This window comes from Acomys russatus, chromosome 10, assembly GCF_903995435.1.
Source record: "Acomys russatus chromosome 10, mAcoRus1.1, whole genome shotgun sequence".
In the NCBI taxonomy this organism is placed as follows: domain Eukaryota; kingdom Metazoa; phylum Chordata; class Mammalia; order Rodentia; family Muridae; genus Acomys; species Acomys russatus.
In genome coordinates, this window is record NC_067146.1 from 5,800,001 (window position 1) to 5,944,179 (window position 144,179).

At 40.4% G+C, this 144,179-nt stretch overlaps 1 protein-coding gene across 1 annotated transcript; it reads left to right on the forward strand.

Annotated features, from left to right (window-relative positions):
• Positions 1-855: 855 nt before the first annotated feature.
• Positions 856-92,439, forward strand: Ptn (pleiotrophin). The gene is made up of 5 exons (XM_051151730.1): positions 856-1,166; positions 71,961-72,077; positions 73,241-73,414; positions 76,206-76,367; positions 91,931-92,439. The coding sequence occupies exons 2-5, from the start codon at positions 71,963-71,965 to the stop codon at positions 91,984-91,986; spliced, it is 507 nt and encodes a 168-aa protein (XP_051007687.1). The 5' UTR covers positions 856-1,166; positions 71,961-71,962; the 3' UTR covers positions 91,987-92,439.
• The last annotated feature ends 51,740 nt before the right edge of the window (positions 92,440-144,179 follow it).

Consider the following 144,179-nt stretch of genomic DNA (forward strand, 5'->3'; position numbering starts at 1 on the left):
CTAATTCAGTCAAGTTGAAGAGATGCAATTGCAGAATGCTGAGAAATTGGAACCCATTTTATAATTTGAGTATGTTTAGGTAAATTTGAGGTTTACTCCATCGTTTTTCATAAATTTCTATGTGAGAATCAATACTGGTCTGTTACTTTAATCCTCTCCTTGGTTAAAAAAGGGTCAGATCTCAGAAAGCCAGGTAGTCCACCCTGAGTCAGATTTGAAAACCTCAGGATTTGAACCGCATTGATTATCCCCTCATGTTCTTTGCCAAAAGCGTGTCACAAAAATAGGTGACTCTAGAGGCACCAAAGAAGCCAAGAAAGGAAAAATTCCCTAAAGGAAAGTGACATTTAATTGGGAATTTTCGGAGAGCTGTCACTCCCTGTGACAACCCAGAAAAATTGCTCTGCAGGTTTATGACTGCAGGTGGGCTGCGACTAAGCAGCTGAAGTTAGCTTGGGCTCCCTGCAGGGAAAGCTTTTAAGGATAGAGGGTCAGGGGCATCCGCTGCACATAACTGCCCAGAACCCCGAATTTCGTGTTTTAAAAAGCGCCGGACCAAAGCAGTAGTCAAAAATGCCATCAGTGTTCCAAATTAAGATATCCGCCTTGATAAGCCGAGGTTTGGACCCATGGGAGAAAAAAAAAAAAAAAAAAAAAAGACGGTCCTTGGGAGTTTGTAAAAGAAATACGGTCCTGGGTGGATGCCAAGAACATACAGTCTTATATCCCCTGGTCTTTCCATGCAAATCCGTTTGGGGAAAGACTGCCCCCAGAGTAGCCCGCTTTTCATAAGCTTCCCAATCAGATTTCGAGGCGGGGGGAGCTGTCCCCCTCCCTCATACAGCCTGCCCCTTCTCTCGCAGGCTCCTCTCATCCCTCCCATTCTCCATTTCCCTCCTTGGCAGGGTGTAATTGAGTCAAGACAGGATCAGGTTCCCCGCCCTCCCGTCCAAAAATCCCGCCAAGGAAGCCCCAGAGCACAAGAAAATCCAAAGTGGAGAGAGGGGAAGAAAGAAAGCACTGAGTCATCCGTCCAGAAGGGGGGGAAAGCGCAGCCGCCCAGGCTCCAGGAGCAGCAGTCAGTACCTGGAGTCCGCTGCAGAAACCTCGCCCGCACTGTGCAACAAAGGCAGCCTGCTAGTCAGCGAGGACACCTGCCAGCCAAAGTAAGTGCAAGGCACCCTGTGGATTTCTCCAAAGGGTCTCTGGTGGAGTGTGCCTACTCCCAGAGCTACTTTCCCGGCAGCCTGCAGTATATGTGAGTTGGAGCTAGAGAGAAGCTGCCTGGAGTCTGCTAAGAGGACTGCTTTTCAAAACGTACTTGCTCCAGAAGGCAAAGCAGCCGAGGGAAATTTGGGAGGAGGACGGAGTTTGCTTAGTTAGGAGGGTATGCTTGGATGGGAGGGCGGAAAGCCGCTTTTGTGTTATGGAGAGTGCATGGGGATGGCATTCCTGCTACCTGCTGGAGCATGCAAAGCGCGGGAGAGAGGACAAGTTTGTGCTCTTTGTAAAGCCTGGAGCTTGGGTGGGTGTGTCTGGCCCAGTAGAGGAGAGAGAGAAAGAGAGGAGAGAAAGGAAAGAAGAAAGAGAGAGAGAGAGAGAGAGAGAGAGAGAGAGAGAGAGAGAGAGAGAGAGAGAGAGAGAGGTCGCTTCAGAGCTTGCCCACTGCCAACTGCTAACTACCAACTGCTCTAGGTGTGGTAGCTTGCCCCTCCTGTGCCTACCTACTGGAAAGCCTCTCTCCAGGGCAGCCACCCTCCCTATGCCGCCTGCCTGGCCAGGAATGCTTCTAGAAGCATTTCAGTGCAAAGTTTCAAAAGACATGCTTTGAATTCTACCTTTTCTTGGGGGTGCTAATTACACTAACAGATGGGCACACAAGCACTAACATTTTCAGTTTTATCCAAATAAACCAAGGACGTTGTAAAGACTAATTTGGCAGATAACTAGACTTTCCAAGGTGATATTCCAGTTGAAACCATAATACATTTAGAGAGGAATGTATTCACTTTGTGCATAAAACATAACCTTTCTTCTCCCTGTACATATGCATGTACACACACACACACACACACACACTTCTGTGGCATATCATGTGGCATGTAAGTACAAAAGCACACGTGTAGTTTACACACAGAGGGCTAACGAAATCCTGTCTCCTGTTACTGAGGGCTTTGGAGCTGTCTGGGCAGTGGGGTCACAGAAGCACAGTGGGTGCCTCATGAAAAGAGGGAATGCACATTTTGGGGAAGAACAAAGTAAGAAAGTTCTAATCCGTCAGCACCTTTCCTCCTGGAACTACCAGTGTTTTAAGAAAGTGTGTGTGTGTGTGTGTGTGTGTGTGTGTGTGTGTGTGTGTGTGTAAGTAAGAGGGAAGGGCCTGGGAGCACTTCAGGAACTACCAAAGAAAAGCTTTTGAACTAACAACATAATGGAGCAATTTGACGATCCCTGGCAAATGTGGGACTGATGAAACAGCAGAGCCTATTTTAGCTCTTTGATCGTCTGGGAATGAATTGTTTTGTGGGAATATTAAAAGGTAATGAGAATGAAACAAAAGAGAAGTCGGCCAACACAGGACAGAAGGCTGGTGTTTTCCAGATTCATTATGTCCCTTTTAAAGTAAATTATGTGCCTTCAAGGCCAAGTCATTAGAAACACTTACAGTCCAGTTAAATTCACGGGAAGTTAGGGTGAGTGTTATCCTACTCCTCTTTGGGGCCTGAGTCAGTTCAGACAGCCAGTAGTGCTTGTTTCCCATCAAAATTAGAGGATGAGATCTTCAAATCATTTTATTAAAAAAAAAACTCAGTATCATCCCTTTGAACTATAGAGGTTTTTTTTTTAATTTTTAAATTTTCTCATTAGAATGAAAGTCTTTAGAAGAAGGGAATCTTCCTCCTGCTGTTCGTAAACCCAAGTCAAGACATCTCCCTCATGTAGTGAGCTGCCTGTATGTGCAGTGCCTTGCCTAGCGCCCCCCATCTGTAAGCAAGCTGTAGTCCCTCTAGATTCTGGATTCAAGCTGTGGCTCAGACACTGTATACCCTCAGAGGTAGAGCTGTGAGAGAGACAGACCTACTGTTAACATAATATTTTAACCATCTGACTCTAAAGGACGTTCCATAGGGGATGATAGAGCATGTTTGACTGCAGATTGCATTGTGTGTTATATAATATGTAATTGTCTATCTTCCAGGACTCCTTTCTATAACACTGGGAACCAAAACTAAACTCAATTATTTGGTGAAAGTTTTCATGTTTCTTTTTCCTTTCTTCCTTTTCTTTCCTTCCTTCCTTCCTTCCTTCCTTTCTTTCTTTTTTCTTTTGGTTGTTTGAGACAGAGTTTCACTGTGTAGTCCTGGCTGTCCTGGAACTGACAATGTAGACCAGCTTGGTCTTGAACTTACAAAGATCTGCCTGCCTCTGCTTCCTCAGTGCTGGGATTAAAGGTGTGCATCACCACCTCCAGGCAGCTTTCATGTTTCTTATTTGATCTTTACAAATAGCAGTATGTAGCAAGATCTGATTTTTTTTTAATGGGTATTGTTTTCTTGCAATTTAATGACCTAGTTTACATTTTTACAAAACTTAGTCACTGAAAATAACACAAGACCCCTAATAGTTTGTTTCTATCAACAAAGTTAATCTTAGAACTCAAATATTTTAGGTGGTGATTTTTTAATTATTCCTCAGTGTGCTTCTTGGGACACTCTGAATTTTCCTGAGATGTATGAAATGCTGTGATGTTTACAGTAGGTTGAAGTCAGAATTAAGGTTATAAATGCCAGTTCCCTAAACACTCGTGTTCTCACTATAGCAGCATGGCGAAAAGGAACTTGTCCTTGACTCTTGTACTGATGATAAAGCTCAATTGAACTGCCCAGGACAGGGACAGCCAGTGTGCTCTACACCCGAGTTCCCCTGACTTAGTGTGGAGTCGGCTTTACACTGCATCATCCAACAAGACAGAGCCCTAGACTGCTTCTGACCCAATGCTCTGTGCGTAAAGCTGAGCTGGCTGAGGGATGCGTTCTCCTCTGCACAATGATCTAGTGAACAAGTGGAAGTGCTTTTGGGTCCCCTTGTACAGGTCATGCTTTCTCCCTGGGAGTCGGGGCGAAGGGACATGTAGATATAGGCCTCTTCTTTGGGATCTGGGCTTGCTTTTCCCATCCTGGGTCAGTAGGCTTGAGAAGAATTTGGGCATTGATTTTTCTTTAGGAAGTCTTTTCATTCTTGCTGTTTTTGGCCTGTCCAAGATACCATTGCTTGTGCCATTTTTCTAGGCACTACAAGCCAGACTTGTAGATAGCAGTCTGTGCGCTGCTGTTACAGTCTTTCTAGATCAATAACTACAACACGCCTTTTATGATGTGCAATGGAGGGCGCTTACATTTGAAAGGATAATTGTGACCACACTATCTGAGGAAGCGCAGCTATAAGGAAGTAAGCACCCTTGTGGATTTGATCATGCAGCAGCTCACACTAACCAAGTTTAAGGCTAGGCAGAGACAACACAGGCAATAGTTCATGCCTGAGACATCCTGAGCAATAAAATTTAATTTTTCCTAATGCTCTTTGTGGTTTTAGTCATTTTGCTGTAGTGGGTTTAGATAAAATTCTATCTCAAATAGAAAAAGAAAGCATAGGTTTCATAAGAGTAGAATTCTTAGACACTTAAACTCCACAAAAATTGACTACGTTGCATTAATCTTGACCAACGGGAAACCCTGTAACTGGCAACTTTGAGAAGTCCTCTTATTAATTATTGAATCATGAATATGCAAGTCTCTAGCTTTTTGTTCATACACTTGTCTGGTAAGCTGTGCTAACTTGTGAGATTCCTCATTAAAAATCCATCTAAAGCAAATCCCAAGCCGCCAGAGTCCAGTATACCTGTCTCTGAGGAGGTGACTGCATCTGGTGGCACTTTGCCTTTCTTGCTTCGCTTACCACACCACAACATTGCCTGCTAACCCCTCTTCCCTTGTGATCCCTGTGACATGTCGGTCGCCAGGATGTGAGTCTTCTCCTCAACCTCGTTGGACACTCATCTTCTCTCCTTCACTTTCATTTCACCCCTCAGCTTCCAAGTATGGACATTTACTTAAAAAATGTTACTCTCTCTTTCTCCATTCCTCTCCCCCACATCTTCATTCCTGCTTCTTAGGGCCTCGGTGCTTCCACAGCCCTTTGTGACTCCATGGGAAAAACAGACAAGTCTCTTTTTTCTCTAACCTGAGCCCTAGACTGCCATTTTTGTGGTTGTGGTGGTGGTAGTTACCTGTGTAGCTCAAGCTGACCTGATGGTCACACAGTCTTCCTGCTTCAGTGTACTTGTACCTCAGCCTCCTGCATCCTGGGATTAGAGGTGTACACAACCCTAGGTTCCCACTTAAACTCTTTCTTCTTTCCTTCCATCTTTCATTTCTTCCTTCCTTCCTTCCCTTTCTCTTTCCTCCTTCCCTCACTCCTCTTCCTCCCTCTTCTGCCTCCCTCTCGTGCTTCTTTCATTCCTTTCTTCCCTCTATTCCTGAATAAGACCTGATGGGAATCATTGTGGCCCAATGCTATTTTAAAGAAGAACTTGATATAGACTTGATGTAGCTGTATTTCTAATGGACTTTTACAGTTCCTAAGTACCTCCCTATCAGCATATGGTATGTTGTGGTTATAAAGCTAACAAGGATGCACCCTCATGAAGTTTAGGATCTACTTGATGTGCACATAAGGCAGTTAACCACAGCAGGAGATGTGGCACTTGTGGCCTATATCCCAAGTGGTTCCAGTGAGAAAAAGTAGCCCATGGTAGGCTTTATCACAGTAAGTACATATTTCAACTGCATCTGTGATTTAGTACGGAGGACAAAATAAACTCGTTTCTTCATGTTTTCATTTCACATTTGCTTCATAATGGGGCAGGAATGAAAATGGACCTGATAGATTAAGAATTCAGCCTGGGTTTATTTATAATAAATATAATTGTAAAGTATGATGCCTCACCTTGGGTGTCCTTCTCAGGAAGACTTATCGAGATAGGAGATGATTGTACTCTAGTGAAATAAATACGTGGAGGAAAAGAAAGCAACCCCACTCTAGCTGTCACAAATTAAAGCCACAAAAACTAGCCCAAGCCAACGTTCTTAACAAAGTTCTCTTCTGTTCTTCGTCCTTTTCTTTCTGTCTCCATCACCCTTGTCAGAGAATAGCTTCTTTCCCATCAGAGTATTTAGCTAATGGTTCCCAATCATTATTAGCTCCACTCAGCCACATCTGATCCCTTAAAGAAAAGGCCCATCTTCCTCGACTTCAGAACCCTACAAAACCCATCAGAGATGCTTGACAGAAGCCTGACAAGTGAATAAAAGACACTCAAACCTGATTACTAGCCACTTTCTTTGCTAATCATGATCCAGTTCCACAATGTTCTTTACCTATGCCCCTTGCCTCACAACAAACATCATGTCTTATTATTGACATCCTTAGGCTTCCAGAGGAAACGTCTCCAAGTCTCACGTTACTGCTTTCATTATAGACCTGCAGGGTCTAGTCCTCACAACACCCCTCCCACCTTTACCGTACATTGTCATGTTTTATGACAGTTGATTACTTCGATAATGGAGGGAGAGTGGGATGCAGGCTATCAGGATGAGACCTGATAGGCTGTGTCTGGTTCTATGGTGGGATAAAAGTCCTCTTCTGTCAGAGGTCTAGGGGAGGGGAATAGGGCAGAAGGAGGAGGGAGGGTGGGGGTGGGAAGATACAAGTGAGGGGGTAACAATTGAAATGCAATCTGAATAAATTGCAATAAATTAAAATAAAAAGAGAATCCCTGATCTTCTATCCATAACAAACTCAACATATTGTTTTCACCACAATTATAGTCTAGCTATGAAGACTTTGCTTCTCAGAATTTCAAGAAATTTGTTTTCCCTTTATATATCTGTAAAAATTTATTCCTGTAGGCTGAAGAGGGAATGCTTAGAGAAAGAAATGTGGCTCCTTTCAAGAACGTATCTGCAAGAGAACAAATGTCTTCAGCTCCCGAGTTTGAATGTTTTCTTTTCCTGTAGCAAATATAACCATCTCTCATTGTGTTTAATTAATTGAATTTTTCTCCCATTAGCCTGTCAAATCAAACCTAAAATCCAATATATGCATAATAAGAGGTCAAGTAACCCAGAACAGTCTTGGACTTCAATGTTCATAGGACGAAATCAATGTGTAAGCATCCAGATGCCTGGGGCACGTCTTCAGAGTTTCTGTCTTAATAGGAGGACTCATAAAACCAGGGTATATGATGGGAGGTCTAGAAATGGGCAGCATCATATTCAGGTGCCCCTTCTACCAACTCCTTGCAACTTCTTATCTTCCATGCTCTGTTCTTTAACACTCCCTACATGACACTTCCTGCATCTTTGAAAAAAATTCCTCTTTTTATTTTCCTACATCATTCTGTCTTTTCTCACTAATTGAAGTTCAAAAACTGAGTATACTTAAGGCCTGGGATATTTGGCTTTTCCTCTCAAGTTTCTTTTAAACATTTATTTATTCATGTATTTTATGTATATGAGTGCTCTGCCTTCATAAGTACCAGAAGAAGAAATCGGATCCCCATTATAGATGGTTGTGAGCCACCATGTGGTTCCTGGGAATTGAACTCAGGACCTCTGGAAGAGCAGCCAGTGCTCTTAACCTCTGAGCCATCTCTCCAGACTTCCTTCAAGCTTTGGAGCTAACTTTTCATGTAGAGGACTCTCAATTGAAAGTAGAGCTTCCAATGGCTGACATTAGCCATATGCATAACCTAACCCAAGTCCTATCAGAGCCCTGCTGATAGAGGTTCCAGTAAAGATAAGGAAATAAAGGGTGCATTCAGTGACCCCAGCAGGTCACTACTGTCATGTATATTGCCCAGTATGTGATGGTGCAGCCAGGTGTTTTGAAATTTGGGGATTTTTTTTTAAAGCTCATGGATGGGAATGCTAATGGCCTAGTCGGATTCCTCAGTGGGTACAACACTCACAAATTATAAACCACCTTGCTAAACATAAGCTCATATTATTAAAACTCATGTAGGCAAATGCGGTCTTTTCTCATTTCTCACTTTTGCTACTGTCATTGTCATTTTCGCAGAATGCTTAGAGATTGCTAAAGATGCCGGAAGGTAAGTTTGACCCAGTGAAGTGAGGAGGAGGAGGAGGAAAGAGGTGGCGGAAAATAAGACAAGGAAATCTGAATCATAGTTAAAAAAAAAAAAGTGAGAAGACAATCCTAAAAAAAAAGCTAAACCGAAACAGGCGTGGCTATTTTTTTATTAAATACCAGTGCTCTAGTTTCTTCTTAAGAGTCTTGAAGGAGGGGGCTGGAGAGATGGCTCATCAGTTAAGAGCACTGACTGCTTTTCCAGAGGTTCTGAGTTCAATTCCCAGCAACCACATGGTGGTTCATAATCATCTATAATGTGATCTAATGTGCATTCTATACATAATAAATAATTAAATCTTAAAAATCAAACAAACAAACAAACCAAACAAGCAAAGCCAGGCCTGGAGGCACGTCTGTCTTTAATCCCAGCACTTGGTAGGCAGAGGCAGGCAGATCGCTGTGAGTTTGAGGCCAGCCAGGTCTACAAAACGAGTCCAGGACTGCCAAGGCTACACAGAGAGACTTTGTCTCAGGGGAAAAAAAAAGAGTCTTGAAGGATATGCTTTAGGTTGTTTAATTCATTATTATCACCACACTTATGGGTCTTTAGAGTTTTTGTCATAGTATGTGTGCCATTCTGACTTTCAGGTTCAGGCCAGTTGCCCAAGGATTTCCCCAAAATGAGTGTTCTGGTACCCTAGGTCTCCCTATGGATGATACATCATGTCTTAGGACTCCTGGGTGATGGCAATACTTATGGCTGGGAAACTTGCTTTGAGTAGCAGCAAGACACCTAGGTTTGTGTAGCAAACAGTTCTTTTGTTATAATTCTGTATACAAGGTGTCAGTAGCTTATTGAAAATCATGAGGGTCCTTGGTGGAAACCTTCTTGCTACAAACCATATGTGCTCACACTGATCTTTTCATCTCCAAACAGTGGCAATGTTTGATTGCTTCTCAGTTACTGTTGCATGGTCTGCTATTGACTTGGCTGAAGCTCCGGGATAGGCCAAGTAGCCTGGTGCCATGCACAGGGGCTCACCTGAGCACGTCTTCTGTTGGAATTGCCATGTGTAGGAAAATAAAATGATCCAGGTGTTGTCTCCTAAATTTTCCTTTAAAAAATTGCTAAACATATTGTGGATTTTTGCCCTTAGTATTAACAGTATATATAATAGCATATTTTCTTAGTGTTAGTCTTATCTGGAATTTGACACCTACTCTACCATTCTTTTGTTCTCTTCTGGGTCATCATAGAAAGGAGAAATCATCTTTTTCTGTGACATCCTAAGAGACTTTGGGATGCCCAGAGAAAAGGCAGTACAGATTCATATCTACAGTGAATATAATTGGTAATACTTTCAGGAAACAGAAAAAACTTTTATGATAAAACAAGCGAATATTATGCAAGATTTTGGACAATGTTTTCATAATAGTCTGCTTCATATGTTGAGAATTTGGACTTTTCTGTGTCCTAGTCACAAGGGTTGGGTTGATTGCAAAAACATTCTTTGTGTTTAATACATACTGTGTGTGTGTGAGCATAGTGGACAGTTGACCAAGTATACCCTATAAGCCATGATAAGAGTCTTTGGCTTAAAAATAAAAATACCCTAAAACTCTGGGGAATCTGATTTAAACATTCATGTTCTTAAAAAAAAGAAGAAGAGGAAAAGTAAAGAAAAAGAAAAGAAACCTACCATAAAACAAAGAACCCACACTGTTTTCTCTGGGCATGGGAGCTTTAGAAATACTTCAAATGAGGAAGCTTAATGGTTCTGTAGGAAAGAGGGTAAGCAATTTAGTAATTTAAAACCAAAATGCATGTTTAAATCTTAGAAGGATACCACAAAGTCTTTCTTCTCATGCTCTTTTTTCCCAATTTACTCTAGGTATTTAATTATTGAACAGTGTCTGAGAATATGTAAAATATCAATGTAGGTCAAACTTTTAAGTTGATTAACTTAAAATCATATAAAATCATTTTCCTCTATGTTTCTTATTAGGAAAACAAATATACCTGGGAAAATACGTTTTTCCTGTTCTAGAAAAACATGTTCATGGTACAGCTTAATCAATTTTTATGAGAAAAGCCTATATTCTTTTAATATACACTGTGTATCATCACTCTGATAAACTTTTTCAGTTTTTCTGGTATAACCTAAAAAGAGTTATGTGCATAATTGTGTGCCCTTCATTTCTATCAACACTGTAATTGATTCATGCAATATTTTAATAGGTATATACACATTAACATGTACATTTATTTTCACCAAATGAGCTAATTAGAATGGAAATTCAATTTATTTAGCTTGATATGGGTAATTTGGACTCCCGAAAATGCTCAGTAAGTTACAGATTCTTATTAAAATGATGCAAATAGAAAAATGCAAGCCAGCATCCCACGTAGTGAACAAGAAGAGTCTCTGTCTCAGCAAAGGATGGCTTCTTTAGATGGGAACAAATTATCTTGAAGAATTGGCATGTACCAGTTCAAGGTCAAGCTGCACAGTGTGTTCCATTTTTACCCAAAGAATCCTTTCCATGTGGTCAAGAGAGAAATTCTCCCTAGGGAAGACACGGCTGCATGGTCCCTCCCAGGACCCATCTAATTCCTCAGCTGGTCCCTGGAGCCTGGGAAACTTCTGAGCTGCTCCAGGGTTTCAGGGTGGGCCTAGCTCACTGCAGGTGGGTAAGCTCCAAGGCCAGCAGACCTCTTTGATGCCTGTCGCTTCAGGGCTTGGCAGCCTTCAGGGGAGTTATTTATTTGCTCTGTTATTATTTGGAGTGACTAATGTACAATTGGCTTTAGTTGAAAGTGACTTGGATCAAATTGGGGTTTGACAACCACATTGTTGATCACAGAGGAGGGGTGAAAGTCAAATGCCTTTCTTGTCTATGCCAGTATTAGGATTCCCACCAACTTTAGCCCTAAGTGTTTTTCACTCTTTTTAAGTAGAGTGTTGTTCTGATGGTGAGAAAACGATGGATCCCCTTCTGATATGTGATGTCTGGGGGTTTGAAGATGTACTTCAAGGCTGCTGTGCATGAATTTGGTTTGGGGATACAGATCAAAAACAGTTCAGCAGAATAAAGGGGTAGATGGGGAGTCTTACCAATTTCTTTCTTTCAGCAGACATTTCCCAAGTGCAGGCTGGCTCTGTGGGCTTCTAATGATCCATCCAGTGAGTTCCCTTGCAAGAGGTTAAATGGGAGCCGTTGACTTCAAAGGCTGCACAAAAGATGGAAAGAAAAAAAGAGAATGAAAGAAAAGTGAATTTGAGCAGAGGTCTTAGGGGAACATCCAAGAAGGGGAGAAAGCAAAGCTGGAAGCCTGCAGAAAATAACTTCAGAACTCAGAAAAATTCCATTTAAGCAGTGTTTAAGGTTCTTCCTCCTCAGACAAATGATCTGGAGCTTGCCATTGTATTTGTTGGGTGGTGTTGAGTGGGAAATTTCCCTGGGGATGACTTGCCTTGCTCACTTTTTCAATCTCCTGGCTTCAGATATTTCTTACCATGACAATCCCATGAAGCCATACTCTCTCTGGGGAGCAGCCCCTCTCTCTTCCTTGACCTTCCTAGAGGGAGTCTTTGAAGGTAAAGTACTGTCAGCAAAGCCTATAAAGATTCCTGCCTCAACCAGGACATGTACATCCTGAGTGCAGGACCCAGAGCTGGAGTCCTTGAAGCTGCTCGCCTGGGCATCCTTTTCATCCACCTCTGTATCTGACCCTCAGTAAAGGATAACTAAGTGTGATAAGTGTAGGGGATCTTCTTTCCAGAGCTAGAGGACATCTGGGTCCCCTTTAGTTCAGGGCTCAGCTAGTGTTTATCTATCATCTTCCTGACTTCGTTTTATGCCTTGACTCGTATGTACCAAATGTGGTGCACACTGCCGACTAGGTTCTTTCTACTCAGAGGAAGTTTACGGTTGGACATTTTATCAAAAATTCTAATGTAATTAATGAAAAGCAAACATGGCTCTCTTACCTTCTCATCTCAAATTGCCTCCTTCTTTATTTGTTGTTCAAATCAATATCACGGTATGGCCAGTTTTATGATTATCATCCACTGGACCATGGGCACCAGTGACTGGAAAGGGGTTCATGAGAGAAAGTGTGGGGTTTCTTCTTTAGCAAGAAATATCAACTTAATAATTAAATGCTATTTTTCTCAAACAGCAATGGATTGTAAGTCTTGAAACCTGATCTGGGATGGCTTATCTTGCCTCTCGGTAGCATTTAACCAAAATTACACTTTGGTGAGAATATTAGAATATTTGTATCTAGCCTACATCATAACATGGCAGTTTTGTTGGGGACTCTTTTAGACCTGAAACGAGCCCAGAATCTTTGGTATTGGAGACTTAGAGAAACAAACATGTCATAGGAACATTTTAAAGATCAGTAGTAAATTTTTCTCAGGGAGTAATTTTAGAAAGGATGAGCCTGGTTTATCAGGCACACCTGACTTACACCGAAATGAGGAAAACCTAGGAAGGAGGGCCACACACAACTGAGAGTCATTCAAAGTGCATACTAGAAAGACAGAACATAAAAAAGACGAGTTAGTATACTCCAAAGCAAATTCACAAACTTTAAAATATATCCCAGGACCCAGCATCCGACTGGAATTATTTCCTCTTGGATGTTTCTATATGAAGCTGCTTCAATTGTTATATCATCTTGGATTCTAGATATTTCTATTTAAGAAAATAACTCTACGGATTACGAGCCACAGTGGCTGTGTAACTTTTAGCTACTTTTCATTATGTCATTATGTCCTCTACCACACGGTTAGCAGCACGTGTGGACTACTTTCAGCATGTCACTGCCTGAACTAGAGTGAAGTTGACACACTCAGTCCATGCTTGTCATTGGAAGGAATACCACCAACCTTTTGTGCAGTTCCTACCCCCCCCCCCCCAATTCACCCATGTCTACGTATCTATCCATGCTAACAAGTTAAAATAGTAACTGGATGCTCACGCTGAAAATTGTGACGAGAGCGCTCATTTTCTTTGGCATCTTCAAAATTTTCTCTCCTGCTTTATATCCTTTGCGCTGAAAGGACAGTCCTAGCGTGTATGCTGTACTCACCCAAAGCCCAGCCACCTGCTACTGAATAAAGACCCAGTTTGTATCCAGCCTTCACTCTGGCCATTGCCACTGCTGCTTTCCCTGCTGTGCTTAGAGACATGTGGTTAATAAGTAAACACGTAAGATACACCACTGCCTTTGAGGCATTGCTCCTCGACACTCCGAGGGCAGGCATGGACTTTCTTCCTTGCCACCAGATGATTCTAGAAACTGAAAACATTGACTTCCGTTTCTCATTATTTTCCAGCTTTATTTGTTTGTTTGTTTGTTTATTTGTTTATTGAGCCCTGTTTAGGGTCAATGATAACAGGTGGTATTTACTGAGCGCTTTCTCTATAGTGGGTGGCATGATATTAGATATCTGCATTAAGTTCTCTGCTAAATTCTTCCAATGACTCTGTGGGGGTAAAGACCATTCCCTTCCAAATAAAAGACCTGAATCTCAGGTTGGTCATGTCATAGAAGGTCATAGGATGTGGAACTGACATTGTAGTCCAAGTGCATCTAACACAAAGACATTCAATAGCACACTCAGTGACAAATATTTGGTTCAATATTCCCTTCTTGTTCGTAGCCAGATCCGGTAACAGGCTCTCACATTGTTAATTTATTTCTAACTCATTAATATTTTCAGAACACAGCATTGGATAACGAATGTTGCTGTTAGCCGAGACCCATCTGACTGCATGTTATTGCATAAGGATTCATTTGTGGTTGTTTTCCCAAGCATCCATTTACCTGACATGGTGGTTTCCACATGACTGTGTTGAAGAGAGGGCTCCTCTGGGACTCAAGGCAGGAGCATGTCTAGGAGTTGTTGTCTGATCCTCTGGCCTGCTATCACCTGACTCAATTGTTGGACTGCTGTATTCCAGCCCCGGGGGAGGCCACAATGCTGTGCTTGTTTGTGTATGAGAGTCCCTGGCTTTGATTAGCAGCAAGCTACAGTGCAGCTGAACATACAATAGGGACGAAAGGATAAGGGAAAAATCCTGCTACAGTTTCCCATTGGAAAGCATTCACTGCTAAGCTCGGACATCCAGCAGTGGGGCACAGAGGAGCAGAGTCTGGGAAAGGATAGGTGATGGATTCTCCACGCCCTACAGCCTGTTGTGAACTACAAGGTCACTCTGTTACAGGAAGCATTGAGCCTCTATCCCTCAAAACGTCTTTTATGGTTTGGCTTGGAGACTATTATTAATGAGGTTTGAAGAGGGGGCAAAGCGTGGAGGGCTGGCCACTGTGAGGAAGCCCCAGGATGACAGGAAAGAGGGCAAAGGCATTGAAAATGATATAGCTGCCACAAAGAGCAGGTCTACACAGTTAATGGCATCATTAGTCTGGCTGCATGGAAGAGCAGAAAATAGCCAGAGCCCCATTCGATCAATAGAACAAGGAAGTGGGAAGTAGCCATAGGTAGAAATGTACTTTTTGACGGAAACATAAAACATAAAAATTACACACACACACACACACACACACACACACACACACACACACACACACACACACACACATATCGCTCCATGTGATATTTTGGTACATGGCTGCATTGTGCAATGTTGAGATCAGGTTAAACATACATAGCTTTTCAAACGCCCTTTTTAAAATAATTTTTTTATTAATTTATTCTTGTTACATCTCAATGGTTATCCCATCCCCTGTATCCTCCCATTCTTCCCTCCCTCCCATTTTCCCATTATTCCCCTCCCCTATGACTGTGACTGAGGGGGATTTCCTCCCCCTGTATATGCTCATAGGGTATCAAGTCTCTTCTTGGCAACCTGCTATCCTTCCTATGAGTGCCACCAGGTCTCCCCCTCAAGGGAACATGGTCAAATATGAGGCACCAGAGTTTGTGTGAAAGTTCAAATGCCCTTTCTTTATAGTGGAAACATTCAAGTTCCTTTATCTTCCTTTTTTTTTTTTTTTTTTAAGCCATAGAGCACATTGTTGTAGCCAATCCTCATACCATTGAGCAGGAGCACATCAGAATGGAAAATGGGAACTTGTACATCATGTCATGGACAAAGTCAGTGGTTTCTAGTTGCAAATGACAATTGTATTTCCTCTCCTGTCATGGAATTAAACCTTAAATCTATTATAGCCAACCCCCCTTTCTTCTAGAATGTGCATAACAAAGTATCTACATGAAGGGCAGAACTCTGGGCTTACCCTGAGAGGAACACTTGAGTAGAGAGGATTTTCAAAATACAGACTATTTGTCCAAAATACAGACTATTTGTTCTTGTTACAACAAGACCTTGCCTGTTATTGTAGGTTGTAGATTCCTAGTGTAGATTCCTCATAAGAGAAAAGAACATTTGCAGTTAGAGAATAAAAGCACAGAGCCATTCCATCAAGGTTTTCAGAGGAGCAAGATTTACCATCTCTGGGAGAAAAGGGAAGTTGGAGCATGGGTAAGATTTAGAACAAAACCCAGAATTGAATTGCAAAGGATAGGAAGGCGGGGCGGGGACGTTGGAAATGGCACCCAGGGTTAAGATTTGAAGGTGAAATGTCCTCTACAGACTTGTGTTTAGAGCGCTTGGCCTTCAGCTGGTGGTAGTGTTTTGAGAGGCTGTGGCATCTGTGGGCTTAGGGCCTAGTTGGAGAACACAGGCCATTAGGGGTGGCTTTTGAGATTACTGTCTTGTCTCTCTTATAGTCTGGTTCTGTACTTTCTGGTCTACTGAGGTGGAGTGGGCCTTGGCCACATGCTCCCCCTGCCTTGAACTGCATTTTAACTTTTCATCTTGGTGGACTAAAACGGTGAGCCAAAACACAGTTGTCCTGTTTTAAGTTGCTTCTGTTGATAAATTGTCAAGCAGTGAGGAAAGTGAGTAACAGACCAAAAAAGTGAGGGGTGTCGGTCGACGAGAAATGGGCTTGCTTTGGGCAGAGTATTCAGGAATGCACATTAGAGTTGGGGGGACATATTGAAAATAATGGTATGGCCCTTTAAGTGCAGGTGAAGCAGCCTTGAGGCTCAAGAGCAAGGCATGAGAAGAAACCTGGTCAAGATTTGGACAGAGACAGCTGAGACAGTTGGGTTATGACCTAATGGGAATGCTTTGTATACCACCCTCCCTCCAAACCTTCGACCTAGAAATATTGTTCACAACTTAGTCCCTTGCCTAAATGCCATCTTCCATGAAAACTGTCTTTATTGCCCTGGTAAATACTATTATTTCATATTTTGTTCCAAAACTTTTTTGGGTTTTATGTTGTCTATTTAATATAAAACCCTCTTTCCCTCCCTTCCCCTTCTCTCCCTACTTTCTCCCTCTCCCCCTCCCTCCCTACCTTTCCCTCTTTCCCTTTCTTTTTCCTTCCTTTCCTCCCCCTCCCTCCCTACCTTTCCCTCTTTCCCTTTCTTTTTCCTTCCTTCCTTCCCTCTCCCTCCCCCTCCCTCCCTCCCTCTGTATTGAATATATATATTCATATATATATATATATATATGCTCTACGTTAAGTATCAGGAATACTGACATAAATATGTTTATTTCCAGACCCCAGATCATACAATCTAGTCACAGGGCATTACATTGGCATATCAATAGCTCATCAGTGCTGTGGTCTAGATATGCATATTGAAAGCATCTAGGAAAGATATTTAAATCAGCAACATGGATCAAAGGAGGCTTCCAGAAGAAAGTGTCTTTTGATTTGTGATTAAAGCATATTGAGTAGGGAGCATATTTAAGGCAGAAATGATGGTGTGAATGCCTAATTCATTCTTTTCTGGAAACAGTTCACTGGTCCTCCCTACTTGTCTTTTAAGGTTACTTTTAAGGTTACTGTTTTTCACGATCATAGTTGGACAGATGAGTAAAATGGAATGAACCGCCCAAGCCTGGGTGTCAGTTGGGAGTTAGGAAGGATCCTTTGGCCAGGCACTGTAAAACAAAAGAAAAAGTCTGGGACAGAAGAACCCTCATGGAACATCAGTGAATTAAAAGCGAATCAGAAATGAAGCCCTGAAATCAGTCCACTTGTGACTCAGCCATCATGAGAAAGTGGGCATATGTAAGGAGAGCTCACGGGGAGGAGAAGTGGCAGTCCTGTCTAAGGGGATTATGCAAAGCAGGGTTATCACTGGGCCTGAGTGGGACCTGTGCACAGGCTTTCTCGGTGTTTCTGAGCTTTTTTGGCATTCTTGATGCCTAAGAGTTATAGGAGGAACCAGCTTCAGACTTGCAACCCCTGGTTGGTGGTAATCTGGCTGCCACCAATTATGATCTCAGGATCATAATGGCATAATTTAAGCATGATCTCCCTGAAATGTGGTAAGACCATGCTAGTAATTGTATTTTCTGGAAGACGTAGGGATTCCTCAGGTACCACGGACATTTAAGAAAACATGAAAGTCAGGTCTAGATGTTTCAGATGAATACGAAATCTTCCAGAAGAGACCAGATGACACAGGAGAGTCATCTGTCATCCGCGCTTCTTGTACTCACCAAGTCACTCATAGAGACACCCATCTCCCCTGACACTGTTCCTTTTCCTGTGTCAGGAGAGTGTTCTGCTTTGTCATTACTTCCATAGCCAGTGGAAAAGATAGAGTTGCTCCTGAAATCCAGCCCTGGAATGGCAGTGAAAGCCAGACAGTCAGAGCTCAGTACACACTGACCACAGTCTGTGGATAAGCATGGTTTAGGGATGTAGTCGAAGACAGATGCAGCCCCAATGATCCTGTTCTGGGAGGATCTCCAGCAACACAGCTGGTGTTTTGTGGTAGACTTTTGTCCCTCCACATGCCCTGTGGGGAACCTAAAATCTTTCCTTCCTTTCTCCCATGTCCTTCATCCCATTCCAGGTTCTTTCCTCTCAGTGAGAGCAGGGAGATAGGGGACACAGATCGGGTTTTATTTTTTCTTCCTTAAACGCTATTTGTCCAGCTTGGTTAACTGAAAAGAAAGCCCAGGAAGTAAGAATTGTCTCGGTTCCAAGCCTCAATTTAATCATGATTGAGGAGAGGCAGGAAGTGTCCTGAGGAACCAGATTAGACGAGGCCTTTTTTTTAAGCCTTTTATCTTAGAATCTGTTATATTCATTGTGGTTACAGATGAAAGCCTTTAATCAACAACTTCTGGCCCAGGAGGGTAAAATAATAGATTCATGGAAGGTTTGCCTCATTGGTTCCTTGGAACAGCTCAGTTTCCACCAGGGTGAGATGAATCCACTCTAGTGACCCACTTGCTATTTTAAAAGGAAACATTTTGTTTAGACTTTTCTTTAATGACAGTCATAACTAATAGCAACATACTGTGTTGCTATTGGAAAATTTGTTTTCCTACATCTTATCTCATTATAACCCTTGACAGATTCTATAAAAACAATTTGATTATGATCATCTTTTCTATACATTAGAATGGCGAGGTTCTGCAAATGGAGATGTCCACACAGAGTTCCTGGGCAAAGGGAGAGAATGGCAGTTACCTCACCTGCCTCATAGGCTCTTCTGGGAGGAATTATTATGTATGGTCCATAGAGAGTGTGGGACTCAAAATACTGCTGACATCATTCATTAATACTCTTTCTTATTTTTGAAATTTAGTGTATGTATGTGTGAGTGCATGCGTGTATGTGTGTGTGTGTGTGATGTGTGGTGTGTATGTGTGTGTGCACATGTGTGTGTATGTGTGTGTGCGTGCACGTGTAGTTAGCTATCTACCTTTACTTTTTCTTTGGTTCCAGGGACTTAATTCAGATATCAGGTTTGCATTACCTAGTAGTAAACACCTTCACCCACTGAGCTACCTTACTGACCTCAAAGCATCACCTTTTTTGTTTTTGTTTTTGTTGTTGCTTTTCAAGACAGGGTTTCTCTGTTTAGCCTTGGCTGTCCTAGACTCACTTTGCAGACCAGGCTGGCTCTAACTCACAGCGGTCAGCCTGCCTCTGCCTCCCAAGTGCTAGGATTAAAGGCGTGCTCCACCATGCCTGGCCCAAAGCATCACTTTTAAAAGAACAGTTTAGCTGGGCATGGTCGTGCACACCTTTGATCCCAGCACTCAGGAGAAAGAGGCAAAGGTAGACAGATCTCTGTGAGCAGAAGGCCAGCCTGTGGTACATAGTAAGTTCCAGCACAGCTAGGACTTCTTAGAGAGACCTTTAATTTTACAAACAAACACAACAACAAAACAAACACCACAACCCCCCAAACAAAGAAACAAACAAACAAATGACAGTTTGCCTACATTACGATCTCCTCAGGTGTATCACTATGAAATCAATTTTCTAAAGGTGAGGCCTTAGGAACACTACAGTAAAAATTATCTTATTTTTGAAATTATAATATAATTTTATCATTTCTCTCTTTCCTTTCATCCCTCCAAGCCTCATATACTCCTCTGTGCTGTCTTTCAAATTCATGCTTTTTTTCCCCCATTAATTGTTACGCGCAAAGACTTGTTTTTAATGCTAAAAAATGATGCATCAACAGAAAGGTTTGAGAACCTTGTGTGTGTGTATTCAGCATATATTAAAAATAGGGCATATTAAAATATTAAAGTTGTTTCAGGAGGTCTTCAGGTCTAAGTTAGATTTTTTTTTATTTTTTTATTTTTTATTTAATATTTTTATTACATTTTCTTTTTTTTCCCATTTTTTAATTAATTTATTCTTGTTACATCTCAATGTTTATCCCATCCCTTGTATCCTCTCCCATTCCTCCCCCCCCTCATTTTCCCATATTCCTCCCTCCCCTATGACTGTTCGTGAGGGGGATTACCTCCCCCTGTATATTCTCATAGGGTATCAAGTCTCTTCGTGGCTACCAGCTGTCCTTCCTCTGAGTGCCACCAGGTCTCCCCCTCCAGGGGACATGGTCAAATGTGAGGCACCAGAGTACGTGAGAAAGTCATATCACACTCTCCACTCAACTGTGGAGAATGTTCTGACCATTGGCTAGATCTGGGAAGGGGTTTAGATTTTAACAGGTACTAATGTTGTCTTCTAATTAAACTATTTGAAGTTTTCAAGTCTCTCTGCTCTTATGAAGTTATAAACCCAGGTGAGAAGACCTCTGGCTTCCTTGAAGCTTTGATTCCTAGACTGAGCTCTTGCTTCAGGCACTCTGGTTCTTTCTTCTTCCCCCGCTGGAATGACTTTCTGTCTGTGTCTAAAACAGAGGGTCTCAGATGTGGTCCCTGCTGTGATGTTAGGTCATCTAGGAGCTCCTTAGAAATCCAGATTTTCAGATAGCACCCTGATCTCTAAAGGTGGGGCCAGAAAGCTGTGTTTTGGTTAAGTCTCAGTGGCTTTAATTTGTGAGAAAGTTAGAGCTAACTGGTGATTTAAACACTTGATCCTGCCTGTCAATGCCTGTATACTATCTACAACTTCCCTGTTTGCTTTCCTAAATCTGTGCGTGAAGTCTCTTGCTGTGTATCTTAGTGGAAGGGCATTAAGAAAGCTTATCCTTCTTTCCTAAGTCACTTCTAAGAACCTAATTTTCCTTGTTTATAAAATATATTATTCCACATATAAAGGCACGAAGGTCACTTGGAAAATTTGACAGAGAAGTAATATTTTTAGTTACTGGCAATCTTCCCTTTGCTTGGATCCATTACACAGCTGAATTAGTTGACACCAGTTGTGTAACAACACAAGTCATACCTTCATGTATGGGCTAAAAGTAACATGTGTATTTTCCTAAGACAAATATGCTTTACAGCTACTGGCCAGTCATATCCTTTCATTGTCCATGCGCTGTGGACCACTTTAGGTCTTTTATTCACATTAGGCACAGAACACAAAGCATATGGTATGCTGGTCTCCTTATCTCCCAGGAAGAAACTGAATAAGACACCTTTTCAGAAGTGGGTAATCCAAAGAAACTGGCCAACAGACATGGAAGTGCAAACAGGAAAGGAGAAGGAATTTAACAGGAGATGAAACTCAATGCAGACGTAAACAGAGTGCAATACCTTTGAGAAGATCATACACTGACACTGTGTATGAGAGATCCTCTGTATGCAGTGGGCATGTGCTACAAAGACAGAGGACAGACTAATCCATACAAGCGGGGAGCAGAGGCCTGACAAAAGGAGATGAAGCTGATCCCAAAGGAATTGAAGCTCGCAACAAAATCACTTTCATGGGATTTCAGGTTCTGTTTTGCAACATTGAGAGTGCAGAGTGAAATGGTGGAAGCCAATCTAAACCTAGAAAGGTGTTGAACAGCTTTCCAAGGAAAGAAAAGGTAACCGCTGCCCACTATCAATTTTCCACAAGAGCCAAGAGAGTAATCTTCTCACATCAGTCCTGCTAAGCTTCCCCCAAACCTTCAAATCTCACTATCTTTGCTTTATCAAAACATAATAAATAAATGTTGGGTTTTTTTTTATATCTTAGCTTCTCCATCCCTTTACAAACAGTGGGAAGAGGGGTTTTGGTAATTGGACACAATTTATAATAGGCCACAGATCAGCTGTACTTTCCCCCAATTAATTATTAGAGTTGGTTTCCATAGTGTCCGGTTGAATGATCATTTCTGCAGTTCCATAGAACCGTGCAAATCAACAACTTCCTTGTCCATATGTCACTCATGAAAAGTAATATATTAAGTTAGGTTTTTATAGTTTTAAAATAGAGTTCAGAAGCCACCAGCAGAATGTGTCCACCTATTTATCTACCTATAAACTATTTATGGAATGCTCACCCATGCCTCAAGAACACACAGGCAGAAAAGCGGAAGGTGCCTACTTTCATTCTTTGTAGACTGAAGGCAAGCCACCCATGGTCAGTAGGAAGGGTTGTGGAGAGAATAAAGGAGAGCAAAGACATAGAGGACCCGTGCGTGTGAGGGACCAGAGTGTGAAGAGGTTTCTAAGTCACATTTCAATGGGTTTCCATTCCTAGGCTGAAGTAAAACAAAACAAAACAAACAAACCTATGACTGTTAATCTAATACTATTTCAACACTGAAACGTAAACTTATTTTAAAACTTTATTAAAATAACTAAAACAAATAAATATCTGTTAACATTTAATGTATCTTCACCTATGGTGTAAAACTTAAGAAAAAAAAAACAATTTATAAATAGAACCCGAAAAGTCCAGTAACTTTTTCATAATTTCAGCATGAGAACTGCTTTATTTTGTTGTTTTCATATATTTAAATCTGGATTCCTATGCTTTTGAACCAAAGCTGTGGTCATAGTTCCGCTGAGATGTGAATATTAAACACAGTTGGGATGAGAAGAGAAGTATGTTTTGATACTGGTAAAATAGACAAAGGTCACTCATACAGTAGTCAGTGGGCAAGAAAATAGCGTCGGTCCCAATTAAGTTAGAAATTTATATAGTACGGACTGTATTTTAGCCTCAGCCATCTGAGAAGTTCGTGTCCACCGTGAACACTAGCAACATCAGCAGAAATTTCACCACCACTGGCTTTTAATTAATTTTATAATTAGCAGCCACATATAAGTGAAGACAATGAATTACTATTTCCAATGATTATATATGAAATTGGGCCTCCAAGGAAGTAAAACATATACAGTTTGTAGAAAAAGAAAAAAAAAACTATAATAACAAAAACTGTTTAAAAGCCATAGAGGAATCCAATGCATATTTGATTGAAACGATTTTATTCTAATGAAGCAAGCATCTCTTTGACTCTCAGCTAAGCTGTGATCAGGTAGGGTCGAAAGCCTGGCCTTAGGGGAGTTTGATAAATGGAATTTACCTCCAAGTTTGGAGCTGACAACAGGGTGACCTCAAAGTCTTTGCTTGTTTAGCTGTGCACAGGTTATATAACTCACGAACGACCATAGTGAGAGCGGGAGAGCGTAGCCGACTATAAAGCAAGTGAGCCCTAACAGATGTCCAGTCATCGCCTTAACTGTCCGTTAGCCTGGCTGCTCTGAATGGGACACCTGTAGGCACAAAAGATTGTGGGAATACTCATTAGAGCTCCAGTGTATGCAGTTTGCCTCAAAGCTCACTTCGAGCCTGTGAAAAACACAGATAGAACTCACAACATACAGTGCTCCCAGAAGCCCAGCTTGCTCTGCGAGATATGACCATAGCACGGTGTGTGGGAAGGGATAACAAGGCATCCTGTGGGCTGCCTCCACAGTGAGCCGCGTGCCCTGAGAAAGCAGCGAGCAGGTTGGTGAACGGCAGCTGCTGTCAAGATTGGAACTCAATTGACGAGCGAATGTCAGAGAACCAATAGAAAGTGTATGATGCCAAGTTGAAAATAAAAGGAAGCCTTCAGAGAAGTTTATTTATTTTTCTCTATGCAGTGTCCAGAGTTATTATTTTTCGGTAGTGTTAGCCCTTTTCTCCTATCGAAACACCTTTGAAGATGCCCCCTACCTTTTAGAACCTCCCTTAGCAATTGATATATATCCAACACTGACTATATATTTCTAGTCTCTGTGGAATATAATGCACTGTGTATTAGCTGTGCAAGGGCACGATCATGATGCAGCACTGACTATGATGTTATAGCCACTCCCTCCTCCCTGTCTCTTTTATTGTTTCTAAATGGTTTGTGAGAAGTATTTTTTTTTAGAGGAAGAAGTTCATGGGAGTGTGTGGGCAAGTTTCAATGAAAGATGGGAAGGAAAAGAAAAGGTAAGACCTTTTTTTTTTTTTTAATCCCCTTACGGTAGAAATCCTAGCAATAAAATTGAAGCCACTGAGTGGTTAAATATGAAGATATTACATTTAATATTTTCCAAGGTAGCAAGGGACATCATGTGTAAGTGCTGACTGTGGAAAGAGATCTTATAGCTAATAAAGATAGAGGCTGTTATTTTTTTTTGTTTTGTAAATGTTCTGGGACACAGGCATGAGGAATCGTAGGTAATGGAGTGTTTTTAGATGGGGTAGACCAGGGAGGTAAGTGGTTCTGAAGGTGATCTGAACACTACCTAAACCACAGCATTCCATTCTTTCTTTCTATCTATCTATCTATCTATCTATCTATCTATCTATTGAGAAAGCTGAACAGAAAGGGAGAACACAAAGGCCTGGAAGTCTTTGGAATCTTAACATTCTTAACAACCATGAAAGGAGTCAAATTAAACATCTGGGTCAGAAACTCTGATTAATGTTTCATATATATTATGAATATATATTCATATATTAATTGATTTAGCTGATCCTTTCAGGAACTTAGAAAAGCATGGAGGTTAATGACCAGCATGTCAAAGATGAGGACATTGACATTTAAGGGTGTTAGGGAAACTGTAGGTCTTAAAAATTCACAACCTACACTCAGAGAGAAAACATTTCTGCTCCTCTAGAGCTCAAGTCATTGCCCATTATAGCAAGTCAGATGAAAAGAAGTTCAGCTGTTGTTGGGTTGAACTGGTGTGTGGAAAAAACAAAACAAAACAAAACAAAAAACCAAAACAACAACAACAACAACAACAGTGGCTAGGGATGAAATCCCAATACAGAATTATCAAAAGGGGAAGCATGACACCAGCTATCAAAATGCCAGAAAACAACAAGGAAATGTGGGTGCTCATGAACAAGGGGTTAATTTTCTTTGTTATCATAGTTATCATATTGATTGCTTTCATGTACTTTATCTTACTTGAAACATAACTGTTCTATTTTACAGAGAACTCCAGGCTTTCTCTCTCCCTCTCTCTCTCTCTCTCTCTCTGTCTCTCTCTCTCATTGCTGTTGTTGTTTTAGTGTTGTTTTTGTAAGTTAAAGTCATTTTTCAAAATCTTCAGCCTGTAACTAGCAAAGACTAGAGAGGGGCTCAGGTTGCCTGTCTCTAAAATGCGCCCCACTAACAACTTCAAAGAGAGTGAGAGGCAAAACTCTGGGGAGAGACAAGTTCCCACCTCCGTAGAAGCCTATGGCCATTTGTCCAAACACTTAACTCACTACATATACGTGTACATCTCTGGAACGCCCAGGGATCAAAGTTAAAAGGAGATTTAGAGCTCGCCTTTTGTTGCCATAAAATTAAATAAGATGAGCTCAAAGTATTGACAGAAGTCCACACCTAGAGCCGCAGAGAGGAATGACTCTGTGGAAGACCACTGAGTGCTCTCTCTCACTTTCCTGTCTTTGGCCCTCTCTGGAATCTCTAACACCATCTGGAATAAAGCCAGGGTGTGCTACTCAACCACTTGGCCCTTTTCTCACTCCCCTGCCATGAGCCTTTGCCACCCACTGGCTTCCTGTGAGGAAGGGTCCACCTCATCAGGGATATATTTATATGCTGCAGTTTCCTTCACCTTTAACTGTTTGAGTTCCAGGGCGTTGTTTGCCTCAGGCCAACCTTTGTGCACATGCTCTGTGGTAACCAGGGTGTCACTCCATTCGTTTTCTTATTGCAAAGGTTGTGATGTATGTGGTGCAAAGATTGTATTTTCTAAAAAAAAAAAAAATCATCTTTAAAACTTCACTTTTAAAGGCCTTGCAAATAAAAAAAAAATCACGTACAAAAAAATTAATCAGATCCAAAATCTATATACATTTCAATGACCTTCTGTGTAGTTAGGCTAGTCACTCTAAAACTGTAGAGTCTCACAATGGGTCTCACACTTCTAGGATGCTATTTTCTTTCCTCCATAGCATCCTTTAAAATTGCATTGTTGGGAGTATTGAGTGTCCTACATGTAATTATAGCTATTGTATTTAATTAATATTTTCTTTCAAGAAGACTCTAAGATCCACAGAGAGATGCCTGTATTGATGTGGGACTAGAATATTTTGTGGTTTCTAAGATGAAAAGCAAATGAATAAAGTTTTTCAGTCTCCAGGATTTCCCCAGTAGGCGCCTCCTAGGTACATGGGCAGATGATCTGAGGTATGGGGATTGCTCCCACTGGGGCCTCTGAGATTCCCATACTACACACACACACACACACACACACACACACACACACACACACACACACACTGCCTAGATAGGACAATTTTAAAGAAAAAAATTGGGCTTAGAAGTACTCAGATATTTAAAAAAAATCTTATTCCAATTTTAGTCACAGAGCTCATGGGGCGAAACAAACAAACAAAAATGCAACCAATCATATTTTGATTTCTGCACTGAAGATACCAAAGGACAGAATGATGACCACGTGAGGCTAGAAGAGGGGAGCAAGCGGAGCCGGAGGCTACACACCCAGCTATTGCTCTCGCCTGCTTCCCAAGGTCCCTGGTCCTCATGCCTCTCAGCCCTAGTAGGTTCACATACACCCTTAGCCCAGCTGGAGGTGACTGATGTGCTTCTGATTAAGATTGCTGTGCATGTGTGGAAGCGGGGGGGGGGGGGGGGCGGGTGGAGAGAGAGAGGGACCATCAACCTGAGAGCAGCCCCACAGCCCACAGAGCGGCTGGGCTTGGAAGCAGACAAAGCGGCTAATTGTGAGCAGTTCCACCAAGGGGCCTGGGAAACTCAAGCACAGAGGGGTGGCTGTGACCCATTTGGCACTAGCAGGGCTGGCCTTGCATATTTCAGCACCCTAGATGGTGGAACACCTGGGGTTTCTCATAAGTGCAGCCCTGTTCTTGGAGATTTATGACATTTACCAGATCTGGCAGCTGGCTAATCTGCAGGAAAGGTGATTCTTTAAGGGGTTCAGTCTTCAAGGCAGGGCTCCCCAGGAGGGCTCTGGTCCCCTCCTTAGTCCCATTCAAAGCTTGGACACTTTGGCTGCAGTGAAAGTGCTGTCGGAGGCTGGGAAGTTGGCTGTGTGGTTTAAGTGCTTGCTATGCAACCATGAAGACCTGAGGTTGAAATACCAGCTCCTAAGTATCAAAGCCATTGCTGTGACCACAGCATTATGATGTGGAGACAGGAGGATGCCTGGAGCTTGCTGGCCTGCCAGTCCAGCTCCAGATCAAAAAATAAAAAGGCGGAAGAAGACACCTGGCATCTACCGCTGGCCTTTACGTACATCCACCCACGCGCGCAAACACACACACACACACACACACACACACACACACACACACACACACTCCCCTCTAAACATTGCACTTGATTTTCAGCATTCTTAGCCTGAAATTACAAGTGATGGAAGGTCCTCTGTGGTGATTGTCCTGATTTCTTTTTGTGGCTTGAGAGGAATTTAGCTTGAGCTTGTCCCTCTTCTCCTGTAAGGGTTCCATTGTTGTAGCACCCATCATCCCCTCCACAATGGCCATGGGTAGCTGCCCTTAAAGCATGTTAATCCGTAGGCTGAGTGTCACAGTTACTCACAGGTGTGCATCTGTTTAGCAGTGATGTCATTTCCCCGCAAACTTGTTAGCATCTTCTTTTCCACTGGCGTGGGCCTTCACTAGGCTTTTAAGTCAAGAGAACCGTAAAATCCACCACTAACTCTCCTCCCTGGGGGTCTTACTCCTGATCCATGCTACCAACTTTTCTATCTGTACCAGCCAAGAAATAAGTCTTACCATTCTAACAGAGTATGAACATACATTATAGTTAGCGATGTGCAAAGTTTTCATTACATACATAGTAAACATCGCCACCAGCACCATTGAGGAATCACAAAGCAGCATGGGGTAGGATGGGTTCGGACCCGAGATAATACCTTGAAAACGGGCAATAAATACTATATCTCCCACAGGTAGTTTGCTTTGGCTTTTAAGTCTATTCAACATCCCAAGGCAGAGGGCATTCTTACAGCTCTTTTTCCTTCACAATGTACACCTTGAGTTATGCTATAAATATTTTATATGTGTCTACATTCTACTGAATGCAGGCAAGGCACTGGAGACTCTTGTTCACCTCTGCCAGGTGCCCCAGGGCCTATGAAACATACCATAATCCACACAGAAAGCAGCAGTAATGAGCCATGATATTGCTGAATCTGCTTTGGTTAAAGGAATACTTAATGCACAGTCTGCTCCAAGACAGCTGGTCTTGGGCTTGGGTCATTTAGGGTATTATGTGCCCTTCCGAACATTTCGGTTATGGTTCATGGCTTCAAGCTGAACTTTGTAGATGTTCTCTTTCTTTTTTTCTAATGAGATTTCTCCATCCTGCTCATCACTCAGCAGCTTGGTAGCAGACTGCAGAATAAAGCAACACCAGATAAAAATAAAGTAACATCTAAAATAAGTGATAATTTCACCCCCCCCCCCCGCTTTCCACATGTGATTCCTCAGCTTCTGCTCATAATCCTGCAGCCAACTGAAAGAGGCTTGAGTAACGAACAGTGGTGCAGGCCCAGCCCAAGGTAACCACGCTGAGGACAGGCTCCATCCCAAGAGGCGGTAGGCTCCTCCTGGGTCCCAGGTAGGCTACAGGAAGCTCTCACTCCAACAAACAGGCCATCCATCTGTAGCACACCAGATGGTACAACTTTGTTGGAGACCAAGAAAACCTTGTCTCACCCATGACCATCACTGCTAATGTGGATAGGAGCTGAAATGTACTTCGTCTTTTGGCAATTATTAGGAGTTTGGCTAAGAGCAGAATTTTGTAAGGGAAAGAGTGAGTACGTACGAGCTGTCAGGAAACCCTGCTGTCAAGGTTGCATCCACCATTCCAGAAAGGCTTGCGCTCAGTGAAGAGTGGAGGACTTCCTTTGTAGGCAAGGCTTCCTCTTTGTTGCCTCAGGAAGCCTAGATTCCCGCACCCTCTACATGAAGAATGTCAAGCAGTCCTTAGGGAAATTACAGGTCCAACTCCTGTTCTTCCTATCAGAACCCATTCAGCAAGCACTTGGGACTCCTGGAATGCCTCCTCATGCAAATGAGGCATCTCAGTACCTTAGCCTTTCAGACCTTTGTCCAACCTGGAAATGCCTACCCCTTCCCCAAAGCCTTATATAACACTTATTCATCCCGAAGAAAACAGATCTATCAGCCTTCCCGAAGGTGGTCCTGGAAGGCCATTTTCATTTGTGCTCATGGGCCACAGAATCCCAGTTTGTTGGTTCTGCTCCCTTGTTTCTGAGGAGCAGTGGCCAATGACCCCAGAAAAAAGGGAGAGCCACAAGCAACTTAAAGAAACATTCCATCCAGAAAATTCCCTGATAGATACTCTTATCCTTGAGGAATTGGGTAGGGAGATGGAATAGTTCGTAGAATTACTGGGAGAGTTTGAGAAATATATTCTAGCCTGGATATCTGGGGCAGCTCCAAGAGAAGGCAATGAAGAGCTGTTTCATACAGGCATGGCTACCTGTGTGACAGCCAGAAAGTCCCCCCTGCAGGAACATATACATGAAACTGCTGGCTCCAGTGAGATGCCATTGTGTCATGCATAGGGAGGAAGGCATCTCAGGGTGAATTACAAGGCTATGGACAAGCTGCTATCTACAGACCAGTTGACCTTGCCTCAGCTCTGATCATCTGCCTTTGTCCCTTCAGTACTGGGTTCTTTTTGTCTTGTAAGGACATCTAACGGGTATTTGTCCCCAATATCACCTCCCAGATAGTCTGGGAAACATTGTCATTACAGTTTTTTTTTGTTTTGTTTTGTTTTTGCTTTTTTTTTTTTTTCTCTGCTGCTCTTTACTTTTCATTTGCTGTTTTCTAGAAGAGAGTTGAAATGGCAGGGCAGTCACTGCCAGGCATATGAGTTCCTTACTGCTGGAACACAACATCTTAGAAAAGTCACCCGAGATACTGGCTCACTGTTTAGAAAGTACAGTCCACCATGATGGAGAAGTCCCAACTTCAGGACACTGAGGTGCCTGGTCACATTCCATCAGGAGTGTTCAGGAAGTAGAGAATAATGAAGGTCAATGCTTAGCTCACTCTCTCCTTTTTACAGAATTTTGTGGCCACATTTACTTTTTAGTCCTCTCCATTTCAGTTAACTAGATAATGTTTCATAGTTATGCCCAGTGGCTTAAGTTTTGGGTGATTTTAGATCCTGACAAGTTGGCAATCATCATTTTTATTTTTCTTTTATCATTTTTTATTTTGTTTTTTCGAGACAGGGTATCTCTGTGTAGCCCCGGATGTCCTGGAACTCTCTCTGTAAACCAGGCTGGCTTTGAACCCACAGAGACCCACCTGCCTCTGCCTCCCAAATTCTGGTAGTAAAGGCATGCGCCATCATAGCCCGGCCATTGGCAGTCATTATTAACCATCACACTCGGATGGCTTAGGAGGCAGAAGTCTGAAGGTTATCGGAAGAATGTGTTTTGGAGACATGTGGGGATTGTGGGCTGCCAAGATGGCTTGTCTGCAAGTTGAGTGCTGTAATGGGAGTCAAATGGAATTAAAAAAAAAAAAAAAAAAAAGAGGTTTTCTTTTTCTTGAAGTACAACAGTAAAGGATCTCAAACTATTTCTATGGCATACAACATACTAAATATTACTGTAAACTTACTTTCCACAGCAACCTCACATAACAAGTTAAAACGTAATCATTAGTTTTGGCCTTGATGTCAACTAATTCTCTATTCAATTCATATATTTTCAATATTTGTCTTATATTAAGTTGTTTTAAGCTAGAAAATAACAACTGCAAAGTCAAGACTGATTTTTTTTTATTAAATGAAATGGAAGTTTCTAGCCTTCTGCTTGATTTATTTGGTTTTCACTTAGACTGTATGTTAAAAATGAAACCAATGATTCATAGCTTCTATTTTTTATTAAACATGTGGGTGGAAGTGGTGAGAGGAATGACAAAAAATAAACAGTAACCAATTTCCAAAAGGTCGCTATTTAAACTGAATTTGAGATAAGGAAGCTTGGCTCTGCAATTTGACTACAACCCAGTGTCAGGTAAAAAAAAAAAAGGCAGAGGGATGCATAAGCCACCCAGGAAAAACATCAACACAGGCAAACGCCTTGGAGCATTTCCCCCTTCTCATGGTGGTAAGCTTTTCATTTATTTATCCCTATCTTTGAGCTTTTTTTCTTTTTCCTAGATAGAAAAGCAAGTGAGGCAATTTCAAACAAATATCTAAGGCACAAGTGCCCTAGATACTCCCTGACTGGGAGCTGGTAGAGTTAGTTGGCTATAACCTTAATTTACATATAATTTACATATTTTCATTGGAGAACAGCTCAAATCATTGACCACCAAAGAGACACCTTATTCTATGAAGTAAGCATTTCCCATGTTTGATGTTCAGAATGGTTTGTAGATCCCTTCGCCATACAGCCTGCTACCTGTCCATCTGTCCGTGTGTGTGTGTGTGTGTGTGTGTGTGTGTGTGTGTGCTGGCTATAAGCAAGTATTTAGAAGTCAGTTTGGCAGTATGGCCATTTAGTAAAAAATAGTAGATTCCCCACTTGGGGCCTATGATCTCCTCAGTCCTGAGCTTTAGATATGTTTACTGTACCAGGTATGAATCCCTTCCATAGATTAGCCCTCCTACCTAATAGTGTTGTGCCACTATTACACCAGTGGGCATATCTTCCTGTTATTGCCTGACAGGTCCATATTGTAGCATTAAGGATCTTGCATTGACACTTTTCTTCTGCAGAATCAGTGCTATTTTTAACAAGATCTCTTTCCCTTTCTGCGATGATGGCACAAAGCACTATCCCCAGGCATTCCAGCTCACTAGGGTATGAGAAACTATATAGCGTCTTCATTTTCTTCTCTGCTCTGGCTCCATTTCAGTGTCTATATTTTTTTTTTTACTCCATCCTTCTTCCCCACCCCACCCCCATCCCCCTCTCAGTCAGTCCCAGATTCATGTGGCTTTCTAACAGACATAGTCTGGAAACTTCTTGGTCTAACCCTGTGAAAACGATCTTCCTTTGAGCCAGTCAGGTGTCGAGATCTCGGTGTAGGGCACTGCATTTAAAGACCTTCACTGGATGAAGTCTTCCTGTGTTTCAAGTCTTATGGTCTTTAGAACATTGTTTATGCTTCAGGACACTTACTGAGAGTCATTGTGCTGGAGAAAGAGAACAGATGAACTGGAGTCATCCTATGCTTGGCCATCTTGGGCTTGCCACAGAAGGCCTCAGTGGGGGTAGCCTCTAATTCTGACCATGTCATGTACCTCATGCTCTATCTATAAGCTATTATTAGCTTTTACCTCATTGATCATCAAATCTCAGCACCTAGAAGCAGCCTGGCATAAGCGATTGTGAAAAAGGAATGAAGCAAAGGATCAGTCCTTCTAGAAGTTTTGGTGGGTCTAGGTCAAGTGACTTGACAAAGTTCTCGTTACTGGCAGGATGTGTGCATGGATGTATGCGCATTTTTCTTTGTGCATTTGTGATTCTGTGGCACGGTGATGTGAAATAGCAAGATCGGGTCTGAGCTGATTTTTTTTTTCTTACCTGTCAATAGTTTTCCTTCGCTTTTCTTCCTTTGAGCAGCTAGGGGAAAAGATAATATAACCTTGAGAAGAGAGTGCTTATTGCCAAATGAGAATGGAATTCATGACTTTTAAAGAGCAATAAATTTTGAAGCTTCCAAAGCTATGAGAACTCGGGGCATAAAATTCATGGCAATAAACAACGAATTGGCTCAGCGAGAGGGTACCTCTTCCTCCCGGTGGAGGAGATAAAATTTTTACAGGCTGTTAAAAAAAAAAAAAAAGGAAAAAAGGTCAGAGGGAGAAAAATTACAAAGACACAGTTGAGTCCCAGAGGAAAGACCCTGCAACCTCCTTGGGATAAAAGGGAACAACAGGCTGTATAATCCTAGGAACTTTCGATTTTGTGGTCAGGTGAAGCTGCTTCCTGTGCCAAAGGCACAGCAACAGCAGTCCACTCCAGTACACAGCAATCTGCACAGAGCAGCCCCGGCAGGAGGAGCTATGCGGAGGGTTGGGAGACAGGCTTCCTGAGAGTGTTCTGTCCCTGACTCTGCTGCTCATCAGTGGCTTTGGGCTCTTCTTACTGGGAAAATGTTGCTGTGCACGGGGCATAATAACGTATACTGTGAGAGCTAACTGCAGAGCAACCAGCCATGTTGCACACAGAAAACACCTAGCTGGGTGTTTAGTCTGGGTTCTAAATCAGGTACGGATGAATTGTCATTTATTGCTGCTAGTCAGAAACAGGAAGGAAAGAAAAACCTTTTGAAAGAAAATTATGTCAGTGTAACCAAGTCAGCTTTCCATCTAGTTCATGCGAAGGCCTTCTCCGTGTTTGTTAAGTGCTTTACTTGAACACAAAAGTGCTCAATGAGCCAGGTACTTCCATTTAAGAAACCAGCTAATGATACATTTACTGTAACATTATGAACAAAGGCCTTTCCTGTTCCCCCAAAGAGCTTTAATTTGAAGAATCAAAGGACTCTAGGAAGCTGTACCCCAGGGGGTTCAGTAGGAGGCAAAGGCAAGAAGGAGGGGAAGATCAGGAATGAGTTTTCACAGGGGATGACACTCTCCACAAGGACGGTATTTAAAACACGAGACTCCACCAACATTTAAATCTGACATTCAAAACTGCTGGTTCCTGCACCGCACCATTGGTTCTAGGACTGAATTTCAGGTTGTCATCAAGGGTTGCGGGGGTGGGGGGGCGTGCTGACTGCTTCTTGCGGTATGTATGGGAAACAAGAATCAGTTAAGTGGGTTTTCATTCCTAGTGTTCGTCAAAACTCTATTTTCATATGAGAAATGTAAGGCCCTGAAAGTAAGATGCCTATGAATAACTTCATGCTTGTGACTGGCAAAGGTGAACTCTCAGCTTTGTGACTTTTTCCCATCACGTTCAGCCCCAGCTGCTCAAAGACTTCCTATTATCGGGACAATTCCGTTCACCAATATGGCTTTCTGAAACCATAAGCCAGGCTTCATTTTGAGGATGTATTAAGGTATCTGAATAGTCGAGGAGTTGTGGAGCCAAGGAAAGCTAAGCACACACCAAGAAAGAGGTAAATAAACTGTGCATGCATTTCCAAATCTTCTGGAGGACAGAAAGTCAGCAACTTTTGTTATCCTTGGTCCAGATTCTCCTGCTTCTATTTAAAAAAAAAAAAGGTCAGCTAAGCTGCATTGGCTTTGGCATTGTTTTCAAAGGGTCTCTTTCACTTCCTAGAAGACCTCATTTATTCCTAGCTTTCCCTGCTCCCAGGGGACAGGAAACTCAGCCAGGGCATCTGATTTATGTAATTAGCCTTTCCTGAGTACGGATGGCCTCTCACACCCACATGAGGTGAGGTGAATTTGAGGCAAAACACTCTTCCTTTATCCCGTGTCCTACCCTCCCACCCATCTCCAGCTCTACCGTGGAGAGCAATGTTTCTGAAATCCAGCCTGATCTCAACCTGTCAGAGCTTTCGGGGAAGAGGACTCGGGGCCCATCGATTTCATGACGCTGAACAATGAGGGTGCCTTTGGTAATGCTCTCACCCAAATCCCCATTTAAAGACTGCAAGGGAAGGACAAAGCCTAGTGTTTTGGGAAGAGCAGACTTAGGCTACATCAGTTATGGAAATCAGCACCGGCTCACACGTCCAGGACCTAATGAGAGGCTGGCAGAGGCCCAAGCGGAGCTGTGTCTACTTGGCTGTGCGCTTGAGTCCCCGTTTTGATGTCTTTCACGGGGATCTGTAGAGCAGGAGGAAGGCGCAGAAGAAGCAGTGCCGGCAGGGGGTAATCCCAAGTCTTGGCTATGTGTTCATCTTCGTCTCCCTACCGTGGGACAGCGGATAGAGCCTATAATGGCTCCTTCTCTGGTGGGTTCTCCCACACTTACCTCTCTGTCCCCTTTTGTAACGTTTGGGATGTTCAATTTGCCCACCCCTGACAGAGATATGTACACTGGGATTCGGTGAGGTCTCTACGAGAGTCTGGCTTTTGTGAACTTGCAGAACTGACTTGTCAGCCTCTATATATTTTTTCCTCCAATCACAACCCATCACCTCCTTCATGTATATTCTTATGCTTGAAACTTGACAGTTCTAGAAAGTGTAGTCAGAAAAGTGTCAAGAGAGATGAAGGGGAAGAAGGGAATGCACAAACAGACATTTAGGACCAGTGCCAAATTTCCTGAGAAATAATTTTAGAATTCCATTTGGCTGTGGCCGGAATACATCAGTGAGGAAGCAAGAGGCTACATTTTTTTGCAAGCATAATCCCATCCACCCATCATGATGTCTCTTTGGTGTAAGAGAAAAAGACTGGAATGTGGTGAGAATACCTTCTTTCTGCAACATATTTAACCTGTGGGGGTTACATTGACTGACATAGAAGAAAAATTCCTTAGTGTGTTTGACATTTTAGAGCTGGCATCTATATGATAAACAAGACATATAAAACAAACAAACAAACAAAAGCTTGGGGCTTTTAGATACATAATGAGTACAGTAGAGAATATTTATATCATGTGGGGGAAGAGGAGCTATCGTCGTAACTGTACAATTATTGGGCTCTCCCTAGATTTGAGTTTGATCAGCTTTAATGCTGAGGCCTTCATTCCATAACCGACACTCCTAAGCTGAAATGAAATGCTTTGTGTGCCTGTCAGGCCCCGTGCTGTCATCCTGTCATCTATCTGAACAGCCAGATTTGGGTGGTTTGTCTTCTATCATGGTTTGGTTGAAGGTATACTGAAATATGCGGCCATGCCGGGTGGTAGTCAGATTGCTCTGGCTACTGTAACTCACATTTGGATATGTAGATGTGTTTCTTAGCAATATTGCACTTTCTCAGGTTCCAGCCCCAACTCTCTCAGCAGGCACCTCCACCAGTATCTGCCAGTTACCCTCAGTGCCACGCTGAGATCCCCTGGCTTTTCCTTCAGTCTCCTTGAAATGTATTGCAATTTTATTTTTAAAGAAAGGGTACAATGAGTCACAAACCCTCGAGTTTGAAACTGATGTATCTGTAAAAAATACTCTGCTTGGGGGAAATACGTCATGTGGCTTTTTTTTTGTATTCACTTTTTTTTAAATTAATTTATTCTTGTTACATCTCAGTGTTTATCCCATCCCTTGTATCCTCCCATTCCTCCCCCCCCCCATTTTCTCATTATTCCCCTCCCCTATGACTGTTCCTGAGGGGGATTAACTTCCCCTGTATATGCTCATAGGGTATCAAGTCTCTTCTTGGCTACCTGCTGTCCTTCCTCTGAGTGCCACCAGGTCTCCCCCTCCAGGGGACATGGTCAAATGTGAGGCACCAGAGTACGTGAGAAAGTCATATCACACTCATGTGGCTTTTTTATCTTGAGTTTTTGCTATTGAGAATTTGCGACTTGCACTCCTCACTAGCCTCTGTCTCTCTTTCTCTGACTTCTCGTTTCACCCTCCCTGAGCTTGCTTTTCAGCCAATAGACCATTCTTCTTCATCTCCTGCTTATTGATGAATGCAATTCATTCATCTTTCTCCCTCTCTTTGGGGGTGGGTTGGGGTGGGGTGGTCTGTGAATAGCTATAGACTCTGCCTGCTCCCATTTTTCCACTTCACTATTCACTTCCATGGAGACCGAACTGTGGGGTGGGAGGTACTGGGGTCAAAGGTCAAGAGTGATCACCTTTTGAATTCAAGCCTCTGATGTCCACTAGGGATAACATATTGTAACCCAAAGAAACTGGGCAAATACTTGTCCCTCCGAAGGCAAAATACAAAGGGAGGGAGGGGGAAAAGAGGAAAAGATCAGAGAAAAGGGGAGGGATGCAAACGCCAGGGTCAGGTCCCATTCTCTGCAGTGGTTTTCAGATGGTCTCCTGGTGACTTCATATGAGAGGCACTGTGCTGGAAACATTGCTTCTTCTCCAAGGCGGGCTTTGGCATATATTATGCAGCCCGTATACAGAAGTGAAGCGTTCCCACCTTGGAGACAACTCTATTTAAAGTAATGCACACTGTCAACTGCTGTTCATTATTAAAGCTTCTTTTGCAAAGTAAGCTTCTGCTGTGTGAGACTCTTCAGAGTAAATTGTCTTGTGTTCTCTGGGTATAAGATATTTGCAATTAAGCTTACCGGTTTTGTGTCTCCTACTTAAAATGCAAGAAATTCTATCAAAATAACAAGATAATAAAACATACCTGCTTTTGACTTGTGTGTGCTGTTTCAATATAATTTTGGCAAGGAATGAATTAATTGAGACCAAAATACAGTTTTCTTACAGAATTTTTAAATGCTTGGTCTCCATTTTCTTTCTCTTTCTATCATTACCGCAATGGTCTGTTCTGTCTCCAAAGTGCTTGTACAAAGATTGAGTGACGAACAAAACACATTTAAAACCATTTTCTAGGTATCCTAATTCTTTCTATCCTCTAGGGAATTATTTGATTCCTTACAAATAATGCAACTGCAACTACAAAGGTCCCTCAAAAAATCCCTGTATGGTCCAGAATCATACAGGAAGATGTTTTCATCAGACTTCTTCATGTGTTTGGGGAAAGATTTTTATCCTAACAATAAGGTAACAATCTGATTTCTTTCTTAAAATTCAAGGTCCAGCTTGAGTCTTTAATGAAACAGAAAGGGTGATGCATCAACAGCTGTTTTAAAGTCAAGTGGCTCATTTGAATTATCCAGGACACAGAACCTTTCCTGAGTGGACCCCACAATAGCTAACCCAAATATGAATTATCTTAAAAAGCTATAGTCAAAGGACAGGAAAAGTAAAGAGGCAATAAACCTGGCAAATAAAGTCTCCAAGTCAAAAGCATTTAGGAGAATCAGAGGCATGGATAACAAAATTCCACGGAACCAAAACAACAGCAGGCAGTGCGGGTGTTAGGAAACAAAGCCATTTCCGTGCCCCACGCAGCTGGCCCATGGAAACACTGCCTTATTGACATCATTACAATAAATACAATGCAGTGAATAAGCACAGGGCACTAAGTACCTTTTCGCTGACGCCATACAAGCAATAGCTATTGTTTCATGAAGGATCTAAAACTGCATAGTTTATTTAAAGAATAGGGAAAGCGGAGCAGCATGGATACAGTTTTGAGCTATTCTGGGCTATTTCTGCAAGTGTAGGCTACAGTTAAATAACAACTTGTTTATCCTAAGCCCCTCCAAACAATACAATGAGTTCATGAGAATTATAGAGGCATCAGTCAGATTAAGTACAAATTGAAGACCGATATTATATTCTACTTAACCAAGAGTCCTTATGGGTTGCAACAACACTGTTGGGCACTTCTCTTAAGAAATGCTAACCTAGGCTGCACAGGAGGGTGCTCACAGGGTCCAGGCAGGCAGTAGCAGGTGCTCAGTCTAGGTTAGTGGCAAGTTCAATTCCTCTGCCTCTACTTCTGGTTGCCTTGCTTCCCTTCACCCACTCTACCTTTCTGTATGTGTCTACCACTGAATTGCACCTGCCTTTTAAAAGCCTGTTCATTTTGACTTGAAAAGCAACAGATGTTTTCCTCCTTTTAGCAGTTAAATACCATGTTTCTACATAGACGACATTCAAGTAGTCTGGTAATTAAGAATCAGAGGACATGGTTTGTTGCCCTTGCCTGGATTCTCATTATCCTTGTCAATTTCATGATGGCATTCAGGCTTTTAGAGGGTTGGAGCTTATCTCTAGAAAACAGGAATAATAAAAATCAGCTTGCTTGTGTCACAGAGTGGTTGGGGTCAAATATGAAAATATGCATAATTTATGCCTGTCTATGTGAACTACAAAGTATAATTTCTTATACTGAGTTCTTTCATGTATCCATGACATTTTTATTTTTGCGAACATACAAGGTAGGTGTAGTGGCCCACACTTGTAATCATAGCACAAATGAATCAGTACTTTATGGCCAGACTCACCTGTGTAATGACTGCAAGACCAGCTTGGCATATATGAGAGACCTTGGCTCAAAAAACCAAAACAGAAAAGGAAAACAACAACAACAAAAAAATAGAATTCATTTATTTCAAAGAGTGGTTTAAAGAATAATTAAAAAACGTAAACCATGACACAACTAGCAAATTACTAGAAAACACACACACACACACACACACACACAAGCTTTAAAATTCTTTTCCTGAATTACCTCCAATTTCTACATACAAGAGAAAAGAAGTTTGTGGCTTCACCCCCTTATTAGACCTTAGTTCTCAGATACCAACACCTATGAGTTCATTATGACATGAAATTTTAAACAAAGCCAAGCAAAGCGTACTTCTGTTGAGTTTACAGGACAAGAGAGATCTGTTAGCATCATCCATCCTGTTTGTCTGAGTAGTTCTTCTTTCTCTTTGAAGGACCTCACTGGCACTTTCCTATGGAAACCTCACACTGATATTTCCATTATATGTGGTGCTTGGCATCACATAGGCTGTCTGTATGTTCTGTTGTCTTTATACATACAATTCTCAGCCTGCCTTGACATCCTTGAGGAAAATGAGACTCTTTGATTTGATACTTCTTTATCCAAGTTAGCTTATCTTCTGTGCACAGTTTATCATCTTTTATGTATCCACTCCAGGCTTTCCATGTTGGATCACCCCCTACAGTATGATAGCACTTACTGCTGCCTGTCTTGGGTATGTCAGTAGGTCGGTGGTACCTACAGAAGGCCTGGGACTACCCTATTCTAGCTGCCATTTTGTGTGTACATGGGCTTCTCTGAGGAATGTGGGTCTTCTCTTCCTGCACTCTTCCCTGCACCCTCTTCTTGAAAATATACTTTGGTTTTCCCAAAAATATCCTGGTTCTTTTATATGTCTGCCAATCAGAAGACTATGGTCTATGACGATGTTAAATGCAAGAGCCCCCTCATTTTCATGACTAGTGTATCTTGCCCTTTGCCCTTTTTCTGTCTAAAACTCAAGCCTTTTTTTCTAATTAGCCAAACTGTCTTTTAAGTGTCTCTTTGCATGACATTAAAAGTGGAGGAATGAGTGAGAATTCAGCTGATGGTATACATGAAAGAATTAAAACAGCAAAGGGTGAATTCCTCATAAAATGGCATGCCCAGAATGTTCAGGGATTACAGAGAGGGTTTTGTGGGACAGGATGGGATGCAATGAGAGAACAGCCAAATTAGATGCACAAAGAACTACTTTCACACTTTTACTGCAACTCTTGTGGCATACCATTGCATGCCTGTGCAATGCATTACCATACCAATGGGTACCGTATGCATTGCATACTCCATACCATTGTGTTCTTCCTCCCTGATTAGGAGACCTCTGTGATGAGCATGCTTATGCTTTGCCACCACATCAGCCCATGCCTGCTCATCCTTTTCAGGCCCCACCCGACTTCACTATCTCTGAAAAGTCTTCCCTCCCTCACCTTGATTCCCAAGAAGAGATGAGCTCTTTCTTGTATGAGCTGGTACCTTTTGTTTTATTACCAACTTATTTTCTCAGTTTTCTGTCTTGAGGAGGCCTTCTTGAGGGCTGGCACCCATTTTCCTCTCTGCTTCTGCCATCTAGTACTAAGGCTAAGACCTGTGAGGTAGGAAAACCTGGTTCACAAGAAGAACTGCAGGAAGGAATATGGGACACGTTGTATTCTTCTGAGAGTGCTGACGAAGTCTTGATTTTAAAATTCTTCTAAAGAGGTCAACCACCTGTGCTTTAGGCCTGAAATCTAGTTCAATGATTGTAAAATTCTGGACCTAACACAGTAAAATACAAAAACTTTAAATTCTGAATTTCAGTAATGCTAATTATCTGTCTTTATACCTGCCCATTTATAGACCTATCCATGATCTATTCAGAAGAGAAGGTCACACTGCTTCCATTGAATTGTCAGTCACCTCACCCTTGACTGTTGTTTTGGGGTATGCAATCTGTAAGCCTTGTGACAGAAAGCCATGGGTGGTCCATGACAGGATCTTAACACTTAGACTCAGTGGAGGGAGTTTTGAGAATTTTGTGTATGGCTCACTAATTTGGGGCTTTCGTGGTCTACTTCATAAGCAGTATGCTGCTTTACTCAAGGGCCACGGTGGCTCTACATCCTTTGTGTCACCGCTAGGAAATGCCAGCTGACCATTTCTGAGGGCTGATTCACAAGCAGACAGTGAATCACAGAAGTGTGTTGCTGTGATGCCCCTTCCCTTTCTGGGGTAGCCATGGAAACCAGGAGCCAGAGCAGATTCCACACTGGAGATAAAGGTTGCAGATGTGATGGGGTTATGTCTATACACCACGGCAAAGCTGTGGCTATACTGACAAATTTCTGCTTCCACATTGGAGATAATTGTCTTCAAGGTGTGTGTGTGTGTGTGTGTGTGTGTGTGTGTGTGTGTGTGTGTGTGTGTGCGCACACTCATACTTGCACACATTCATGCATATGGATAACACAGGTTGACTGACTGACATACTTTGTGAAGCCCCATTTTTGTTTTTGACAGAATCTCTCAAGAGATCACTAGCCAGGCCTGGCAGGGAGCTTGAGGAATTATTTTGCTTCTGTCTCCTCCCAACCCTGCTAGAGTTACAGATGTGTGCCACTCCAAAGCCTTTATGTGAGTGCTGGGGATCTGAACTCAGGTCTCCAGGCTTGCATGGCAGGCAATTTACTGGGCCCCGCCTCCCTTCAGCGCCTATGTGTAACTTACTGTGGACAATTCTGCTGCTGTTTCTTACAATCCTTCCATGATGACATGTTCTCTTACACACTCAGCTCCTCTGGCTGTGAATGTGCTTTAACACTCACCTCCTAATGGGCTTCTGATAAACAGCAGGTGAAGTGCAGGCGGACAAACGAACATTTGTTCTCATGATGGCACCCAAGAGAAAAAGAAAACCAAACATCACAGCAAAATTTCAATGAATGGCAGCTAATGCTAAGAATGTAGTTAGAGGTTTTGCTATGGTTTAAAGGCATGCAGAATGGGTACCGAACGCCTACACATAATGGAGATGGCCTATGCACACAGCTGATGCGCAGCATCCTGACTGAGAGCACTCGCAGCAACGCAGTACGGACTCACTAGAAGCAAGCATGTTGGAAAGTTCCCAAGAGGGTTTCATTAACCTCAGGACCAGGAAGTTCCATTTTGGAACTCAGAATTAACAAGTCCCTGTTTAGACTTCCTTAATTTCTTCTAAGAAGTCTGAAGCTCAAGTCTACCTTAGAACTTGAACCTAGGAGGCAGAGTGCAGGACAGACAGGGCCTGGTGCTCCTCACTAGGCTTGGAGCCACGTCGTTTCCAAATCCCTGCTTATATTACTCATCCTGCCTCCCTTCTTTGCTCACAAGCTGAGTTATGGATAACAAACAAAACCAGAGCTTGCTTGGCTTTGCTTTGTCCTCTTGCAAATTCCTGCCAGGGAACTCAGGCTCCTGCAGGGATGTGTTGGAAAGAGCTGAGTTGGAAGAGTTGAAGGAGTTAGGGGCTTCTTGCTAGGTTAGGCAGGAAGGCCAGAGATAGTCTTCCTTCCTTCCCAGCTGTGCACCAGCAATGGAGTAGGGTCACTGTGAAAACACTCTGTGCTCAGTATGGTGTGCTGAGCCACCCAAAGGCTGTTCCTCATTCTATCTGGGGGCTCCATCTGTCTCAAGGGCCAGCTGTGGATTTTGAAACTAAAGTTATAGTAAAAAATTGTATTACTCTTTAATTACCAACATTTTCATATCAAAACCTCTAGATGCACCAGAAAATTTGGGGGGAAATTCTCACATTTAAGAAACTTTAACAGTAGGTAGCCAGGGACACAGTCTTCTGGTTAGTGGTTAATGAGAAACTCAGTAAGCTTTTGAACAGTTCAGGCTAGTATATGGCTAAGTCAGGAAAAGAAAATCTAAAGCCTGTTTTGCTCAGCTAATGAATAGAGATTAGCTCAATAAAAATTTCATGAATAATTGGATTAGCCAAAATTCCAAATTTCCAAAATTGGAAATTCAAGGTTACAGAAAATGGTGTTTTTCGAGGCAGGGTTTCTCTTTGTTGCCCTGGCTGTCTTAGAACTCACTCTGGAGACCAGGCTAGCAGGAATACAGAGATTCACCTGCCTCTGCTTCCTGAGTGCCAGGATTAAGGGCCTGTGCCACTACCTGGCTCTGTTGAGTAAATTTTATGTACTCTTAAAGCTACTTAAAGACTTGTGTCTTCTTCATCTCTGCTTCTAGACATTTGGCTTTAAGGGTTTATGTTGGAATTCACTTGCACACCTGCTTGAGACAACTCTCCGCTCTCTACAGTAGGAACTTTCCATGTGGAGGCAAAGGCCAATAGGGTCTCAGGGTGTGCTGGTGAGAGGCACAGACGCTGTTACCCTACCCTAGCCCCTCTAGAACAGAGGTCACCTTTCCATAGGGCTTAGTTCTGCTCGGTGTATTTGGATGCATCCCAAGCTTTACTCCATCACTTTCGCTGTGGTGCTCTGAGCACCAGGGGGCTGGTATTTACTGAAAACGTGAACCGGCTCCCTTGCCATCTGGCTTCTGGCTGGCTTTGGCCAATGGAGCCACCTGACAGGAGATGACAAAAGTTGGAAATAGGTAACTCTGAGCTGTCACTTACTTCCTTCCACATTTTTAAGTTCTCACTTGTTCTAGAGAATGCTGTCTCCTTATGTCTCCTCTGTGTGTCTTCTAACAGTGGAGCCTTCTACTTTTCACCTCAGACCTAAAGGCCGTTAGACCTTCTGTGGTTGCTCAGCTCAGTCCACCCACACATTTCTCTGCAGTGACCCTTCATTCTCTTCACCCAATTTTGAAGAACACACCAGCCAAAAGCTCATCAACGAATCCACTGGAAGTCACCATCTGCTTTCTGCCAAGATACTTCTCCCTAAGCTGCCATTATCCAGTTCAGACAAGTGGTTTATTCACTGCTCTTAAAATCTCCTGTGCTGTGGTCACCTTTACCTGTGCAACATTCACGACTTTGCATCCCATAAAGCCTTCTCAAAGCCAGGCCTGACCATGCACACTGGGGAGCTGTGATGCTGGATTCTTGGGGGCTGGGGACACTGGAACGCCACTATTTGAAACATCTTTTATTTAAACAAATACTTTAACAAATTGTTTTTACTGTATAACATTTTTTTTTTCTATCTGGCTGCATCTTATGGAAACTTCTTGAAGTTTATCAACTTCTTTCCATTCTGTGTACTTTCTTGAAGTATGAACCTCTTTTTACACTGGAAAATATTCATGTTGATAGAGATGAGTGCTGCTTTGGGATGTTTTCTGTATCTTTTGCACATGTTAGACAGCAAAGAAACTATTCAGCTTTCCGCACCACAGCAGACTTCCTACAGGACAAGTAGAACCAAAGGAGGACTTCTAATGGCCTCTGGGCTGCCTTGACTTTTCAGTGTCTGATGGGGGCCAAGAATGTTGGGCCAGTTCAGATACTCACAAGAATAATTGTGTCTCTATGTTTCCGTGGCGTGTCATTATTGGCTGAGCAGTGTGGTGCCTGGCATTGCTCAGCCAGAGGCGCACAGAGCCCCTCTGTTCAAAATCTCCAACTTCCCCTCACCCACTGCCTCCATTTGAAACCCTGAAACAATCAGGCATAGCACACGTGCGGTGGCAGCTTTGTTTTTAATCGTTAGTGTTTTAACGACTCGTCTAAGAGATCATTTCACTGGGAAAGCAGGTGATATCAAAATAAGGCCCCGGTTTCAGACACCCAGGAATGATATGAAGCACCAAAGTAAATCGCCCTCAACATGTCAACACATCTACAACTTTGCTAACTCCTTCCTTTGTCAGCCTTACAGTTGCTTTTATTAGTATTAGTATTAAAGTTCTATTTGAGCTATTGTTGGTTTTAGAATCTCACCAGAATTTTGATTCTTTGATAATTTGCACCATTTTTTGGTTGCTTTGTAGAAGTATTTATCATGATCACTATTATAAATGATAATGGCAACCAGGTTCACAGTCCATCAGGGTTGCACCTATTGGTATTGACCTTAATGCTACCGTACTATCTGAAACAGAGGGCACTGATTATTCTTACACTTACATTTAAGGAGTTAGCAATTCTGCAGGAATTATTTTTTCTCTTCATGTTTCAGTAAGTGAGGACTTTGTGACTAGAAGGATCTGGCTTTCTGGTTAGACTCTGCCACCTCTTATAGCTTCAAGCTAGCTATGCCTGTACCTCAAAATACAACTGACCCCACTAGAGCAGAAGAGGCTTGAGAGGGGCTGGATTACCCTACGCTTCCTAAGTCTCATCATTCATTTGCTTTAAAAGTGTGTGTGTGTGTGTGTATGGGGTGGGGTGGGGTGGGGGACAAAGCGCCCCCCAGTATGGTTACAATACCAATTGAATGGGAAGAAAATTGCACACGCAACATAATTCCCATGTATGACCTTTTTTTTTTTCTTATAACCACACCCAGGAAGAACAGGTAGAATTAATTTTAATAATATGTTGTGATATATATCACAACATGGGATTCAATATAAAATAATAAAACATTTAAAATAGCATTTTAGAGTTATAAATAATCATTGCAGGTGATACAAATACTTACAACCCGGTGATTCCATGTAACCATTTAATCTTTTATTCAAATTCAGGCATTTAGAATTGTATGGATTGGCTCATTTTATGATCTTTTTGAAACATAAAAGAATACCAATGAGATCATATGCAACCGTATGTATTGCGGTATCTTTGGAACACAGGTTGCTTACCACGGATCTAGGTTCAGACTTGGCACATGTCCACTGCTGAGCTTCACACAGGACTAGTGGCTGTGCTATTACATTGTGAGACCCTAAGTAAGGAGCCAGGCAGTGGACAAGATAGTGTCACTAGCTCATGTCACTGTACTTGTACTATTGTGACTGGTTGCTTTGAGAGTATATATGTGTATTATACACAAATACAACATATAATATATATATATAATATGCATATATGAATATATGTACCTATATGCATACATATTCATAGTACTTGCGTGAAAGGCCATGTTTTATCGATGAAGAAAAATTTGCATATTATCTATTTGTACTTCAGCTCCATTGAAGTAAAAACTCGAAGTGCTCAACCCTTCACCACAGCAGACCCTTGAATGAATGAGTCCACTATTGATTGAATCAATGACTGAAGTTGGGGAATTTTCTACAGTCTCTTTTGCTCTCACCATCTTTGCACCTGGTATGATCTTTATTTCAGTTTTCACTACTCATTTTTGTGTGCTTAACAGTGCCAAGTGGCCAGTGACTACCATGGGAAGCAATCGTTATCTACATTGTTAGGGCCACAAGGCTAACATCGACATCAACATAAACCTACAGATGGATAGATATTCCAGGGAGATGTCCTTTTTATTGCTTGCCAAATTCTCTAGAAGATGCTGGGAACATGAGTTTTTATTCGCCACATATTCAAATGGACGCTCCTATACCTAGAAGCACCAGACAATCAATAGTGGACTTTTCAGTAATTACAACTTGGCTAGCTAGCTGATGGCTCGGGGGGGGGGGGGGGGGGCGGGGAGACAGGGAAACCCGCAAATAGGCCAAAGTCTCTGGGTGGAGCATGAGATGTCCCAGTGGGAAAGAAGTGATCCGAAGTTGGCATTTGATGAAATACTTGACTGCCAAGTGAAGTAGCCAGCTGTTAACTTTATAAAGGAAAGTTATACTCAGGAACAAGCCTGGTGGACACTGTGATTCAAAGGCACCTTACCCAAGCCAAAGGGAGTGGAAAAAAAACCTTCACAGCCATGGACCTGGACGTCGGCTTGGTTTCTCTTGGAGCAGTGGTTCTCAACCTTTATAATGCTGCAACCCTTTAGTACAGTTCTTCCTGTATTTTGCTACTATTCAGCCCAAGCAGTACCATAATTCATAATGTCCCCATAATTTCCTGTTTGCCGGTGCATCTAATTGTGGATGTTTATGCCTGTGTGTTTTATGTGAGTCTCTTCCTTGCTCCTTGTTTTCCCTTCTCAAGAGCATTTCACATGCATATTTTTGTTGAATGCTATGCTATTATCAGTTGGCTTCAATTACTGATGCTTCACCTTCTTGATTTTCTTTGGCTTTTTGAAATTCCATGTACATGTTAAAATCATCTTATCCTATTAAAAAAAACCCAAATAAATAATAAATTAAGGATACTATAAAATTACTAAATAGTTTTGAAAGGATTGTCATTCACAGTATTGGACATATGTGAACATATGGATATGAGTGAGTGGGAATAGCAGTTGTATTTTTTGTTTTTTCAATAATATTTCATTTATTTCTTTAAGAGTATTTGAATAACACTCATTAATTTTATTGATGATTGTGTATTATTTTCACGATAAGTGTTTTCAAGTATTAATTCCATTTTAAGTATTTGTTAATGTAATATTAAACTACCTTTAAGATTTATGTGTTAATATCTTTTATCAGTTTGTATTTTTTTATTAATTACTTTATCCACTTTACATCTTAATCATAGCCCCCCTTTTCTCCTCCCAATCCCACCATCCCCCTATCTTTCCTCCCACACCCCTCAGAAAAGGGGAATCCCCCCCAACTACCCCTCCCAGTACAACAACTTGCTGAGCACATCCTTTTCCATGGTGGCCTGGCAAGGCAGCCCCACCAGGGGGAAGTGATCGAAAACCAGGCAACAGAGTCCGTTTCAGAGACAGCCCCTGCTCAACTCAGTATGGGACCCACATGAAGACCAAGCTGACCATTGGGTACATCTGTGTAGGGGGCCTCGGTCCAGTCCATGGTCCTTGGTTGGTGCTTCAGTATCCACAAGTTCCTCTAGGCCCAGGTTAGTTGGCTCTGTTGGTCTTTTTGTGGAGCTCTTATCCCCATTGGGCCCTTCAGTCCTTCCCTTCACCCTTCCACAGGGTTCCCTACACTGTGCCCAACGTTTGGCTGTGAGTCTCAGCATCTGTTTTTATCCTTTGCTGGGTGGACCCTCTCAGAGGACAGCTATGCTAGGCTCCTGTCTGTAAGCATAATAGAGTGTCATTAATAGTGTCAGGGGGTGGCTCTCTCTTATGGTGTGGCTAGGAATTGGTTGGACCTTCCCTCAATCTCTGCTCTATACTCTGGGTTGAAGTTTTTGTGGATGGGTTTGTGTTACCCTCCCTCCACTAGGAACCCTGTCTGGTTAGAGGATGGCCTCTTCAGTGTTCATATTCCCCCATTACTAGGGGAATCTCAGCTAGAGTCACCCCATACACTCCCAGGGACCCATTCTGTTGTAGGTCTCCAGCTTGTCTCAGAGATGACCCTGCCCACTATTTCTCTTCTCCCTGCAAGCCTTCTACCCTCCTTCCTCCCCACATCTGATCCCACCCTCATTTCCCTCAGCACTCCCTCTCCTATTCTGTTCTCTCTCTTCAAGCACTCCCTCTGTCTATTCTAGTTCTCCTTCTCAGTGAAATTCAAGCATCCTCCTCCCTTGAGCCCTCCCTGTTAGTTAACTTCTTCGGATCTCTGAATTATAGCATGGTCATCCTGTGCTATATAGCTAATATCCTTTTGTTGTATGCCATGTGTGTCTTCCTTTGTTTGGGTTATATCACTGAGGATAATCAGTTCCATCCATTTGCCTGCAAATTTCATGATTTCCGTGTTTTTAATAGCTGAGTAGTATCCCACTATGTAAATATACCACAGTCTCTTTATCCATTCTTCGGTTGAGGGAAATATGGCCTGTTTATAGATTCTGGCTATTACAAATAAAGCTTCTATGAACATAGTTGAGGAAATGTCCTTGTTGTATGGTGGAGCATCTTTTGGGTATATTCTCAGGAGTAGTATAGCTGGTTCTTGAGGTAGATCTCTTCCCAATTTTCTGAGAAACCTCCAGATTGATTTCCAAAGTTGTTGTACAAATTTGCCCTCCCACCAGCAATGGAGGAGTGTTTCCCTCTCTTCATATCTTAGCCAGCATGTGCTTTCACTTGAGTTTTTGATCTTAGCCATTATGACAGGTATAAGATAGAATCTCAGAGTCATTTTGGTTTACATTTCCCCGGTGACTAATGACACTGAGCATTTCTTTAAGTATTTCTCAGCCATTTGAGAGATTCCTCCACTGAAAATTCTCTGTTTAGCTTTGTACTCCATTTTAAATTCAATTATTTGGTATTCAATTTTTTAAGTTCCTTATATATTTTGGATATTAGCCTTCTGTCAGTTGTAGGGTTGGCGAAGATCTTTTTCCAATCTGTAGGATGCCATTTTGTTCTGTTGACATGTCCTTTACCTTATAGAAGCTTTTTGGTCTCATGAGGTCCCATTTGTTAATTGTTGACCTTAAAACATGGGCTGTGGGTGCTCTGTTCAGAAAGTTGTCTCCTGTGCCGATGAGCTCAAGGCTGATCCCTAGTTTCTTCTCTAATAAATTCAGTGTGTCTGGTTTTATGTTAAGGTCTTTGATCCACTTGGATTTGAATTTTGTGCAGGGTGATTAACATGGATCTGTTTGCGTTTTTACATGTAGACATCCAGTTAGATCAGCACCATTTGTTGAAGATGCTACCATCTGTCTATTGTAAGGCTTTGGCTTCTCTGTCAAAACTCAAATATCTGTAGGTGTATGGGCTTATTTCCTGGTCCTCAGGTCAGTTCCATTGCTCTACCAGTCTGTGTCTATGCCACTACCATGGAGTTTTTATTATTCTTGCTTTGTAGCACAGCTTGAAATCAAGGATGGAGATACCTCCAGAAGCTCTTTTATTGTACAGGATTTTCTTTTAGCTACTCTTGGTTTTTTGTTTTTCTAAATGAAATTGAGGAGTTTTTTCCTCTAAGGTATTGGTATTTTGAAGGGGATTGTACTGAATCTGTAGATTAATTTTGGTAAGATGGCCATTTTTACTATGTTAATTTTTATTTTTTCCATTTCTATCAGTGCAGTTAAATAATTTTTAAAAATCTTTGCACCTAATTTACACTTGATTATATAACATAAATTAATATACTAGAAGAAAGTGTGGGAAGATATTTCATGGCTTGTTACATTTTGAGAAGAGGAATGCAAAATGAATTATAAATGGCAGCTTTGTCAAAATGCACTAGTGTGCATGTAAGTTAAAGACTGAAATAATTGAATTATTTTGACAGAATTAGACCAAAGAACTATTTTGTTTCTTTCTCAAACTTTAAAAGGATTGCTTTATTTCACATTGTGATGATCAGTTTTTGTTGTTTTGGAAGACGATTACACTGAACCAAAACCACCCGCCCACAGGCTCTATGTGGAACAGTTTCCATCCATGCCAACAGACAGAGGTAAGAAGTTCACGCTTACTGTACCTCTTTAGGGCAGACCTGAGAAGGCCTGTTGCGAATCCTAGTTTTGGACTTTAGAACTGACGGAATGTAGAGAGTGACACAGAGGTGGGTGCTGAAGCACATGGTCCTAGTAAGGTGGCCAGTTTGTAAGTGTGTCAAAGGATGCCCAAGCACTTTTACCTCATGGCCTTTGGTGAGAAATTTAAAGGTGTCAGTGACTGACTAGAGACTCTGGCACTTTGATAGCCCTCAAGAGAAATGAAGGACAATCTGCCTCAGCTTTCTTCTGTTAGAGTTTGGGGTGGGGGGGCAATGGCATCTCCACTTACCACAGAGAAGACAAGAGCTTCCTTGGTCTTTCTTCTGCCCACCATACCTGGTTAAGTCTCGGTATTGTTAGGGACACTAGTTAGCACTTTCTACTGAAGTCAAACCAGGTGGTCAGCAGCACTGAGAGAGCAGCAACTTTCCTGATGAACTGACAGTGAGGACTGTAGAATGCACTGGTGCCTAGCTGTGTTATTGAGAGTGATTTGATAATGAGATCCTTATAGGCTTTGACTTTTCACAAACCTAACTTTACTTGGGCGTTCTATACACTTTTATCTCCCTTCCAACCCCCCAAACCTTGGTAAGAGAAGGAGGAAAACAGGGGGCTTAGATTTCTTTACTTCTTCCTGCTGGGTAGTGTCCCTAGGTTCTTTTGGGGTTAATGTCCATCTCAGGTGTCAACAGCAAATGCAGCAGGCAGCCCTCTGCCAGTCTTCTCCAAACCTTTGCTTCCCCCTTTAAGCTTTCTTTTTTATACCCAGCAGAGTCCTCAGAGTTCAACTAACTCTACCCGGCAAAGACCACGTCCCGCACGAGACAATTATGGTTTACAAAGAAATAAAAACTTCCATTACAGATACTTATAGGATGTTTAATCCTCAGTCTTGACAAAGACTCTTAGGCCCGTTTCTCTGATATAAGACCTAGGGACAGTTTCATCCCGGCTTTTCCACAAAATAAAACCGAGCTTAGTGTAATTTCCTTGATAAGCATTGTCTTATATTAAAGAGTAAAATTTTGGGTTAGAGAAATGGATCAGTGGTTAAGAGTACTTGCAGCTCTTCCAGAGGAGGTGGGCTCAATTCTCAGAACCCACACGGTAGCTTACAACTATCTGTAACTCTATCGCTCCGAGATCCTACACCCTTTTCTGGTTTCTGGGGGCACCAGGTGTGCATTATACAACACAGAGACAAAGAGCATACATACCCATAAAATTTTAGAAATTAATAAAAAAATTTAAGTGTTCATTAAAATGCAGAAAAATTATAAAGTATTAAAAGGAAAATGAAATCTTTTACATTCTGTGAGGAACTTTGAGCAAAAGTTTATTATTGTTCATGTGTGGATGTGCATACCAGTATATACCAATCTAACAAAAATGGACTGTTCTATACTCATGGAATTAAAAAAATTATCATTTTAATAAACAAGAATTATGGTAGTATGATGTGAATAGCAATGGATTTCATTTAATAGCCACATGGAATTCCACTGTACCAACTCCTTAATGGCGGGAGGAAGTTTTTCATGATAAACACACACAATCACTTTGGAGCTTGTTTCAAACTTTTATAACGCCTGTTTAATTTTTTTAAGGGAATCTTTAAAATGTTCTACATTTTATAAGAGGTAATAATGTTTGACATAGGAGAGAAATAATGACTTCAAGTATTTTAATTGTATTTTTTCATCACATATATTACTTTGTAGTACATAGTTATCACTTACTTCTTGACATAGGAAAAGAAAAACAAAGAAGAATATAATTTCACATATTGTCAAAGTATTGTCAGCCTTGAAAATGAAATGTGACTTTGAAGAGAAATGAGATCTTTATTGTCACCTACTGCTCACCCCATTGCACTGCAAATCCTTGTGGTTGGTCTTGACTTGGCTAATCGAGCATTATCCCTACTCACTTCTTACTCTGTCAGGGGAGATAACAATATTTGGGAGGCTTAGGTGACAAACAAATGTACATTGAGCACACTGAAGCAGTATTTGTGTATCATTTTTAGCCAGAAAGTCCTTGTTTACCCAGAAGTTCATACGATCAGGTGACTAGAGCCATTTAATGGCCTGCCGTCAAGGGATTCTTCATTAATATTATACAGTAGTCTGCTTGTAGAAACTTGATGAAATCCTAATCATGGATTAACGCTCTTGTTTGGTGAATACATTTTGAATGCGATGTCCTTTTCCGCTATCCCTGTGTAATCAATTACCATAAAGTTGGTTGCTTAAAGCAATTCCCCTTTATTAGCTTATATTTCTGTAGATTAGAAGTTAGGGAAAAAAGTGGCTTGGCTCTTGGCTTAGGCGTTTAGGTTGCTGTGGTTCTGACTGGAGATTATAGAGAATAATCTTCTCCTAGCTAGATAGGTTTTCACCATGGGGTGGGGGTGTCAGAAGCCCCACAAGGAGACCATCAAGCCTGGCAGATGTGGACCTGAGGGGGGCCTGCACAAACTGGTGCCCTAACCAAGGAGAACCTAGATCCCCCCTCTTTAGATGTAGCTGATAGACAGTTCATTCTCCACATGGAGAAGGGGAGGGGAGAGCAGGAGACTGCCTCTGACATGAACTCTGGTGCTAGTGATGTGATCACTGACCCTTGGAGGAGAGGCCCTGTGGGAACACAGAGGAAGGGGATGCAGGCTACCTAAATGAGACCTGATAGGCTGTGGCCAGATGGTTGGGAGTAGGACCCCACTGGTCCAGAGGTCTAGAGGGAGGGTAGGAACAGGAAGATAAGAGCAAGGGAACTACAATTGAGATGTAATATAAATAAATTAAATAAAAATGGTTTAAACTACATTTGTGTGTGGATATTATTGCAATAAAAATAATTCCATGGGCTATAAGAAGAATATGAAACATTTTCATCTGTAAATTTAATATTTTCACCATTCTCAGTTGTATGTTTAAAATGTTAAAATGAGAATCATTAAATGTTACGTTTTCTTTTAGAAAAAAAACAAAAAGAAAGGAAGAAAAGAAGAGAAACATCTGAGAAAAACAACTTGAGAGGAAAACAGTTTATTTTCATTCAGTCTTTCAGAGTTTTTATCTATAGTGATCTAGGTCTTATACCATGGGTCTTTGATGAAGTTGACCGTCATAGCAATGTAAGAGCATGTGACAGAAGAGGCTTCCCACCTCAGGAGCAAAGAAAAAGCAAAGGGAAGGAAGAAGATAGCAGGGCAAGACACAGCTTTCGGAGATTAACCCCATGACTTACTTTCTTTAACTAAGCTCCACTTTTCAATGGTCCATTCAGTTATGAATTAATTGGGTTAATCTATTGATAGAGTTAGCATCATCAGACCCCAGTCACTTGTGACTAGTGCCAGCTGCTGGGGACTAAGCATACATCTTGAGCCTGTGGAGACATGTCACAACAGCACCAACACTGGCATTGAGTTTCTTGGGGTTGACGGTTGAGGATCTTTCATCCTTTCTGACTCTCATCTGGAGGTGAGAAGGCAAGCAATTCCTTAACCCCTCCATATCAAAGCCTGTGGCCAAACACCACTCACATTTTGAAATTTGAGCTACCTGTTGCTAGTCACAAGACCCAGATTTAATGGCCTCTTGAAGTTGCATGAGATCCACTCACATCTTCTTACCTATTTTTAAATTAACAGATTTGGGACCTTGACTGCAGCTGTGAATAACCTCATAGCAACTCTCAGTTAGTGGTTTACTGAACGATGAGGAGAAAGTTAAGTGTTTGTAAAGACGTACTGTGATTCATAGCCCTGCCTCTTCCTTCTAAAGAAAAGAGATATCGCGTATAAATGTCACCCAGATGTTCAAGGTCTAAGGAACTTTGAGAGAATATTTCAATTAAAAATTCTAATTCTATTACAGTCACTCTGTCCCCTCCCTTACTACGCTTCAGAGTACAGGCTTAGGAAACAGCTAAACCAGCTTTAGATCTTGACTTTGCCACCTCTTGTAAGGATGAACTGAGCAATAAGTGTAGTTTGGTTGAATATTTTCTCTGAAAAGGTGATGGTAGTACCTGATTCAATGATTTAAAAACAAGATACCAGACAACAGATATTATACAGAGAATTTTATTAAATGAGAATGGGGAGAGAAGGAAAGGAGGGAGTGGTACCCCAGACAGAGACAGAGACAGAAGCAGAGACAGAGACAGAGGGAGACGGAGGAGAGAGTTACCTCCTCCGGAGAGAGGTGAGAAAGGGTGAGAGACAGAGAGAGAGAGGGAGAGAAGAAGAAAGGGAGAGAGAGGGATAGAGGAGTGAGACAGAGGAGAGAGAGAGAGAGAGAGAGAGAGAGAGAGAGAGAGAGAGAGAGAGAGGGAGAGAGGGAGAGAGGGAGGTGGATCTGTCCTTGGGTAGGGCCACATCCCATGACACATAGGCAATGGCATCACAGGCAGGCCCACTGAAGCAGAATCCTAATATTCCTCCTTTTTCCTATAATTAAAAAAAATGAAGATGGGGGATTGTTTTTCATAAAAAGTAAGTTAAAGTATATAAATGTAGGTGGGGAGAGAGAGAGAGAGAGAGAGAGAGAGAGAGAGAGAGAGAGAGAGAGAGAGAGAGAGAGAGAGAGAGAGAGAGAGAGAGAGAGAGAGAAAAGCAATAGCAACAAAATGTCCAGATGATATGGTGAAGGGGAAGGGAAAGCTCCATCCTGAAAGCATATCAGGGCATGTCAGCCCAGCCCTGCAGCAGACAGGCACCGAGGAGTATTGGCAGAACCTGGAGCTGTTTGTCCTGCGATTGGAACACAACATTTCAGCCTTTTGTAAATGGATAAGGGGCGAAGTATCGTCTTAACTACTTCCTGCTGACTGTAGGGCAGCAACAGGGGGTTTAAAAGGCTGAAATGTTGGCCAGGTTCTGGAAGAACAGGTGCTGCATTTGCTGCCCAGGGTCTAAGAACATCTGCAGCTGGGATGGGACAGTGCAGGTCCAGCTGACATGATCTGTGAGGTTGGACTGGAGCACCTGTGGGTAGCTGCTTTGGTGATGTCATGGATGTAGACAGTCTGGCAGAATACTGGAACATATATGTGGGCAGAAGGCAAAGTTAGTAGGTTAGGGAGAAAATTCCCTTTAACATTTGAAACTCTTGGGAGAGTAGAGATAAAAAATTTGAAAATAAAGGAAAGAGACTGTGTTTGACAATTTTGGGAGAGCACAGAAAAGGTTTGGATGTAAAGAGCTTCCTCCTATTTTTATCCGATTGCTGGCAATAATTAAAATGGTATAGATTTGGATCTGTCCAAGTTTGGTTGCAGAGGTGGGTAAGCTTAGCAGCCCTTAATGTGGGTGTAGGGATTTGAAATTCTCTAGAAGGCATGCCAGAGAAGCCTGGAAAGACAGTGAATTGACTGTTCCCATGGGGAGAGTAGAAGCCAGTGACCTGTCAGGGCATCCTCTGAGCAAGGTTTAACTTGATGAGATTGGTGCAAATTTTCTAACAGCTTGTCAGCACTGGTCAGAGACCAAGGGCATGGCACAAGAGCAGACACAGTTTCCTAGCATTATGGTTTTGAACAAGAGTGGCGGGGAATGAACCTTGCTGGTAGAGGAAGATCTCACCCAAGGGAGCAGATCCTAGGTGTAGGGTTTGGATGTAGATTGGCTGGTAATGCCAAAGTTTGAACCCCATACTGGCCAACAATTTAATGACTTAAAAATAAGATGCCAGACAACAGATATTATATGGAGAAGTTTATTAAATGAGCATAGGGAAAGAAGAAAAGGGGGAGAGTCACCCCAGAGAGAAACAGAGAGACAGAGATAGGGAGAGAGAGAGAGGAAGAAAGAGAGAGGTAAGGTGGTGAGAGAAGTAAGAGAGAGATGAGAGAGACAGAGATGGGAGGAGAGGAGAGAGAGAGAGAGAGAAGGGTGGGGGGGGGAAGAGGAGAGAGAGAGAGAGAGAGAGAGAGAGAGAGGAGCGAGAGGAGAGAGGAGAGAGAGAGAGAGAGAGAGAGAGAGAGAGAGAGAGAGAGAGAGAGAGAGAGAGAGAGAGAAGGGCCATGTGCCATGACAGGTAGGCAATGACATCACAGGCAGGAAAACTGAAGCTGAATCCTAACACCTGCCTTCTAAATTTTTGTAGCTGTTAATAAACATTATATATGTGCGGTCCTGGTACAACACCTGTCTATACTGCAAAGGCAAATAGTAATCTCTGCATTGTTATCGCAGAGAAGCATACCTTTTTGTGCCATGAGATTCTTATATTATTATCAGATTTACCTTACTTTTTTCTGTTGGCCTTCTAAGTTAAACTCACAACCTAGGTGACACGCTAATTTTGTTTTTAGTACTTTGCTGAAAATGACATTAAAGAACATCTTACATTGTTTTAGTTTTCTTCAGGATTGATGGGTCTAAAGTTTCCAAATCTATGGCAAAGTTTTCCTTCCCCAATAAGCAGAACCTTCCATTCAGGGCAGAAATGTGTCTTCCATTGTTATGCCCGGCATTATCTGAAAAACAACTCTGTCTTTATCTAAAATTAAAAGCCTATATTTGATAAGGAATGTATATGCTTCTCAAATGCATGCAGCTAGAACATGGTCACCTATCTTTGAAAGCATCAACAATATTTGCACATCATGTTTAGCCATTCAAAAGAACCTGGCAGTACCACCATGTTCTATGTCACCTGCACCCTATAGAAAAAAAAAAAACCTCGAATTTGATGTCCATCAAGGATTCTCAGTTTCTTCTAGGAATTAGTTAGCTGGGAAGATAAAGCATTAAGCTTTGTCATTTCACAAAACTGCTGAACGCCAATACATCTAAACAGGCAGATTGCTTTCTTATTACAACAATCACTTTCTACGCTACTAAATGACAACTCAATTATCGAAACATATTTAAAACCTTCTTCGGAATCAACCATGATGCTCTGACTTTTACCAAGCTCTAATATCTGTCTAGCCTTAGAAAATCCAATTTACACTACTGAGGAGAGAGTCCCCACTATGTAAATGTCCTCTAACATATTCCTGACAGAGTTGCCAGGGAGGTCAGGCTCTTACTACAATTACATTGCAAAGAAATGGCTTTACATAATCAATAGATTTTCCTGCGTAGCCTTCTAGAAAGGACCAACACTTGACAATGTCATCTATCCCTTTTAATAATATGGAAGATATTTTAAAAAGAGAAGAGTAATTTGATAGTCCGTGGCTTCAAAATCTACTGCATTGTAAACACAAATATATAAAGCTTTTAATTCTATGCAGTATTTTGTGCCACCTACCATCATTGCTTTTACAAGTTAGTATAAAATATTTGTGTGTTACATAAACATTTAATATGTCTGTAAAGCGTCTTGGATGACATCATTAAACATCTTCTAATTGATGTGTTAGAAGCTTACGGATCAATTTAGAGTCACTTTTCTTTCTAAACTCTTTGGGAAAAAAACACTCTACATTCTGATTGTTCTTAGAGCAAATGTCAAATGACTCTGTGGGTAAAAAGGGGTCGCATATCTGTCATCCCAATAATAGTTGGTAAAGTATATGTAAGTAATCAAGCTTGGGCTATGAGTTATGCATAAGTCATTTTTAAAAGTTATCTGGTGTTTGAAGAAACACTGGAAAGTGCAGGCAATTGTTTACATGGAATTTCAAGAGGGCAGGCAGAAAAATTTGACTAGAAAAGCAACAAAGTTTTCCCCACCATTCAGTAGCAGTAATTAACTTATTCATATATTGCGTTGTAAACACATCACCAGACTGGGGATGAAATTGTGAAGTGAGATACCTGATATTTTCTTGTCATGAAGCATGTGTGTCAACATATAATAAATAATAATTATTAATTAGGACCCTACTGAATTTAACACCCTGTCTGTTTCACTATTAACTAGTATATGGTTTGAGGTTTTCAGTTTATTACATCTTCAAATCCATAGTAAGCTGACTGAATATTAGCAATACCTACCACATTTATTTCAGTGTTTAGAACTGTGCAAGGTAAAATAAGACAATTTAATAAATAGAAATAGCTATTGATCATTTGGTTCTATGAAATATGAAGCAACAATTTTAAAAATAAACATTAAATCATATGTATGGCATTTTGTTGTTGTTTTCAAGACAGGGTTTCTTTGTGTAGCCTTGACTGTCCTGAACTTTGCAGACCAGGCTGACCTCGAACTCACAGAGATGCACCTGCCTCTGCCTCATGAGTGCTGGGATTAAAGGCATGAGCCACCACACCCGGCATATCTATGGTATTTAGGACACATCAGATCTTTCAATTTTTAACAGATTAACAAGTTATTACTTCAAATACTTGTGTCTCAGTGTTTTTTTAAGAGTCTTAATAGATCTGTATTTTCATTACCCAACGCACTAATTTAGTGAGCATTACGGTAGAGATTTACTGATTATGAATAGCCTTGAATAAAACAGGATTTTTCTTTTTGAAGGATAGATGTCTCACTTTTGTTTCTTCTGTGTTAATTTCATTTACTTACCTACAAACTGAGCATGATATCATGCTACCACTCTGAGTTGTCATGAGCATCGTGTTAAGAATAAAAAATCTCTCCTAAAGAAGATCTTCATGGAGCATGCTGTCACATAGCCCAAGGCTGCAAGGAGCTGCCACAGCAAGCAGAGAGCTTATGCCATTAAGCACTAAGGTTTTCAACAAGCTTATTGTGAGTTTGGTTTTACAAATGTAGAGTATGCACACTTTCTTGTCTTGCCAATTGTACAATGGCTTGCAAGTCTCTCTCTCTCTCTCTCTCTCTCTCTCTCTGTCTCTCTGTCTGTCTCCCTCTGTCTCTCTGTCTGTCTGCTTGTCTCTGTCTCTCTGTCTCTCTGTCTATCTGTCTGTCTCTGTTTGTCTCCCTCTGTCTTTCTCTGTCTCTCTGTCTGTCTCTCTGTCTCTCTCTGTCTCTCTCTGTCTCTGTCTCTGTCTCTCTGTCTCTCTCTCTCTCTCTCTCTCTCTCTCTCTCTCTCTCTCTGTTTAATTATCTCAGCTGACTTAAGGGATGCTAGCACTGTGTAGGCTGTAAATGCTATCTTCAGGACAAACTGGGTTATCATGACCAATGTATTTACCGGCTTCAAGAATAATTTCTCTTTAATTTTTTTTATTCTGACAGCAACATCCTTGGGTGTAGCATCTATTTTTCTTTAAATGTATTACACACTTGAAAACATGATAGCCAAACTACAGAATTTACACAAATAGTTCAAAAGATAATGAATTAATATCCCAAGAGTATTAGAACTGCCCTGTCATTGCACTGGGTTTGGCCAGTCAGTCTTTCAGTTGATTAGGTGACTGGCAATAGAGGTGGAAAGATGATATAGACCATTGCTTATTACTTACATGCAGTTGCATGGCTTATTAGATTCCATTTAAAAACATCATTTTATGGTTGTAAGACACTAAAATCCAAGGTAGCAACTGTTACAGCTTCAAGTCAAGTTAGAATTAGTTCCTGCAGGGTGATAATCTCTAATCCATTAGCAGGTGGTTCCCTGCTGTCACAGTCACAGCAGACACATTATAATCAGAGTTAATTCTCCATCTAACTGTCTTTCTGTGACTTGCCAGGAAGTCAGCTACATTCCTTTCTGAAGAACAGCAAATGAAAATGCCAGATTCTAGTTTGACGTAAAGAAGAACTTTCCAAGAATTCATGTACCTCAGAAATGTCAGGGACTGAATTGTTCATCTGTTTTGTTTTCCACTCTCATTTCTATTTGCATATATTAAATGTATGCTTGAGAAAACCCTTCCCTGGTCCTTACGGGTTGCTGTAAATAAGTTGGTTAGATTTATCAATTTAAGTGTGTTCAGTTACAGCATTTTATAGTCACCTTGTTAGCCTCTGATTGATTTATTTCAGGTCAGGGCTATATATTATTCAGGATATTATTATTATTGATTCTACTGCCAATGTGATTTCAGGCTTATCACAATATCAATTACCTGCACATTGAACCAGAGCACTTTTACTGTTGTCATTGCAGCTATGAATAGCATTTTTACAAAACAGATTGCTTCCTATTAATCTCCTCAAGTTTAATTTTATTTCACTAGAATGCAGTCATCTGAGCTCAAGTGTTTTATATTATAATTATAAAATACGGAATTAACTGTTACACTCAGATGCATATGTTGAGAACACATATCAAATAATTTCCCCAAACCACACTACCCAGAAGTGGTGATGTCACTGTTATTTAGACATTTTTCTCACAAAACTAACTAAGGTCTGTTTGCTATGAGTGAACTATTTCGACCTCCTTGTTATTCTTCAGTAATTTTCAATAGTCAGTTTAGACTTAAGACTGATTATTTCTAGAGTGAAGAGGAGGTCAGTGAATGGGAACATTTAATCCTTTCAAAGTAAGAATGAAAAAGATTCAACCCTTTTCTTAAATGTAAACTCTGCCCTTCTTCATAGTCTCTGAAAGGGGCAGGAAGAAGCCGAGTCTCGTGAGTCTCATATGAGATCTGATATTCATACTCAATTAGATTACCAACTCTGTGCACAGATTCTTTGGTGATCAGAGACAGAGTATGGCTGTGCATGGGAGAGATGTGACCATAGATGCAAAACCAACAATTCAGTTTCTAGTAGCCTTGGCTGCCTTGGAACTCACTCTGTAGACCAGGCTGGCCTGGAGCAAAACCAACAATTCAGTTTCTAGTAGCCTTGGCTGCCTTAGAACTCACTCTGTAGACTGGGCTGGCCTGAAACTCGCAGAGATCCTCCTGCCTCTGCCTCCCAAGTGATGGGATTAAAGGCGTGCACCGCCCCCCCCCCCCCGGCCTTGTCTTTGATTTCTAGTGACTCTCATTTCTATCCAGCATACCTGTTTTAGTAGCCACTTTTCTCTGCCATTGCTGAAAGCATGAGGAGGAATGCAGAGAATGTGATAGAGACAGTGGAAGGGGATCCAGCACCTGCCCCAAACCACCAGGATGGTCCACATTTTAAACTGCCCCATTGCACACTCTGACTGCCGATGTCAGTAGGTCCCTAATGAAGTACGCTTGCCAAGTTTCTAACAAGATTTCCCCCTTTCCCAAAGCAACACTGCATAATCAATGAAGCCTTTCCTTGAGCTCTGTTCTTTCTCTCCTGGTTCTTTATTTTTGTAGTCAATGAGCTCAGCCTTAAATGAAAGCCAGAGCTGTACGAGCGGAATCCGCTGGAAATAGCAGCTGAAAGGCGTGCAAATCAAGAATGGCAAGACCCAGCTCTTCCGTTCTTGAAGCAGAGGCTAGTTCAGTCCAAGTGGCTCCCTGGGCAACTGTTCATTTATTTGTAAGGTTTTGTTCCTGGTATGGAACCAGGCCTTTATAACTCAGCATTGCCAACTTAACAACAACAAAATACACATCCTTAACTTACGGCACCTCAGTGTCCACCTGAACCCTTCTTAGTACTGTGGGAACTCTCTGGGAAGGGGTTTACAGCGTGTGTGTGTGTGTGTGTGTGTGTGTGTGTGTGTGTGTACTCACAAACAGAGACTCTTATTTTCCTGCTTTATTTCACTAAGCATAGGCCAACAACTAGAAATTATTTTAGGTGGTCTGGACAGGAAGCATCCATTTTGGTACCTATGCTAGGAGTCTTCACAGATAGTGTATATAAAATGCATCTCTCTCTCTCTCTCTCTCTCTCTCTCTCTCTCTCTCTCTCTCTCTCTCTCTCTTTCTCAAACACACACACACACACACACACACAAATGACAAACACATACTTGGGGCTATAAAATTACCTGTAATTTTAAAGAGATCATTAGTCGTAGGTAGAAAAGATTTAGTCAAGTTGTAAAGTTTGAAGAGCAAATATCTGTTTAATAGCCATTGCTTTACAATAGCATTGGTTCAGACAGTGTTTCTTGGCTGCTGGGTACTGTGTGTGACAGTTTAGTTATGGTGGTAGAAGAAACAGTCAATGTGTCTTTAAGAGCTGAAATGGTATAAGAGAAAGATTGTCCATAAGTCAAGAAGTCCAAGTGCCAACTAAAGAAGCTCATGTTACAAACACTGAAATAAAACTTCAAGTCAGTCTTCTAGGAAGCATTGAGGAAAGGTAGTGCTTTTACCATAAATGAATGAGAGAAGAATGTCTCATTGTTTCTGCCAATGATTCAAACAGATTTGTGCATTGGATATATATGCCTGTATAGAGCTCTAAAGAATGCTTTATAAGTCCACCAAGATGGCTCAGTGGCTAGAGATGCTTGCATGTAAGCCCCTTAACCTTAGTTGGACCCCTGGATCCCATAAAATGGTAGGAGAGAATCAGTTCTCAAGAGTTTGCCTCTGACTGCTACATGCTCACCTTGTCACTTATGTGCTTGCATTCACATACAATACATGAACACTTAAAGGAAGTTCTGCTCAAATTTTTTGGTGAAATAAAACAAATTACTAGAAACATTTATGTCCAGGTCTTGGTATAGGTCTCTTTATATTTTCATAGGGAAATACCAAGTTATTAGAGTAATTGATTTACTGATTATATTATAGATGTGTTTCTACAGGCTAAGGAAAATTTTCTTTGCTAGCTTGAATATTAACTGCAAATCAAGTTTATCATGTACCTGTATGTTCTAGAAGACTCTAGAACATTCTAGAAGACTCTAAATATCACTTGTATACTTCAATATCAATTAGCCTGCTCCAAATAAATCATCTACATGAGTTTCAAAGAGTAACCTTCTTACCCATAGATGGGCATCAAAGGAGAGCAGAAGCTTACAGCTCATGGCATGACAGTCCCACAAAGCTTGTGACATTTGTCTAGGACAGACACAGTCTTTTCTATGTGTATTCCACACTACAGTGCAGCTAGGGGTACCTAAAATCCAGTGTAATCTGAGTCTCATAGACAACTGGACTGTCCAAGCTAATGTACCGCAGGACCTTCTGTTCTGGAAGGGATGGGACCAAACCCTGTGTCCTTTTGATCAGTTCTTCCTTGCTCAGCACATTGTATTACTAGATCATTTTACAGCTATGAGTGACAGAGAATAAATGAGGGTCCCAAAGTTGTCCAGGGTCTTGCAAGTCGTACTTACTTGCCTTTCTGAATTAATTGAATACTTTGTATCAGCCAATCAAAACGTTTAGATTCCTTTATAAGACTCTTCTCACATAGATTAATTTTAGTAGTTATTAATCTTGTAGCGATGCTTAGGTGCTTTCCCCCCTCATTGGAGCTTGATGCTGCTTTAAGAGCTCCCAGCCTTACACACATCACTGAGATAAGTACATACACACAGTATGTGCTCTTAATCTTTCCCCAAATGTAGGATAGTGTGTGGTGCCATTTCTTTGCTTAGTGGCATGCCAGTGAACTTGAAAATCTGCATGCTGTTTTGTTAATTATGTTTTTAATTGAGTCACTTCACTTGAATGAGCAAAGTCACCAGCTATTGGAAATGTTGCCTGAACACAGTAGTTCATAAAGCAGCCCTGGATTGTTCTAGAAGAACATGAAAGCACAGTCGCACCCCTGGCAGTAATCCTTCCCATTTATAGCTGAGGCTACACAGTTTGGGATCCCCTCTCTTACTGAGCTGGGCTGCATGAGTTCAGAGTCAGGTTTTCAATCAACCTAGGACACTTATTCATGACTTCTTAATAATAGGAGTTCTTGTGTCCAGGTAATGATTTGGTTTGTCAATACTTTCCTTTGCTTTCTAATGCCCCAAATTAAGAAAGGACATTCAAACTTCCCACAAGGAGACATTGCCAAGAATATCAAACTATGTTTTTAAAATCACAAACACATAATTTTTAAATCACTTTTATAACTCACTAAAATATTTGAGGTTTAGGCATTGTCTCAGACTCTTTTGGGGTAGTTAAACCTCTGTTGTGTGCTGCTATCTGCTGTACATGGTAACCACATTTCATGGCTGAACACTCTTTAAATGCCAGGCTCGCATATTGGTTATGTGGTCCTTCTACCTCAGGCTTTGATAATTTTCTTCCTTCTTCATGTAGAAGGTTTTAATTTTTATGTTTTTTTTTCAAGATAAATGCCCGAGTAAGTACGTAAATGGATAAATAAAACATGTCCCAACTCCTTCATCCTGTGGAGCAACATGACTACTTGAGCCTTGTACTCAGAGAGGACTGTGCATTTGCCTGAGGGAAACACCAGACTTGTTTGATTCTCCTTCCCAGGCACCTTTCAAGACTATATTGGAGGAGTCTATTTCATACCCATTGTATGTGTTCTCATTCGCACACACTTTCTTCATCTAGAGGCTAGCAAGTGGAAAGAGTTCAGCCTGAGAGTTTTATGTTTTTAGGATATGTGTGCTGTGAGATTGAATTAATGCATTATTTTATCAGTCTAATGGATCTGCACATAGTTACAGTGGGGTTTTCTGTTTACTCATCTTTATGCTATATATTTTGTGCTCATAACTGGGACACTTTCTTTCAAGAGTTAGCGTTTGAATAAATACATCCAAGAACACTGGACTTAGTGATGACTTAACAATATAATAAGCTGAATATGTGGCTTTATGAGAGTGTATGACTCCAAGGAAATGGCCAGATCTTTTTACAATAGACCAGTGTGAAGTTAATAAAAATATAAGAAAAAAAAAGTGACCAGAGAATAAGGAAAAATACAACCTAAACTATGAAAATCCCCTTTAGGAAGAAAATCTCATATGTAATACAGGAAGCAACAAAATGAACATCATTCAGCAAATTTGTAAAGCATAAAGATAAAGGAAGGGTGCTGTGTTTGTCAAATGGACCTTTGACATCGAATAAATCAGTCCTGACAAAGTCCTGCACTTCCCAAGTGCAGTGGGGGAACAGACAGATTTTTTTTGGAAGTCCAGGTTATTTGGCTTTAAAAAATGAGATATATTTTAGCACCTCTGGGAGAAAAATACTGCGCTCCGCACATCCCCGGGATGTGTTCTTCTTACATGTCTGTATTCTTCTACCTCCAGACTTCAGTGTGACGTCATGGCCATCATGTGCTGTGATTCACCCGAGTGGAACCTAAATACCTGGTAGGGGCTCTCTCAAGGCTACTATGCTGCCTGTAGGCTGTGCAGTACAGTCCAGAGTTGCAGTTTCCATGGGGGAAGTTTTGGGGTTATGTAGCTGACTTTGAGTACAGTTTTGCTACCATCAATAATGGCTCACCCATATTCCTGTAAGTAGCCCCAATTAGATTTATTGATTCACCAAGTTGGGCTTTGCTTGTATTCTTATTTGTATCTGTTGTTCATCGTTACCAGGGATAAGGGGGACATTTCTTCCTGTCTCCCCATTACTGTGTCCCACAACATCTCACACATAGCAGACCCGATGTATCTTTCTCTTATGTACTCTTCTATTACAATGCAGTCCTCTTCCCAGGTTCATCTGAGCCTCTTCTAAGCAGTGTGACTGATTTAACATGTCTTCCAGACAGTTCTGCTTGTCTCTGTCTCTTTCATGTGGCTTGCCTGATCTCAGAGTCCTTATTTACTGCGTATAATGACTTGGTGAGGGTAGAGCCTAGTGTGTGTGGTCAGTTTCAGGGACTTCCTGAAACCTTTAAATTGTTTACTTTCTGACCTCGGGGATTTTCTCTGAAGAATGAACTGTTTCAACTCCCTTTACAACAGTGGTTCTCCGTCTGTGGGTCCCAACCTCTTTGGTGGTCACATAACAGATATCCTGCATAGTATTTATATTATAATTCACAGCAGTATCAAAATTGCAGTTATGAAGTTGCAACAAATTAACTTTATTTTTTTTAAGAACTGTATTAAAGGGCCACAGGACTAGGAAGGCTGAGAACCACTGCTCTAAACTCTTAATTGCTCCTCTACTCAATTACAGCAGATAGGCATTAAAATGTTGATAAAGATATTAAAATAGTCTAAAAACTTATAATTGAATCTCTAACTGTTATTGTAAGTTAAAGCAGTAAAGGATTAATACAGACAATTCAACCCATTTAATTCACTTGATCCACCAAATAATTAACAAGCACACCTAGATACCAGTCATTAAGGAAACATCAAAACATCAAATATTACTTATCAAGTACACTAATTTCTTTTCTTTCTTTTTTCTTTTTCTTTCTCTTTCTTTCTTTCTTTCTTTCTTTCTTTCTTTCTTTCTTTCTTTTTTGGTTTGTTTTCATGACAGGGTTTCTCTGTATAGCCTTGGCTGTCTTGGACTCACTTTGGAGACCAGGCTGGCCTCGAACTCACAGCGATCCACCTGCCTCTGCCTCCCAAGTGCTGGGATTAAAGGCGTGCACCACCACTCCTGGCTAACTCATTTCTTTTGAGTTTCTTTTGTTGTTGACTTATTTTCCTTCTTTATTTTTGCTTCTGTGTACTTAGACCTGCATTTGACAGAGCCAACAATTTCCAAGAAATTTATACATTTTGTAAAGATTGATAGGGGGCAGAGATGAGAGGCTGCATGCTTTTAGTCAAAATTGATTTCTCAGTATGTTACCAAGCCAGAACACATGACAGAAATCCCTGAAGTATTTTGTCTAAATAAGCACATGGTTGTCCTCATTTTTTCTTTAGAAAGAGAAGTATTACTTAAATCTGTAATATGATTGGTTTGTTTTCATTTTGAACTGTTAAGTCTTTTGTATTTGACTAATTGATTATTTGTGAACTAAGCAAGAAGCTGATGTTAAACTGAGTGATTCACAGATTTCAGTAAAGTCAGGAGAAGAAGGTCAAACAGGAGATGTAAATGACTAATTATTCACATCTAGAAATTGTTCGGGGAATGTTTTTATATTCAGTTGATAATTTTCAGGTGAACAGCAGTATGTTGAATTGGACCTGAATGTATAATTACAAAAATCCAGGATGTAGGATACATTGACTAAACAGTTTGTATTTTGTAGGAACGTAAAAAGCAAGAACTAGAAGCCAATGGCTAGCACTCATGTATGTTAAAAACAAGATAAAAGCCATTTAGACTTTTAAAAAATTAGATAAATATAAAACATATTTAAATAAAGACCTCAAACAATACAAGGAAAGAGTTTGTCCTAGAGCTATCTGTTGAGGAATGAGCTGTATTTGGGACAAGGAGCATACAAAGTCCCTTGATTTGCCTGGAAAAGAATTCTATTTTTATAATGATTCACTCAGATATTCTGTGTCATCACAGGGTTTTCAATGTCTTATATTTTATTTTACAATTTACAAGGTTAAAAACTAATATGTCATTAGAGTTGAGGAAGTAGAACACAAAATACCTAGTATTGTCTAGTGGTGTAAATGGATGCAAATGTATATAATATCTCCAACCAGTTGCTGATCACTTTATTTACAATACAATTCTGGAGACCAATGGTTGTTTTCAGCCCAGTGTCAATGTATTATATATGCTATGATCCAAAGGGCTAAGCTATTACTTTAGCTTAAAATTCACTGTTATGTTTTAGGCTGTATTTCTCTGATGTTTTTCAAGATCTAAGTTTTAGGAGAACTAAGCACAGGGGCTTTCTCTGTCTTAGCTACTTCAAATAAAAAGATGGAAGAGGAATGTTTCGCCAAGTGAAAGGGCATAAGATATAATTGCCAATGGAGGAAATTTTCCTTGCTTCACATAAATTGAATTGTACTGACATGGTTGCTAATGATCAATACTGAGCTGTGGACTCAAAGGGTACAGCCTGAGCTAAATTCCCTGAACTTGTCTGATGCTTCCAAAGAGTAAAGCAGAATGGACTTGTGCCCTGAGACTACTGAGGGAACGGGTAGCTGATTTTAATTTAGTAATTTCTCTTGTGATATTTTGTTTGCTATGTTTTGATATAGTGAAAAATGCAAAATATGATGTTTATATTTTTTCCAATAAAAGAGCATTTCATATTAAACTTTTCAAGACTGTGAAAAAGAGTCAAAGAGATCACGGCTTCAAAAGTTTTGATTTATGTTGGCTGACTCCATTGTTTTGGGGACCAAAGTGATACATAATATCTTAGAAGCATGTCTGACTATCTCATGGAGGTAGGGAAGGAGAGAAAAGTCACAGAAGGGGTGTAAGATATGCTCCTCAAAGACATGTTTCCAGTGATGGATGCCTCAACAAAGCTCTACTTTCTACAGCTCTACTGTCTCTTAAGACTCTATTCAAAATGTTAATTTACATTGATGAAGGCAGAGTCTTTCTAACAGTGCACTCACTCCTAGTTGCTAGAGGTGGGGAGCCAACCTCTAATTCATAAAGGACACTTGATATGCACACCATAGAGGTAGAGAGGTAAGCCATGTTAACAATGTATTTCCTAGTTTTCCAGATTATTTCTCTGTCTGTATCCTGCAGCTTTTGTGGGAAGTGTTCACAGTAGTTGTTTTATTACCAGCTCTGCAACCTATTCCTACTCTTTTGATATCAAAACCAGTTCAATTGGTTTTAGTATTCTGTTTTGTTTAAAAAAAAAAAAACAATCTGAAAAAAAGTGGTAGGATTAAAGTTTGAATAAAAAGTTCTGCCTCTGGATACCATACTACTTTTAAAAAAAGTCATCCAGGGATAGTTTCTAGTATCCCTGTCCATAGTTACATGAGACATTGCCACCTTCAGAATCTGAGATTCCCCTATAATGCTTTAGGAAGGAGGACCTCCTGGGCATTCTAATCAGCCATGTCTAAGCAGAAGGGGGTGAAGTGTACAAAGTGAACGCTTTCTCCCAGTTAGTTTATTTGTCATTGAGTTTCAGGCTTCATTGATGTAACTCAACAGTAGATTCCTACACCCAGCATCCATTTATGGTAGTCTTCAGTGTGTTAAACAGTGAATTACGTGTGTCAGGTCAAATATAATAAAGATGGCAGAAGGTGGTAAGAAATGAAGAGATTTCTCAAAAGAAGTCAGCCAATTTAGTAAGTTTTATTCTTCCATTGTTTCTCTTTCTCAGCGTGAAAAATAATTAACCACTTCCCTAATTGCTTTGTGTCTGAGGGGGACTTGTTCCTACGTCTACATTCATATGGTACCCAGCATGTTGGAGAACAAGCAGAGTTCAGCTACATGCAGGGAAAGCTTTTGCTTTTCTTTGATGCTGAAAATAAATCAACAGGCAACTATTTTAGATACCAAATAGATGATGCTATATTCTGGACATATACTAACTACTCATATATTTATTATATCTGGTAGGTGCCAAAAAGTTAATTGAGCATTGTTTAGAACACTCACATGGCATTAAATACTGCTTGGCACACTTGGCTAATTTTAATCATTCCATTTCTTTTCTCTTTTAAACCTATATTCCTTTCTCTTCCCATGAAAGCTAAGATATTAAAAATTGGATAGACATTGGAACTGGATGAAGAGGGAATGGGGTGGAAGAGAGCATGGGAAGGGGACTAAGGGTAGACATTGGATGTAGGGAGATGTGAGACCGGAGGTGAGAGAGCAGGGAGAGAAAAGGGAGAGAGATGGGGAGGCATCTCTGGAGCAAACTGCAGACCTGTGATAGGGTACGCTCCTGGGAGCATATGGGAGTGACTAGCTGAGACGCCTAGCAGCAGTGGCACATATGGAGACTGAAGCAACCACCTTCTATAGCCAGCATGGCTTCCAGTGGAAGGAGTGGGACACCAACCTACCCACAAAACCGTCGACCCCAAATTTACCCTTCTCATAAGATGTGCAGAAATAAAGATGGAACAGAGTTTGAGGGAATGGCCAAACAATGACTGGCCGAACTCGAGACCCACGCCATTGGAGAGACCCAGCCCCGACACTTTTAATGGTATGCTGCCATACTGTCAAGATGACTAGAAAGGATCATTGCTCAGTCAGAAAGTTTTCTTGAGAGCTGTACTTCCTCAGTGGGGAATTCTCACAATAATCTATGTCATAATAATATATTTAAGGTAATTTATAGATATTTTTTACACATGAAAGCAAAATCTAAGTTGAAGTCAAAATTGAAAAGTCATGAATGAAAGAGTCAATTTGCCTTTTATGAATTCTCCAAAGTTTCACCACAGTTTCTAAGCACTGAAATGTGTTTAGCAGCCTTTGGGGAGAGCATAGGTTCCTGTTGGTGTTCTGCCTAATCATTTTAAATGGTGTTTGAATGTTGTGGGGAAAAGTGCATCATATGAAAGGACTCATTTATGATAAATCTGACCAGCTTGCAAATCAATGAGTCTAGGCTGGCTTCTTGTGACTAATCATGAGATGAGAACTCAACTCAGATTTGCCAGGGGCATTTCAGTGAGGCTGTCATAAGAACCCAGCATTGCAGCTGGAGAAATAGCTCAGTGGTTAAGAGAGCCACCTGCTTTCCCAGAGGTCCCGAGTTCAAATCCCAGCAACCACAAATGATAGCTCACAACCGTTTGTGATGTGATCTGATACCCTCTTCTGGCATTGAGGTGTACATGCAGGTGTACATACAATAAATAGATAGATAGATAAATGATAAATCTTTTTATATAATCCATCAAGTGGAAGAGCAAAGCTACCAATATCCCATTCTAGATGAGGATGTAGATGGGGATGAAAATGGTGCTAAGCAGTGGTAAAAAAATGTTAATTTTTAGTTTGTATGTGAAATTTGCGTATTCATACTATTGAATACAGACATTTATAGCAAAATAAAATAGAACCCTATTATGTGACAATTTTAACATCATAGTTAGTAACCATGGTATCACTTCTTAGGTATTTTATGAATGACAAAAGCAAGATGAAAAACAGAATAATCACCAACACACATATGTGCATACGCTCACTCACTCACTCACTTGCTCACTCACTCACTCATAGTCATCTTATTGTTCACTAACGAGATTGTAAAACCATTAAAACTAATCTATTTCCAGTTTTGGAAAAATACATCACATACTAATAATAACCAAAGATTATTTCTACACTGTGAACTATACAACACCATTAACACAGCAGAGGGAGGTAAATGACTATCAGGCAAGTTTCTATCATCAGTGGCTTCCTCAGGGGTGTTTAGGCAAGGTGATCATCTTGACAGAGGGTTATCACAAGTGTCTTAAAGCCTAACAGGGAGTTTTCTAGTATTATCTGGGGATTTTGATTTATGTGAGCTAAGGTGCATTTCATTTTTTGAGCATTGTTCCCCAGTTCTGAGGACTTAGTGGATCTTGAGTAAAGTCAATTTATAAGCCTGGTTGTATCATAGTGTGCCAGCTCTCTACTATGGTAGAGCTGATCATGGAGAGATAAGAATCAAAAAACACTGCTCATTGCAGTGAAGATAATACAGTCAGCCCATGATAGTGTAGGCCATCATTTGCCATGACCTATTTGATGAGCCCTGCGACTGTAATGCCATGAATATTTCTAGAAATTGCCAGGCATCCTGAAGATTGTGGTAGCTGTTATTACCAAGTGATGCTACCAGCAAGATTAACTGTAGGGATCTGTTGAAAATCATGCCTTGAAATTTCTTTGCTTTCAAAACTCCAAAGTCATATGTAACAAATAGCTGTGAAATCTAATATGATTTCAATGACCATGTGATTTATTGCTATTTGCAGCTGTTAGGGAAAAATAATAAAATTCTGCTTTCAATAATCAATACAATTTTCTTAAAACTTAGTGTTCCAGAAGTGTCACATAGGTTGGCTCATCAAAAGGAGTTGAATTTTCATCCTGACTTAGATTGAAATCACCTTCTCTTTCTCTTCACTCCCAGAAATGTCGCCCCAACAGTACCAGCAGCAACGTCGAAAATTTGCAGCGGCCTTCTTGGCATTAATTTTCATCTTGGCAGCTGTGGACACTGCTGAGGCCGGGAAGAAAGAGAAGCCAGGTAAGCAGCAGGGTCCCAGAGAAACGCTTCGTCAGAAAGTAGCTGCACAGACAAGAAGGCTTCCTTGGATGGTACCAATGCAGCTGAGAGATGCATCATTAGATGGTACCCATGAAGCCCAGCTACCTGCTTCTAGTTCTACCTCTGTTTCTAGCTTCCTTTTGATTATTTAGAGAAAACCTAAGTGAGACTTGTCATATATTCCCCTAGCATTGTCATGAGTGACCTGTCTAAGTCTGTGATCTATACCATGTTTCTCTTATGTCATTTTATCTACAGGACAAAACCATACCATCAATTTGCAATGAGATTGCTAGTCTGACGACTATTACTTATAATAGGCCTTGCCTCTTCTTTTCCATAAATTACTTAAAACTTTTTATGTAAAAGGGTCTTACTCTCATCTAGAGTCCCAATAGGGTATGACTTTCACATGAACTCTGGTGCCTCATATTTGACCATGTTCCCTGGAGGGGGAGACCTGGTGGCACTCAGAGGAAGAATAGCAGGTAACCAAGAAGAGACTTGATACCCTATGAGCATATACAGGGGGAGGAAATACCCCTCAGGAACAGTCATAGGGGAGGGGAATAAGGGGAAAATGGGAGGGAAGGAAGAATGGGAGGGTACAAGGGATAGGATAACCATTGAGATGTGACAAGAATAAATTAATAAAAAAATTATTTTAAAAAGGGTCTTACTCAGCTGTCTGTGGCTGCATTCAAACATCGGAGGAGTGAGCTTAAGAGAGAGAAGACGTCATTTCCCTTAGGGTTTCAGAGCTGTCAGTACATCACAGCAGGTATGCATGGCAGAACAGTTCGTGTCATGGTGGAAGAAAGCAGGTGGACAGGCAGTGCCTTCCCTCAGAAATATTTGTTTCTAAAAAAAAAAAAAAAGTCAGTGAGTCACTTAGAACTGTCTATATCACACACAGGATTTAGTAGTATTAGTTCTGTCTCTCACCTCCAAGTTTTCTTTCTCTCTCTTAATCACACATTGATTTGATCACTGAGAAGACGTCTGTCACATTTCCGCTGCTTTATGAGACAATGCAGATAGGAGTAAAAACCATACACTCCACAATCGAGGAATAGACTTAGCCATATCTAGGAACCGGGACATTTCTGGATTGTGATTGCTTTTTGTTCGCCTCCTTACAGAAAAAAAGGTGAAAAAATCGGACTGTGGAGAGTGGCAGTGGAGCGTGTGTGTGCCCACCAGTGGGGACTGTGGCCTGGGCACCCGGGAGGGCACTCGCACTGGCGCCGAGTGCAAGCAAACCATGAAGACCCAGAGATGTAAGATCCCTTGCAACTGGAAGAAGCAGTTTGGAGGTCAGTCTTACCCTGTGGTCCTATTGCTTTAATATACTACTAAAAATTAATTTGAAAATTTTCTATAAAAATTTTGAAGGCCAACTAATGTTTATATTAAGTTAAATAAATGTATTTTCTTAGACCAGACAGTTTACCTTCCCGGTTCACCACTAGTGGATATTTGTTGTGTTTGTTTTTGTCTTGTACAGTGTAGAATAATTAGCAACATTCCTGGCATCTACCATTTCTACCAAAATACAACCCACTCTACCAGCCATCAAAACAAGACAAGAAAAACTAGCCAAATGCCATTTGGTAGCTAAACCTGTTTGCCATAAGAATCATTGCTTATATGGGCATAAAATACACACTGGCGCCCACCCAGTGGTTCTCCTGCTCTACCTTCGCCCCACTTCACTCCTCACTTCCTGTTCCTGTGCTTCTCCTCCTTCTTCGTGGCCCTTGCTGTCGCTCTTCATTTTGTCCCTTCCCACCCTCCTCATATGTTTATAGATTCATTCACCGACTCTCACAGCCTTTGTCACAGCCAGTGTTCACAAATGTTTGTTTGACCAATTTTAGTCACTTTCATGAAGTTCTGATCTATCTCTTGAGACAATATGTCTCAGCACTCCAACTTAAATTCAATAATCTACATTTTCATCTTTAGCCCACTACTCAACGTTTTTTACCTTTAGCCATACGCGTTCATCTACAGCAGTGATTCTCAACCTGTGGGTTGTGACCCATGTCGGGGTCAAATGACCCTTTCATGGGAGTCACCTAAGACCATCAGAAAACAGAGATATTTACACTGTGATTCATAACAGTAGCAAAGTTACAGATATGCAACAAGAATAATTTTATGGCTGGGGTCACCACAACACTGTATTAAAAGGTTAAATACAGCATTTGGAAGATTGAGAACTACAACACATGTCTCTGTATTGTGTAGTGTTCATATGCATTTGCATATTTTTGAGTGCATATATGTTTAGCTACATGTGTGGGGGTATATGTGTGTCTACCAGAGGTTGGTATTGGCTGTCTTCCCCTTCTGTTCTCCTTTTCATTTTCTGAGGCTCAGTTTCTTGTTGAATCTGGAACTCAACTACTGCCCAACTTAAAAAAAAAAAAAGCTTTTAAAAATATTTATTTATTTATTTATTATTGCATACACAGTGCTCTGTCTACATGTACACCTGCAGGCCAGAAGAGGGCATCAGATCACATTATAGATGGTTGTGGGCCACCATGTGGTTGCTGGGAATTGAACTCAGGACCTCTGGAGGAGCAGTCACTGCCCTTAACCTTTGAGCCATCTCTCCAGCCCCCACTTTTTTTTTTTTTTGAGACAAGCTTTCTCTGTGTAGCCTTGGCTGTTGGACTCACTTCATAGACTAAGCTGGCCTCGAACTCATGGAGATCTGCCTCCCTGAGTTGTGGGAGTACAGGCATGAGCCAGTGTGCCTGGCTCTGCCCTGCTTTTTATGTAGGTTCTGAGGACCAAGACTTTGATCCACCATGTGCATGAATCTAAATCCTTACACACTGAGTCATCGTCACAGTGCTCCTATCCCGGTTGAAAAGTCCCAAGTGACTTTTCCTTATACAGCACACAATTTATGTTTTTCTTGGCCATTGTGGGACATAATGACCAAAGTGTCTCACCTGTGCCATACAGAAACACACCATGACCTATGCTTTCTGAGGAGAATATATAGTGACAAGTAGACTTTTAGAATAATGTTCAATTTCTCTATCCCATTAAGGAGACAGAGAATGAAGCCCCAGTGACATCCTACTGTGCACTCATCAGATTTGCTGGAATAATCGAATTATAATACTGAATGCAGTCAAGATACAGAGATAGTAGGTCATATACTTGCTGTTAGTGGAAATAGATCATGGCAAGCCATACTAAGAAACAATGTTACCTTTGAGAGGGGTTGCTTGAAGCCAAACATCAGTTGAGTTTAGCATGTAACTCATCAGTTTCTTGGGCTTTTTTCCCCCCAGAGAAAATAAAACATGCTTTCATAAAACTCTGTATATACTATTTGCAATTGTGTACCTATTCTAGCCAAAAGCTTGAAGCAATCTAGGTGTCTTTCATCTACATTATAGAATGTTGCTCAGTTTTGTAAAAGCATACACTGTTGATTTATATAGCTTGAGATATCTTCAGAAATGTATGGTAAGTAAAGAAATAGCTAGTCTCAGAAATGGAAAGGTGGCTCAGTGGTAAGGAGCACCTACCTATTGTTCTTCCCAGTGGCCCTGGGTCCGGTTCCTAACATCCACAACCATCAGTTGTTCCAGTTCAAGAGGATCACACATCATCTTCTAAACTCTATGGGTACCAGAGTAGCCAATCAAAACATTTACTTAGTTTTCAATTTTTATTTACACAATGAAATGGGCTGGAGAAGAGATTTGTGGTTGTAAGGCATTTTGGAGATACGCAGGCTATGACTGTATAAGATGCACTAGCATTGTAAGTACATTGATGTTTTGATTATATGTAACCGCACAGAGGGAACTATACATGTTCGTGCATATAAAACTTGATAAAATCTGACTACACTCTTGGAATGTCCATTTCAAATAATAGACCTACAGTTATTCAAGATACCAAAATTAGGGGAAACTGGCTGAAGAGTGTATGGAATGTTTATATATCATTTCCTATTACTTCTGGGAATGTACAATGGCTTAAATACAAAAAGTTAACATCAAAATTGTGCCCTTATTATCACCACAATAAGCCTTCTTAAGGACCTTTCTCTCATCTTATTATGTCTTCTAGCTGAGTGCAAATACCAGTTCCAGGCTTGGGGAGAATGTGACCTGAATACTGCCCTGAAGACAAGGACTGGAAGTCTGAAGAGAGCTCTTCACAATGCTGACTGTCAGAAAACTGTTACCATCTCCAAGCCTTGTGGCAAACTCACCAAGACCAAGCCTCAAGGTAAGAGCATTAAAACCATCATTCTGACAGTCTTAATAGACAGGCAGGCTCAGGCAAAACCCCAAATATTTCAGAAGAGGATCTTAGGACAGTGATGTGAAAAATGCCCACTTGCTGAGCACCAGTGCATACTTTCAGGAGGCAGTCTCCGAGTGCAAGTGGAAGTTTCCTGCAGACATGAGCAAGATGCAACTAAATGCCTCAGCAAAACGTGTCAGTGAAGATGAGTGTTGCATGAACACCTGTCTCAGATTTCACATTGGGACAAGATTAATAAATTAATAAATTCACATAGTTCATAATGCAGAAAACTGTAAGTGAAACCTCTCTCAGCTTATCTACAATATGGTTTTCACAGACTCAGAAAAGATACAGTGTGTATGCCCGCTCTCCACTACATACGATGGCAGACTTTATATATTTTGAATTTATCTCAGAGCCTTTACACTCGAGGCATTTCAGCTTTTCAAACTCATTCATCATAGAATTTCAAAATTATGTACAGTACTTGTTCCCAGAATTCCAGTCTCTGCATTCATGCTGAAGGTGGTAAAGTGGGACCAACACAGCCGTGGTTTCATGCAGGGGGAGAGCCAGCTGGAGGAAGGCAAGGGGATGGGAAACCCTCTCATTCCATGGGTATGATGGATTGAACTGTCTCTCCCAACTCTGTATTCTCAAGTCTTTCTCCCTTCCCTGCTACTATCTCAGAATATGACTCTTTTTAGTGTGGAAGTATGGACTTTCAAAAGATAGTTAAGTCAAAGAAGGTCATAGGAGTGGGCCCGAATCCAATATGGTTGATTTTCTTATAAGAGGAGATTAGGAAACAGATGCACACAGAGGGAGGGGCATCTGAGGACACAGGGGTAGAAGTGCCAGCCACAGAGTGAAGTCTCACAAGAAATCAGGTCAGGCCAGCACTTTGATCTCAGACCTGCAGTCTGGAGAGCTATGAGAGAATGCGTGCCTATTATCTCAGAGGCCTGTGCTCTGGTTCTTTGTGTGGCTCCCCCCAGACAATTCATGCCGTAAGCTTCAATGAAATCCAAATTAAAATACCTCCTTGACCTCTCCTTGTTCTTGACTCTGAAAATAAACTTGAAAATTCAATCCTGCCAGGTCCATTGTAAAGAGAAATTCAGACAAATGCTGGTGGTTAGCCAAAATAAGGAAAAGAAATCCCTCAGAAGCTGAGGATGTCTGGTGGTTTGCACTGACAACCAGAGAGGGTTCTTTCCATATGTCAAGTTTGTCATCTTCTGATGGAACTGGCAAAAGAACGGGATACCTCTGACTTCTGGATAGCTTGGTACTATGGGACTGAGAGGTTGGATCTGAGAGTTTGGCTGCCTTCCAGGAGAGCTTGTCCCAATATTCCAAATGTTACTGGCTGCAACCAGTTAAAAAACAGGAGCCCTTTTCAGAAAATGGGAGAGTTATGAGATTCCGTCTTTGGATAGACTAATTTCAAATCAGTAATTGAACCAAACCAAGCAGCATCAATATAAAATTGAAGGGGGTGGGGGAAGATTCAGGAGTTCTTTATGCTCCAGTGCAGTGGTTCTGTGCCTGGACTGTATGCTAGAATTTTCCATGGGGATACAGAAAATTCCCAGTTCCTGGACTTTATCTGACCTACCAGATCACCATTGGTTCTAAAGGGATGAATGGTCCTTAGAAATGTGGTTACACTGCCCAAATTGAAAAGTACTCCTGTTTCAGTATGAAATCCACTGACAGAGAAGATGTGCATATACGCATCACTCCTGTGGCAGAGGAAGGGAGGAGATGCATCTTGATAAAAGGGGAGTAAAAGTGAGAAGGCGCCCAGGTACATGGTGACATAAAAACTGTCACACAAAAAAACCTTACACAACTGAAAAAGATCCTTAGGGACTTCAATAAGCACTATAGAAGGAGCCTCTCTTTCCATTGGACTGTTGTGTATTGTAGCTGTTTTCCTTTAATAATCTACTGATAGCTGATTAGTAGATGTGTTTCTCACATTCAGTGTGATGGTAAAAACCCTTCAAGTGCATAGACATTCTATAATGTTTATTCACATGAAATAATGAAGGTATGTAACTAACTTAAAATGGATAGCCTGAGTGAGTCTCACGTTTCAGAATTCCTTTTAGGCATTTTATGGATCATAGGTCATTTAAATATGATCTTCATTTTGCCCTAATAGGCCTTTGTTAAAAGTAACCAATCTTCTCCACCTAAAGCAGTGAAAGATCTTTTAAATGTCACTTTGACACTACACATTCTGCACACAGGAGAAATGTTCCTGTGCAAGATGAGGTCGAGGAGACGTGCCAGACTGGAGATTGTTAAAAGTGAGACACACAAACACATTCTTCGACTTGTTTTGCTTTGTTTAAATAATAAAATGCAACCAGTGGCTCGTGGGAGCTGCAAATATGTCCATGCTGTTTCCCAAGTAGTGGTGCATAGATACTGCAGCTTCCTTTCCCTTATTGTTAGCCTAGAGATGGCGAATTTCTTCAGATTAGTGGACAAGCAGATGGCACTATGTCAACATCCACGGTCACGATGAGATTGCTTTCCTCCTATGCATTGCTCTAGGTAGTGTCTGAGTCCTACCTCATAGGGTCCCGTGCAGAATTGTCAAGGAGGAGACAGACACACATGGGTGAATACACTTTCAGAGTAGGTATCTCTCAGGAAGGAGAGAGTCAAGAGTCGGCAAGCTCTATATTCATGCTCTTTTTTTCTACCCTGCACACGTGTTATCGAAATCACAGTAATATGAGCTCAGCTCTTAATTTTCCTTCGGTCTAAGAGAGAGTGAGTTTTGTAAAGCCGATACCAGTGGGTTGAATGGGAGAAAGCAGCTTCTCCCTCCAGACACAGACATTATTTTTTAAAGTTCTGGAATATATCAGGTATAGGATGAATATGAAGAGAATGAGGACCTGGTCTGCTTTGTTTTTCAGTGTATCACTTCTGCCTGGAGCAAGAAAATGTACATAGTAGATGATTAATAAATGGTAACTATATGCCAAAGCAGAAGTGGCTTTGTTCATGAATCCCACCAGAGTCTTGTTGAAACATCAACAATTCTTTACCAAAGCATATTCTAAATAGCATAAATATAAACAACTATCTTCCTTCACTCAACAAATCAGACCTTTATTTTATTTTAATTCAGTCTGGCAGGAGGCTAGATAGAAGTAAGAACTCACTGGTTGTAACTGGCGACTATGATAGGAGCCCCCTATCACTTAACTTAAATCTCAAAGCAACTCTACCCAATAGCTTTTATTTATCCCAAGTGCTAGAGGAAGCACAAGCTCAGAGAGGTTCAGCGATGCTCCAGAGGCTCTGTAGCTTGTCAGCCACAGGCCCAGCAGTCAACTCATCTTCAGATAGACACGGAAGATGCACCAGGCCACTTCCCATCTCATGAAATTTTTATCATGTGAGGTATTTGTTTTTCTGTCTAGACTCATTAAATGGCAGAGCTTCTGGGAAGTTGCCTGCTATTATCTGATCTAGCCTTCATGTAACAAATGAATGCAGAAAAAATTGATGACTTGGCCATGGCCACCCTGTCTGATGTTTAACATCAGGGCTATAGCTCCACGTTTTGTTTTTGTTTGTCTTCTGGACACATTTTCCTTTTTTTCTTCATACTTGAGAGCTACCAGAAAGGGACTTTTAAATAACTTTAAGACCTTCCAAAACAAATAGCATAAGAAATTATGGTCTTGAGGAAAACTGGCCATCATTAAAACACAGTTAATTAATTCAAATATTCGAGTCTCTGAGCTTATGCCCTTCAGTTCAATCTTTCCTGTCCTTAGGTTTGTCATCCATCACACAGCCCAGCTAGGTTCTGTCTTGTTTTCATTAGTTTATTATTTAGAGATCTCCTTTTTTACTTTCTTACAGTTTAGTTTAGGAAACTGATCCTGGGTTAATATGAAGCCTGTATAATTAACTTTCAGCATGGAACATGGTTTTTGGTAGGTCTTTGGATGTTCACTGTTAGTTGAGGGAATCGGAGGCAATCAGAGCTTAGTCAATTATTACCAGTCTAATCATAATGGCTGAGGAAATGGAGGCTACAGCTTTTATTTATTTAGGAACAAAACCACTTTAATTAATCAAATTTAATGTAATCTGGAAAACCCTGTGTCTGCCAGTGATTTTAGGTGTATCAAGACCCACACTAGTTGGCTAAGCAGAAGGGAGTTTATTCAAGGGTATTATATAGTTCAAAGAGTCTCCAGGAGACCAGTAGATCTGGCTAGGGTAATGCAAGGCCAGTAACAATGCAGCCAAAGACAACAGATCCAGGGAAAATATCTAACTAGCCTTCTGCTAAAATTACCCCCTGCTCAGCACATACTACACAATGCCAACAAAAGCATGAAAGCTGCTACATAGCTCTCTCCCAAAACCAGACCCTTCTACCCCACCCCCTGTGGGGTGGGATTGTGGGAATATCCACTATCTCCAAATTTCCTCCCTGTTGTGAGTCACTCATGTAAAGCGCCATATCTCATTGAAACATAACTGCTTGGTACATATTGCAGATATTAGCCCTGACTCAGAATCTTGATGCAAGGGAATCTGGGAAAGGAATATAGCTGGCTTTTCTGAGTCTCTCTATAACTACAGGAAGACCTGCTGCAAGAGTCTTGGATTAGTATTTAGTGAGCTGGTCTGTCAGAGTGGGCAGGAGTGCTGCAGTGTGTTGGAGTCTAGGAAACTTCCTCTCTTAGCGTAGGGGAGGTACTGCTGCAACTTTATGGAGACGCCATTGCCTAGAGAGGTTTTATGCAAGACAATGCATGTATTTACAATGCAGTGAGGTCTTTCTTGAAACAATTGATTTTTTTTTTCTCTCATGGAGCTAATTGAGCTGTATTAACAGTCAAGAAAATTAGATCTCAAAGTTCCCCTGTGCAGATGGCTCTGTAGAAAGAACCAGAGCCAAGAACTCGAGAGGTGTTCTGAGTCTCGTTTCTCATGGATCTGCTTAAATGACTGAATCACTGTGTAGTCAGAAGATGACAAGAACAAGCAAGGGTCCTGGGAGGAACCCCTCTGTGGGAAAGCATGGTTCTATTGCCATCCTCATTTTTGTGAATGATGCAGCCATAAAACAGACATCACCCTCTAGCTAGCTTGGGCACACTGGGTCTGGGTCTGGGGCTTATAAGGGAGCTCCAGTAAGTTCTGGATTTTCTGTGGGTTGTAAATAACATTCTGGAATATTCTATTTTCTTATATTATGCCTTATGTGGAAGTTTCTTGTTGCTTTTTAAATTATATGCATTAGTGGCATCCTGACATTCATTTTGGACTTGCTTAGTTGGTAGGGTGGGCATTGGCTTTTGAGTTTGCCTGGCATCTTGGGCTTCTCCAAAGTCTTCCTGGGATGTTCCAGGGTAGAAGCTTAAAGTTAGACATCTACCCCGCAGGTGATTGAGGAGATGAATGAAAGTTGGCCTGCCAAACTCTGTTACAATCCACAATCTGCTGCCAGGTTCCTGTTGAATTTCTCCACTCACGATAATGACTATTCTTTTTTCCCCCCCTCTCCAGCTTCCAGCTATTTCTAAAAAAGTTTTCCATCTCATTGCTCTGTCTGGGACAGCTGCCTAGCTTTCTCTTAAGTTTGATGATTCATCTCTACAGATCAAAAGAATGGCCACTGTCTGAGAGCCAGGCTCTGTTGTGCGCAGCGTGCAGTTTTTGGCAGCTGACTATTGAATGGGGAAATGGGTCAGTAAAGTGATATTCCCAGCATTCTCCATTCTCTTGTCACTAAATAGATTGCCTTTGTATGTTCTTTTGAAGATAAAAAGAAGTTCCTCAACATCTTTTCCCATATTTTTAGTGATGGGGGTGCTCTGTCATCTAGCAGGAAGAGGCATAGCTTCTCTGGGCATACAGACTTTCCTAGGCTCTGGGACTTTCAACAGTGTGGAGAGGGTATATGGGGCAGAATCTCTGTATAGAAAAGCTCAGGGCCTGCTTCCCCTTCCATGACTCTGAGTGATGAGCAAGGTGATCAGAACCACGGTCCTTCCATTTCGAAAGGAGGACCTCAGTGTCTCTTAGCTAGAGAGAAGCCCTCTTAGCTTGGGCTCAGATTTTCATTTTGTGGCTATTCCACTTGTGGAAATCTTTGACAGCACTTGTACTTTTATTTTTTCCCACTTAGAATGTTGTACCCAGACAAGGTGTGGTTCTGCTCCTTTCATGTTGGTGGGATGTTTTGTTTTCCCAAATGCTGACAGTAAGTACAACCTAGCCTTGCTGTTGAGACGGAATGAAGATACATTGTACATATGTATGAGATTCTAAAAAAAGTAGATGAAAAATATTATTTAAAAAGAAATATGAGGACCATAGCTGATGTATTTGATAAACGTTCAATACGTTTTAAAATATTTTCCTGTTTTTCAGTTGATATAGACATTTTCAGTGTTTTTTGTTTGTTTGTTTTGTTTTGTTTGTTTAGTTAGTTTTTTTTCTTGAAGCAAAATTTCCTTGCATATGTCAGGCTGGCCTAGAAATCGCTGTGATGCTCAGGGTTGGCCCTGCAGTCCCATCCTCTTGTCTTACCCTCCTTGGTGGTAGTATTGCGTGGTAGTGCACTACCATAGTCAACTGTGAGGTGGGTATTTCGCTCAGATCCTCTGACGTAAGAAGACCTGTGGTGATTGCTGTGATAACTGTGGCTGTTGAGTTACTCATGCAGTTCACAGCTTAGTGACTGTGAACATGTGATATCACTAAGGAGGCACAAAACTCAAGTATATCCTGCAACTTCTGGTTGTGCAAATGAGGAAGCGTTGGAGAGGTTAGGTGCTTAGGGCAGGATCCCACACTAACAAGAAAGGTTGAAGACTTACACACGGAAATCTGAGTCTGGATCTCCTGTACTGTGCATGACCTTTCCCTGTGTATCTTCAATACTGATGCCGTGGTTCCTATGCAAAAAGGTGGTGAAATCCAGGCTCATCCTGAATCTTTAGCAGCCTTCACAGGAACCACCCTGCCTGCACTTTTACCTGGTCTTTGCTCCACACATTGTCCACATGTTTTACAACAGTCAAGTCAAACTTCCAAACTTCAGGAGATAGATGAATGGGGCATGGCTGCAATGAATGGATGAAAAAAATGGAGGATGTGTCTAGCTATACTGTCTTGGCCTGGCTCTCCTAGGCAGGCTGTACTCACACTGACTTCCAGGTATCTACTGAGCTATCACTGCTAAAAGCTCACCAGGAAGAAGAGTCTCTTGAGTGTTTAGATCTTGTTCTTAGTAGTGGGGCTGGAGAGATGGATAAAAGATTAAGAGCACTGGCTGCTCTTCCAAGGGCCCTGAGTTCAATTCCCAGCAGCCACATGGTGGCTCACAACCATCTATAGTGAGATCTGGTGCCCTCTTCTGGAAGGCAGGAACACATGCGGGTAGAACATTGTATGCATAATAGATAATCTTAAAAAAAAAAAAAAAAACCCAACGTTTGAGCCTGCTTGCCAAGGCAGAGAAAAGAACAATGAACTATAAATATTCTGGGGTTTGCTTCACTCTATGTCTGCTTTCATCTCCCTGGATAAATTCCACACTTGGGAGGCTCATTAACTGTGCACACAGAGCACAGTTATATAATAATTAGTATTAAGAAAGGCAGACTAATAGAACAATTTTCACACTGATTACTTGTTGGGCTGAGGATCCATGGTTTTCCCTCCTCTGATGCGTTTGTATGTCTTCCTTCTGATTTCTGAATCAAGAATTACTTCTTGGCTTCTTTGTAGCTTATTATCATTTCTGGGGCATCATAAAAGTCATTTAACTTATTGAGTATTTATTATATCACAAGCCTTATGCATGTTGATTCACTGGTATGTGGCTCGTCTCCCTTAATCCCTACAGTCTAGGAGTTACAATTGTATAGTTGTATAAGTTCACTCTGCCAGTGAATGGCCAAGCTTGAAACAGAAGTTGAGATTTCCATACCAAAGACTCCCCGAAGAGGTTTTTTTTTTTAAAAAATATTAGAATTCTAAAAATAAAATTGATAATCTGTTTTGTTGTTGTTGTTTGTTTGATGATGATTCAAAACAGCAGGGCACAAAGATATATTTGGGGCCATTTACGATTGAGTCCTATTAGACAATTTATGGGTTAAGTTTCTCTTTGCACAGCAATTGCTTTGAAACCAAATGACAACTTTTAGCGCTGTATTTATCTGACCGGGGCCCTACAAGAGGGGTGCCATTTGTTAAGGAGAGGAACACTAACTCAAGCCACCCTGCCACACCAGTGGCCTCCCAGACAGAACCAGGTCCAGAACCAGGTCATCTTTACTCTGCTTTGAGCTTCATGCAGGCTCGGCTGCCTATCTAGGATCCGAGGCACAGCCGTCCTGGTAACAAGTGCTGTCAGGAGGGAGTCATGTGTCCTCCCTGTAGTCCTGCTCAGCCCTGCACTGACACAAAGCTGGCGGGAGCCCATGGGGAAATCAAAGCAGACTGGCTGGTGCACAAGACTCAGAGGCGGAGAAAGGAAAGAGAATAAACAAAGGAGTTTTATAGTAGAGTAAGCAATATTCATGGAAAAGCTCATCAGAAATCCAAAGGCTGGGAGCAGGTAAATGTGTTCCCGGGGTCCTGTTGCTTAGACACCCAGGATAAGTCTGGAGATATTTCCCACAGATTAACGAGTTCATAGCATTCACTCTTATGAGACGTTCTGAACCTACTTTTATCCTAGAAAAAAAAAAAAAATAGAAGCTCCTAATTTTCAGGCTTTCATCCAGACACAGAAGAATAATAAATTCAGCTGCTATGAAGGCTGCTGTCAAGAGAATGCGTGAGATTCAGGGAGAGTGATTAAGGCCTAGTCTTTGCTCTGCTGCAGACGAGTACTGGAATGTCATCTGTGTTCAGCCAGAAGTGCCAGCGTGCAGATGGCTGGATAGCACTACTGTCGTGTGTTCATGACATCATTGTCAAACACAAAATCCCACACTAATTTTTCTCATGTTAATATTTACTGTTAAATATGAACCAATAGGTTTGACTGTGACATGTTTATACCCACATGGCATTATGCTTTGCTCATTTTACCTTTCATTACTCTCCCTAGGCACCTTTCCTGCCTCTTTCCAGTCATCTCCCACCCTCAAATAGCATTCCTTTTGCATCCATGCCATATACCATATGCCTACATGTATAGATCTGGATTCTACATATGACGGAAAACATCCAGTAGCTCTCATTCTCCCTTTCTGTAAGCTTCTTCTCATTTTAATGTACATGTATGCACATGCATATGTGTATGTGCGTCTGTGTAGATGGAGTTGAAGTCAGGCATCTTCTTCACTGCCTTCTCTACCTTGCCTGCTGAGACAGGATCTCTCACTAACTTGAGATCACCATTTTGGCTAGGCTGGCTGGTCTGGTCAATGAGCCTTGATGTTTTGCCTGGGCTGGGGTTGCAGGCACACACTGCAGAGTCCATCCTTGCAAATTTCATCCAGGCTCTAGTCCTTGTCCGCTTGCCACAAGCTCTTTGCTTACTGTCCCGTCTTCTGAGCCCCAAGCTTCTGTTGTTCACAATACCAATAAGGCACATTATTTTCTGTGGGACAAATGAGGAAAGCAAGAAACATTTATCTTGACATTCGATAGCAGGTCTTAAGGGTATCCCTACATTAGCTGGTCTGCAGCTAATTCAGTGCTGTCTTGGTTTGCAAGAGTTACTGTAACAAGGCACCCCAGACCCAGTACCTTAAACAACATCCATGCATTTCTTCATGATTCTGGAGGCTGGGTGTACAAGAGCAATGTCTTGGTAGGCTGGTGAATCACAGCTCTCCATTTGGCTTGTAGACGGCTGCTTTCTTTCTTCCAGTGTCCTCACAGTGTTTGAATGGTGTCTTCTGAGGACACCAGTCACCAGATTGCAGGCTACATTTTAGCTGGGTTAATACTTCAAAGCCTCTGTCTTCAGATACATTGACCCCACGAGATACATGGATCAAGATTTTTAGCGTGGACTTAGGGAACACATTTAGCCCATAATACTTCACTTCATCCATGTCTCTATATATTTCTAATTTTTCTGTTTGTTCCTCTCTCATATAGTATATACTGACCACAGTTTCCCCTTCCTCCTTCCCTCCCAGTCCTCCTCCCTCACCTTCCCTCTATCCCGCATCCACCCCTCCTCTATTTCTATTCAGAAGAGGGCCGATCTTCCATGGATATCAATGAAACATAGCATATCAAGTTTTAATAAAACTAGGCACCTCTCCTCATATTAAGTCTGAACAAGGCAACCCAGTTGGAGGAAAAGAGTCCCCAGAGTGCACAAAAACATCAGCGGCAGCCCATGCTCCCACGGTTAGGAGTCCCACATGAAGACCAAGCTGTGCAACTGTAACATATATGCAGAAGGCTTATGCACAATCCCTGGTCTGCGGTTCAGTTTGTGAGCACCTATGAACCTGGTTTGTTGATTCTGTGGGTTTTCTTGTAGTGTCCTTGACCTCTCTGGGTCCTACCATCTTTCCTCCTCCTCTTTCACAGGATTCCATGTCTATAATTTTTTGAAACCCCAAGAAAAAATCCATATGAAAACAAATGGAACAATTTGTAGCATTATACTTTAAGATGCAAAGTCTTCACATCCTAAAGATGAAAGTCTGCTTATTTTGTGAAACACACACACACACACACACACACACACACACACACACACACACACACACACTTACTGGTGCTGGTCATATGCTTTTTAAAAAAGTATTATCATGTATGGCATTGGTATTGGAAAACAATGATTAGCTAAATGGAAATATGGCATTTCTAACAGATACCATCCATATGATCGCCTATCATATATAATATGGCAAATGTTCTACCTAAGTAAATAGGATGTTAAGTATTTAAATGTCTGCCCTATTGCCTCAGAGTGGAAGAAGTCGACGGGAAAGCCAATGCTGAGTGCAAAACCATGATGGTGGACCACAGACTCAGGAAGGAACTTTTGCAGAAAAGGAGAAAGCCAAATATTGACTTCTCATTTCTGTCTATGAATAGGTGTGGTTAAGGTTCGAGGATTATGCAAGTATATTAGTGAAATAATAATCAATCTTGTCAGTTTTCTGCCTGGTATATGCAAGTGTCAAGCCAGTAAGTGTGCCCGACACATCAATGGCTGGTTGGCTTGCTCCTCATGTTGCCTGTACATAGAAAGTGAATTCTAAAATTATGGGGAAAGCAATGGAGACAGCACATGCCCTCCTCCACTTCCCTTCTCTTGGACAAGAAAAAGGACGTGGGAAGCTGGGAGGGAAAAGAGAATGGGATGCTTGTAGAAAGAAATCTTTGGATTATTCCAAGTAAACTTGACTTACATTATTTTACTTGTCAATATTATCAATTCACATTATTTATTGCTATGTGTTTATTTGTTTGTAATAGTGTACTGATAGGTGCATGAGTTCTTTTGGATACCTTACCTCTTTAGGGACTTTTATTAACTTGCCACTATTTGCTTGCAAGAAATAATTTTCCCATTTTGTACCAGACTGTATAATATTTAATGGTATACATTTTTAATCATATTAACATAGCATACATTATTAATTATATTACTTTATAATAATTTCATATAGAATATACTTTAATATTTAGCAATATTTGTATTATATATTATTTAAGTGGAACTGTGCGAAAATTGAATGAAAGTCACCATTTTGGAGAGTCTAGGCAACTGCAACCTGGATCGAGATAGAGGAAAGAGTCATGTATTCCTGATTCCACAAATCTCATTATCAGTTTTGAGATGCCACATGAGGAACCATAGATTTCTTGTGAATGATGTATCTGGTTCTTAAGTGCCTGTCAGTTGCTTTAAATGGGCCCTCCAAGCATAGAAAGGGCCGTGATGACAGGCGGGCTTTGGGATGCACCTGCACTGTGATTTTCCTGTAGAGTGACAGGCTCCTTCTGTTCCTCTGCTGGGTTCTTGTAATTTACTGAGCCATCTTCACAAAGCAATCCCAGTAGTCTTCCTAGCTCTTGATGGCCAGTGTACACAATTGAGCCTTTTATTTTACCTCTTAGAAGGAGAAAATAGCTTCTCGCTATTCTTGTCATCCATTTCTCCCACTGCTTCATGGAACTACACTACTTAGCTCAAGCCAACAGGAGACAGAGGCTGACATTTTTCGTAGTTTGCCTGACAGTTTTCTGTACATGCAGAGGCCACATGAGATCGAAGCACCACACAGTATGGCTCATATTAATCCATCCTCTGTCTTCCCACAGTCAGTCTTAGTGTTCTAGTGCTTTAAAGAGACATCATGATCACTGCAATTCTTATAAGAGAAAGAATTTGATTGAGGTGGTTTACAGTTTCAGAGATTTAGTTCGTTGTCAGCATGGAGAGACACATGGCAGTGTGCAGGCAGACTCATGGGGTGGAGAAGCTGAAAATTCTAAGTCCAGATCCCCAGACAGTAGAGAGAGACACTAGATCTGGCTTGAGCATTTGAAACACCAAAGCCTGACCCCAGTGACATGCTTTCTCCAACAAGACCACAAACACTCCAACAAGGCCACATCTCCTAATCCCTGTTAAGTACCGCCACTCTGTAATGACCAAGCATTCAAATATCTGAGCGTATGGAGACCATTCCTATTCAAACCACTATATAATATTTCCTTATTCCTGTCCTTTTTCTAAATAAGAAACTGAGATAAACTTGGCCCAGAATACCCACCTCTTCCAGTTAGTGGGAAAGTGTTGGTTCTTAAAGTCACTAACTGGGTATCAGTATCTCAGGGCTGCGTTTTCACCCCATGTTACTTGATCATGTTTCAAAGTTTATAACAAAGAAAGTAAATTCAACTGATGTTTTTATTTTATATGTATGAGTGTTTCGTCTACATGGATGTCTGTGGACCGTGTATGTACCTGTTGTCCACGGAAGTCAGGAGAGAGCATCAGAGCCCCTGGAACTGAAGTGATGGATATTTGTGAACTACTATTTGGCTGCTGGGGACTGAAGCCATGTCCATTGCAGGAGCAACAAATACTTTAACTGTGGAACCATCTTTCTAGTATTCAATGATTTTCAGTGCATTCCTAACAAAAATAACAGGAAAAAAAATTAAATAGAACTTAGCAATAAGCATGTTGTGTCAATATTGTGAAATGATGGACAATTCCTGTTAATGTGTGAATGTTTCTATATCATCTTCATGTGCTTGTTACATTTAAAAGCAGAAAAGTTATAAATATTTCTAAGAATGAGGAAATAATGCCGATAGGAGAAATTATTTTTTCATATTAACTAGTATACAAAAACATTTTTGTTCTTAGTAAATCGTTTTCCTTGTGGATCCTCTCTTTTTTATAGCACAGGACTCTTCAATGTATTTGTAATAAATTTGCAAGAAAAATCAGCCCTGGAGCCATGAAAGCAGTGGCATGATCCTTAACATAAATGTTGCCTTTAAAATACTTTCAAAAATTCAAGCACACACATAGAGCAGTCCAAAGACACTTAAAAAATATTGTAATACCAGTTCTGTAAAGACACAGTTGTGGTCCTTCCAAAATTACATATGGGGATCTCAAGTTGCAATATATATATATATATATATATATATATATATATTAGAGATGGTGTGCTCTTTATTTTTCGCTGGAAAAAAAATGAATGTTTTGGAGGCAGTTGTGGTGACGTTAGAGGCTGTCACCACACACAGTACTCCCAGTACACCTCAGGGGGCACGGAGGTTTTATTTTAGCAGTTGGCAGGAAACAAATACAGACTGACTGATTTCTACAACACAAGGGTGATGTACGCCAGGCAGTGACCTGAACCAATGCTGCAAGATGATGCTTGCTTTTTAGGATGCTCTTGACAAAAGCCTCAATGTTTCTGCATGAAAAAAAAGTGCCCAGGATGTATTGTTATATGTTTCATATTAATTCCTCTATTTCCTTTGGTTTTTTTTTCCTATTGCTAAACTTTGCTGTAATTCTAATGGTTCAGTGGCCATAATAATGATGGGGCTTATACTTATGATTGGCAGCAATAGGAGCTGTTTAAAATCCTACTATTTTGCCAGAAGATCATAGGACCTTATAAGCACTCTCCAACACATTGTAAATACAGTGGCATCTCCAATCTAACCATTCGAACATTAGCTCTTTTACAGAGCTACTGTCACCTCCTATCTGTATCCCAACTAATACCTCTATCCTTTCTGAACTTAATCATTGTCCAAGAGAAGGGATGGAGGTTTGCAAACCCAAGAAGCTAAAGCATCAGGGTGTACCTGTGACATATGCATGTTTTTGTATTGTCTGCATGAGTTCATATGACATTTAAAATGTCTGGAGCAGAGATGTCCCTTTGGCATCACGGAAGTGGCAGAGCAAGTCATTCCTCCAGCAGGTAGCCCTTTCTCCCATGTGTTTCACAGACGCTCATTTCCTTGCAAGCGTGTCTGCCTCACCGTCTCAGCCCAGCTGGGGAAAGGTGATGTGGAGCCTGGGGTATGAATTAACGTTCGTCACGCTGTGCCTCTTGGGTTTGTGAACTAAGATGCTCTACGTCAGTGTCTGAATTCTTTTGGCCCTTGATGCTCTGCTGAGGAACCGCTGAGTGACCACTATGAAGCACTTGACTTTACAGATTGAAGTTCTGCCCTAGGCTAAGGGGTGACCCTCATGCTCATGTCCAACCTTTGCCTTTCGGCCACCTTGCAAGACTACTGATATTAACTGGGCTTTACCCACAGAACTAACTCATGCCTCTCTCTAAGAAAACAATGTTAATTTTCCAAATGAGACCCATTATGTTCTCATAACAGGAAAAGAGATACAATAGGAATAGAATGGGGAAAAAACAGAGTAATTTGGCACAAATTCTCATGGGTTAGTGTGTTTGGTATAAAACAGGTTGATACCTCCCATTTGTTTTACCCAACTCTGTATGACTAGACAAAGCTTCATCTGACTACACCATATGCGGTCCATAGTTTTCCTACAGAGAGCTGCAGTATTATCAGCGGTCAAGATGCAGACTAGAAGCACTTTGGAACTGTTTGCTCAGAAGGAAAGAAAAAAAAAAAAAAAGTAAATGCTGATGAACGTTTCCAGTTGAAGGGACTGTGGGAAGCCATGAGACTAAGCAAGGCTACTCAAGCCTTCCACCAAGTAGAGGCCTGGTTCACTCCCAGGAGAGGCCAGCCTGCTGTCTATGTTTTCTAAGAGGACTATCACACAATAGTTGGCATTCCAAATGGAGGCGGCCAGCAAGATTACAAGCATGCGTAGTTATACACATAGGCAGGCTGTGTTCTTCTTGCTGATTCTTCTGGACACCTCCCTAGCTCTTGTGTGTGCACATGCTCACACACACTGACGACTTAACAAGAGCAAACACCTTGGCCAGTTATGAGGGAAAAAATGGCTCTCCTTTCATGTGGATTAACACCTTGACGCTATTTTCCTTTTCTCTCTTTCTTTTAAATTGCAGCAGAATCAAAGAAGAAGAAAAAGGAAGGCAAGAAACAGGAGAAGATGCTGGATTAAAAGATGCCACCTTCTGTGGACCGGAAAAGGACATCAGCAAACAGGACCAGTTAACTATCACATTTATACCTACTGTAGGCTTTTTATTCAACAGTTATCTGTAGCTTAAGTACATGATAGGCAAAAACAAAAGAATTTTTTTGCAGTAGCATTTTTTAAAAAATATATACCATAGTACCAGTAGGGGCTTATAATAAAGCACTGTAATACTATTTAGGAAGTTGAGCTGTAGTACATGATTGGTGGTAGGATTGAGGTAAGATTTTTTTTTGAAGTTATGTGATGTTGATGTTTCACATTCAATTTTTTTTTTCATTTCCCCCCTTGGGCAGCAATTTAAAAGTTACAACCATGTAAACTACATCTCTTGTTGGATAGACTTCACCTAGACTTTTCCCCCCAATTGAGGAAAATATGTACTAAACAAAGCAGCAATAAAATATAATTGTTCTATTGGAGAGAAACACATTGTTTTCTGCTAGTGGGTGTTTTCTTTAAAAATTATCCAATTGAGAGAAGAAGAAAGGCAGAACAATAACGTAAGACAGTGTTGATTTTGTTTTTTTAAGAAAAGCATTAAAACATGAAATTCTTTCCCTTTCACTTCTTGATGAAATTATTGTTCCATCTGAGGAAAAGAATCTAGGAAAATAAATCAAAGCAATGCTGAATAAAAGGTGCTCTGTGTGCAATAATTTCATATCGTAATTTTTCTTTGTCACTGTGCTGTGAGAGGCGTCATCATATAGGCTAGTTAAGTTCCTCATGGACACAGGTGTTACTCAAATGTATTTCCTTCTTTTTTTCTTTTCTTTCGTGTTTTGGTAAATCCTACAGGCTGAGCACCCCTAAACACCAAATCTGACATGTTTCAAAGCCCCGGAAGTTTTGTGCACAGACATGACCTCACACATGAAAAATTCCACTCTGGGCCCTAGGGAAGGCTCCGAGTCAAATGCAGGCACAAGGCACAGAGAAACGTAGTGCCTAACTTACCTGGGATTGTGTGTGTCAGGTATGTAAGAAACAAATCAAGTCAACGTTTAGCATCAGGTCCCATCCCTGAGACACCTCATTGTGGGGTGCCAAATTACAAAGCTAAGAAAGAAAATCAAATCTTGGTGGCCCTCATTTCAAGCAATTTAGATAAAGGACTCTGGACTTACACCAGTGTTGAGCGTTTGATTATGGAATTCAACAATTTTCAATAAAGTTCCAAATTAACATAGTGTCTGATGCAAAAGGACTCATCTATTGGATGAGTTTGGGCTAGCATGATACAAAACACATCAAGACCCCAGGGAAAAAAATACACACTGATAGTTTACACTTAGTTTCCAGAAAGCAAGAATTTCCACTCTGTTACGTACCACAAATGCGAAAGAACTTGAGAGCTTCCTTCTCTGCTGACCTTAACGTGCAGTCATGAGAAACAAAGTCTCCAGAAAGTTGTTCAGTGTGACTACAAAGTCTTGACAGAGTCACCACTCACCCTAAGATAATAATATTAAGTGAGAACACACTTATCTACTAAGACGATTACAATCCCAGCTTCAGTGGTGGTAGCTCTGCACATCATGGGGGTGGCCACAAACAGTTAATTATGTGTGGCTGTGATGATGTAACCACAGGTATCCACAGCTAAACTGTGCTGGCCATCTTGTCCAAGAGGTCACCTGAGCTAGGAGTACCGACAGGTCCATTTCAGCCCCCAACACAAAGCCAGCTGCTGGTGTGGGATTTAAAAAGGATAAACTTGTAGGCATCTTTGATATTGGTGCTTAATAAAATCAGAGTACCCTGTAAAGTGCTACTGACAGGAACATGAATAGTAAATGTAGTCCTTTTATGTGTTGGCCTTAATAGGAAAAGGTACTCACGAGGATGGATGAAGAAGAGGATGGAAAGACAGTGTCTCAAGTGGGGTTTTGACAGCAAAAGGGCAGGATGATGAAAGAGTCTGCGGCAAATTCTGTTAGGCTCCGGACTAATGCTGTTGCTCACCGTCATGTATGCGAAAGCAACAGGGCATGAATCAATAATGAATTAAGGTGAACTGGAACAGAATATCCCAAGGGAAAAACAGCCCTGTAAGCAGCCCCAGAGCACTCCTTTAGTTGCAACAAGGCAGGAATTCAAGCATGCAGGATTCTCTGCCACGTAAGCCAGGACTTTCAGGATATTATATAATAGATCCAGGATTCACCATGGGGAAAATGGCATTGCGATACTAATTACCTCGACAAAGGATGTAATATTTAACTTTCCTCAAATCTTGAAAAATTTGAATACACACAGAAGCACTGAAGTGGTATAAGAAGCTGGCCATTTCCCAAATTAGCGGTGCTCACACATAGGAAAAGATCAGACTGTCACTCACTGTATACAGTGCCAAGAACATGCCCTCTCCCCAAGTGTCTTTATCCATCTTTATCAATGATATTTAAACGTTCATTGTTAACTGAAAGATAGGAAGAGAAATGCAAGGAAGCTGTCTTCATTTCCTCAACCCGTAAAGAAGTGATTTTCATTCTATAATACAAAGCCGCTTTGCCAGAGCCCTGGTTAAAATACAACTTCCCATAGAACAGAAAGGTTTTCCTGCTCAGTGTGTTGTACAGATCCTCCAACTGTGCAGGTGATCTCAAGCACTTGATACTGTTACCTACAGGTTGACATCAGTTATTGCAAAAAACACTGGCACTCTATACAGACCCAGAATGATTTCACATCTTGTTACCTCTGTTGGAGAGTAACATAACAGTACATTTATCGCTGAGTTTCCCCCCAAAAAGATTAGCAAATATGTAGGTGAAGAGGCAGGTGTAGGCCACAGCTGTATCTTTGGAATTAAGTTCTTGCCACCTATCTGGTTTTCTCTGTGTATCTCTGTCTCTGTCTGTCTGTCTGTCTCTGTCTGTCTGTCTGTCTGTCTTTCTCTCTCTCTCTCTGTATGGTGTGTGGGTGTGTTTGTGCTTTTTTTTTTTTTTTTGTCACTGCCCTCCCTTCCTTCTTTTATCTTTATGCTTACAAGAAGCAAATATTGTTTTTGGTTATGGTATGACCCTTTATGAAATGTCCTCCAGATACACTGCTCTTGTGTGGCAAACCTGTAGCCAAAATAGAGAGAACACTCTCAGACTCAAATACTTTACTTTGCATCTTCTACTGGGGCTTAACTTGAATTCCACACAATAGTCTTTCTGACACATCTCCAAGAATCATGGGATCTGCCTAGTCATGACAAGTGTCAAATCTGCTTATATCAAACGAGGCTCCACCTTTTAATGAGGAAACTATTTGAATCTTCATTGAAGACACAGCTAAAGAGGGAAGATGAAAATCTCCAACTGCCACACATGTTGAAAATAAAACACAAATGAGCTTGTATTATATCAAGCCATCTTTCAAATGTCAGGGATATAATATAGCTAATTTATTATTTACTTTAGAGGGAACTTGGTTACAAATCCCAGGTCTTGAGACTCAGAAAAATTAACTGTGAAGAATGAACACAAAATTGAACATTAGAACTTGTGAACAATCGTCTATATATTTTCACTTTCACTCACAAAAACTGCATCACCAGAAGGCAAGTGGATATAATTCTTATAATTAGTGGCTCAGAATTATTGGGACTGTGTTTTTAAATTGCCAACATCACACACTGAGTATTATTACTAAGTACATAGTACTGGACATCATTGTAGAGGAGAGGAAGAACCTTGTGTGTCTCTCAAGTAAAGGGAACAGGTAGATGTGCTCTATCACATATATATATATATATATATATATATATATATATATATATACACATATATATCTGTGTATTTCTTTGTCTGTATGTCTATATCTATCACTATCATATCTATCTATCTATCTATCTATCTATCTATCTACCTATCTATCATCTCTCAATCCTATATCTATCTATCAATCATCTATATATGTATCTATCTATCATGGTGCTCATTAGGATCAAGTCAGTTCTATCTAATGATAACGAATTATTATTCTTTGAAAAACCTCTTTGAAAAGAATGATGACAGTTTGTGTATGAGCAGGACACATCAGTGAACCACTGAGATTTCATATAGTAAACAGTAAAGATCTACAAAAGAATTATCTAATTTGTCCCACAGAGGAAACCTCTAGTACTGTTAACTTTTGGCACATGACAGCAGTTCCATCAATTGCTCTGAGGCTGCCATCATTTATCACACACTTGTTTAGATTTGCACATTTATTTTTCATGATGTACTGTATACCAGAAGTACGTGTTCTTTCCAAACTATGAGCTCACATTAGCTGGATTTTATAAATGACGTAGACAACTACAGTATGTAGTGGTTGGTGACATTGGTGACCTCATGAGTTACTCTGTGACACAGTCACAGGGTTGACATTTCTATGCCGTGTGAAATGAAGTGCTATATTTAACAAGTAAACAGAAACATTGCTTGTGTGGTCTTTTTCTAGGGTTGGCAGGGCAGATAGCTCAGCGAATAGCTTGCCTACCCTTGGCCTGATAAATGATGCTCTTTTCCTGCGAGGTGAAGGGACTCGCTTCAATCAAAGCCTCAGCAGCATTCTAGGTTTCAACTGTTTTAGTTGAAGAGGAGAAAGCCTACAGTTGAGTTTCTTACTAGTCTATACTAGATGTTTACCAATCTTACAGCCAGTATCAAATGAGGGATAATAAATAGCTATTTGGAGGTATTAAAGGAAATAGGACTGGATTAATGCCATCACTCTAATAGTCTATATTCTAATAGCAGAAATTTTTGAGTCCTTTTTGTCTACATTAAGATGTCTAACAAGATAAAGCATTTGCTTTGAGTAGCATTTGACTTGAGTTTGCAATCATTAAATAAAGAAACATAACCTAAGATAAAAAAGTTGAATTCACACATTCTGATAAGTATATTCCCATGAAGAAATCTAAATGAGATCATTTTCTTTTTTATAATTATTTATTTATTTAGCCTTTGAGTTTGTTTTTAATTTATTCACTTTACATGCCAATTGTAGCTCACTCCCTCATCTCCTTCTGGTCCCACCCTCCCTCCTTCATCTCCCTCCCCCTCCCCTTAGTCCTCAGAAAGGGAGAAGCCCTCCTCCCCTATTATCTGACCCCAGCCTATCAAGTCTCCTCTGGACTGTCTGCATCCTTTTCCTCTGTGGCCTGGCAAGGCTGCCCTGCCAGGGAGAAGAGCATCAATGAGTGGGCACCAGAGTCTATGTCAGAGGTAGCCCTCACTTCTCATACTAGGGGACCCACATGGAGACGGCGCTGCCTGTCTACTACATCATAGCAGGGGTCTAGGTCCTCACCATGCATGGTTTTTGGTTGGTGCACCAGTCTCTGCAGCCTCCCCCACTCCTCCACCCTCCGCCCACCCCGCTGCCCAGATTTGTTGGCTCCATTGGTCTCTTTGTGGAGCTGAGATTGTTTTGTTTTAAGAAGTATACCTCCAAAGTCTTTTGAACAAAAAATAATCTTAATGGTACAAATTAACTCCTGAAAAATCTCCTTGAGTGTATTTCTGCTTCTAAGCATGGCTCATACATGCATTCTCATAGGAAGCTATTCTAACTCAATTTCATTAAATAATGCATGCATTCATTTATTCTGCATATTTGTTAAATGTTAAACACTGTTAGAGATGTGGGGAATTCACCAAAGAACAAAATGTCAAGCATCTTGGTATTGAGGAAATTGGTACTCCTATGGGGGAAAAACACTGAATGATGCTGCAGTTTATTGCCTTGCAACATAACAGTTCATGTGTTAAAGTGTGGCCATTGTATACCTGATTGTTTGCTGTGATTGTCCCATTGTTTCCTGAGACTTTTGTCTCATTGGATGCTAGCGTGAGGAGCTGAGTGTCCATCATGGCTCATTCATGTAACTTCTTACAGAAACAGATAAAGACTCTTTAGGTGAGGTGCTGGATGCATAGTAATCTCAGTACTTAACAGTTTTCATATACCATTAGCTTTCCAAAACTATAGCCATCAAAATGACCGGTCTTTTTACATGGCCACACACGGAACTCCAAAGTTCAACTCTGAAATTCACCAAGTCTTGTAAGGACTCAACCCAGGATCTGGCCACCTTTTAACCCAAAACATAGTGGACTTAGAATCCCAGATGCTATGGACAGAATCAAAAAGTTAATTTAGAGTCACAACATACTGGGGCCATATTTGGGGATGGTGTGTGTGTGTGTGTGTGTGTGTGTGTGTGTGTGTGTGTGTGTGTGTGTGTGTGTGTGTCCAATAGAGAAAAACAAGACAGTCAAAAGCAGGCACATCTAGAGTCAAATATGATGACAAAAAAAAAGAAAAAAAAAAAGCCTCCTAGAAATGAGAGTTGCTAGTGAATTGAACTCCTTAGAGAGATCAACAAATCTCACCATGACCTTGGAAAAGAGTTGAACAAATACAGAGTAAGGGAAGTCAGATGGAAGTTTCTAGGACATTCCAGAAGCAGTAAGAAAATCAGTGTACAAAGTGATGCAAACAGAAGAAGAAAACCTAAAATATGAGCAAAATTAACGATAATGAGCTGTGCACCGATGAGGATCAAGAGCTGAAAGAATCATTTAGTTTCTCTTGTGAGCAAGAGCATATCCTCATAGGAGATGAACACAGGCAAGAGACTTCATAGTGAGACTTTGTTCAATGGTTTCAAATGTTCAGTTATAAAACTTCTAAGTATCTTATACCATACTATTTCCCTCAAAAATCATATAAGATAGGTGGAAAATACCCTCAGTTGACCTACTCTAGTTTAATAAGCTGTATGATACAATTCTCAATTTGATTCATTATTCAGGGCTGTATGGCCAGCTGTCAAATGAGATTCTCAGGGTATGGTTATAGCAAAGCTCTGGAGGTACACACATTAGCATCAAACACATCATTCTCCCATATTCTTAGAAATTTTTTTCTTACTATCCCAGGCAACCCAGTCAATAATTTCATCTCCCAATTCTCTAATATATATATATTACTAGTATAATTAAAATGCTGATATTTTTAAGACCTTAGTGCAATAATAAATCCCCCATCCTTCTGTGGTTCCCTGGAGGTCTGTAAGTATCAGTTTCTGCAAAAGTTAGTATTCATTAGTCACAGGCAATAAAACTATTATTTTAAAGCAGTGTGTGTGTGTGTGTGTGTGTGTGTGTGTGTGTGTGTGTGTAGAATTTTCTCTTCAGTACATTCAACAGCTCAGGGGAAAAATAAGAAAGTTGAAAGACACAGGACTCTGGGCATTTTAACAGTTCTTCACATGATTTAGTGCCAATCAATTTAAGTCTCAGTGTGAGATGTTCCTTCTAGGAAAGGGACCCTAGCAGGGTCAAATGGTTCCATTGTTGTCAAAGCTCATGGCTTCTATTTGGCAGCCTACCAGAATCACATGGAAATAAAATGGAAAAATTCTTCAAAGAAGAGCTCACTCCTCAGAAGCACAAGAGAAAGGCCAGGATGTATTTGAATGATATACATTTTAATTAGTTGAAATATTAAAATTAAAAAAATAAATTCTGGGAATATTTGCCTGAAATCCAACTATATACAAATAGAATACAAAGAAAGGAGTTTGGTGAGCAATGAAGAGTCATTTGTTGTTTCAGTAGAATCCAAATTAGACGGCAGTATTTGCACACAGAGAATTTTAGTCTGTCACTTATAAGTGTTTTAACACTGTCAGCTTAACCAGTGAAATAGTTAAGGCTGAAAATTAATTTGGCAAATCATTGAAATTTTCCAACTGAGAGAAAAATGAAGGTCACTTGGATCTGCCTCATATTTGCATCTGGTTGCCCAATTATTTTATCTCTTGATTTCCCACCTCTTTTATTATTGCTGCAATATTGTTTTCTTGTGATCCCAAGAGATCTGACGTCACCACATCCTAGCACTTCACCCATCAGGGGCCTAGTGTCATATAGGGTGACTACTTCCCAAACTGGGAAACAGATTTTCCAAGCTAACCCGTTATCAACTTCTAGGCTTCCTGCCTTCATATCCCCACATTCCTCTTAGCATATCAGGTCCCATCATAGACTTCATAGACCATTCTCCATGAAGTTATTTTTTATGACTGGGTAGAATAATAAGATTGGGATCAAATTTATTTTATTTCTCTTGTGTACACATCAAACCCAGGACCAGGAACCAGGCACAGGCTTTGATCCAAAGATAAAGTCTTTTTTGTTTGTTTTGTTTTTTTAAAGACAGGTTTTTTTCTGTGTAGCCTTGACTGTCCTGGACATTGTAGACCAGGCTGGCCTTGAACTCACAGAGATCTACTTGCCTCTGCCTCCCAAGTGCTGGGATTAAAGCCATGCGCCACCATTACCTGACAGAGATAAAGTCTTGATTGACTTCAAAACTTCTCTCGATGTAAAGTGTCCACTCATACACCACTAACAAACAATTGCTTTAGGTATCAAGTTCATGAGCATTCTAGAGAAATGTCCATCTAATAAATGGGCAAACTTAGAGGTTGTTGGGCTATACAAAAGAATGGATAATATACAAAATCTATATATAAAATATAAGGTAGAAAAACATTCTTGGAATTTTTTGTTCCATAAACCTCTTTCTGTCTTCTATCTAGAGAAACTCATGTTCTTAATAGAATACTGTTCATTAAACCTAAGACATATTTGACTGCAAATAACTCCAATTATACTCAAATGCTACTGTTATTATATTTAGAAAACCACATTTTGTTTGGTGAATAGAAGCAACACCTGATGTATTCACCAACCGTTCTGGTTATTCTTGTGAGCAGGGATGCAGCAGAGACGAAAGGACTGTCCGGAAGAATAAAACCCATGAAAACAAGGATGTGCCAAGGAGGCGAAGGGCAGTAAATCTCACCTCTCTCAGTGGGTCATTAAGTTCATTGAGAATATTTTCCTCATCGAAGATCTTGCCTTGGTACCGGTGCTCGTAGTAATCGTGTGTCTTCTGGCGCATGTCAGCTGGGAACTTGTGGAATGACATGTATTGTTCCACTTGTTTATACTATAGAGGAGACAAACAGGTGCACAGTTAGGCCATGTTACAAATCATCCTGCCTCATCATTAACAAATTAAAACAGACTTTATGGTGAGGAGTAACAGCTAGTGAGAGTAGCAATGCATAGTAAAGGCATTTGTGCATATCTGCAGCAACTGTAACGTGGTAAGAAGTACACTTCCAATCAATGGCAAGTCCGCTGATGCTGTGCATGCTACGGTGGCTTATCACTCTTCCTTACAAGGGAAGAAAACATACATTTCAGCTATATTAGTGTGCACAAAAATATGAAAAATGAAAGTGTGCTTTCCCCTGGCTAAGCTGTAGATTCTTATATCAAAGAACCTTGGAATTTTCATTACAATAAGTAGAAATTATTAGTGTTTCATTAGGATAATGAAATAATTATCACCTAGGAGAACAACATAAAATATACCAAGAACTACAAACATGAATTAGAGCCACAAAGAGGTACCTTTTCCCTTTTGTAAAAACTTAATAATGTAAAATTATGTTAAGAAACATTTAATAGTTCTTTAAAATCTTCTTCAGACAGTTCATAATAATATTTTTATGCTTTCTTCCATGTATTCTTCTTCATGAATACACAGACAAAGCAATGCTTGAAGTATACACTTTGACTGAACATGAATGGAATATTCTTGTGAATATAGCCACACCATTATTATGTACTTTAGACACACATTTAACTTCTATCCTACACTTTTATATAAGGGCTCAGCGTGTTATATTTATTGTTGATCTGCAGGCCACCTTCTCAAACCCAGGACACATCTCACAGCAAAACAACAACAACAACACACTGCATTTTAATAGACAAATGACCACAGGATTCATTGGACCCATTGTGCAGCAGTGTCTGGAGCTGGTTATTTCAATTGGAGATAGCAATGCCTTTTTAAAAAGCAAAGCTAAAATATAAGAGCTTGGAGAATACATCTGTGTAGTGTCAGCACTGGATTCTAGAACATGTAAGGAACTAGACTTATCAGTAAAAACTACAGGATTCCCCAAGTGAATTTCCGTTCCAGGTAAGAGTGAGCATTTTAGTATAACATGTTCCAAGTGATGTATGGAGCATTCCCATACCAACAAACTATTTGTGGAGAAGCCAAATGAAGCTGTGGGCATCTTGCATTCTGTGTGCCAGCCTTGGGCATGTTAGATGGATGGAAACAACGGTTTTTATATGGTGCTGTGCTCCAATGGTGGGCGAGAGAATACATTGATAAGGTTTTCTGCTAGAGAAGATATAAACTTAACACCTGTTAAGCAACGTTATGTTATTGTTGTTGTTGGGACATGTGATTGAGCACCTTGACAAGAATCTGGGAACTAAGCTTCCTGTTGGAGGAGCTATGAGAAGACCAGAGCAAGCAGGAATTGATAGTGAGGTTAAGATGGCTAGAAAATAACCACCTTAAGTAGCAGGTTACCAAGAAGAGACTTGATACCTTATGAGCATATACACGGGGAGGAAATCCCCCTCAGGAACAGTCATAGGGGAGGGGAATAAGGGGAAAATGGGAGGGAGGGAAGAATGGGAGGATACAAGGGATGAGATAACCATTGAGATGTAACAAGAATAAATTAAAAAAAAAAAAAAAAAAAAAAAGAACACAGTCATGGTGGCACACGCCTCTAATCCAAGCACTCAGGAGGCAGAGGTAGGTGGATCTCTGTGAGTTCAAGGCCAGCTTGGTCTACAAAGTGAGTCCAGGACAGCCAAGGCTACCAAGAGAAACCTTGTCTCTTAAAAAAAAAAAAAAACAGCCATCTGGAAAACAAAAGCTAATCAAAGGACTTTGCTAAGCCGTGATCCCAGGGCACACCATTGGCTAAGGCCAGCAGGAAGGCGCTGAATGCAGAGGATATTGATGTTTTAAAGTCAACACCCAGGAGCTTCAACTACCTTAACAGCCATAAGGTTTGAGGGATGACCAGAGAGATAGGAACGTAGAGAACTTAGGAGGTGCTCAATGGTGCTCCCAGACTAGCTAGTTGTCCTAGCTGGAGACAGACACTCAACAGTACGCATGTCATCCAGTAACTATGACACTTAATAGTTACCACTAGGAAGGCAGAAACAGAATAACCTGGTGTTTTCTCCCTAAAATAACTATAATTTACTGCTCAGATTTTAATTCCGGGCTTCTAAAAATATTTATAATAAAATTACTGAAAAATGTTGAGGTCACTAAATTGAAATCTTTATCACAATAAGGCAATGAAATGTGACAGTGGTCCCTTTATCCTTTCCCCAAGTGGACATCTGGACATTTTATGGTTACTATGCAGTAGAGAGAGAAGAATGTCTATTGTTTGGAGAAAATACTGAACTAAACGTCTGACAGACTGTTAAGACCTGGGTATCTGTGGTTTAAGCTTCATTAGCAGATCTTTTACAAATATGGGTGCCCTTGTATTGGGAGCATAAATGTTCAGAATTGTGATGTCATCTTGGTTGACTTTACCTTTGATGAGTATGAAGTGTCCTTCCGCATCCATTTTGATTAATTTGGTATCTGAAACACCATCATGGTCCTCTGTTTAAGTGGAAGTCTACAGGAACAAGTAAGATATAAGTCCTAGATAACATCGAGGACACATCTGCAGACCATCTCCAAAGAGTCTCGGTTCCAGAATGTTTCATTGGAATGGATATGCTTAGCAATTTGAATATCTGCCAGGCTGGGCCATTGGTGGAAAGTAAAAGCTACCATAAGAAACCTCTGAAGCTGCCATCCAGTGAAATCAATATATCTAATCAAAAAGCAAATCATTCCTTGGAGCTGAGTTGATGATGGAGATCATCAGCACAATCGTAAACCCAATGCACACTGCGAGAGGCTCCAGACCAAGATGCTGCGCCAGTCCTGGTTCCATTAATGCCTGGTTAGTGATGCCTCTGGTACAATGCAGACAGATGCTGATTCAGCAAATGTATTCTTTTATTCAATTAGAAAAAAGTATTACAGTTTATATCTGTTTGTATTTTGCCACATTATGCACAATGTATATATATATATATGTATGTATTATATATACACATACATAAACAACATATATATCACACTATACATATTTATATATGCCATATGTATATTTACATATAATAAATATTATATATACATGAGAGAATTGCATATAACACATATTATATTGCATATATTTTAATATATAGTTTATAAATCATATTAAAATAGAAAAAATATAGATATGTTAATAAGCACATTTTAAGAGGAGATTACTTTCTAAAGGTGATCATAAAATAAGTGCCCAAGGGAACATATGTAAAGGTCATTAAAAGAAAAATGTTCTTAGAATAAAAACAACCGAGTGGATAAGACTCCTTTCACAAAGTTCAAACATGGATGAGCCAGGAGAGACTTGGGGTTGGGACATACAAATATGGTGTGATGGTTAGTGTTCATCCACTACTACAATTAAAGACACATACATGAAGGCATATGTCTTCAGGTTTGTAAAAAAATGTTTAACTGAAGAGGGAAAAACCCGTTTTCCTGAATATGGGCACCCCAATGGCCTGAGGTACCAGACTGGAAAGCAAAATAAAACACCTGAGAACTGAGAGCCATCTGCTTCCCAACCACAGACGCGATGTGACTTCTGTGGTAATGATACTCTACCCATTATTAAACCATGAGCCAAAACAACTCCTTTCTTCCTACAGCCGCATTTGGGGCACTTGATCACAGCAACAAGAGAGTAACTAAGCCAGATGGTTAACATCGAAGCCTGGAGCTAAGGGATGAGGAAGGGTGGGTAGCACAGGGAAGAGGGACCACGGCCACTCATATGGCGGTCCAAGTGCGAGTAAACTCAGAGAAGGGTGTTCCTACCTCTGACTCAACATTACTGACCTCAAGGCTGCAGTGCCACGCGTAGGTCTCCACATAGGAAGGAAAACAGTGACAGGTCATCGTGAGCTTAAATTGAGACTAAAGCGTAGTTACTTTCTTCTCCACAAATTAATTCATGGGTACTGCAATTTTATGTTTCAGCACTACAGCATACAGCATGCTTAATGTGAGTCAACTCTAACTATTATGCTGATAGTTCATTCCTGGTGCCAACTGGGGGGGTCTTTGAGACAAAGAACACTAGCCAGTGCCATGCTGCCCAGTGAGATGATTGCTAGTCTGCAGCCTGACTGTCCCAAGTGGCACTTCTTTAACTGTTTTTTAAAGTTCCTAAAGTTGACATTATTGGCCATTAAAACTCTCAGCATATAAAGTGTTCTGAATTGAATTATATCAAGTACCATCCACTTTATAGTAACACTGCTCATTTTCATAGTAATGTATAGTTCTTTACTCTGATACCCATTGGGATGAATAGAATTAAACCCGAGTTAGGAAGTACAGCAAAATTAAATCACCAGGAAACCTCATTCCCAGCCAGTGGACTGCAAAAGAAACTTTAATAACCTCTCAAAAGCAGCCAATTCTCAAGTTTTATGAGACTGATGAGAAAGGAATGACGTCAAAGTGATAAGTAAGGAGGGGAGAGTCTCTATACATCAAGAAAAACCTTATACACTGGAATGCCAGGTCTTCCAGTATTGCTATAAACCACAGCATCTGCAGAGAACATGTCACTTGAAACATCTGACTAGGCTCTTGCTTACTACAAGGTGACACTTGAGAAAATAAATTTAAGAGGACAGAGATGGAGGACATGTAGGAAGAAAGATTTATTTTTCTTTCATATTATCCTATAGTAGAGACACTTAGATGATTCTCTGATACATATTAGCTGCATCTGGTATTACAAAGGAATAAAATATTTGAGCAGTGTAGAACATACACAAGAGACACAAGTCAATATTTTGACTAGCTGGATAGAATTCACATAAGGTGCATTTATCCTCTGGATTTTCTAGACAAACTCCTGACATTTTTTTTTTTTTTTTTTTTTTTACCTATGCAAGAAATAAAATTGAGCTGTGCTGTTTAATATTTATTTACTTACGCTCTGTTTGAATAGCATTCTGACATATTGTCAAGTGATGTGCCCTCCTCTACACACACACACTTTTAGCTGTCTCAAAGAACAAATGGTGACCTATGTTACCAGCTGGGCTAAGGCTGCTGCAATAAATTACCATAGTCTTGGTGGCTTAGGCAGCCGACATTCACTCCTGACAGCTCTGAAAGTTGAGCAGTCTAAGATCAAGGATACAGGCAGTTGTGCTATGCTGTTAATCTTCTCCTGCAATTGGTTTTTTAAATTTCCGTTGCTGACTGTTTTGAATTCCATGACCCTGTAATTATGAGATGTACCCCTTACCTGACACAGCTGGGCACTGTGCCAATGCATTCCTAGTTCAGTGAACTCAACACTCTATTTGGTAATTGGGTCATTGAAGTCCCCACGTGTTCACCAAACCCAGATCTTCCTATCTATGCAAATTAAGTAGGACTTTATTAGGCTGTCTACTTATTAGAGTTCTAAAGCAAACACTCCATATTCTGAGTTTCTGCCTGTGAGACTGTACTCACCACATCACTCATCTTACTTTGACTCTTATGGTGATGTTAACGCTTTTTCTGTCATGGATAATTTAATGCTGCTGCATGACCCTCAGCACCACTGTTCTTACTGAAATCAAGCTATCCACTGTCATGTGAGGAATTCCAGATGCCTAACCTGCCTATAGAGAAAATGGTTATGAGGCCAGAGATTCTCTGCTGTCTACATTTCAATCATCCTTAAAGGTCTATGCACTGACCTAGTCCAAACACATAGAGCAACCATGAAGCCCAATTCTTAGAGTCAAGGTTTAAAGGTCAATTTAATCTAATATTTATCATTTACTTACTTTATCTGGTTTACATACTGTGTGCCAGACACTCTTCTAAGTCTTGGGGAAAGCAGTAAACAAAACAGACAAAGTATTTAGGAAGAATTCTGCCAAGGGTCACATAAAACTCCCACTCTCAGGTAAGCCACAGCAGTTTCCAAATCCGGATTATTTCAAGTGATGATAATTCACACCTATTCAGAAGTTCAACCATTTTCATAGGCGTTAGTGTTAAATAATCCTTGGAGTGTTACCAGCAATTGATTACAAACCCAGTCACAGTAGTGTCAGTTTCACAAAACAGGCCAGGGGGTCTGATCACAAAGCAAAGGTGAACAGAAGTTTTGCAAGAAGGAATGACGAGATGGCTCAGCAGTTTAGAGAGTGCTTCCTGTTCTTCCTGTAGGTGCCTCACACCTTCTTGTATGTCTAGCTCCAAGGGATCTAAAGCCATCTTGTGGCCCTGCAAGCACTCATGTATAGAAGGCATTCATACATAGAAGTAATTTTTTAAGAAGAGGTTAAACATGCCACAGCCTTTTATATGGGAATCAATTTCTTATTAACAATCACTACAAAAAGTAAAACATGAAGAGACTTGATACCCCATGAGCATATACAGGGGGAGGAGGTCCCCCTCAGGAACAGTCATAGGGGAGGGGAGTAAGGGGAAAATGGGAGGGAGGGAGGAATGGGAGGATACAAGGGATGGGATAACCATTGAGATATAATATGAATAAATTAATAAAAATATATTTAAAAAAAAGTAAAACAGTGATACGTTTAAGTAATGGAGGGAAGCACCTCTTGGCTCTCCAGTCTAAAGTGCCTCATATGTGTGTAATGTTGTCATTGCTGACATAACACATGCCTCCAGAGGAGTCCAATAGTGAATATAAACTCTACTTTGTTTAGACAATTTTCTATCCCGGCCTTATACCCTCACATTCAGTTGGCTGGCTTTTATATGCTGATTGTGACACTGAACACACTGCAGTCGGCTACATCAGGACAGTTCTATGACTGAGTGTGGTCGTCTTCAGTCCACTCTTGGTAATCCCTCCTTCTAGTAATAATCTTTCTTATAGCAGTGTGATATTCACTTATCAAGCATAATGGAATTGGACAAGAAAAGGAATTGAAAGAAAAAAAATAAATAAGTACAAAATAACAATCTATAGTACGTTTAAAATCGGCACACCTGTAAGAGGGGACCATACATCATTAAGCACCTGTGAGTCTGATGGTTCGCCACAACAGCTCAGCTCTTCTTTAGGACCCTTTAAGGTCCATCCATGTGATGGTCACATCAGAGTCTGAACTTCTTCCCTAGCATTCAGATTCCAAAGAAGGCTTCATAAGCAGCCTGCTAAGTAGAGTTCCTGCGGAAATGTTGCGCAGAAACGCTGGAACTCTCTGTGTTTAATGAGCACCATCCATCTCAACAAAAGCTCAGTACTACAGAACTCTTATGTGAACCAAAATAGCACATTACATATAATTTCAAATTTTATGATAAGTACTATTAAGAAGTAACAAGTGAAGACAAATTTAATAATGCATTTCAACTTAGCGTCCTAGAAACATTTTTGCACATATCAAAGCACAAATTCCCGTTTGTATTATCTTTTTCGTGTTGGATTTTTGAAACTTCACATGTGTTTTACATTTGGAACTGTCCTTGAATACTCAGAATCCACATGTTGCCTTTTTATTGAAAAAAAAAAACTAATGCTCTTAAGGTAAATGATTAAGAGTAAAGGACAATAAACAGAATAGAATATTATTACTTAAGTCCTTGAATTTTTATCTACTATCCTCAAGCTTTTGATTGGGCTAAAATACATTAATAGAAAAGCAAAACTCAGAAGCAAAACGTACTTGTGTAAATTTAAAAAAATAAATGAGTCTTGGGATATTCTGTTGCTCACTGCAAGCAATCGGCAGCTCACGATGCCTGTGTCCCAGCCATAGGTGCTGGATGGGGCCCAAACCCAGAAGCTCAACTGTTTCCGTTTCCGGGGGCTTTAACAAGCTGACAGCTGCTTTGAGACCCAAGCTTGAAACTGAGGCTAATAAAGTTCTAGCACAGGACTTGAAGGCTGGTTTGCGGAGACAAGGCCACCATCCTGTGGAATCTCAAGGAATTGCACTGAGAGCACTCCCCTTGTGTGGCTAAGATTCAGAGGACAGTCATCTGTGCATTCTCCCTGGGAGAAGGCTTTCCACACAGCTGACAGATCACCCTGCCTATGAAATGTGCAACGAACCTGGTGAAAATCCAAGGGAGTCAGGGAAGGGCCATTCCCAGTAAAAGGCAGACTGAAGTTGCTAAAATACATGTGATTGCAATCAATGACATAAAATGTAAGGTGAAGGCTTATTCCAACCTGGGTTTGCTAAAACTAAGGTCAAAGTTTCAAATATGAGATTCAAATCCACTATTTTAGCAGAAAATATTTTAAAAATATACACATAACAGGAGATACAGATTTTAAATAAGCTAAAATGTATAAGATAATTAGTTAATGCTTTTAAATAATCAGGTCAGTAAAGCCAATTTTTAGGAACGTTGGAAGTGACAAATTGCCTTCCAAATGCCGAATTGTTTCAATATTAAGAATCTCAGCCTGTTTCTATGGAAATTCCACACTGTCTGCTTTCTGGTTCCCAAACACTGTAATATTGTTTACAACCTAATGACAGAGTTTCACATTATCCAATGTGCACAATGTTCGTACTTGGAATTGTGAAGCTTAGAAAGTGGTCAGAGCACGTCTGCCAAGAAAAATGTACACTAGTCAGAAGCACATCTTCATGGCTTTTTATTGTAGAAAATGGAGATTTTTCTAAGTACATTGACATGGGTTCCTGTCACATGGATGTGACACCCAAGGATTCATTATAAGCCATATATTTTTTGAGCCTGTAGAAAAGCTTGGGTAGTGATGGGGGTGGGGCGCGAATAAGGACTTATTGATTAATGATACATTAAAGTATGCTGCCTTTTAAAGATAAGGAGGCATATTGGATGTAATGGCTCCTATATGCCATTTAGACAAAGTTTCCTCTTACTTTATGGTTAATGATTCACTAAAAAAAATGTGTATGGTTTGTTCTGTAGGTTCTCAGGCAACCATTCTATAGAGACCTGGATCTTCCTGGATGTTGGGGGTATCTCTAAAGCAATCTTGTTGATTTCTATAGAGACCTAGATCTTCCTGGATGTTGGGGGCATCTCTAAAGCAATCTTGTTGATTTCTATAGAGACCTGGATCTTCCTGGATGTTGGGGACATCTCTAAAGCAATCTTGTTGATTTCTATAGAGACCTGGATCTTCCTGGATGTTGGGGGCATCTCTAAAGCAATCTTGTTGATTTCTATAGAGACCTGGATCTTCCTGGATGTTGGGGCATCTCTAAAGCAATCTTGTTGATTTCTATAGAGACCTGGATCTTCCTGGATGTTGGGGGCATCTCTAAAGCAATCTTGTTGATTTCTATTTTTCTCGTCCTTTTCATACTTTATCAATGACGTGACTAAATGCTTTAAAAACATGGTTTCTGATTTTATACACAGTTCAAAGTTTGGGGAGTAGCTTATGTGACAAATATCAGAACAAAGCTTTAAAATGATTGTGATGAACCTAATTCAAAACAATGGCACTTAACAAACACAAACTGTTTTGTGATTTAGGCAAAATAATGGTATTTACAAGTGGGTTAGGAAGACTGTTCTTTGAGACAGTTTGCATACGTATACTACACTTAAGTGCTAGTTTTGGGCCGTCATTGAAATTTCCTGGCAGACTGTCTCTAAGACAAAGACATGTGGGCATCAAAAACCAACAGAAGAGCGGGTCACTCGTGAGCCAGGGTCCGCCAGCCTGATAAGATAGTTTTCAAGTCATTTTTCCTTTTCTTACTGTTTTGAAATGGCACTCCTAGAACACCAAAGATATTTGCCTACCTGCACTATCTTCCATCTACTAAATTTTATTCTGGCTTTTTATACATTTTTCTCTCCTACCAACATGCCCTGAACTACTTCTTTTCCACTTTTCCCATTTAGTATTTGTAGGGAGGAGAAGGGGAGCCCTAGTATCCTTTTCCCTTCTTTTCTATAGCCATTTTTTCTTAGTATATCAAGGATTTCCCTTAAGAGGTGAATAGTCACTGTAAACCTATGACTGGGGTTACAAATTATTCTATAAAACAACAGTTTCTTCTAGTTCTGTGATAATAAATGTTGACTGGACCTGAGAGACTTGAGTCTCTCTCTCATTGCAATATTCCAAGAGATAAAGAAAATAGTTATTTTTGGAGGAAATGTCAGTGAAGAAAGAGTGTCTTAGTTGCTTATTTTTTTCTAAGAAGAATATTTCTGGAGTTCAAGGGCATAGTTCAGTGTGAAAGAAGACACACACACACACACACACACACACACACACACACACACACACACACACACACACACCCTCTATGCCACCCAAGTGGAATTGCCGTACAATTGGCGTGCTACTGTTTAAAACACAGCTCTTACCCAAATCACATCATGCCCAAATCACCATTTTGTATTTCTCTGTCCTATGTTGACTGCTGAGTCCATTATACATTCTGTGCTTGAACTGCCTAGGTAATGAAGATGGATAATCAATCACTGGCTGGAAGGAGATGAGGAGATACTGCGGGAAGAGCTGGCTAATGCCCAAGGTAAGGCTGCAAGGAGGCTGGGGCTGCTCAGGGAGATACTATCTCCTGGGCATAAGGCTGGAGGACACAGTTTTCTCCTCACCCAGATCATACAATGAGTTCTAATTTGGATCCTGAGGTAATATTATAAGAGTTAGGTAATACAAGAAGAACATTATGATGGGCAGATCTGGGTCCTGGGGTCCTTCCTGCGAAAACTATGGCACCAGCCAAGGAAAATATAGGCAGTAAATTTTGAACCCCCTACCCAGACCTAGCCGATGGACAGGACGTTCTCCACTGTTGAGTGGTGAGAGAGGTCTGACTTTCATACAAACCCTGGGGACCCCATTTCTGACCACGTCCCCTTGATGGGGAGGCCTGGTGACACTCAGAGGAAGGCTAACAGGTCACCAAGAAGATACCCTATGAGCATATACAAGGGGAAGAGGTCCCCTTCAGTCACAGGCATAGGGGAGGGGAGTAGGGAGGAAGCGGGAAGGAGGGAGGAATGGGAGGATACAAGGGATGGAATAACAATTGAGATGTAATATGAATAAATTAATAAAAAAAAGAGTTAGGTGACCAATAACCTGAAACCAAATACTGAGGGTCCACTGAAAGAATGTGGCAACAAAATGACTCGTAATAATATTCTGTTAATACTCATTAAATCAGTGCTTTGCTTCACCACTGTCAGAGAACTTTCCTTCTGAAACAGAAGGAAGCTAACACAGAGACACAGAGAGAGAGCGAGAGAGAGCCGGACATTATGTAGACAGTGAGAAACCTTGGAACCCTCAGCCTTAAGTGTGACGTCTCCTTCAAAACCTTGTCCTCAGAGTTAAGGGAACTCTGTGGGAAGGGAGGCAGAAAGAGTGTGAGAGCCAGAGGGAATGAAGGACACCAAGGAAACAAGGCCTTCCTCACAGAACATGGCTGACCCCCATATGAACTCACAGAGACTGAGGATGCACAGGACTGCACGGGGCTGCACCTCATGGGATCTTAGAGCTGAAAGGAAGCATGCACACGTGACCCCCATCCCTGACCCAGAAGTTATCTCCAATTGGTAACTACTTGCAAGTGAAAATTTAGTTTTTGCAAGGGAATCTCACTGTGGAACGCAAATTACTCTTAAAGGTAGGCTGCATCCCAGCCATAGACGGCCAACAGAAAATGAACTCAGTGCCCTCCCTGGAGGTTCCTGGTCTCAGTATCATGTCAGGGATTTTTATTTTCTTTAATGTTATCTTATTTATTTTTCATTTTATTATATATATTTCTCTCTTTTTACTCTACAATTCCTTTGAATGCATATTACATCTTCTAGCTTAGTGCTTTTGTGGTATTTCCTTTTTTAAATCTTTTTTAAAAAATATTTTTAAAATTTATTCATATTACATCTCAATTGTTATCCCATCCGTTGTATCCTCCCATTCCTCCCTCCCTCCCTCCTTCCCTCCCTCCTTCCCTCCCTCCCATTTTCCCCTTACTCCCCTCCCCTATGACTATGACTGAGGGGGACCTCCTCCCTCTGTATATGCTCAGAGGGTATTAAGTCTCTTCTTGATAGCCTGCTATCCTTCTTCTAACATGGTCAAATATGGGGCACCAGATAGTGTGAAAGTAAGATTCCACTCTCCACTCAACTGTAGAGAATGTCCCGTCCATTGGTTAGATCTGGGTAGGGGTTCAAAGTTTACTGCATGTATTGTCCTTGGCTGGTGCCATCGTTTGTGGTATTTCTGAGAGCATGAGTGAGTGGGTTCCTGTGTCTGTATCTGTTTCTTGTGCCTTTTGGGGAACTTTTTCCTTCTGTTTGTTTTGTCCTATTCTGAGTTGTTACTTTTTGTTTTGTCTTATTTTAGTATTATCTATCAGAAGCTTGTTTGTTTTTATTTTTATTTATTTTTTTTATTAATTTATTCTTGTTACATCTCAATGTTTATCCCATCCCTTGTATCCTCCCATTCTTCCCTCCCTCCCATTTTCCCATTATTCCCCTCCCCTATGACTGTTCCTGAGGGGGATTACCTCCCCCTGTATATGCTCAGAGGGTATTAAGTCTCTTCTTGGCAACCTGCTGTCCTTCCTCTGAGTGCCACCAGGTCTCCCCCTCCAGGGAACATGGTGAAATGTGAGGCATCAGAGTACGCGAGAAAGACATATCCCACTCTCCACTCAACTGTGGAGAATGTTCTGACCATTGGCTAAATTTGGGTAGGGGTTTCAAGTTTACTGCCTGTATTGTCCTTGGCTGGTGACTTAGTTTGAGCGGGACCCCTGGGCCCAAATCTGCCTATCATAATGTTCTACTTGTAGGTTTCTAGGACCCTCTGGATCCTTCTACTTTGCTATTCTCCCATACCTCTCTCATTACGTCCCGATTGTAGCCCCTTTTCCTCAACTCTTCCCGGTCCCACCCTTCCTTGTCATACCCCATTCCACCCTTCCTAATCCTCAGAAAGGAGGAGCCCTCCTTCCCTATCATCTGACCCCAGCCTCTCAAGTCTCATCTGGACTGCCTGCATCTTCTTCCTCTGGCATGGCTGTCTCACCAGGCAGAAATGATAAAAGATTGAGCATCAGAGTCCATGTCAGAGGTGACCCCTACTCCCCATATTATGGGACCCACAGAGAGACTGTGCTGCCTGTTGACTACATCTGAGTGGGGGTTCTAGGTCCTCACTGTACATGGTCTTTGGTTGCTGCATCCGTCTCTGCAGCACACCCCCACCCCAGGTTTGTTGGCTCCACTGTTCTTGTAAAGCTCCTGTTCCCTAGCTTGTTTGTTTTCTAATGAGAGATGAGTGGATCCTGATGGCAGACAAGTGGGGAAGAACTGGGGAGTGGGGAGTAAGGGGAGTGGAAACCATAATAAAAATATAATATGTAAAAATATCTATTTTCAATAAAAGGAAAACATAATTGTTTTTTTTTTGCAGTTACTTTATTTCCAGAGAAGTGTGTTTCCCAGTGAGATTCCCTTGGAGAAAACTAAATTTTCACTTGCAAGAAGTTGGTCAGGCATGGTGGCATGTGTCCACTTGTCCTGAAATCCTTTTGATTATTTTTCTAAGGCTTAGTGTAATCTAGGTTTATTTCCCAAGTTATTAATGCTTGCTCATGAATATCTTTACTTTGTTTATCAAAAGCTTTGTTTGTAAAGAAATATTTACAATCGATCTTTGTCAGACTACCAAATATGTTGGTGATTTTCGTTTTAAGACACGGGATTACGCTGTAGCCCTCGTTAGCCTCAGTCTCTGTGAGCCTCTTATTACACCTTCAGCAAGATCTGGGAGGACAGGTCTTTCGTAACGCCCAGCTCAAGAGGAGTGTTTACTTCTGGGTATTTTTAATATATTTACATTATTTCTTCATTCCCTTTCCTTCTTTCAAACCCTCCTATATACTTCTCCATGCTCATACGAATATATGTGTACATCTATATGTATAAGTCTATTATCTGTCTATCTATCTATCTATCTATCTATCTATCTATCTATCTACCTATCCATCCATCCATCTGCCCTCTATCTATGTATCTATATATATTCTTTCTATCTATCTATCTATCTTTCTATCTATCTATCTATCTATCTATCTATCCATCCATCCATCTGCCCTCTATCTATGTATCTATACATATTCTATCTATCTATCTATCTATCTATCTATCTATCTATCTATCCATCCATCCATCTGCCCTCTATCTATGTATCTATATATATTCTATCTATCTATCTATCTATCTATCTATCTATCTATCTATCTATCCATCCATCTGCCCTCTATCTATGTATCTATATATATTCTTTCTATATCTATCTATCTATCTATCTATCTATCTATCTATCTATCTATCTATCTATCTATCCATCCATCTGCCCTCTATCTATGTATCTATATATATTCTTTCTATATCTATCTATCTATCTATTCATCTATCATCATCTATATGTCTATGCATGAATCAGTCTATATGATGTTAACTGTATAGAAGTTTTCAGGGCTGACCATTAGGTACTGGATAACCAATTGGTATTCTCTTCCATGAGGAAGGCCATTTCTCCTCCTTTCAGCATTTTTTAGTTGCACTTAGTTCTTTGTGTGGGGCTGAGACTTCATACTCTTTTTATGTAAATGAGGCTTTGCTTATTTCCACCACATCAAGGGAGAAGCGTTAGTAAGAAGAGATAATTCCAAGTAATGGCTAAACAAACAAATAAACACCAAAATCCAGGACCAATTATCTGGGATTATATAGATGCATTTGCCAGTGCACATGTTGATGTGACTAAAATAGCATTAGCTTGGTGCTGTGATTTTTTCCTCTTTGAAACTCAGGTTAAAATACTCACTTATATCTGCATACTAGCCCAAGGGGCATGTCCCACGAAAGCCTTCACTTACCAGGAAACTGGGACAGAGGGGAGGACATCCTATTGGGACTCTAAATGAGAGAAGCATGGGAGAATAGCAAAGTAGAAGGATCCAGAGGGTCCTAGAAACCTACAAGTAGAACATTATGATAGGCAGATTTGGGCCCAGGGATCCCGCTCAAACTAAGGCACCAGCCAAGGACAATACAGGTGGTAAACTTTAAACCCCTACCCAGATCTAGCCAATGGTTAGAACATTCTCCACAGTTGAGTGGAGAGTGGGATATGACTTTCTCACGTACTGTGGTGCCTCACATTAGACCACGTCCCCTGGAGGGGGAGACCTGTTGGCACTCAGAGGAAGGACAGCAGGTTGCCAAGAAGAGACTTGATACCCTATGAGCATATACAGGGGGAGGTAATCCCCCTCAGGAACAGTCATAGGGGAGGGGAATAAGGGAAAAATGGGAAGGAGGGAAGAATGGGAGGATACAAGGGATGGGATAACCATTGAGATGAAACAAGAATAAATTAAAAAAAAAAAAAAAAAGAGGGAGGGAGGGGAAACCGGGAAGATACAAGTGAGGGGATGACAACTAGGATGTAACTTGAATAAATTATAATTAAAAAAAAAATACAGCTACTATTCTATTGACATTGGAAGACAAAAATCATCAAATGGGCTAATGAACTGTGCAGATAATTCTCAAAAGAAGCAACAAAAATGACCAGTAAATATTTTTAAGAAGTGTTCAACATCCTTATCACCTAGGAAATGTATACTAAAACTATTTTACAATACTGTCAAACCTGTCAGAAGGGTGGGCCACCATCATCAAGAACAATATTGAAAACACATACTGGAGAGGATGTGAGGAAGGAGGCTTTGCACACTGCTGGTTGGAGTGGAAAGTAGCAGTCACTTTGAAAAAGAGTCTGGAACTCTCTCAGAAATAGAGAACCAGAACTACCAGATGATCCAGATACACCACTGCTGGGCGGATACCCAAGGCATTGTGTACCTTACTATAAAGACACTTGCACATCCATGTTCATTGCTGCTCTGTTCGCAGTAACTAGGAAATTGAATCGGTATAAATGCTCATCAACAGATGAATGGATGATACAAATGTTCTACTATTACAGTGGAATTTTTGTCCTTCATATGATTCTTTATTAGTTTATATGACTTTAATATATTTTTAATATTTTTGGGATTTTTTTTTTGAGACAGGGTTTCTCTGTGTAGCCTTGGCTGTCCTGGACTAACTTTGTAGGCCAGGCTGGCCTTGAACTCACAGCGATTAAAGGCGTGTGCCACCACCACCCAGCTATATTTTTAATATTTTAAAAAACATATTATAGTTATTTATAATATAATATTTATTTATAATATAAATAACATTTATATTATTAAACATATAAAATAAACTACATACAGCAAGAAGAACTATGAAACAATCAGGAATTATATTAACATTACATTCATAATGTTTATTACAGTGGAATTTAATTCGGCTGAAAACTAAAGTAGGAACTATTGATGAAAGCAGAAAAATTATATTGAGCAAGGCAGCCCAGGCCTAGTAAATCAAATACCACATATTTTTTCTTATATGTGGCATCTAAGTTCTAATACACAGACATATGCATTTATGTAAATGTGAAGTAGGGGACCAAGAGAGGATGAAAATATGTGTTGAGGAAGGGCAGGGAGAGACCAAAAGACACAAGGAACACGAACAAGGAACCTGCTGTGGTGGGGTGGCGGTTACAGGAGACTTAGGGTGCTGGAGGTAAGGGAGGCGGCTGGTGGGGGGAGTTTACTAAAACATGGTTTGTTAAAAATGCCACAATGGCTTCTGATACCTCATGTGCTGATTTTTAAACAAACTGTGAACTTAAGAGAGGTGATTAGGCCAGCGAACAGGACTCATGCCTTTCTTCTGCGAGTGGGCCTGTTATAAAGAGATTGTTGTGTTTAAGGAGGCAGCTCAGCTGGTTCATTCCAATTTTGATCTTCTGGGTGCATCAAGGGGTCCCTGATAGTGTGTTGGCCAAACGACAGCCCCATGTCTTTATGTTCCTCAGTCCCTACAGCTTCAAGTCAATAAGCTTCTCTTCATTACAAACTACTCAGTCTTGAGCAGTTCTGATTTAGCAACAGAGAACTAAAGTAGCCAGAGTAACCAAACTGCAGGGCTCACCTCCTGCTGAATTGTAAATATTACTTTATTTTTTATACTTACCTGTCTATTTTCATGTAGCTAGTCTTTTTAATCTATCAACTTCTCCTTAGCAAATTCTCACAGAGTTTGTTTTCTTGATTTTCTTTCTTTTTGTTTTGTTTTTTTCAAGACAGGGTTTCTCTGTGTTAGCCTTGGCTGTCCAGGAACTCACTTTGTAGACCAGGCCAGCCTTGAACTCACAACGATTCACCTGCCTCTGCCTCCCTGATTGGGATTAAAGATGTGCATCACGACTGCCCAGTGTTTTTTTTAATTTTCTAACATCTTTGCTTCAAGAAACTAGAGTGAGTATAGCCAGATTTTATTCTTTTGGACACAAGCACATTTTCTACTTTTACCTTTTCCTTTTAGTGGTGGTTAGGGTTAGGGTTAGGCCTCCTTTGAGTCTACATAAGGGTTTCTCTTTTATGCTTATAACTAAAAGGAACAAAATCTATGGATTTAAGTGTTGATTTATTTTATTTGTTTATTTATTTGTTTATTTATTTTTATATAACTATCATTAACATATGCTAGTCCAACTCTATTTTCATTCAAGTTTTCCTACTCAATTCTTAGGTAAGAAATGTCCTAGCTCAGTATTACTTTTTGGATTATGTTATCCTTTGTTTAATAAGGTGGGTCTGGGCCTCTTACCCCCATCTCCTGCTTATTTCTTCTTATTTCCTATTGCAGTCCTTATTTTTCTTTGTCTTATGGAGACTTTCTCAGTCTTGTTTGGGATGCCATGGATTCTATTTTTCTTATCACATCCAAAGAACGTTGGTACTTTTTTCTTGGTTGTTTGCAGTATCTATGAAGAGGTTCCTTATCTCTCTCACCCTTGCATCTTGTTATGTCTCTAAGCTAGTCTGTGCCTTCTGTGGGGTTTTCTTGCTTATCTCACAGCAGATATTTTCTTTTGAATTTCAGATAATTAAAACCAGCTTTTTATATTTTGGGTGTGGGGATTGCACAAATAGTTGGAGGTTGTTCTGTTTCATGGTCAAAATTCACTTAAAAAAAAAGCAATGTTTTTATAGAATATAGTAGCAGCTGTTTTTCAAATCTGCCATTCCCTTGTACAGAAATGGAATTATTTTCTATACACAAGTTGTTTTCCCTCATTTCTGCCACATCTGATAAAAACAGAAACCCCACTTCTGTTCATAGCTGGGAACGAAGAGCTAAAGCCTGTTCTGAGCACCTTTCAGAGTCTCACAGAGTCTCACGGTAACTGCTGTATTCCAGGCACTTTGGCAAGTGCTTCCTGTATTCTCATCTCGTTAATCTGCAAAACCCTTGAGTCATATGCTCTTATTATCTCCTTTATCAGAATATCTAAGAACAAGGAGGTTGAAAAACTTTCTGAGACCAATAGTGGAAGAGCCAGACCTAACTTGGGAGGCGTAAGTCTCAGAATCTACCTCCTGCTTTACTTAGTCTCATGTTGCTTTTCTTTCTAGGATCCCAATCATTATAAAACAAAACAAAACAAAGTAAAACAAAACAAAGAAACAGAGACAGTATGAGTTTGAACTAGGTCCTCTGCATATGGTGTGGATGTGTAGCTTGGTGTTTTTGTGGGTCTCCTTATAGTGGGAATGGGGGTGTCTCTGACTCTTTCATCTGTTCTTTGGACTCTTTTCTTCCTACTGGGTTGTCTCTTCCAGCTTTATATGAGGGTCTGTGTCTAATCTTATTGCAAGTTGGAATGTTATGTTCTGTTGATGTCCCTGGGAGGCCTGCTTTTTTTTTTTTTTTTCAAGGTAAACAGTGGAGGAGTGGATTTGGGTGTGGGGAAACTGGAAGGAGTGTGTGTGTGTGTGGTGGGGAACCGTGGTTGGGATGTGTAACCGCACGGTCTGGTGCTTTGTATTAATTGTTAATTATTTTGATCCCTAAGGTCGGCTTGCAGACTGTCATGTACCCCAAGGAATGCTGGATAACCTTGCCTTCAAAATGATACCTGATTGGCGAAATAAAACGCCTACGCACCTCGGCGAGGCAAAAATAAGAGGCGGAGCTAAGGTTTGTGGACTTGGAGGACAAAAGAATCATGGGAAGAAGGAAGCAGGACCCCCTGCGGGTTAACGTGGAGAGAAGCACGTGGCCGGCCGGGAGGAATACTCTGAGCATCCTGGTGAGAAGCAGCCCAGATGGAAAGCGCGTGCAAGTATTTATGGGGACATTGTATGGGAAGTATTCCAGACAGGAATGATTAAAGCAAATGACATGGGATATGGAACTGGGAGGTGACAAGGTAGTTTAGGGGGTAATATATGCCCAGACCCAGGTGAAATAAGGCTTTAAAAAAATACAACAGGTGTCTATGTCTTCTTTTGATATGGTAGCGGGCTAACAGGCTTTTAATAAAAAAAAAAAAAAAAAAAAAAAGAACATCAATAGCAGTTTTATTTTCTACTACAGGGCTGTATGTATGAAAGAAAAATAAAACAAAAAACAATGCCGCCCAGTAATTAATAGGTAGGTCAACCTTTGCATACAACCACAACCATCATTTCTCAATGGGTCATCTCAAAACACTCTAGGTTCCGGCTCACTGCTCGAACAGATCAAATTATTTGGTCTGAATTGCTGCGATGCCAGGGCTGTCTATGACATCATTTATTCTAAATGGTGCCGTTCACCTTACCTGAACATCCTGAATGACTATTTTCCAGTAACTGCATTTCACTAGATGATGAAGAGATTTTGGTGCGATGAGGTACGGATGACCATTCAGGTGCCTGAAGCACCAAGTCCTTGTGAGACCAGGGCGTTTGTGGCCAGCTTTCTGGGGATCACTGGCTCAATGCAATAAACACAGTAGCAGAGTACTAAGGATTCTTCAGAGGTCCTCAGATAAATAAATCTCTTATTCTTCTCAGTAGTTTTGTGGCAGTTAGTCACAGAATGTGTTTTTCACATATATAGGAGTTATGAGTACCATCTGTGCTGTGCACTCCTGTGTTGTTCCTTGTAATCTTTTGGGCACAGTAGAAATCGAAGCGATCCATGCTTGGAGGGAAGGGTCAAGTCTATGGATCCAGATTCCTGCAGTCAAAAAGATTACCTTAAGACTTTTGTTTATTACCTCAAGCATTGAATTCTGAGCATCAGTTTAGTACAAATGTGAATATTTAGTTAGAAAATAACCCTACCAAGAAGAGACTTGATACCCTACGATCATATAGAGGGGGAGGAAGTCCCCCTCAGCCACAGACATAGGGGAGGGGAATAGCGTGAAAGTGGGAGGGAGGGAGGAACGGGAGGATACAAGGGATGGGACAACAATTTAGATGTAATATGAATAAATTAATTTTAAAAAGCTGAAAGATGCTGATTAATTGAACTTTGTGTGTGTGTGTGTGTGTGTGTGTGTGTGTTAATTGATCGTCGTCTTTCATTATAAAGGCTGGCTGTTATTTTTCCACTGTTCAGTTTGGGTGTCTATGGTTAAGAAAGCCATGTTCTTCTGCATTTATCCTGGGACCAGAAACAAATGTATGTCCACTATGTATGTATCAGCTAGATAACCAGGAGAGCTAAAACTATGATGCAAGAGCCTGGAGACATAGCTTAGTGGTTAAGGGCACTTACTGCTCCTGCAAAGGACTCAGGTTCGGGTCTCAGCAGGAGCATGGTAGTTCACAACTATTCAATATGGTGGCTCACACCTATCCTTGACTCTGGTTCCAGGGAATCTGATGTCCTCATCTTACCTCTGTGGACACCAGGCATTTATGTGATGTGCATACATACATCCAGGCAAACAATAAAACACATTAAATAAAATGAACAGCCTGAGAACATTAATTATGATACAAGTTTGCTTTTCTTTTTCACCAAGTAAATAACTATACTCAGTAAAACTGCTTTAAGAAAGAATCATAGAATCATAAAATTTTAGAGCAGGAATGAATATAACAGAACAAATAGGATTGGCTCACTAATGTTTCTTCTTTCATTAAGATGAGAGGAAAATAGAACACTAAAAACTGGCATTGCAAAATATCATTTAGCATTACAACTAAGTGGTGATAAAAAAGACCATTTCATTATTTATATTTAATTTAATTCGAATGTAATTTTATATGCATTCATGCACGAACATAATTTTAATTTTTTCTTAAACTATGACTTTCCTGATTTAAATTTTAGAAGAGACTAATTAATGACTATCAAGTTACTTGAACATGTTATTGCTTCATACTATAATCAATACAATTGAATATCGAGTTTTCAAGCAGGAACTTACACCTTCCTGATGCTGCAGAGGACCTAGTGACTTTGCAGCTGTCCTTGAGCACTGATGCCTCTTCCAAATAAAGCTTGACAGCCGCAAATAAAAATTAAAAATTATTGTCAAAAGAGAAATGAAGCCAGGACCCTGCCTTTGGCTTCATTTCTGCATCTATTATAACATTTGTTTTCTATAATATAAACAATTTAAATCTAGTAGATGGAGCCAGAGAAAATTAGAGAAAGGAGAAGCTATGTATGACATAAAATCAGTTGAAGGAATTCCTTCTTGTTGGCATTTTAAAAATGCTGACAGCACAGGGCAGAGAAGCAGGCAGTTCAGACATGGCTGAGGGGTTGCTTATTTCTGTGTCTTCCCAGCAAGGCTACCAACATGCTCTCTTATTCTGTGGCTAAACTGTAGAGCTTACATGTAGCTTAACCTAATGTTAATCTAGTAGCACTGGCTGCTTAGCGACTGGCTTAAGACTGAGCTATGAAATAGCACAATAAGAGCTCTCAGATAATCATCACACTGTGAAATGATTGGTTCACTTTCATTCTTGCTCATTCCTGTCTCTACGTTTCTCCATCTGCTCACTCACTCATCTGTCCATCCGATATCTAAATATTATTAACAAAGTTACATTTTTATTGTGTACTATAAGCCTTAGGATCTTTTCATAGAACATGATCTTTGACATTGAACTTAAATGCCCTTTACACATAAAGTGTGTCAGCTTTTCAGAACATGATATCTGATTTCCTTGAAACCTTCATGCACATGACCTGATTTTGTTTCTGAATGCAAAAATCTTCATTGTTTTTATAATTCATGCTTATGATGAAAGCTTAAGCTATAGAAATGTAAATAGTAAACTAAGATTTGTCCAACTTGTATCAAGCAAAGTTATTAAATTATTATATTAGTAGCTATAGGCATGGATTTGAGTAGACATTTGCATACATATTTAAATAAATATAGTTACATATTATAACCTGCTTTACACTTCTTGTTTATTCATAAGATGTCATATATGATACATAATGTTCAGTAAGATAGGCTTCAGCCATTATTTTAGTGGCTGCAAAAATGTATTGGTTAAAACTATATTGCTTATACTGATGTTATAATTTAATTTTCAGGATGAGATAATTCAGTAGTGAAAAGAGAGGGGGGAACTACCTGTAATTATGATAGGACAAAGCCACAAACTAGAATTGTCCTTTGAAAACTATAGTAACTATGGGAAAATGGGGGGGGGGAGGAATGGGAGGATACAAGGGATGGGATAAACATTGAGATGTAACAAGAATAAATTAATAAAAAAAAAAAAACAAATGCTTTAAAAAAAAAAAAAAAAGAAAGAAAACTATAGTAACTATCTGGACTATATTGAATCTGTCCCTTAGTGGTGGATATTCGAATTGTTTCTCTGTAATATTATAAATAGTACTGAAATGAATTATCTGAGAATTATCCATGTATTTTCACACATATCTGTGCACCAACTTTGGATGTGTTCCCAGATATAACAGCTGAGTTAAATGACATAACAGTATTTTCATATGTGTTTCTAGATATGTGATATATTATCTCTCTATACATAGTACATACTCTTTATGAGTTTGTGTTTATTTCCACTTTTATTGGAAGTCCACAACTATACTTTTCTCACATAATTTCCAAAATAGGGTTGACCAAACACTGTAACATTTGCCAAAATGATAAATGAAAAGTAAAGTTTGTGTCCTGGTATTTTGTTTTTAAAGTTTGGACTCTGTTATTGTAAGTTTATTGATTTATTGATTCATTCTGTTAAGTGCCAGTTTGTATGCTTATGGCAACATACCTGTATTGTGCATCATTTATAGCTATATATAAAGTTGGCTTTTAACCCCCAGATGACTGGCCATTTGTCCCTATCCACTAAAGAAAATAGCAATGGTTTTTCTCATCCTGAAATATTCCACCACTTTTGCTGTGTACTTGATAATTCCTGTGCCTGTTTAGAAAGCTCAGTTCCCATCAGTTTGTCTGTTTTTATTTGTCACTCACCCTCCTTTCACTCCGCCCTTCTTGCTGCCCTCATCCTCCTTCCACACTTGCTTCTCACCTGTATCAGACTCGAGCCTCTCTACAACCTTCCTGTTTTTCAGTTTCATATTTGATGCTCTCCCCTAACATGCCTTAGCACTTCTTGGCTGCCTCCAGCACACACGTGCTTGCAAATCTTCAATTTGAGCTTAGGTTTTAACAGCCTTTCAGGGGTCAAATCACAAATGTTGAGATCCTTTCTTTTCACTTTCAGAGACATACGAGTGTTTCCACTGGTACATCTTGGACAACACCCACATCCACTGCCCTGCAGTGTCCAGACGCCATGCCTGGTACAACTGAGATGCCCCGTCCCTGCTGGTAGTTGTCCAATAAATACCTTTATGAGAACAAGTATACTTCTTTTATTAGATGCTGTAAAGTGCTCAGAGAGAGGAAAACACAGTGTTCGCTTTAATAATTCAGAGAAGTTTCAGCCAAAGCCTGAGCCAAATGGTAAATTACAGAAACCAGAGCAGTGAGAAAAGCTCCCCGTTTGGTTAATGTCCGCCATTAAACAAGTTGGAAGAGAGAAGTGAATGATTCCATAGCCATAGTACATGCTCAGATTTTACAAAACCTACTAAGAGGAGAGAAATGAGAACATGTTTGCTTCCCCCCACCCCCGTTTTATTTGTAACCCTTTTCATTTTATGATGGACTCCTGAAAACAAAATTTAGATCTTGGAGTAGAGAATTGTTAATTTGTGGAACACGTCTCCCACTATGGGTCACAGGCAAAGTGGACTCTAGAAACAATGGATTGGTCTCTGTCGAGGAAAGCAAACTCTTAGGAGGCCTCTGTGAATGCTGGAAGCAGGAAACCGAAGAGGCATTTGCACTGCAGTCATTAGTTGGAAGAGCAAAGCACTGAGAGAGAAGAATTCTGTCATACAGAAAGACCCCGAAGGATCATGTCAAAGTCAGAGAGGTCACAGGCTAAAAGCTCCTCTAGCAGCAAATATTGAGGCTGGTACTGAGTGTCTCACATTGTCATAGGCTCAAAGAACACTGAAAGACCAAGGCAGTGTCTGTCCTCACTGCTTAGTCTGGGAGGAAAGATACATGGTAACAAATGCCAGGTGTTTCAGTCAGCAAAGGAGGGCTGAGCTGTTTATATGTCTTTCCTTGGTCTTTCTATATGATACAGAGGACGTGTCCTTCAATGGCTTTTATTCTGATTATTGCTGATATCCTACCTATTTTATGTACTGGAAACCTGATCATATAGGTTTGGTAGCTGGAGAGATGGAGGAGTCTTCCCTAAAGTGGTGTTGGTTTGAGAAACAGCCTCTGGCTTAAACAACAACAACAGCACTGTCTTCGTTGGCTGTTCTAACATAGATCGATCTGAAGTGGGATTATGTCACCCAGGAACACTCCACACTGAGAGTGGGTACTCCAGGAAACTGAACATGCACTTGAGAGATTGCAAATGACATAGTCCTTGCAAAGTGGGGTGGCCGTGTTGGACCAGACATAGTTTTCTTCCCAAAATGATTTAAAACTTTACGGATCCTGACACATCGATTGCTCCTGCTAAGTAGCCCCTTGGAGGAGGAAATGAGGGCAGAGTGGCTGTGCTGTTGGTGGTGAGGACTTTATTCCACTCATAATGGGGTTCTATAAGAGACTTATTGGAAGTAAGATCGACGGTTGCTTTCTGTCCTTCGCATTTATACACACTATTTATAATTTTTACCATGGCCAGGCAGGGATCAATACCATCCCCAAATAGACATGCAGAGATCAGGCATCTACTTCAATAGACACATTTTAAGGTCTGATCCATCAGGGCATATGTACCGTGCTGAGTTTTATGTGCTCCCTTCTCTGCCCTATTCAAGGAGCCATTAATTTATCAACAGCCACATAAATCATGTCAATGATGTCATGCTTTTTCCCGCATGTGTACGCTTTTACCCTTGCTTGGCTGGTAAATCTCACCCACACCCGCCATTTCCCTCCCTCCTCCTTCCTTCATATCTCTCTCTCTCTCTCTCTCTCTCTCTCTCTCTCTCTCTCTCTCTCTCTCTCTCTCTCACACACACACACACACACACACACACACACACAGATATCCTGACTTTCGATTTTTGTTGGGCTCTTTTCTTGTTTTGTAGGGCAATCAAACAAGACAACAGTAAAGGGAATTTGTAGGAAATATTTTTTCTTCTTCTTCTCTTTGCTGGCTGCCTCCCAATGAATTCAGCTATGCAGCTCTGGATTCTGTCTGACACATCTTAACGATTGACATTTAGCAGATGCTTCTGCAAGAAATGGGGGAGGGCGAAGGTGAGGCAGGGGTGTGATATAAGTAATTAGACTAACGATGTCTCAATTATCAAGATGTTCCCACAGTGTCCCCTTCTGTTAGCAAAGCTGGCTGTCTTTGCGAAGGGAAGGTTGAGTTACAAGACACAGTGGTTTGGGCCAGGATATAATGAAATCGGGTTCCACTGGACTAACTGGTATGTTGTCCATTCTAAAAGCAGGCAGACAGTTTCAATCCTTTGTACATAACAATGCAAACTTAGCAATAGACCCATCTTATGCTAACCTAGCAATGGACCCATCTTATGCTAACCTAGCAACAGACCCATCTTATACTAACCTAGCAATAGACTCATCTATACTAACCTAGAAATAGACCTGTCTTTATACTAACCTAGCAAGAGACCCATCTTATACCAACTTTGCAATAGGCACATCTTAAACTAATCTAACAACAGACCATCTTATACTAACCTAGCAATGGACCTATCTTATGCTAACCTAACAACAGACCCATCTTATACTAACCTAGCAATAGACTCATCTATACTAACCTAGAAATAGACCTGTCTTTATACTAACCTAGCAAGAGACCCATCTTATACCAACTTTGCAATAGGCACATCTTAAACTAATCTAACAACAGATTATCTTATACTAACCTAGCAATGGACCTATCTTATACTAACCTAGCAACAGACCCATCTTACACTAACCTAGCAACAGATTCATCTATACTAACCTAGCAAGAGACCCATCTTATACTAACTTTGCAATAGGCACATCTTACTGTAACCTAGCAACAGGCCATCTTATACTAACCTAGCAACAGACCCATCTTACACTAACCTAGCAATAGACTCATCTATACTAACCTAGAAATAGACCTGTCTTTATACTAACCTAGCAAGAGACCCATCTTATACTAACTTTGCAATAGGCACATCTTACTCTAACCTAGCAACAGGCCGGCCATCTTATACTAACCTAGCAATAGATCCATTTTATGCTAACGTAGCAATACATCCTATCTTTATACTAACTTAGCGATAGACCATCTTATACCGACCTAGCAATAGACCCATCTTTATACTAACCTAGGCTCATCTTATGCTAACCTAGCAATAGACCATCTTATATTAACATAGCAATAGACCCATCTTTATACTCCTAGCCTATTGCTGGGACTGACTTGATCATGTGATAGTCTCCATTAATGGTAATGGATACATCTCATTAATTAGTAACATTTTTATTAGCAGAGCACAGAGAAGTTCAGGTTTTATTATTCAGCTCAAAATTTGAATTTATTCAGCTTTTTAAAAGTTATCTTACCCTAGGAAATAGATTACATTGGTCTAACTTGAAACTGAGACATGTCTTTAATCCATCTGGCCCTTTAAATATATAAAGTTTAGATGTAGATGTAGTCAGTTTCTCACCACCAGTGCCTACTTGTGTTTAGACTTGAGGGAGAGGAAGTTAGTGTCCATCCAGCTTTCTCAGCAAGCATGTGAGCTGGTGTGCAGACAAAAGCTCCCCTGTGTTTAATAATGCATACTGTTCCAGGCTTGTGCAAATGGGCAGTCTTTCTGTACTCCTTTCTTGGTGTTTAGGAAGGCTTTCCGAGTACTCATGCAGGAGTCTTAAATGGGCCACAGAGTATGCTAGAGACTATTTCAATAATGTTTCCAAGGATTTCTTGCTGTTGGAAGGATTATGACTTTGTTTTATATCATTTGTATGTATGCATGTATATACTTTGTGTGTATGCATATATATACACACATAAGAATAAATTTATAGAAAATTAAGATTATACCAATAATTTCTGTTCACATACATGCAAACTGTGGGGATGGCATGTGGTTTAGTGGTAGTGGGCTTGTTTGGCATTCTATATCCAACACAACAACAGTAGCAACAGCAACAACGAAATACAAAGCATCTCTGATGTCTGTGAATGAGTTTTGCGTTTATTTGTAAGTGTGTCTCAGCATTCTCCATAGGACTAGAAATATGTGATGCTTTGAATTCCTCTTTGAAGCTCTTCTAACAATCGCTATGAACTAAGCAAATTGTTGATATTCTTTAAACCTGCCTCAGAGTGATTTACATGCTTTTCCTTTCCCACACTTGTGAAGATGGCCTCCCTTTTACTGCTGTAAATGTTGATTATTTTCTAAGGTGGTGCTTTAAAGCTTTGTGGTCTTTAGTTTGACAAAGCAGAGTGTGTAACTATGATTTTCAGCCTCTTCAGCTTTATTTTCAGTGTTCAAAGCTTCTGTTGCTGTCTCATTGCCTGGTGAAACAACTGTGATGTTTTCCAGCCAGTGATATCTCCTTTTATGTTTGCTGATTTGCACATGTATTCTGGTTCTTGCGTCCTGGTTTCAGAGGGAGATAACACAGAACGTGTCCGGAGGAGACAATTACAGTTGCTTCTGTGGACTGGACTCTTGGGTTTGCACTGTAAGTTGCAAAGACTGGCTGTCCTGACTTTGCCCTCAGACCCCGTGGCCTAGTCATTGGTTCACGCTTAGAATCTCTGTGTGCAATGTATACAATCCCAGCAGTGTGGCCTCATCCGGGGCTCTGCACTTCAGCACTACATAAGTAACGAAGACACATGTTTCTTCCTGCTGTGGAAATGACACTGGAATTTGCCCAGAGTTGGTATAGTTCTTCATAAAGAGCATTTTATAGATTTAGTTAATAATATTCCCAGGGAAATATTTAACAAGGACACAATGACAACTCCATATGGAACTACCTTGGGAGGTGGCTGCATGGCTCCTTCCTGAGGGCAGTCTCTAGGAACTGAATGCATCCATTGCAAGATAGAATCCGGGTGCTTCTATGTTGTGAGAAGCTGAATTCTTCCAGTATCCAACAAGAACATGGAAGTTCACCTCAAACCCTAGGCTTTTAGCTTTGAGAGACCATAACATGGAATGAATGACAGGTTGCCTGCCTTCTGACCTATGAAAACCCTGAGAGGAGGGAGAAGAGAAAAAAAAGTCTCCCTTTTCTGTGCATTTGTAGCAATGGAAATCCCACGTTGGAAGTTGGCATTGTAGATTCTGAAGGATATGTTTAACCATCCAAGTTTCCTTCAGAAAACCATGCAAAAGAGGCCTTCAGAGATAGTCTATGCTAAATCATCATGGTAGGGCTCTGGAGAAGCTGACGAGAAGGTCCTGGAGAAAGGGACTATTAAAGCCTTTCATCACCTAGGGTTTCCCATGCAAAACTGAAAATAGGGCCATCTCCCACCCTGATCTATTGTGGTCTGCTTCATTATAAATTCAATAGTCCCAAATGAGGAGACAATTAACCTTTAAGAATGACATTGAGTTCCTATGAAAGTCAGACCTCACTCTCTGGGTCGGGGTTCAAAGTTTACTGCCTATATTGTCCTTGCCTGGTGCCGTAGTTTGAGCAGGACCCCAGGACCCAGATCCACCCGTCATAATGTTCTTCTTGCTCCCCCTTAGTCTTGGACATAGGGGAGGGGAGTAGAGGGGAAGCAGGAGGGAGGGAGGAATGGGAGGATAGAAGGGATGGGATAACAATTGAGATGTAATATGAATAAATTAATAAAATATTAAAAAACAAACAAACAAAACAAAACAAAAGAATGACATTTGAAAAATAGTAAGTACGTGTTAGAACAAATATTCAACAGAAACTAGTCACCCTGCCAAATGCCTATTCTCCATCTGGTCTCTGCTCTGACTGGAGCTTGGCCACAGAGAGCACGTCAGCTGTAGGTGAATGAGGCTTGAGCAGCAATGATCTGAGAAGCACCGCTCACTGCTTCCAGGCCTGCAAAGGATATATGGCACTCAACAGAGGTGGACTGCTACGCTCAGAGAGAGGCCTGCTTACTCACAGATAGGTGTTTTGTGCCTTGGCATTAGCTGGCTATGTTTTAGTTTGCTGTAGAAAATCCTTCAAACAATCTAAAATGCCATGTGTACGCCCATCCCCACTGTTTAATAAGCAGGAAGTCTTGGCAAGTTGCTTAAGCGTGCTAGGCTTCTTTTCTCATGTTTGCAAAGTGGCAATAATATTAGTAATATGTCTCATATGGCTGCAAAGATTAATGAGGCAACGGATGCCTGTGTTTTGCAAGCTGTTAAGTGCTCCACCCGAGTGTACAAGCCAGCAATATTCCTATTCTTAAACTCCCCTTCAGTAACTCGTTCCAGGATTCTCTACCCCAAAGACAGGAAATGAGAAAGAGCTGTCCATGTGTGCTCAACAATTTGATTTCGCTAACAGTTTCCGGGAATGACTGGGAACCAGTGTGTGTGAAAATGGCAGATACTGAAAAGATGTCTTTGTTATGTTAACAACGGGCTCCTCTGCACATCTTGTCTGTGGGTAAAGTGCTCCTAATTAATAACATAAGTTAGAATAATGGTCGGTGAAGTCTGTCCTCTAATCACAGGCTCCATTCTGCAGCTATCCTCAGGAGGGTGGGAGGCAGACAGGCCTTACATTCAAATATCTTCCACAGCACTCTATCTGGGACCATCTGGGACTGCCTTAGCACTGGAGCACCAGAGCTTCTAGAAAAAGAGCCTGAAAATGAAGATGGCAGCAGGGAAATCTGCAGCAGGGTCTCAGTTCTGCCTGTCAGTCCATCCATACTGGGCCATAGATGTTTATTTTAGACCCAAATGGGAAAATGACTTTAGACTTTACAGTGGCTTCCTTGACTTTCTAGAGGGTAAAATACCTCCCCCTGCATGGACCTCATACCCTCTTCCTTTAAAACACTCATTTTAAAACAGAGTTACACTATGACAGCCTCATATCCCACATGGAGGATTAAGAGGTAGGAACATTGGAGCATCTTCTTCAGCCTTCTGGCCCGATATATCTGACAGGCATATTTGTGAGGCAGGAAATAGAGAGTTTTGAGTGACTATTTAGGCAGCAAACTGTCTCTGTCATCTTCTCATTTGGAAAACTACTAACCTGCACTCCCAACATAACTCAGCTAATCAAGTTTATTCCTTCTCAAGTCTCTGATAGGGTTGAAGACCAGGTAGCTTAGTTTTTACAATGAAGCTTAGTTGTTTAGGGGTTAAGATATTTTTAGGTCTAGATAGATGTTTTAAGTTGATAATGATAAGCAAGATGTGACAGAGATTGATTTACATTCAGAATTTTAGACATACCAAGATAGGAAAGATGTTTTCTTCAAGGCTGTCAAATACAAATAGCCAAAACACTAAGAATGTAACATTTATATAATTCCTGATGGTGTCATGGTTCTTCTTGCTATAGGTAGTTTACTGGATATACATGTAATAATACAAATGTACATGTAAAAACTAAAATATAGTTAATTTAAAAAAAGAGGTAGGAACAATTTCATGGCTTCCTAGGTAGGTTTTTCTTTTCCTTTCTTTCACTTCCCCACTTTGCGATAGAGAAAATCTGATTCTTCCAAGTATATATTCTTTATTATACCATTACATATACTTATTATTTTTAGACTCAAAAAAGGATTGTTGAGCTAAATAGTACTTCCCACACAAGACCCACTACCTGAATTTGAGTCATGAGAAGCCAGGCAAAAGTGGAAGGAGAGAATGGACTCCCATCAGCGGTGGCACAAATGCTCTCTACCCATCATTCAAACACATATATCCTCGGTTAAAACAAATCCACACAACTCAATACAACTATATATAAGTCCACCATGACGGAGGCAGGGCCTCTTGATAAACATTCCATTAGTCACACTGGATATTGACCATGGCTTCTGTGTCCTGATGCGTCTGTGCTTTCTTTGATACCGAATCTTGTTCTGCCTTACAGAGTATTAGGAACACCAAGGATAGTTAAGGGTGTGGAGGAGAACAGGAAACATACTGTGCTAGCTGGTTTTATATCAACTTGGCATGGGATCGTTTGAAAGGAGGGAGCCTTACCTAAGAAAATATTCTCCTAAGATCCCAGAGTAAGGCGTTTCCTTAGTGATTGATGGAAGAAGGTCCAGCCCATCGTGGGCAGAGTCATCCCTGTGCTCTATGAGAAAGCAGGCTGAGCAAGCCAAGCCACGAAGAACACACCGGTAAGCAGCACCCCCTCCGTGGCCTCTGTTTCAGCTCCTGCCTCCAGGTTCCTGTCCTGACTTCCTTTGACGCTGAACAGTGAGCCGGAAGCGTAAGCTGAATCAACCGTTTCCTCCCCAAGTTGCTTTGGCCACAGTGTTTGATCTCAGCAACAGTCACCTAACTAAGGGGGAACCCAGCTCCTTTAATGAAAAGGCACATTTCTCAGTGGCTGCGATTACCGTGGGAACTACAATCAAGTCAAAACAGGTCAAGTGTGTCTGTGTCTGTGTCTGTGCAAATACCAAGGGCATGCTCATAGTCAGGATAGTTGAAACTCGGTTAGGAATGATGACATCACTTAAGAACTCACCCTCAAAGGAGTGTCCCTCTAAGGTACAACCTAATAGCTCATGGATTCCAGAATAGGACGAGGTAGAAGCATACCTCACAGAATGGCAAAAATCACAAAACTTATAGTGCTGTCAGATAGGTAGGCGAAATAATTTTAAGTTTTTTTTTCCAATTATGCTGTATAGTGTGGTTTGTGCAATGAACTCAGAAAATTATATTTCCCCAGCTTCTGTAGATTCCCACAAAGCCTAATACATATTACCCCACTTTGCTCAAGGTTTCATTTTATTCAAGTGATAAGTCTGTTTCAAACAAAGTGGCCGTGAGCAGCTCTTGGTCTTGAGAGTGTCTAAGCAAGAGCCCCAGGCCTGTTCCTTAAAATGTATGCATCTGGATCCTGGAAAAGTTGTAAATGTCTCTGCTTCCTTTATAGTGACGTTAGCAATCAAGGCTCACTGCTATCAAACCCCTTCTCCAAGTCTTCCAAATAACACATCTTACCAGTGTGCTGCTGCAAGGAGGGGGAGGGAGGGAAGGAGGGAGGGAGGGAGGGAGGGAGAGAGTGGAGGGGGGAGGCGCGGGTGAGAGAGGGAGGGAGCGAGAGAGAGAGATGAGAGGCGATGGTGGGCAAGTTAAGCGCAGAGGGACGGAGAGAGAGAGAGGGGGCGGAGAGAGAGAGAGGGATGGCGAGAGAGAGAGGATGGAGAGAGAGAGGGAGGAGTGAGGGGGGAGAGAGCAGAGAGAGGAGGGAGAGAGAGGATAGCCAGTGAGGAGAAATTGGGGAATGAGTGTGGAGAGAGAGAGAGAGGCGAGACAGATTGAGAGGAGAGAGGAGAAGATCTTGGCAGAGCATGAGGCCAGAGATGGCCAACACTACAAGTAGCTTCTTAAATATGCCCAGAGCTGAGTCAGAAAAACAGGCATGTAAGAACAAACAGCAGGGCTTACAAAGTGCTACCAGGGAATAATTCAAGGACACGAAAGAAGCTACCGTGTAGGGTGGAAACCAAGACTAAAATGGAAAAAAGAAGTTCTGGCTTGAATATTGATGGCTGGCTAACTCAGACATCCAAACTTGTAATTCAAATATCCTGAGACGCTGCTGTTCCTTCCAGGACTTTGATTCACACAAAGGCTTCCGGGTTCAGAAAAACAGGTATTACATGGGTTCAGTACAGGCACAGTACATTGGGGACAATTACCCCGCACTGTTTTAGTATAAGCTACTTTGTCAAAATTCACCCCTACAAATGGATTCTTCTCCATTTTTGTGCATGATCATGAGGATTCAGTAATTGTTGTGTTAATCCTAAAATGTTCATCTTATTGAGCCTGTTCTCAACCCCTGATTCTTGGTTTATGTTTCTAATCCTCTTCAATTGTCACTTTAGTGTTCTTCTGGCTTTTGTATCACATGCTATAATCTTGTTTACATATTTCGTGGTGATATTTTTGGCTGTTCTACTCTGTGTTGCATTAAAAGGCTAATCTACTGTCTATGCTAACACCTCTCCATATGCCATCCAGAATTGGATGAAAATTGCAGGAAGATTTCTACTACCTGGCAACAGAATCATGTCATAGTGATGAACAACATTCTTGCTGGTCATTGTAATGATGCAGATAAAACAGAGGGAGTGAAACTATTCAGGAGATTATCAATGTAAGCAACCCAGGATATTTATGAAGTGGAAGAAATTAGGAGGAAAGACATGTTGTCAGGATAGTGTTGATGTATAAAAATCTAAAAAATGAAAAAAGTCTGAAATAACAAAATATGATAAATTTTGAACAGAAATATCACAGAAGAAAGTAAGATAAAAGTCTTTGCACATGGTAAATGGCTACGTGTATTCTTGATGGAAATAATTTCTTGTTGTGATCTATGTTTTTTAAATTGTTCATGTATATGTGTTAGTGCTTTAATTTAGTCATTTAATTTAATTTCATTATTTGTTCGTGCATGTGTGCGTTTGTGTGTATGTGTGTGCAAGAGATCTTTGTCAATGCAATGTATTAAATTTGGACAAAATAATGTAATTTAGTGTAAGAGATCATTCTCAATAAAAGATTTGTCATGAGTTTTCCATGTGTTCATTGAGTCATAATTTATACAAAATACAATGTTAAGGATAAATTTAGATAAATTTTAGCAATAGAATGTAGTTCTGTTATAAAATGTAAGTTATAATTTAAAACACCTACACAGCATAGTTTTACACTCTCAAGATTAAAGTTTTTAGAGTAGTATTTTATGTTTTCAAAATTCCATATATATTTATGTAATGTATATGAATTATAATTGTATCTGTATACTACTACTTCCCTTCAACTCTCCCTAATTTCTCCACCTTTTCTCACTCACAACTTTCTGACTCTGTCTGTCTATCTATCTATCTATCTATCTATCATCTATCATCCTCCTACCTACATACCTACCTACCTATATTAATAACTTCCTAAACCTGATTAGTGCTGTCCGTATATGGATATGTGTATATCAAGTGGGGTACAAGCAACCTACTACTCATGTCCCTCATGGAAAGTGACACTTCCTCCCTCAACAGCCATCAACTGCCAATATTTTGTCCATCAAGTTGGGCCACTAGGGCTCTTTCCCCATCTATGTCTGGATTTTTACTAGTTTGATTTTGTTCAGATAATCACAACAGCCGCGCCGTGGCCAGAAGCTGGTATCTCACAGCTCTCCTCCATATCTACTAATTCGTGTCCTTGCTACCACATCATCTATAAATGTCTGTGAGCCTTGAATGAAGAGGGGTTGATATAGCTGACCTAGGTACATATTATGGACATCCATTGCTGAGTTAGATAAGTTAATTTCCAATCCTAGTTTGCAGAAGGATTTATGGAAAAAATGAAAACTGAATCTGGTAAAGCACATCTCTACATCTATAGGATATATAAATATAATTTATATATTTAACATATAACACAGTATATATAAACATATTTAATATATATTTATATGTGATATAAAACACAGGCTTATACATTGTTAAATTCAATTTGATGGACTTTAGTTTCTTCCTTTTATGTTCATGAAGGAGCCACACTGTCATTTTACTGCAATATTTTTATTTAGTATTGTTATCAGGTAATACTCTTTATGTATTTGTTTTGTGTATATTTGTATGTGTGGTGTGCATGCATGTGCATATGTGATTGTGTGGATATTTATGTGTAGAGGAACTTTAATCCAGAACATGGCTGCTCCGGCAAGAGATCACATCCAAAGACATTCTAGGTCTGTGTGATCTGGCTGGAATACAAACAAGCCTTTGATCCCAAGAGACAGAGACAAGCAGATCTCCCAGTTCAGTGCCAGCCTACTACAGAGCACGTTCCAATGACAGAAAAGTTTGGGTCCAGATGTGGTGGTACACACCTTTAAGCCCAGCATCGAAAAGACAGAGGCAAGCAGATCTCTGACTGCTAGTCACTGCTGTTCTATCAGTTTGGTTGAGTCAGTGAGTTGAGAGGCAGTGAAGTGGAGTTGGATTTGTGGCAGTTCAGTTAATGGATTCAGAGGCAGTTTAACCAGGAGAGTTTTACAGAGATAAGTTGAAGAGAGGACAAGCTCGATACAGGTAAAGACAGAATGAGCCAGAGAATGAGAAGGAGCCAGAAGTTATATTGCTACAGTTAGAGGCCAAGCAGAGCAATTCAGTCAGAACCTGGGAGAAGCCAGTTTGAATCAGTCAGCTTGAAGAGGAGTTTGAGCTAGAAAAGCTGAGTTGAACCAGCCAGGCAGAGTTCAGAAAAAGGCTAGAAAGTCAAGCTTATATAGCAGTAAGTCTCAGAGGCTGGAAACATTCTAGGCCTAGATTAGATTGTGCAGAAGCTAGAAGCCTCCAGGACTAGGCTTAAATCAGCAGAAAGAGGCAATAAGCCTCTGAGATAATGATTACATCAAGCACATAAAAGATACTTTTTACATTTATGCACATGTGCACATGTGTGTATGTGTACGTCAAGTGTTTTCCTCAATTGCTCTTCACCTTACATATTGAGGCAGGGTCTCTAACTTGAACTCAGAACTTGCTCATTGGTTCAGGCAATAAAGTTGCCAGCTTGCTCTCGGGATCACCTGTCTATACGTCTCAAGCAGCGAGCTAAAGTTTGCAGCCTGCCCAGGAATTGTGAGGATGTGCGCTTTTTGTGGATCCAGACTTTGGTCCTCACATTTGTGACAAGGGCTTTACATACCAGGCCACCTTCCTCATTCCTAATGTTATTACAGCCCATGGATCCAAATCAGGTACTCAGGGTTGGCAGTGAGCACCCTTACCTTCTGAGCCACCTCCCCATCCCTGGTGTTAGCACTACAGAGTGACTTTAGGTATAGCTGTTGAGTGATGCTGTGTCTACCCAATCATGGTGTAGTAGTCTCATGTGTGAACGGGACTGTATTCTGGGTGAAGCTTCAGGAGATTATTAGGATTGTCTCCTCTCTAGACGGAGAAAGAGGAAAGGGAGGTAAGTCATGAGAAGAGACTTGAGAATGCCAGGTGCCTTCTGACACTTCGATCTCCAAGTTTCAATCCTTCAGAACTATGGGAAAAAATATCTACTGTTTGTCTTACCCAGACCATATTTAGCAGTGTAGCCAGGACAGGTTGTGAGTGTAGCTTCCTTCTATTTTGATTTCTCAAAACACTTGTCCAGTCTGGGTGTTGGGCCTTTCCAAAGAGTCTGATTGACTTCTCCATTAAAACTTGCAAGATATGGGTTGAAGGAAGGGTTTTGTTATCTTGTTGTTGTTGTTTTTTTTGTTTTGTTTTGTTTTTTTTTAGCACAAATTAAATTTCTACAGTAGATTTTGAGATATTTCTTCACAAATAAACATTTAACTCTGATCTTTCAAGGATTTTAACCTCTTAAAAATGCTTGAAAACACTATTTTTATTTATTATTTGTGAATTTCACACACACATTCAATACACTTTGATTACATACACTTTCCCTCAACTCATCCCAGATACGTTTTTCCCTTAAGAGACATGCCTGGTACTTATTGAATTTATTATTCTGAAAACTATTTTTAGATTTATTGATTTTTCTTATTTATTTGCTTTCTATTTTATTGATCACTACTCCTGTTTTTTTTTTTTCCTGTCTGCCACTTACATGGGTTTAGTTTACTCTCTTTTTAAGAGTCTGAATATGTGACTGAGGTCACTGATTTAATATTTTCTTATAATATAGTCCAGATGGGAAATCACACACTCCCTCCTCTGCCAGTAGGCACTGTTGAGTGGCATCTCAGAAATGTTGTTGTGTCCTGTTTAAATAAAGTTTAATTGCATTCAAAATGTTTTCTAGTTTCTCATTTGATTTCTTCCTTTAACAGAAAATTATCTAGCTTTCAAAATTTTAGGATTTCCCAGATATCATTTCCCTGTCTTCAGAGAACAATATTGGATACTCAAATCTGTAAGAATGTGCATGGTTGTAAAGCCTATGTGCTTCTGTAAGGAGGCACATGCATTGCTGCTGTAGGTACATGCTTACTGTGCTTTGCCTCAAGGGTTCACCCGTTGAAAGCTTGGTCCTCAGTGTGATGATATGAAAATGTGGGATTCTTAAGAGGTGCAGGCTGATGGGAAATTTCTGTAGGCCTTGCACTCAGTGTTCACATGCTTCTCCATGGACCCTGAAGGGTTCTACTTAGGTGGTTACTAGAAGGGAATGGGTTTGATTTGTGAGTTTATCTCTGGATTGCTGTCTCACTATAATCTCTTTTTCTTATGCACGTTCTTACCGTGATGCCATCTGCCGTGAGAATTCTTCAGGGCTGAGACAATGCTAATGTCCTACACTTGATACTCTGGACTGTGAAATAAAATGTCTCTTTCTTATAAGTTACTCAGCCAATACCTTCTTGACCTAAGCTTAATAGAAAATTAACTAGTAAAATATTTTTAATATGTTTTATTAATGTATTCGTATTACATCTCAATTGTTATACCATCCCTTGTATCCTCCTATTCCTCCCTCCCTCCTGTGCTCCCCCTACTCCCCTCCCTTATGACTGTGACTGAGGGGGACCTCCTCCCCCTGTATATGCTCATAGGGTATCAAGTCTCTTCTTGGTAGCCTGCTATCCTTCCTCTGAGTGCCACCAGGCCTCCCCATCCAGGGGACGTGGTCAAATATGGGGCACCAGAGTTCATGTGAAAGTCAGACCCCACTCTCCACTCAATTGTGGAGAATGTCCTGTCCATTGGCTAGAAGTGGGTAGGGGTTCGAAGTTTACTGCACATATTGTCCTTGGCTGGTGCTATAGTTTGAGTGGGACCCCTGGACCCAGATCTGCCTATCATAATGTTCTTCTTGTAGGTTTCCGTGATCCTCTGGATCCTTCTATTTCCCCATTCTCCCATGCTTCTCTCACCCAGAGTCCCAATAGTATGTCCTCCTCTCTGACCCACTTTCTTGGCAAGTGAAGACTTTCGCAGGACATATCCCTTGGGCTAGTGTCCAGATATAATTGAGTATATATCATTTGACTCTTTCTGCTTCTAGGTTAACTCACTCATTATGATCATTTCTAGTTCAACCCATGTTTTATAGCTACCAGTTTGATTAAGTTGGTTGTAGTATTTTTCAAGACATTTATGCCTTTAATGATTTTCTGTCTGCATTTGTATTTTTTCTTAAACTTGAATCAGTTTTTACATTATATATTTGACATGGGAAATCATGTAGCTTGAAGTGATTATGAAATCAGATTAAAAATATTACTATTTGTTAAGGCCAGCCTGGTCTACAAAGTTGAGTCCAGGACAGCCAGCGTTACGCTGAGAAACCCTGTCTCAAAAACAAAACAAAACAAAACAAAACAAAAAAATATTACTATTTGTTTTACTTATATTTATTTTATTATGTATTTCTGACCTTGATTAAATTATATTAATATTTTTATTATTGTAATTTGTCTCCTGAATTGGCTTCTTAGCTATAATTTTCTTTGCTGTTAAAATATTCATAGTTTATATCTGTTAGTCCCCCAAATACATTTTCAAACTATATTGATGTCATGTTAGCATTTTGCCATGATATTCTTTCCACCTACTCTTTTTTGTACTCCTATTGAGACATATTTTATTCTGATATATAGTATTTCTACCTAGTCACTATTTTTCTTTAAAGACTCTATGTCTTAAAGACAATGCTTTGAAACATAATTTAACCATATAACTGTCATTTCTTTAATCTTCATTATATTGTGCAGGTTTATATAGACTTACTTTTATACTTAGGTTTTTGCCTGAAATTTTTCTCTAAAACTCTTATCAAAAGTAGAAAGTTGTTAGTTATATGATATTTTGGATATTTGGGGGTATAGAAATATCTTTATTTCATCTCAAACTTAGAAAGATAGTTTAGGTGGATATAGGATTTTAGTTGATACCACCCCCAATCCCTGCCAGGTGTTGGGTATTTTTATTTCCATAAAGATTTAATTTTTTCTTGGATGTAATTAGAATAGTCTCTGAGATTTTTATTAGGTGAGATCAACACAGTGAATATTTAGCTTATTCTTTCCCCAATGACTTAGCAGGGAACTCTACATTATAACTCTTGAGTCAATAGCACTTAGCCAAGCCATTCTAGACTCAATTTGTAGACCAAGCTGGCCTCAAATCCTAGTGGTCCACCTGCCTCTGCTTCCCTGAGTGCTGGGATCAAAGGTGTGTGCCTCCACACCTGGCTTGCAGCCTTAAGAAAACTGGATTCTTCTTGCTGAAATTGCCAAACCAGCTAATAGTATTCTATTTATTTATTTATGACTGAATGAAAGCCTGGGAATTTTGAAGACAGTAGTTGTGAATGAATCTTGATGCCAGATCTCTTCTGTGTCACAAAAGAATGTTCCATTTGTGTGTGTGTGTGTGTGTGTGTGCTTTGTTTTTTTGTTTGTTTTGTTTTTATTTGTTTGTGTGCTTGCTTGCTTAGTTTCTGTAAGCAATGAAAACTGTCCTGTGAGATGATGAAATGTTTAAAAAACAGGTAAGTTAACTGTTGTGATCTCCTCTTACTGAAAGTCACTCTGGTTCAAATTAGCAAAACTATCAAATTAACAAACTATCATATATGTTACAATGATATCACAGCCCAAACTCAAATGGTGATTTTTGTAATGTGTTCATGTTTTTAATTTATCATTTGGTGCCATAGTTCTCTACAGAAAGAATCATAAACATGACATAATTTATATATTGAAAGTAATGTTGTCTTACTTTATGCAAAAAGACATTGAGATATTGCAGGGGGGAAATAACACACAGTTGGAAATCTAAATACTTGAGTTCTGATATCACTTCACTGAGGAGGAAAATTAGTCTTCAGTTCTAAATAAAAGTTACAGCAAGTGAAAATGTGTAATACTGATAATTGTCCAACAACTTGTGTTTTTTTCAGTTTTCTGTGACTCTAAGACAATATACATGCTAATAGTACTATGGTTGGTAATGATTTGTTTTCCATTAATAGCCACTGCAGCTTACATCTGCAAAAAAACCTGTCATGAGCTGATGAAATGTACTGATTATTTATGCATGGTAATGGCCAAAACAGCTTAATTTGAACCTCAATGGTCAAATCAGCAGAGTTGAAATGGAGCCATCACATGATCAGGACGAGATATCTCTTTACATATTGATTTTAACTGAATATAAATTTGTGGAAGAGGATTTTGAATATGGACAATTCTTCTTATAAGAATACTCAGATGTTGTGGCCATCATGTACTACTGCACTTCCCAGGGTTCAAATTAATCATAGTCTTCCTCTCTTGACACAAAAGCTTGTTGACTGAACGTCTAAAGACCATGGATCAAATGTATCAGGAAGGACAATGCATATAACTCTAGTTCTTGTAAAGTAAATATTCATGGTTAAATTTCCAGTTAAATCATAATGATGTCCAATAACACTTAATATTTTAACTTAGCTCATTCTATTGAGCATGGAGCTACAGATTATTTCAGTTAGAGTTTTATATATAATTATAGGATCACAGGATATAAATATGTAGAGAAGCCAATTATCTTTGATCTTTTTGTGCTTTTTGTTGTTGTTGTTGTTTTTTGATACAAGGTTTCTCTATGTAGCCCCAGCTGTCCTGCAACTTGCTCTGTAGCCCAGGTTGGCCTCAAACTCACAGAGATCCACCTGCTTCTGCCTCCTGAATGCTGGAATTAAAGGCATGTGCCAGCACTGCTAAGCCATTTTTGATTTTTTTCAACACCTGATTTGGCCATTATGTATGTTATGTATGTTACTAACATTCTTGAGAAAGTAATCTTTTAGGCTTGTTTGCAGTGTAATCAATAATAAACCAATACTTGAGGTCCTATTATTTTCCTGGTCATCGTCGATATTTAACATTAACTTGATTTTGCAAGTTTTCCCTGTTGAGTGTAACAAGAGAGTGAGCCTCTCTATGTCCACAAATGATTTCCCTGGTATTAATTTTCAACACTTCATGTTCTTTCATTTCCTATCTTTTGTCCAATAACTCAGACGTAAGTCAACCACAGCCACTTACTGTGCCACCTTATATAGTAGCCCTTACAGGATGACCCTCATTGATCTCACTAGCCTCATCGCCCTTTGGAATTTCTGACCCTTTCCCAGAAGCTCTACTGCTCCCAGGTTATGACTATGCACCTGAGAATTTAGTGGAACACAGTGCAGCAACCCCAGCAGGAAACCTATGTATATATCTGTTTATCTTTCTAATGCAGAAGGGCATAATGTGGAACGAGACTAAATGGATCCAGTGATTCATATTCTACTACCATTTATGTAAATCAAATACTATTTAGAGATTACTTTTATCACAAAGACCACAGGCTTTTAAGAAAAATTATCATGAACTTAGAAATAAGTTAAAGGGATGACAGTATGACCTTGATTGTCATGTTATGCTAATCAGCCTGATTAAGAATCCACTCACTCTAGGGACTTGAGATTTTGCTTGATTTACCACAGATCAACAGCAGCCATTTCATAGCTCTTTAAAAATTAGATGTTAATTTTCAGGAAACTAATTAAATGAAAATCATTTTTTTTTCCCACAAAGACGCAAAGCACAAAGATAAAGATAGCCCTTTTATAAATTGGCCAGTTTAGAACTTAGCTTAGAAATCTCATGCTAACATTATTTGCTTTTTCTTTCACTAAGTATATAAATTATAAATGTACTTGCTCACCTACCTGTGTTATGTATGCAGATATATGTGCATACGCTTTTCCTATTTACCATATTCCTTTTAGCCAGCCTTGTCATCCTAGTTACTGCTTGTTTAAAGAAGAATAATTTAAAGAAGTTCCCAAATGTTTATTCCAACATATATAAAACTACATCAAATATATTCAAAAGTGAGGCCAATTATTATTGTATTGTGCATATTTTGAATATTCACAACTAAAAGATATATGCATATTATATATATACATATATGTATATATATGCATATTAGTACTAGAAAGTACTAGAAAGGTGTATGTGTTCTTATAAACAAACTCCTACTCATTCTCTCATGTAGAAAGAACCCTAATGAAACTCACTGTGATACAATTCACACACACACACACACACACACACACACACACACACCATGAAAGTGGAAAGGTACATTTGAGAAGAAAAGGATTCACAGAGAGGAAAATAAAAGAGTCTAATATGGATAAATGTGATGAAAATACATTACGTACCTATATGAAAGTATCAGTGTGGCCCATTATTAAGTATAATTAATATATACTACTAAAACGTTAACACACAATCCAAAGGTAAAATGTCGTGTTGCCATGATCAAAGATGGTAGTAGCTTTGGAGCACTCTTTTGCAATTCACAGGAGAGTTTGATTGTTGAGGGAAGAGCTGTACTGAAGACAATCGGATTGGAAGCATT

Bases quoted from the DNA above. Each gene is read 5' to 3' on its own strand.
- Ptn (XM_051151730.1), top strand. From the start codon at position 71,963: ATGTCGCCCCAACAGTACCAGCAGCAACGTCGAAAATTTGCAGCGGCC. The intron at 72,078-73,240 runs GTAAGCAGCAGG...GCCTCCTTACAG, and splicing joins CGGGAAGAAAGAGAAGCCAG to AAAAAAAGGTGAAAAAATCG. The intron at 76,368-91,930 runs GTAAGAGCATTA...TTTAAATTGCAG, and splicing joins CACCAAGACCAAGCCTCAAG to CAGAATCAAAGAAGAAGAAA.